Source organism: Cyrtonyx montezumae, unplaced genomic scaffold, assembly GCF_038088225.1.
Source record: "Cyrtonyx montezumae isolate F1298 unplaced genomic scaffold, pur_monq_1.0 scaffold_3, whole genome shotgun sequence".
NCBI classification, from domain to species: Eukaryota; Metazoa; Chordata; class Aves; order Galliformes; family Odontophoridae; genus Cyrtonyx; species Cyrtonyx montezumae.
In genome coordinates this window covers 119,113,211-119,257,389 of record NW_027072034.1, presented here as the reverse complement: position 1 = coordinate 119,257,389, position 144,179 = coordinate 119,113,211, and the positions used below count along the sequence as shown (strand labels likewise).

General features: G+C 37.0%; 1 protein-coding gene across 2 annotated transcripts; it reads right to left on the bottom strand.

Annotated features, from left to right (window-relative positions):
• Positions 1-57,632: 57,632 nt before the first annotated feature.
• Positions 57,633-111,758, bottom strand: KITLG (KIT ligand). Of its 2 annotated transcripts, XM_065743206.1 has the most exons (10): positions 111,540-111,758; positions 86,067-86,180; positions 77,213-77,275; positions 73,240-73,419; positions 71,271-71,433; positions 70,290-70,385; positions 63,081-63,190; positions 62,514-62,590; positions 61,140-61,223; positions 57,633-60,322 (listed from the first exon to the last, which is right to left on the bottom strand). In XM_065743206.1, the coding sequence occupies exons 1-9, from the start codon at positions 111,552-111,554 to the stop codon at positions 61,184-61,186; spliced, it is 858 nt and encodes a 285-aa protein (XP_065599278.1). In that variant the 5' UTR covers positions 111,555-111,758; the 3' UTR covers positions 57,633-60,322; positions 61,140-61,183. The 2 variants fall into 2 exon arrangements, with proteins under 2 accessions (XP_065599278.1, XP_065599279.1); XM_065743207.1 differs by lacking the exon at positions 70,290-70,385.
• Between the last annotated feature and the right edge of the window lie 32,421 nt (positions 111,759-144,179).

Below are 144,179 nucleotides of genomic sequence, written 5' to 3'. Positions count from 1 at the left end.
AAAAGTAATCCTGACCTTTAATTTGATTTTTAAAAATTTCATCTGATGTTAAATCTATTTGGACAGATAAAATTTTCTATAAGTGCTTTGGATTCACTATATTCATTATTATCTGATTAAGATATTGTGCAGTTAAATTAGAACTTATATGGAGCAAAAACAATAATACATTAATTATTTCAATTGTTGAAAAGGAATCTTAAAAAAATGGGAAAATTCAGGTTTGTCTTAGGTCAGAAGGATCCTCGGGAGGCCCTTCGCAAATGACATTGTTCAGGGCTTCACCCAACCTATGATGACAATCTCCAATCACATAACTGCACATACCTCTTTGGGAAACCTGTTACACTGTTTGTCTGTCCTCATGGTGAAAAGATTAGTCTTTATTTCCAGTTGGAGTCTTTCTTGTTTCGATATTTGATAGTAATCTGATGTTAGACATTGGATAGATGGCAGTATTACACATAAAGTGTCACAATGGTATTTCTTCATACTAAGGAACTCTAGGTAATACCTCAGCATAAGTAATTAAGCTGTGACAGATGTCATCAAATTTTATTATAAAATGTGGGTTTCTAGTTCTAAATTGAATAACTTAGCAGAAACAGCAGCATCCAAAAATCTGTAAGTAGCTATAAGGATAGCTTTCAGTACTGCTGAGCGCATCTGCCATAACAAACCTGCCAAAATATCAGTAAATCAGTGGATCTGTCAAGAATGGAGAACTGTTTTTTGAATGTTTTATTTATAACCAAACTGAGCATTTGACTATAGCCCTCTCCCTGCAGGGATCATCTTATGTCAGTTGAAGAAGGCTTGCTGCAAACCTTTAGTAAGCATCTGTTTGATGAGAAGACTGTATTATGGTTTGGTTTTGTGCTATCTGATCTGGCTAATGAAAAATGCTAGAGCTGAAGGAAACCTGTGATGATGATGATGATTATTATTATTACTATTATTATTATTATTATTTGGGAGAGAGAGACAGAACAAAATGAGAAATTTTCATCTGAGATACAAACTTGTTATGCTATTCAATCAAACTCACTTAACAATATTGACAGATATTGTCAGATACAGAATTTTTTGAAGAGCTATTGAACATGCTTTCCCTAAATCATTATGTTAGGCTATATGACAGAAATCAAAGTTTGAAGACTTAAAAGCTCCTCTGTATTCTGAAATACAGAATTTTGACATTCAAAAGATTCAAAAATTTTGACAAGTGAAGGACAAACACTTTATTTTAATCTCAGTACAAATATTGCAGCAAAGATAAACATAGTGGATCCCTGTTTAGTTTTATCAACTGATTTAGCCTGAGAGAAAACTGGGAATATCTGTGAAAACATGATCTTTTTCATTTTTTCAAAGCAAATAGAAAAGTATATAATAAAAATTCTAAATCTAAAGCATTCTTCAGCTTTCCATAAAGAAAGGTGAGATCTGGCTATATTACATTCATCTATTTATTATTTCTTTGTTTGGGTAAGAATCAAAGAAAGCAGAAGAGATCCAGCAGAGGAGGAAGTGAATAGTTATCACCTTAGTTAAACAGTAAGCCTAAATGAATAAAATTCACAGAAGAATAAAGTAAAATGAAATGAAAGTCATCCAGATATTTCATAAGTTTCTAAAGTGATTAGGAAGTCTGGAAAATGGCCAAAAACAGAACACACATTCTTAGTCCCTGATGGTTACTTTGTTCCCTATAAAAAAAATTTCAGCAGAAGTGTGTTATTGACACCCTTGGAAAATATTTTTACAGAATTTATTTCTGAAGATTGCATCCAAGTCAGAAAACCTCTGACTGAAGAAATAGCACAATTCATATCCAGAAGTTAATAAATAAAATTATTATTCAAATCATATAAGGCTAAAATAAGATTAACTGTCTTGACCTGAAGACAAGAATTAGATACAATTCCATACTACTAAAAATTCCTCTTTGTTACTAACCTAGAAAACCTCACAAGAACCAGAACTAATAGGAACTAATAGAAACATTTGGCACGGAATTTGCACATGGAGAGCTAGATGAATGTAAAAAGGAAAAATAAAAAATGACATATTAAAAAAACACATTGTTTTCAGACTGAAATATCAAGAGACTTGCCTGCTGTTACAGATTTTTGAGAGCATGGTATGCAGGTTCTTGCTCATCACTGATGAAAATACATAGCTAATGGTGGTGAGTATATTGAAAAATAGTGTTTTGTAGCTGAGAATTTGCTTGATCAAATACTGTATTGTGCTCTTTGTACCTATTGTTTCCATAGAATTAAATAGGATACATTATTTTCAGACTGAGCTACATATATATTTGTACTCAGTAATGAGAGATTACTTGAGTTCATCAACATTTGCATTTTCTTTCTTTAGTAGGATATGTGACTAAACCAGAAGCCTGAAGTCTGACCCACCTTTTAAGGATTTCATTGTATACCTGCTTTTATGTTTTGTTCAGACAGACAGGTATTGACTAAATGAGTATAGGAAAGAACTAATGCTAGTTATTTTGCTCCCTATGTAACTGGTCCACCCTTGGGATGATAAGACAATGTTGACACATACAAATAATATGCAGTTAAATATTATAGATAATGCATGCAACAAATCACACAGATTTATGTACTAATAATCTGCTCATGCATGTTCACACATTGAAAAAATTGAAAATTTGTTTTAATTAGAATTGCCAGTGAGAAAATATATATGCATTTTATTTTCAGTTCTATTAAGATTTATGGAAGTGATTAATCCTCTGTTCTTCTCTAATCCTCTAACAGAATGATGATTTCAGTCCCTGGTTTCAGCTGTCAAGCAATGCTTTTCTATTGGGTACTATAGGGCTTGATTAGGGGTTGGATACTGAGTTGGAAATCACAGCTGCCAAAGATTTGGAAGATTTATGGAATTTTGTATCATGGGAAATTTTGATGACCCTTAGCCTTAAAACAATGAAGAAATAAAAAGTGTATAGCTAAAATATTAACTGAAATGAATTTTCCTAAGAATTTACCTGAGAAGGAACTGGTGTTTTGCTTGAGGTATTCTACATTCTTCATTTTGTTTAAATATGGTTTCAGATATATGTGTCGGTTCTCATATAAGAAAATTATTTTTCAGAGATGTTTAAAGAAATCAGAGTTCTGTTCCGAAACAAAGTGCATTTGAACCACTTCAGATATGGTTTTATGTTCAGACAAGCAACCTTTAAATAAATATTTATCAGAGCTAGACAAATCCCTTCCTATCAGTCAAAGACAGCAACAATACATTACTTCTTCAGTTATTTTTTTTCTAGTTCTTTTGGTTAAGATAGCCCTCTTTAAATAATGAATGCCCTTCAGATTTAGAAGGAGTAAGGGAAGATTTAGCAGTCTGAAAACACAGGAAGAAATGTTCTTAATGTCTTACCACTTACAGGCTATTACTGAAAGTAGACTGAAGAGAAGTCACTTTTCTTTTCTTGGCTCTCCAATGCTCCCTTTTTCTTTTTGTGAACCACAGACAATAAAATGTAAGATTTTTCAGGTTACCTCCTAGCCAAAACTATTTCCTAAAACATATCTTCTTCACCTCTGCACCAGTAAGGCAGGATCCCAGGACAAAACACTTTTTTTTTTCATTTAGAAGTTTTCTTAGATTGGATAAATGAACTTCTTCCTAGTCCTAGATTTTCCTCTGGTATCCTTTTTGTCCACACTTAAATCTCTGCAGTTTTTTTGAGCTACCACAAGACTTACACATTTTAAAGTCCTTTTTAAACTGTTAAGAGGAGATGTGAATATGATTTATCCCCATGTAAATTTAGGGTTTTGAAGCTGTTATATCTCTTACCCGGCTTTGCAGTCACACACTCTTGGTTAAGATAGAATACTGTAGTATTTCTGTAGGTATACCACAAGCCTCACGTAACAGTTCATTCTTAAAGTCCTTCCAGGCCAGGTTTGCCCTTCCTAGATATCTGGGTAGTTCAGTAAATATTCCTTAGAGAGAAGAAGTCCCTTGCTCCATGATAGACCAACCATTCTGAAAGAATTAGTATTTTTCATCCACTTTTGAGTTATGTAAGCATCTTACTTATCTGTTCAAAGGCAGCCAGACGAATCAAAGGAGCAAAGTGGAACATCACAGAGATATCCAGACTAGTGCAGAACAGTCTCATTTGGACTATGCTACAGAGATGTACACACGAAGCTGGATCCAAGCAAACTATCTTGGCTGAGAAACAGCACTCCATGGCCGAGGAAGAACACCACTTTAGATGCCTATGACAGGTCCTCTTTGTGACAATGTGTTTTTACAGTTAGCTTAGATTTCTTCCTGTAGCTCTTTCCTGCAGTACTTTAACATATACACTAATAAACAAAAAACACTATCTTTACTTCATTGAACTATTTTTCAGGTGATAACATGTCATCTTTTTTATATCCTATGTCTTAGCAGTAGCATCTGCAAAGCCCTGAAGGCAAATGGGACTGTGAATTTAAATATTAACACTTTTAATGATTCAGATAGATTTCTTAGAAATTTCAAGCAAGTGGCAGCCTGTGTAGAGCTGCTTTGTGCAGTGAACCACAGATGCTGGATTGGCTAAAAATATATCACTGTATTATAAAATGTAGACATCTGTGAGGTTTGCATAACTATACAAGGAGCATACAGTAATAAGATTTTTCTGAGGAGACAAAACCCACAAGAATTTTCATTATATTCTTATGGTTTTCAGTTATTCTTTTGAGAACATAAGTATAGATCTTTTTTTGAAGATGCCACAAAAATTAGTTCTCCATGACAGGGAGACTTCAGTGCTTAGTCTCTTCCCTATGTATTTGTATGCAAAATTAAATACATACAGCAACATCAAAAATCCTCAGGCTTCTCTCTATGAAGTGCTCAGATAAGTTCAGTTGCTGTGGAGAGCACCAAGAACTAGCTCAGATGACAGACGTAGTATAGTGAGATACTTAAATTTGGGTCTTAACTCTAACATCAAGGATCTGATCCCATAATCCTCTTGCATCTCAACTACAGCTATGCCTCAGGAGTGAACTTCCAGATCAAACATAAGAAACAGATACATTTTATCTCAGTGATAATTAATAGATTCTTACATACTTGCCACTTCTATGCAGGAAATCAGTGTGATCTGAAGCATCTGAAGCTCTTAGTGGTGTTTATGACAAATTCATAGACGCTGATCGCAGCTGCCTCCACACTGTAGAGGCAGCTCCAGTCTTAGCTATTTTCAGCTTTGCAGATTCACATTTTGCTTTGTGATCACTATTCAAAGTTAACTGATTCCCCACAAAATGCAGAATGGCCTGGTAGATGAGAGAAGAGCAGTGAATATTGTCTGCCTGGACCTTCAGCAGGGCATCTGACATGGTATTGAGTAGAATTCATACAGAGAAGCTGCTGAAGTATGGGCTGGATGAACAGACAGTGATGTAGATTGAAAAGTAGTTGAAGGGTCCAGAGGGTTGTGACCAATGGCAACAGCAAACTTCCAGGCTGGGTCATGTACAGAAGTGTACTTAGTAAGTCGGAGATATGATTTTAAATCTTTATCCTGCCTAATTTCACAGAATCACAGAATTGCAGGGTTTGGAAGGGACCGCTAGAGAACATTGAGTCCAATCCCCCTGCCAAAGCAGCTCCCTAGCCCAGGTTACACAGGTAGGCATCCAGGCGAGTCTTGAACGTCTCCAGAGAAGGAGACTCCACCACCTCTCTGTGCAGCTGTGCCACTGCTCCGTCACTGCACTGGGAAGAAGTTCCCACACACATTTGTGCAGAACTTCCTGTGCTTCAGTTTGTGACCATTTCCCCTTGTCCTGTCACCACACACTGCAGACACTTGTGCCTTTGCCTCCCACTCCTTACATATTTATAGACGCGATTTCCATTGAATCATTAAGGAATGACTGATTGAATGAACGTCTCAGGAAAGTGAACTGAAGCTATAGAACACTGGTACAATGGATGGAGTTTCTCTCAATTGAGATTTGTTCTGTTTTGTGTAAGAAACTGTGTATTAGTAAGAAGAGAGGAAAATGAGCCCTTATTGCTCTGCTTTAAAAATTTTCCAGGGATTGATAGCATCAAGAGCAATAGTAAAATAATTTGCAAGGAAAGTGAGTTTTTAAAAGTAGACCTCACATCTCTTCATTGTTAAAGTTCCTTTCACTGAGCTATTGGATAAAGAAGAGTGGATTTCTCTCTCTTTCCCACACAGTAACATAGCTGAATCCAGACAGGAGTATTGGCATGGAATCCAGAGTGGAAATGTAGATTATTTTTTCTGGTTTTAGGGTCACTAGGAACTGTTGAGAGAGAAAACTTAGTCCCTTCTGATCTTTGCTCAGTTTTCTCACTTATGTGAATTTTATTTGCTGGACAGCAGTTTCTTCAGCAGAGAGGAAACCACAGTTCCTAAAAGTGAATAATTTTTAAGGATCTAGCCTATGATGCAATATCCAAGAGAATAAGCAGAGGATTTTCCTTTTTTTTCCCCCACTTTTTAAGGGATAGATAAAAAAGTTAACCATTGAAATGATACCGTGTTTTCCCTGATTTCTACACATTAAAAAGATAATAAATACTGAGACTTCTGCTAATAAGACCCTTTTCTCACTTGTTACACAAAAATGGTGCTATGATTGCATGGAAGTGTGCTTTCTAGGGCAGAGATACTTCACAGCATATCAGGCATCTCTAGTGTTTTCCTTATTCATCTGCCAGGTACCAGGGAAGACGTACACACCAGGTTTCCTTTCTGTGAAAACAGTGTGTACCTAAATTCTAAGGGTGATGGATGCAGCTGAGACATGCAATGATGATCATGGAGCTCAGAATCTCTACAATATCCCACACTGAAGGCACAACTGAGCTCTATTATGGTTTGCATTACACAGATATCCTCTGAGAAATCTGTATTTACTATTGCATAAGACCTACATATCTATGGCATATTTAAAAATGAGATTAACTACTTTACAGTGAATTGTACTGCATAAGAGAAAAATCAAAAATAGATGCTCAAGAACTGTTTTCACTGAAGTCCAGATACAAAAGCCACTGAAATAAATTAAAACTCAATGCCTGATGTATGTATTTCTTTAGTGTACTCATGTATGTATCTTACTTGTGCAAAATCTAATGAAGAAACATTGCATCTTTAGTTTATTTTGGATATCATGGATCTCTTGGCAACATGGACTGTGTATTCAGGAAACAGGAAAGTAAGTGCAGCTGTCAGTAGGAAAATGCTACAAAGGAAAACAGAAATAGTTTCTTTTTCTTCAATAATGTCTATATTTAAAAAGCTAAAACAGCTTATCAATTTTCATTTCTGACACATCCTTTTTTCCTCACCTCTGAATACTACTTCAGCTTTAAATCTCTCCAGGGCTTACTGTGAGGATACACTTTTGTCACTGGCAGTGCTCTTTGCACATATCCTACTAACAAAGAAATGCCTTGATCCACACAGATAACAACAGTCTTTACTCTTCCTTAAATCCAGTAAATTCCAAGCTTGCAAGCACTCATAAATTATATATGCATTTTGGTGTTTATATAAGGAAGCTGTTATGTTTAGAGAATGAGAATAACCAGAGTGGTCAAAGAAAACTCTGAATAACAAATCACGTGCTTCCACTAAAGGCCTAAATCTTTATGACAAGAAAGTAGAGGTCTGCCCAGAACAGATTTATATTTTTCAAAAAGTAAGGAATATTATTTCTCTCTTTTTTATTAATTTTTTTTTTTTGTAGAACATCAGGCATCTATCAACTGAAAATTACCCTAGTGAACTATTCAGTAGATTCTCCCTCTAAAAATATCCCATTTTCCTTTGTACAAAGTATTCAAAATTTATACATTTAAAAAACAATCCAGAACATTTTATTGCAAAAAGTAAAAGCATGGCAATGCAGGCTTCTATTAAGTGGTTTTATTTAGTAAAGTAAATCTGTATTAACGTGCAATGGTAACATTTAGAAGTATGAAACTTTCCTGTAAAAGACAATACATTAAAAGGGGACTTATGGCTTAAATTACCAGGACTTTATTTTTAAGAAGTAGATATGAAATTAGATTTACAGGACCCCTACTCTAGTGAAAGAAAGATAACTTATTCAGGAACTATTTGTGTAAAATCTTCAGGAGCACAGAAGATCACACTGATTTAAAAGTAATATTTTTGTGATATTAGTTTAAAATCATAATCTTGTCTCTGGAAGCTGGATGTGGGTGTGAGCCAAGTTTTACTTGAACTGTAAATTCCTCCTTGTTGAATCATGTTAACTAAATGCTTCCTAAAGCATGTATTTACACCCTGAAGCTACTGAGTCATGACAGAGACCTCTTGGATCTCACTACAAGAAGAGATAGTGCAACACAAACAGGTCAGAATTGTGTTTGTGTATTATACATGCATAATATAATGAATAGTATAATGCATACCTGGTTGTACACAGTACATAATGGCATCCAATATTCTGTCTATAAGGGGACACATTAATTGATCTAATCTGCCTGAAGTTAAATATCCTTTTTTTTTTTCCTTTTTCTTTTCCTCTTTTTTTTTTCTATGTCTTGAAATTCAGTTTCCCTTTCTTTTCTCCTTCCTCTCCTGCTTATTATAAAGACAAACTTTCCAAATCTAAGTTGGCGCTTTACTATGGCTCTGGTTACCACAAACAAATGCCACTTTTGTTACATTTAAGGAGTCAAACAAACAAACAAAATAACATTCTCCTGCTCATTTCAACTGAAGAACCTTCAGAAAGTAGTAAAATACTTCAAATACTTGCATTTATGAGTTTATCAAGGTCTTTAAAAGGGTAAAATAGATAAATCTGAAGAATAATTTCTCAGTCTAATGTTCATCTTATTGCCACAAATAAATGAGAATATAGAATACCTCTGAAACTGATCTTGGGCAAAAAACACTTGAAAATTGTGTAAAGAGGCACATTGATGAGCTATAGGAGAAGCTAAGCAAAAGCAGAACTAATCTGAATCTGATTTTATATTTTTAATGCAACTTTCTTCCAGAGATTTGAATTTGGGGAATTTCTAGTGTGTGTGTTTTACATTTCTTAGAAATCAGGAAAAATCAGCATCTTAAATGGTCCAATATTGCTTTTTCATTCCACGGGTAATTTGATTTCTCTTCTGGAAATCTGATGTTGTCAAGTGCAAACAGATGTTCCATAGTGGTGGGCTGCCGTTCAAAAACTGGTTGGCCACATTAACATGAGGCATTGCCCAAACCAATTCTATCTATTACAAATTTTCTGGGTTTTTTTGTGAGTCACTAGGTATTCACTAATGCTTCAAGACTATTTCTGAAAGATCAAATTGATTGAAATTATAAACAAGCAAAGTTTAGAAGAAAGCTGTATGAATATCTGATCAGTGAAATCTCACTGCCTGTAATGGCATATGTTATAGGTTAGATGCACAGCCACAGCTAAATAGTCTTTTGTGTTAAGTGTACTTTTTTTGTGGTTAACTTCTGAGTCCACACACAAGACAAAATCCATCTGCAGCATAACGTGACTATAAATGGAGGCCATAGGTTAACTCGTGACTAAGTTGCTGTCATATCTTTCTGGTACTTTTATTTTCTAGTATCTAAGAAATAAAACAATTCTGAGTAAATTGATGTTTTTGTTGCACGAACATCCTATTTTTCTGTTCAGTTTTGATATATTTTAACTAAAAGTGACTAAGAAATTTGATGATGGGAGTGCTTGCATGCAGCTCTACTCCTGAGTATAAATCATGGCACTCACTGACTTAGATAATGGTAGCACTCATAAATAACAGAAATAATAGGCTAGATGGAAATTACTCTCCTGTTGAAATTTCTGTTTATCACTAAGTTCTCCAGCCATATTTGCTGTTCTGTCTATTGGATATTATCACATCAAGCTTAGATGATCTCTCAGCAAAACACCATTACATTGTTTGAATCCCATCAAATGCTGTGTCACATGCTGATGTTTCCCCAAACTTCTGCAAGTATACTTGGAAAGTTATTAACAATGATTTTCATAGTGTATGGCTGAGACAACAATAGCAACAGATCTGTATTTAAATACTGTATAAATACATGGGAAAAAAAAAAGGTAACTTCAGAATGCAATGCTTGTAAACATGAGAGTAGAGGTGTGTGCTTGACACTAACAAATAAGTGGTGATGTGGATATCAGTGCAAAGGAGAGTTTGAAAGAGGAATTTAAGGGGCAACCAAAGAGCAGTTTAACACATATTTACAGTGACCCCAGAATGGCCTTACTGTGCTGAATGAAGATAAGAATTTATCTTTTAAGTGAAAGGAGACAAGATGAGAGAAAGCGTACAGGGATGTTATGGTTTTGTGATTTTTGGTACTGGTATTCCACATCATAACATCATGTAGTGCATTTAGAGTTAAAGAGTTAATGTTCCAGCTCCGTGGATCATCGATAGTTCCAGGTATGCCTGTCTCAGAAGAGAAGAAGAACTCCATTCCCCAGAGGACTTTGCGATGCTTTGCGTTCTTACGCGTTTACGCTCAGAGGGAAAGATAAAAACTGTCTGCAGTCACGGGACTCGCTCTTCCCTTCGGGACCGAGCTCGGCAGTGGGTGTTTGTTGCAGCCGTCCGCCTTCAGCGTTAGCGTAAGGCCTTCGGTTTATCGGACACTCTCTCTCTTGCTCATTTTATTTGATTCATTTGCCTCAATTCCAATTATATTATATTATTTTCCTTTCTGATATCTATTTAGTAAATTAGCTTTCCTCCTCAGATCGTTGCCGCTGTTTCGTTCCTGGGCCCATCTCCCTTCTCCTTTTTTCCCTTTCCCCCTTCCCCTTCCCCGGGGTGTGGGCCCGTGGGTCCCCTGCCTCAATTGTCACGGTACCGGGTCAAACTGTCCCGCAAACCGCTGACAATTTTGGCGCCCAACGTGGGGCACGACTAGCTACCTTAGCCGGGCAGAGACATACTTTTAGAGTGAATCTCTGTCTTTTGTTCGGAAGCTTATCTGTACTGCAGGTTCTGTACGGCAAAACACGACCTTGAAGTCCAGGCGTACTGCCAGTTCTCCTGGAATATTTGTAAACTTTTCGGGTGCTGCCGGCTTGTTTGAGTAAAAAGAAAAAAAAATGTTTTTACTGTTTCTGTTAAAACTGCCCTTACAGGGATTGTATTTCATTGCTTTTTCCCTTTTAATGCTCAAAACGTACTGGAACTTGGTTAAGCTTGCCAGTCTGATCTATGGAGCCTGGTCCCTATATGACAAACTAAAAGCAGTGATGGAGGCACCTACCAAATACCTGGGCACCCCGGCTAATGTAACAAACGATACTATGTTAACAAACCAAACAATATTTGAATGGGTGTCCAGGTTCTCCTCTCAGTTCCTTATGAATTTTCAAGATTACAGCTTAGGGACTATGTTAACGATTGGGATATTGGTCCTCCTGAATGTATCCCTTATAATGGCACTTTACACCATGTGGAGGAAGCTTTTCCCAGAAACAGAGAATGCTGAATGGCAGGGAAAGTGGAGAGTTTTAGGAAAGAAATTAGAAGCATGGGGTCCCCCGCTGCCATGGGATTTTACTCCTGAACACTTGCAGGATCCTGAGGAGCTAGGCCTGTATCTGAGTAATGGGTGTTGTGGCTCAGAAAGATCTGAGGTGGAACAGCTTATCTGGGGCTTGGCTTATGCTTACCGAGGCATATATACTGTTCGGGAGAGAGAGAGAGAGAGTGTCCAAACTGAGGCTCAGGCCAAAGAGGAAAACCTCCCAGGCACATCTGACCAGCCAAAGGAAGCACCAGCATCAAAGTCAGTTGCCCCGGTAGAAGGCCAGAAATGGAAACGTGTGTCCTCACGCCTAGAACGCAAAGAAGAGGTGGCGAAAGAAGAGGAAGATCCAGGCGAGGGGGGGTCCTCAACACCACCACCACCAAGGAAGGCAACAAAGAAAAGTGAGAGGCATGGACATAGTGATGATGAGGATGATGAGAGAGTCAAAGTTACCACGTTTCGTCGACCCATGAAAATGTCTGAGATTCAAGGCTCAAGAAAAGAGTTTATTCGACGTCCGGATGAGAGTATTGTCACTTGGTTGCTTCGGTGTTGGGACAACGGGGCCAACAGCGTGTCCCTCGACAGTAATGAAGCTCGCCAACTAGGAAACATTGCCCGTGACCCAGCTGTCGACAGAGGGATCAGCCGGTATATGGATGGAATCGCCAGCCTCTGGCAACGAATGTTAGTAGCTGTGAGGGAAAGATATCCCTACAAGAGTGACCTGGCACCTAAAGTGAAAAGATGGAAAACTATTGAGGAAGGCATCCAGTATTTGAGAGAAACAGCTGTGGCGGAAATGCTGTATGATCCCACGTTTGATCCTGAAGATCGGGACCATGATCCAGAGAAAGTAAGGAGTACACCCGAAATATGTCAGAAGCTTTCAAAAACAGCACCAGAAAGGTACGCCGGTACACTAGTGACAACGTTCAACAGATATGAGGACCAAGACAGAAAACCCCCAGTTTTTGAACTGATTCTTACACTTCAAAACTTTGAACAAAAATTTCCACCATCACACGCTTCCATTTCAGCCATATCAAGGTTAGAAGGACAGATGGAAGACGTGTTAGAGAAAGTATCCCGACTGATTGATAGGGTTGAAAAGATTGCAGCTTTCAGAAGCAAACGCCGTCCTGCTCGAGCAAATGACAGCATTAACTTCATGTCACGCGCGGCTCTGTGGAGTTACTTACGTGAAAATGGAGAAGATATGAAGGAATGGCATCAAAAACCCACTCCTGCACTGCGAGCACGGGTGAGAGAATTACAACACAGACCAACGACCAGTGAAGTTGTTCCTGTCACTACAGGTAACCAATAGAGGGGCCCTGCCCTCAGCCAGAGGAGGGAGAGGGATAATAGAGTGTATTGGACTGTGTGGATTCGGTGGCCTGGCACATCAGAACCACAAAAATATGAGGCACTGGTGGATACTGGTGCACAGTGTACTCTAATGCCTTCAAGTTATAAAGGGGCAGAACTGATTTATATCTCTGGAGTGACTGGGGGTTCTCAGGAATTGTCTGTGTTGGAGGCAGAAATAAGCCTCACTGGTAAAGACTGGCAGAAGCATCCTATAGTGACCGGACAGGGGGCTCCATGCATACTTGGTATAGACTATCTCAGAAGGGGGCACTTTAAGGATCCCAAGGGGTACCGATGGGCTTTTGGAATAGCTGCTGTGGACACAGACAACATTAAGCAGCTATCTGTTTTACCTGGCCTGTCAGAAGATCCGTCTGTTGTGGGGTTGCTGCAAGTGGAGGAGCAACAGGTACCAATTGCTACAAAAACGGTGCACAGACGGCAGTACCGCACCAACAGGGATTCCTTGCTCCCCATTCATAACTTGATCCGTCAGCTAGAGAGACAGGGAGTGATCAGCAAAACTCACTCACCTTTTAACAGCCCCATATGGCCGGTGCGTAAAGCCAGTGGAGAGTGGAGGCTGACGGTAGATTACCGTGGCCTGAATGAAGTCACACCCCCACTGAGTGCTGCTGTACCGGACATGCTACAACTCCAGTACGAACTGGAGTCAAAAGCAGCCAAGTGGTATGCCACCATTGACATTGCTAATGCCTTCTTTTCAATTCCTCTGGCCACAGAATGCAGGCCACAGTTTGCCTTCACATGGAGGGGCGTTCAGTACACCTGGAACCGTTTGCCCCAGGGGTGGAAGCACAGCCCAACCATTTGCCATGGGTTGATCCAAACTGCATTGGAGCAGGGTGGTGCTCCTGAGCATCTGCAATACATTGATGACATTGTTGTATGGGGCAATACAGCAGAGGAAGTCTTTGAGAAAGGAGAGCAGATTATCCAAATTCTCCTACGAGCTGGCTTTGCTATCAAGCGAAGCAAAGTGAAAGGGCCTGCACAGGAAATTCAGTTCCTAGGTATAAAGTGGCAAGATGGACGTCGTCACATCCCTACAGATGTGATTAACAAAATCACTGCCATGTCTCCACCCACAAGTAAGACAGAAACCCAAGCTTTTCTGGGTGTAGTGGGCTTTTGGAGAATGCATGTTCCAAACTACAGTCTCATTGTGAGCCCTCTCTATCGGGTGACGCGGAAGAAGAATGATTTTGTGTGGGGCCCTGAGCAGCAGCAGGCTTTTGAACAAATTAAGCAGGAGATAGCCCGTGCCGTGGCCCTGGGGCCAGTGCGGACGGGACAGGATGTAAAGAACATCCTCTACACTGCTGCTGGAAAGGAAGGTCCCACTTGGAGTTTGTGGCAAAGAGCTCCTGGAGAGACCCGAGGTCGACCCCTTGGATTCTGGAGTCGGGCGTACAGGGGGTCTGAGGAGCGCTACACTCCAACTGAGAAGGAGATCTTAGCCGCGTACGAGGGGGTTCGAGCTGCTTCCGAAGTAATCGGTACTGAAACACAGCTCCTCCTGGCACCTCGACTGCCAGTGCTGAGCTGGATGTTCAAAGGAACAGCTCCCTCTACCCATCATGCTACTGATGCCACTTGGAGTAAGTGGACTGCACTGATTACACAGCGAGCTCGGATGGGGAACCTCAACCGTCCAGGAATCCTGGAGGTGATCATGGACTGGCCTGAAGGTAAAACGTTTGGAACAACGCCAGCTGAGGAGGTGTCACGTGCTAAAGAAGCCCCACCATATAATGAACTACCAGACAATGAAAAGAGATATGCCCTGTTCACAGATGGATCGTGCCGCATTGTGGGTAAGCACCGCAGATGGAAATCTGCTGTGTGGAGCCCCACACGACGAGTTGCAGAGGCCGCTGAAGGAGAAGGAGAATCAAGTCAATTTGCAGAGGTAAAGGCTGTCCAGCTGGCCTTAGATATTGCCGAACGAGAGAGGTGGCCTGTGCTTTATCTTTATACTGACTCATGGATGGTGGCAAATGCTTTATGGGGGTGGTTACAGCAGTGGGAACAAAATGGTTGGCAACGGAGAGGTAAACCTATTTGGGCTGCTGAACTGTGGAAAAACATTGCTGCCCAAATAAAGAATATGGTTGTAAAGGTGCGCCATGTAGATGCTCATGTTCCTAAGAGCCGGGCAACTGAAGAGCAGCAAAATAACCATCAGGTAGATCGAGCTGCTAAAGTTAAGGTGGCTCAAATAGACTTGGACTGGCAACACAAAAGTGAATTATTTCTAGCTCGGTGGGCCCATGAGACCTCGGGCCATCAGGGAAGAGATGCAACATATAAGTGGGCTAGAGACCGAGGGGTGGACTTAACTATGGATGTTATTACGCAGGTTATCCATGACTGTGACACATGCGCCACAATTAAACAGGCCAAGAGGATGAAACCTCTTTGGGAGGAAGGGCGATGGCAAAAGTACAAATATGGGGAGGCGTGGCAGGTTGATTATATCACCTTGCCACGATCTCGCAGTGGTAAGCGTTATGTGCTCACCATGGTAGAGGCAACTACTGGGTGGCTTGAAACATATGCAGTACCCCATGCTACCGCCCGGAACACCATCTTAGGGCTCGAGAAACAAGTCCTATGGCGACATGGCACTCCAGAGAGAATTGAGTCTGATAATGGAACTCATTTCAAAAATTCTCTTGTAAATACTTGGGCCAAAGATCATGGCATCGAGTGGATTTATCATATCCCCTATCATGCACCAGCTTCTGGTAAAATTGAAAGGTACAATGGGTTGTTAAAAACAATGTTGAAAGCAATGGGTGGTGGAACATTTAAGCACTGGGAGAAGAATTTGTCAGAAGCCACCTGGTTGGTCAACACCAGAGGATCTATCAATCGCGATGGTCCTGCCCAATCCAGCTCTCTACCTACTGTAGAAGGAGATAAGGTCCCTGTAGTACACGTGAAGAACATGTTGGGAAAAGCGGTTTGGGTTCTTCCAGCTTCTGGAGAAGGCAAACCTCTCCGTGGAACTGTTTTTGCTCAGGGACCTGGGTCTACCTGGTGGGTGATGCAGAAGAATGGGGATGTTCAGTGTGTACCACAAGGGAATTTGATGTGGGGAGAGCGCCCTCAGTAATTCTATTACTATGTATATATGTATATATGTATGTTGTATGTGTTTGTATTTAATGCTTGTTAATCATTGTTTCTTTATGTATATATATATATAAAGCATGATGTAATGATGTTGAATAAGGGGTGGAATGTTATGGTTTTGTGATTTTTGGTACTGGTATTCCACATCATAACATCATGTAGTGCATTTAGAGTTAAAGAGTTAATGTTCCAGCTCCGTGGATCATCGATAGTTCCAGGTATGCCTGTCTCAGAAGAGAAGAAGAACTCCATTCCCCAGAGGACTTTGCGATGCTTTGCGTTCTTACGCGTTTACGCTCAGAGGGAAAGATAAAAACTGTCTGCAGTCACGGGACTCGCTCTTCCCTTCGGGACCGAGCTCGGCAGTGGGTGTTTGTTGCAGCCGTCCGCCTTCAGCGTTAGCGTAAGGCCTTCGGTTTATCGGACACTCTCTCTCTTGCTCATTTTATTTGATTCATTTGCCTCAATTCCAATTATATTATATTATTTTCCTTTCTGATATCTATTTAGTAAATTAGCTTTCCTCCTCAGATCGTTGCCGCTGTTTCGTTCCTGGGCCCATCTCCCTTCTCCTTTTTTCCCTTTCCCCCTTCCCCTTCCCCGGGGTGTGGGCCCGTGGGTCCCCTGCCTCAATTGTCACGGTACCGGGTCAAACTGTCCCGCAAACCGCTGACAAGGGAGAAAGAGTCTTGACATAAGTTTCTGTATTGTTATAAAAATATCTACAATTCATGAGGAAAAAAAAGGAATATGTACAAAAATAAGAATGTAAAAACAGAGCAGGGAACAGACCATAGAACAGCTCTGTCAAGTCTTAAATCTATACCTAGAAAAGTAACTATTATATTTTGTCTTTTTGTTTTGTTTTTAATAGAATACTAAGAATCATTTGAATCAGTCTCTCAAGGCAATATATAATATTACTGTAACATACATTTTTTCTATGCTTAAATCTGTCACAAATATATCCGCCTTCAAGTACTCACCTACCACCCTATCTCCAAATTTTTCTCCTCAAAGCTGTTCCATGCATCCCAACCTATCCCATAGGAATACTGTCAGTTGAGCAAAATACTTCTTTCTCAGCAACCAACCATGAAACTGCTGGCTTATATACAGTATTTATTGAGTGGGTTTTTTGTTTTTGTTTTTCTGTTTCCACAGGTGGAAAAACTAAGGGGAAGCTCAGAAAGGTTTTTTGACTTTTTATTCAAGTGTCCTTCAAGTTATCTTTTATACTTGAATATTTTCATATAGTACTCATTCTAATGTACACAATCATTAATAGATAGAAGCCAAAATATTTCTTAATGCTGCCTAATCTATCCTTCCCTTCTTTGTTCCTCAGAAACACCACCTTATCATTGCAGAATTTTTAACTAGCCCTAATGCACAACCATAGACAGTAAAAGGAGATACATCTCTGATAGAGAATTCTCCCTACAGTCCTTTGTTCCATCGCTCCAGTAACTATTTGCTTGGCAATTCATTGTTTTAGTGACACTTATGATACTTACACTGTAATTCATCTATAGGAGCTGGGGGCTAACAAAGTAGTACTTCAATTCCAGCACTGTCTTGTCAGTCTCTAACCCGTAAGTCATACCTAAAGATTTTTTATTGTCCTTTTGTGCAGACTGTTACCTTGCCATTTGCCATCTTTCAAGAACACATCCTTTTCTTCAGCTTTCCTTCCCCTTCTAGTAGCTTCTCCTAGCTTCCTGGGTTTCCATCAACTCCACACACTTCCTCCTGGGTCTTCACTTTTCTTTTGTTACAGTGTTTTAACTTTGGACCTATTTCCTGCTACAAACAGATCCCATGTTTCAGAAGCAAAAATCTTATGTTTCATTCTACTCTCTGTCCTTTGTCTGCTTGCACAGTGCTGCCATCAAAGATTGTCTCTGCACATGAAAATGCTCAGCTGTTCTCAGAGGAAGAACAAACACTCCTTCCTTTATTTCTGGAAGAGGCAGCACAAACCAGGTCAGGGAACCTCTCTCTGTTGCTCAGATGATCTTGTAACAAATTTACATTTATATGATTTGAGGTTGCAGAAGATACTGTACAACCATCATCTCCAAAGATAGAGAACAGGAAGCATATGATAGCTGATATTACTAAAGATGAATACAGAGAGGTAGCTCAGAAGTAAAAGGACTCAGTCAGAAAGTCTGAGGCTCAAAATAAAATAAAACTAACAGACATAAACAATATATTTGACTCAGAGAAGAAACTGAGGCAGGACAGAGACCTATTATCTTGATTTTGCCATACTCTTTATGTCCTTATTTTCTCCACCTCTTCCCTGCTCTCCCAGTCAACTGTTAGCAACCATTTAGGACAGGTACAGCAGACAAAAAAAGGGGAAAAAAAAACAAAAAACAAACAACCCCCCCCCCCCCAAAACAAATAACAAGTGTTTACACTACTTCAATAAGGGAAGAATGGATTATAGAATACCTAGATAAATTGCAAAATTCTTTGAAGAGTAAACAGAGTTTTCCAAGTGTATCTAGTAAAAGCAAGAAATTAATTTTATCTAGGTTACTGAATTTAATTTCAGTTCTAATAAAAACAAAAAAACTTGTTGAAACAGACAAAAAATTGCAAATAATTTCTAAATAAATAAAAGATAGCAAGGAGATATGTAACAGTCAAGATAGACTTCTCTAAATCTGATATTTAAGAAAAAAATAGTCCTAGTTTTTGACTTGATAGAAACTTTATTGGAGAAGTGAAAATTGGCAGATACTATAAGTCTTGTTCAGCACTCCTTAGAAGACATTGTCATGAAGAAGACAGGGAAATAGTGATTGGTCAAAATGGTTACAAAACTGGATAAAAACATATCCAGAGGAATAGGCATTCTTGCTTCACTGTCAGAAAAGGTGCTAAATAAAGTAAGTTTCTACATGAATCGTTTTTGCCCTTATGAGTGTTTGACAGTTCTGATAGTAACTTGCATGAATACTTTTGGCTGTATGCACTTCTTTAATCAATGTTAGAATTCAAAATCATTTTGAAAAACAAAAACAAAAACCAAACACATGGTCATTAAGCACATTGAATTCAATAGGATTAGTGCAAAAACATTATCTTCATATAGAAATTTTTGATTGTACAAATACCACTTGAGGGAAAATGCTTGAATCATCTAAGCAAAATGTGAAGTTAATAGCAAATTATGAACCAAAAATGAGGAATATCTTGTGGACTGTTATTTAAAAACAAATGACATATACTAATAAATAATAGAAGCATTGTACATGAAATGCATGAAGTAAGTTTGTCCTGGCTGATGCTGTTTAAGCAGAAGTTTAGATAAATGACCTGCACATAACTGTTGAAAGAAATTTGTGTATTTAATCCATAGGAAAAATAAAGACTTAATAAGGACATAGTATTCTTCACATATGTAGAAGGAAGCCTTAAAAAATAAATGAATTTTAAAACATTTTATTTAAAGTACAAACTACAGAAAGACTAAACACTAAGACAATGCAATAATGGGAAAAAAAAGAAAGTGGAAGAGCAGGAAAATTCATCTGGGCTTGTTAATTTTACATAGCTGGAAGATATTAAGCAAACACTGGGGAAATGTTTGGCATAGCATATTCCATTTTTGGCTAGAGAAGAATGGGAAGTTGTGAGAAATAATCAGTGATCTGCACTGGAAATAATTTATAATTCTCTTTTCCCATCCTTTCCACCAAGAAAAAGTTGGGTTGGAAAAAAAGTTTTTAAATATCATGGCTGCTCACTAATTGAATCTGTGTTGTTCAGTACTGCTGTAGCATTGCAGGTCTTTTTATTATTTATTTTATTATTATTATTTTTCCTCTTTTGTTCCTGAGAGCTCACTTTGAAATACTCAGAATATACTTATTTTGAAGATTTAAAGGGAGAGTGGTTTCCTAAGTATGATGTATAACCTACTATCTGAAAGAATCTATTTACACAGTGGAATGTAATGACTGAAAACAAATTTTTGATAATTGATCTGAGAAATCTGATTTAGGTACTTAAAGAATGCTTCTAGATAAACCTGAAAATTGCAAGTCAGTCTCACATGAGTCAGTTGCAACTCACTGGGCACTAGCTAGCAAATTATGATGCTAAACAAGAATACAATTTTATAATAATTTTTAACTTTAAGATAGTTTTTCAAGTATCCTCTAGTTTTGGTTTTATAATAGCAGTTGATTTTATACAAATTAAAGGCAATTAACTATTAACTTGATAAGGAGTTCGATTTTCAAATACATCAGCTGGGCCTGGTCAAACAAAGATTGGAAATTATCATTTCCTACTTCATTCATAATCAAATGTGTGTAAGACATTAAGCCATCTAAAGCTAATCAACAACAGCAATAAAAAAAACTATTCATAAGCCTGTATAATACTTTTTAGCGTGAAAATAATGAGCATGTGTAGACAAAATTGGATTTCAGAAGACAAGGTTTTTAGTGTAAAAAGAGGAATAGGTGTTTTTTTTACTGGCCATGCATTCAAGCCTATTTATTTTGCTTAGGAAATCTTCTTTTGGGCATTGTAATAAATCTCTCTGTAATAAAAAGAATATAGTCTGCTAAACAGTTATGCATATTCTTGCAAGATTTCCATTTCATAAGTTCGATCTGAAGCTCTTGATAGCCTATTAATTTTTTATTAATATTCATTTATATAAATAATTTTGAGAGAAAAATTGTCATATTGGCTTTAATTAAGTCAATATGACATAAGATTCACTGCTTTATTGATAATTATGTCAATATGATATATATCATATATGTCTCTAGTGAATCACTTATAATCCCATATTTTTCCTAAATACAAGATTCAGTTTCATTCAAAAAATTTCTATATAAATGATCAAACTCTAGCTGCTCTTGTGTGTAAAAAGAACTGAAAACATTCAATTTAACATAAATTTTATAGAACAGCCTGTAACATCAGGGGAGCAATAACAGAGCACTGCTTACAAAGAAAACCATGTACCATTCTTCTACTTAAAAGCCCACGTGGGAATTGTTAAATAATAATGTATTATTAAGCATTCATCATACTTGGCATCAGACAATTACCTTTTTGTTTCCATCAGAAAGCAAATTATTCTTTGAGGAAATGAATTTTATGCCTCATTATATTCCCAAGTCTGGTACAATTTTGGAATGATTGTATTTGCAGCAAAAGTTAGGAGAGGTGGTAGTAGATTTGGCATGACACTACAATCACATATTGGGAACCATAGTGCTCAAGAACAGCTTCCAGGTTAGATCACTAACATGAACATCTCCATAACATAGCATGCTTTGTGTCTCTGTTCTTTTACTTCTCTTTATCTTGTTTGTTTGTTTGTTTGTTTGTTTGTTTATTGTTGTTGTTTGTTTTGGTTGGTTGGTTGTTTTTATTTTATTTTATTTTATTTTATTTTATTTTATTTTATTTTATATTCATTTGTTGCTGTTTTCTTTTTAATACTAATCACAGAACTGTAGGAGTTGGATCTAGTCCAACCCCCCTGCCAAGGCAGGCTCCCTAGAACAGTTTGCACAGGTAGGTGTCCAGGCGGGTCTTGAACATCTCCACAACCTCACTGGGCAGCCTGTGCCAGTGCTCTGTCATTGCACTGTGAAGAAGTTCCTATGCAGATCTGTGTGGAACTTCCTGTGCTTCAGTTTGTGGCCATTTCCCATTGTCCTGTCACCATACACAGCTGAAAAGAGTCAGCTTTGTCCCTTTGCCTCCTGCTCCTTAGATATTTATAGATGTGGACCAGATCCCCTCTTACACTTCTTTTTTCAAAGCTGAACAGACCCAGGTCTCTTAGCCTTTCCTCATAAGGGAGGTGTTCCACACTCTTTATCATCTTTGTAGACATCCACCGGACTCTTTCAAAGAGATCTCTGTCTTTTTTGTACCAAAGAGCCCAGAACTGGACACAATACTCCAGTTGAGGCCTCACCAGGGAAGAGTAGAGAGGGAGGATTGCCTCTCTTGACCTGCTGGTCATGCTCTTGTTAACGCACCCCAGGATGCCATTGGCTTTCTTGGCCACCAGGGCACACTGCTGTCTCCTGGCTAACCTGTTTCCCACCAGGTACCCCGGGTCCATCTCCTCAGAGCTCCTCTCCAGCAGGTCATCCCCCAGCTTGTACCAGTGCATATAGTTATTCCTCCCTAGGTGCATGACTCTACACTTGTTCTTGTTAGATATTTTCGATCAATCCTCTTATTCTTTTTCTTGGAAACAGAAATAATTGGGTATCTTATTTAACACTGTCTGCAAAAAATGGGATAGTTGCTAATCAAGATTCCTTGGGCAGGTATGAAATTATTCTGACCTAGAATTCATTCCTGAACCACCTAGAGCTCTATGCACTCTTTTATTGTTCTGTGATTGTTGCCTATGTGACAAGTGCACTTTCAGTCAAAGAAGACGAGAGAAATAGAGCAACAGAAGCAACTGTCCATTTACTACATAAGAATTGATATACTGAATGGTTTCTCTCACTTGCTGGGAGCTACTCTTGTTTATGATTTTCTCAAATATATCTGAAAGAGATGATCAACTTTACAGGAAAATATTCATCAAACCATAGAACATATAAGAAAGAAACATGTACATTATTAGGAGCAGATTTTGATGACCAGTTATTCTTCTTCCTTTTGGACACCCTCAAGACCTCACTCTTTCTTAAACACTCTTGTATCACAAGCATTTAATTCTACTTGTTAAAATAGAACAGCTTAAAATAAACATAATTGCTCCATAATAAAACTTTTTTTTTTTCCTAAAATACTTCTGTTATAAAGTGAAAGCATGTGAAAAGAGATTAAGATACAAAAGTTTCTTGTACCTTGAGGGACAGTTGGCAACCATTTTCACTTGTAAAAATTTAAATATATGAAATAGTTTCCCCAGTTCTCTTTCCTTCTAGGCCTACATTCTTTGGAAGTGGAAGGGAGGGCTGGAAGTCCATCTGAGATAAGTTTTGCATGCAAGAAAATGCAATAGTAGTTTTGGAGCATCAGAACTTACAGTTTTGTTTGGTGAAAGTCAGGCTCTGTCCTACTTAATTCTGAATTTGGGAATTTGGTTTTATCATGTGCACATGAAAGTGATTTTTCTAAAATTTTTCACCTGTCTGCAAGAAGAAACCATCCATAAACAGAGTCATGGCCAAGTATATTTTCCTGTTCTGTGAAATTCATAGGTAGAAATTTAAGCTAGGTCTGTCACAAACTGAAGGACTGGCTTTGAACTGGTTATTGAATATTTTATTTTTGTGTAGATTAAAGTCAATCATGAAAGTGAAGCAGATCCAAGTAGCAGTTCTAATTCATAGAAAAAACAGATAGAACAAATGATTTAATGCAGAAGCTGATAAAGTCCATACAGTTTCACAGCTATGTGCTCAATTCCTACTGTCCCTGTGGCACTGTTACAGGCCTGATACATAGTTGCTGGACCAGTTGTCAGCAGCTATCTCATTCTAGAGCTGAGTAATATCATAAAAAATTTGGCTTCAGTCAATCAGCTTCTTTCAACAAAAGTTATTTCACTGGAAAATATATGTATCAATTTTAATTATAACTTCTCATCGTTGCTAAGGTACTTGTTTGGTGTGACTAAGTTTCAGTTACACTAAGTCAGTATGTCTGAGAGAACTTCAAATTCTGCCTCTGATTATCTGCAGGATAATAAGCTCCAGGAGGTTTATGCAAGTTTGGGCAAATTACATGACAGACCAAGGTGAGGAGGGAAGGTAAAGAGGAAGAAAGGATTAAAAAAAAAAAAAAAGGAAGGAAGAAAAGAATAAGAAAAGATAGAAAGAAAGAAAAAACAATGGAAGGAAGAAAGGAAGGAAAGAAGAAAGGAAGGAAGTAAGGAAGAGAAAGAAAAAGGAAGAAGGAAGGAAGGCAGGAAGGCAGGAAGGCGGGAAGGAAGGGAGGAAGGGAGGAAGGGAGGGAGGGAAGAAAGGGAGGGAGGGAGGGAGGGAGGGAGGGAGGGAGGGAGGCAGGGAGGAAGGAAGGAAGGGAGGAAGGAAGAGGAAGAGAGAAAATGAGAAAGAGAAAGAAAGAAAGAAAGAAAGAAAGAAAGAAAGAAAGAAAGAAAGAAAGAAAGAAAGAAAGAAAGAAAGAAAGAAAGAAAGAAAGAAAGAAAGAAAGAAAGAAAGAAAGAAAGAAAGAAAGAAAGAAAGAAAGAAAGAAAGAAAGAAAGAAAGAAAGAAAGAAAGAAAGAAAGAAAGAAAGAAGAAAGAAAGAAAGAAAGAAAGAAAGAAAGAAAGAAAGAAAGAAAGAAAGAAAGAAAGAAAGAAAGAAAGAAAGAAAGAAAGAAAGAAAGAAAGAAAGAAAGAAAGAAAGAAAGAAAGAAAGAAAGAAAGAAAGAAAGAAAGAAAGAAAGAAAGAAAGAAAGAAAGAAAGAAAGAAAGAAAGAAAGAAAGAAAGAAAGAGAAAGAAAGAAAGAAAGAAAGAAAGAAAGAAAGAAAGAAAGAAAGAAAGAAAGAAAGAAAGAAAGAAAGAAAGAAAGAAAGAAAGAAAGAAAGAAAGAAAGAAAGAAAGAAAGAAAGAAAGAAAGAAAGAAAGAAAGAAAGAAAGAAAGAAAAAGAGAAAGAGTTTGTTTCACTGGCATCAATTCCGCAAAAGTAAATTAGTAGACTGAACTTCAATTTCCTAGGAGTAGTGACCAGTGCCACATCCGCTTTCAATGTGAATGGAATTTTTTGACAGAGAGAGTGAACAGGGCAGAGTAATCACATCTTTTGTGAACTCTCCCTCCAGTAAACAGAAAAATACTTAGAAATAATAGGAAGAACTTAACAGAAGGAAGTTCTGTGAATGTCAGTTCAGGAATTCTAAGATGTTCTGAGTTGTCCCTCTGACGTAGCTCTTCTCTTTCCATTAACTAGAGAAGCAATACAGCAAGACTTGCCTGAAACCCACCTCTGTATTAAATCTGTCAGTGCTGCTGTGCAATGCAGTAATGCACACATTGTACACTGTCTTTCTGACTTCTGGAACACATCACACATTCAAAATGTTCCAAGTTTTTGTAGGAAAAGAATGGAATTTACTTTACATTCATTTTGTTGGCCAAAAAGAACATAAATATATGTATGTATGTTCAACAGAAATACTCAAGTTCTCCTCCAAAAAGTGCTGCCTTTCCAAAATACAATCAGAGTTGATTGCATATTGCCAGGATTGCAAGTGCAGTCTCAGCCTGCTATGACATTCCATGTGGAAAACTTGTGCAGTTTTCTAGCCTTCCTACTGGAACTCTGCAGGAATGAATAATTAAAGCTAGGGGGAAAGCAGAGGAAGCTGGCAGGTAGATGTTTCCCTTTGGTATTCCTCTTCTTTGTCTCATGGCTGCTGAAGTGAAGAGATGGGTTTCTCAATGTAATATTTTCAACTAGGTAGCCAGCAAAATCAAGCATAGATTTATCAGAGAAATTATTGAAATGATTTATCAAAGAAATGATGGGAATATAACATCCCTGGTAGCATACTGTAACATAAGATCTAAGCTTTATTACGTGTCTGAAGTCATAGCTTGCCTGAGTCACACTGAAGGAAGAGTAATTGTCTTGAGCCACATGTAAAATATATAATATAATTAATGTATATGAGTAACAAAACATTTTATTTTTTACATTTTTATTAAATCACTAAAAAAAGAGAGCAACAAAAATATAAGTCAAGTGGGATGTTTGATCCTGAATTTTTTTGTGAAACCAATGCATCAGTCTGGTTTGATGGAAGTGGATGAAATTCTTAGCAGGTTCTCAAGGTGTTTCTCAGAGATTTTTTATGACATTTCACTTCTTCTGTACTTCATCCTTGAAAATAACTGTTCATAAATGTTCATACAAACAAAATGTAATTCCATGAACAAGGTGGAATTGTGAAGCAACAGATTTTTCTCTAGTAAGAGAGGTTTTAAAGAAGTCTGGTAAATACATATGATCAAATTTTGCAATCTGATTGCTACTCTGTAGATCTCGTTTGAAAATTCACAGGTAGTGTATTCACATAGACTGAAAACTGACTTGCAAATGAGCAAAAAATAAAAAGATGATTTTTCAGAAATCTTGAAAAGTATTCTCAAATTCTCAAAATCAAAACAGATAGCAAGGCTGCACATTTTTTACTATTCTCAGGACTCTGTTCAGCCAGTGTATAAAAATGCATGAAATTATTTGCTATAGCTTGAGCTTACCATCATTTAAGTTTCACTTTGAATGTTTTGGTTTGAAACAACACAAATAAATTTATTTTGACCTTGAAATCTCATGCTTAACCCACTAAAATAAGTGGTCAAATCCACCAATAATGAGAAATTTATAAGCTGTGACACAGTTCATGCTCTGACACAGTTTTCCTTCTGATTCCATAAATGATTTGATGTCATTTTGCAAACCATAAAATCTTTGTGGCATTTTACCCCAACTTTACTTCAGAAAAGTAAATGATGTCCCCATAATCAGCGTCTATATTTTTAAGGAATTCCTGGAACTAGGGATGATTCAATCCTTTAGACTTTATGAAATTCACAGCTTTGATGACAATTTGCATAACATTACCAATTTTTAAAGCATTCGCACATATATTTTCTTGATGTATGATGCAGTGGTATTTCATTAAATGTGAATTGCTGGCAGCAATTTTGTCATCTTTTTAAACTAAGACAGGGGAGATTCAGGTTAGATATTAGGTGGAAGTTTTTCCATTCTGTGGGTGGTGACGCACTGGAACAGGTTGCCCAGAGAGGTTGTCCCTGCAGGCATTCGAAGCAAGGCTGGATGTGGCACTGGGCAGCCTGGTCTAGTGGTTGGCAACACTGCCCACAGCAGAGGGGTGTTGAAACTAGATGATTTTTGAGGTCATGCTCAACCAAGGCCTTCTATGTCATGATTCTGTGATCTATCTATTACTTTTAGAAATCCCTCTTTTTTAGCAACCATTGCTGGGGTGCCATCAGTAACTATAACAGATATATTGACAATGGTTAAAGAAAATCAATTTAATACATGCTGCTTAATATGAATCAAGAGATTTAGTTGTGTCTTTTAATGGCACCAAAGAAGCTATTTCTTCAGTGACAATGAATTTGTTATTAATATTCTAATAAAAACGGCAAGTTAAGCCGTATCTGTATCAACAGTATTTTAACTATCACCAAAGCATAAAATTTGAAACTAGCATTTTTCTATTTCTTTATTTCACCCAGCAATATTCTGGTGAGACAAACTCATCCTAGAGGTTCTTCTTACTGTCATTATTTTATTAATTTATTTATCTATTTAATTATTTATTTATTTTTATCATTGTTTTATTTTATTTTTATCAGAATAAATTCCATCTGTCATGTTTTCTGTTCAGTACTTAATAAACTCAACACTGATGAATGGTTTTTATAGTCTCTTGAATAGGAGGAACTGTGCCAAATTATAACAAAAAAGATTCAGGCCCTTCGCTTCATATATATATATAATATATTATTGAACTAACTTGTTAAAAACAAGGCACCTTAGGATTCTGAGAATTCCTCACAGCATCTGGCAGAAATATAACCACTTAGCCTGTCTGGTATTAATCTGATTCACAGTCCAGTTGAGAAAATGTGCCAAAGGAATCCCCAAACATAAAGGCTATTTGGCTTTACTTTCATGGCTAGAGATGTGTTCCTCCTGCTTCTTCTTAAATGGATGGGAGAGTCATTCCCATACCATCAGGTTTATTCTCCATATTGTAAAATGTGCAACTTGTCTATTATATTTTAAAATTATGCAGTATGTCAACACACTATTTAAGGAATGTAGCATTTCAGGAAGTAGCAAAAAACATGGCGCAGCTTAACTAAAGGTCATAGATGCCCAAAATGCAAAATGCCATCTAAAATGCTCAGCAGCAACCCAATCATGAAAGTAACTAAATAGATTCTCTCTTCCAGTTTAGCCTGATGATTCCTTAGGGATTTTTAAGACTATTGTGCTGTGAACTTACTGCAGCATCTTAACCGAAGCAACTGACCAAATGTCTACCCAAATGGACTTCAAAAAACTAATTAGAAAGAACACAGTTGTGGGCCAGCCTAGTAGGTGTGCACAACTAATATGGTTTGCTGATCTCAGATTCTCAAAAATGGTTTATTGATTCTTTTGCTTTATTTTTTGTCTATTTTTTTTTAATCTTGTTTTCTTCAGAAATGATTGGAAAGAGTTTATTCTGGATGCAATTAAAATACTTCACAGGAAGCAAGAAGTCAAGTTCTTACTCTCTCTTCCACTTCAAGAGGGTCACTGCTCTCAGTTTCAAGGAGAAGCATTTTCCTCCTCCCTCGGACCCTAAGTTCACTGACATATATAGCCACCATCCTTACAGAAAATAAACAATATATATTTGCAAGCAGGTTTAGATAAATATTTTTTATTTTCTGCAACATGTTTTCTTTCTAAACGATTCATATGCACCACAATGAGATGATCTCATTTCCAGTCACTCTTACATTTCGAATTAACTATTGAGTAATCAGAAAAGATTCTTAGCATGATTCTTACTCTAATCAGATAAAAAGCCCTTTACTTCAAGAAGCTTATTAAAGAAAACTAATTATCAACTTTATCAATCTCAGTTAAATACCTTTGACCCAAAATTTCTTATACTTGAATCTTCCATTTCTGTTTTTTTTTCTAATTTTTCTGATTTGTATGGATTCCACATGTTCAGCTATTAATCTTAACAGATATGAATTGTAAATATAGGGTGATACATTCATAATTATTATGGACAACTATTTGGTTAGTAGCCAAAATCACCGGAAATGTAAGCAAGTTTTTGTCTTTTAGTCTAAACACTCAGGTAATGGGAAATCTCAGATTATATTCAAACAAAATTCTACCATAGACTGTAAGTGAGTATTTTACTATTTTGGGTAGCTGTTGTAAATATTAAACACATAGCTACTACTCTCTGTTGTAAGAAGCTTTTCTGAACAGGGCACCCAATTGTGTACTGTTCTGCAATATATTGACTTGGAGTGCTCAAGCTGCCATCTATCCATAAGATTATCTGCATAACCATCCTGCTGATTACGCAATATTTTGGTGACTTCACTGGTTTATACAGAAGCAGAGTATTCTTTCCTAGTACATCTTTGAAAAGAATATGTTTGAGTGAGATTTTAGATTAGCAACATTCATTTGGAGCTCAGATTTTTAGTCTTATTAAGTCAACCTCTTAAATTGTGCCTTTTATACATCTGATAACATATATGTAGCTATTTCACATAAACAACATTCCTGAAATGGTCTGAAAGACAAGTATAATTTTCAATTTACCCAAGTAAAAGAATATGAATTGAATGTATAGTAATTTCTTTAATCTTAAGATTACATCAAAATTAAAACAACACAATCATCTTATTTACCTCCCTTGATTTCAGCAGTTAGACAGAAAGAACTGGATGGCACACAGAATCTATATTCAGTGCTTTGTAATGCATTATTCAAGAAGTCTGCTATTAACTACAATAAATATTGCAGTACCAGATGCTGTTGCAACATAAATAGGGAACTGCCACTTCTCCTTCTGTGATCAGGAAAACGTGCTGTATCAGCTTGTGCAATAAAGAGAGGATCCAACACTGAGCTTTGTTCTGTACCTTCTGGAAAGTCTGTTATGATCTAAGAAATTCACTATGTGATACAATCTTCAGCTGAACTGTAAGGCCTTGATTTCTTCTGAGCTTCATAGTTCTGAAAATCAAACTGGATCATGGAAGTACCTGCAAAAGTGAGAGAGATGCCAAATGTTGGCAGAGTGAGAGTGGTACCACAGCAGGAATATTGTCAGGTGAATAGTAAGAACAAAAGAGAAGGCTATAGACTTCTAAACTGTTGACAGTAGCATCATATTTATTTTTTACAAAATTTGTATTTTACAATACAATAATAAAATACAAGTAATTTGCATTTTACAAAATGAACCAAACACAAATAGACTGTTCTACACTGTTTTCCCAAAGTGTTAGCATGGCCATCCTAAGGGCTAACTCCTTGTCCATTCCTGCTTCCTCGTTCTTGGATTGCCTTTCATAACATATTATCCATGCTAAAATAACAGGATCAATTTGATATAATGCTTTCCACAGTAGTTTTAGAAAATTTGGACATTGAATACGTCGTTTTGAATAACTGCTTATATCTATTATTATTCATCTCTAATGGTCACATTGAACATTCTGAATCTTCAACAAAGCACATACATTACTTCCAGTGGAAGTGAAAATATAAATGGCTGAAAGGTTCTTCACAGCTATTCTCACCTCTTGTCAGGTAGAAAACTGTATTATATGAAAATAAGAGATCACTACTGGATGAAGGTGAAAGCACTTTTGCAGCAAAATCAAAGACAAATACAATTACTTGGAAGTCAAGATAAAGAGGAGACGGGGAGAACATAAAAGAGGAAATTCTTCTGTCTCAAGCAGGACATTATCCAGTAGGCCTTATATCATGTGTTCTGAGGGCAAAAAGTCCATAAAGGGGAAATCTATTACAACTCATGTATGGCTCTGAAATATTTGGGAATACAAATGAAACCCAGTCTCATTGCAAAAAATGGAAGGGACAAGAGGAGATGGCTTAATCTTCTGAATCTTATTTGGAAACGGGCAGAATCTGTAGGCTTCATATTGTGGGAATACAAGAAAGAATATTTAGAACAGTACAAACAGCATGGGAAAAGAAGGCTGAGAACTTAGGACACTTCCAGAAGAAAAGGAAAATAAGTAAGCTGTGTGATGGCAGACCCCAATCGGAGGAAGAGTGCGTGGCTTGGAACGACTAATGACCCTGGTTGGATAAGCACCTGTATGCATGGTTAAGGATGTGTTTTGGGGAGTATTTTGGTGACATGTAAAGGCAGGTGGGAAAGTTACAAGAGAAAACTTATGAAAGTATATAAGGGATGTTAAAATCTGTAATAAGGGATTTAGATCGTCCACATCTGAGTCCATGCCTCAGAAGCTGCATCATATATTTGCTACACCAAACCAAAAAGAATGTCCACTGGCCTGAGCAGGACTTCCACCCAGTAATAGCAAGATGCATCCTACGAAAATTTTATAATCTGGCATTCTTCCAACAGCATTTCTTTTCACTGGGACATGACATAAACATACTAAATAATTTTGTGAAAGAATGAAAACCTTGTCTTGCCTTGACTCTAAAGGACTCTAGATATGGGATTTGGAGCGGCCCAGGACTCTATAGGTTACCAATATTTGTCAGTCCAGCCAGACTACGGCAGTTCTCCTGCCTACTCTAAACATGCAGGAGGCATTCTCACAAACCCACTAATACAACAACACCATAGACACCCTTGCCTGCATGGGCATTGGCTTGCAGATGCAATGGCAGTAATGCTGGCAGAGGCATTTTGACCTAAAGCAGTGGCTGTTGCCACACACAGGAGAAAAGGTGGTGTCTGGGAATGGTTTCTGTCAGGTGTACAGGGCAATAAAGATTCTTCAGATTTTTCTGTTATTTACAAATGGTCAATTTTTCTTGATTTGTTTTCATAGATACCCCACTCTCTACTATTATAGATCAGAATTATAATTAATCGTTATTAAAGCAGAGGAGAAACAGCACTTAATTTTGTTAACTGCTCTTTGGCCATAGGTTATTGCTATAGCTGAAACTTTATATTCTTCAGCTACCTTGAAAGGTCAAGAAGAAACCCTGCCTCCATGTGTATGCTGACTTCCTTTGGGCAATCTGCCTGGACTGCAGCCTGAAGAGGCCCTCTGGGTACATAAATCTCGAAGGCTTTGAGATAGTCCAGATGGTCTTAATAGGAAAGGGTGGCTTTTCTCGATGTGTTCTCATTGTACTTTGACTAATTAAGAAGTTCTGGACAGTAAGAAGGCCTGGTCTAGATGTAAATATTTTCTATTTTGTTTTCTGTTTGTTTTCCAATAGGGCAGGAAATCCTTGAAGTGATGTCAAGTATGGACTTGCTGTCAGGGCCAAAATCATCTGCATTTTCTGAAAGTAAAAATATTTTCATACTTGAGAGTAAGAAAATGTTGTTGCACTGTAAAACATGATGTCTGTTCTCTTGGTTTCAGGGAAACTATCTTCCCCTTCTCTTCCCCACTCTTGATGAAGTGAGACCACTGTCCTATGCTTTTATCTGGGTAAGGAGGAGCTCTTTTTTTTCTGAGAACACTTCATAATGTCTTCAAAGTCTTGTTCTTAGGAGAGCAAGTGAGTACTGAGGGGCAAAAGGTTAGTCAACACCCATAGATTTTCAGTATCATGGCAACTAAATAATAAAAAATATATTAAAAATATAGATTCAATGTTATATTTTAGTCACTTACAAACAGGAGGTGCTTTTTGATTAAAAAACAAACAAACAAAAAAAAAAAAAAAAAAAGGGGGAAGATCTGCATGAGATGAATAGCCATAAAATATTGATAGCAACAGAGGGAAAACCTGTACAGGCAAACAAGAAAGAGAAAAGAAAGCAAAAACTGGGTCAAAGTGTAAGAGCTGTAGTCCTAAAGAATGCATGAGGTAATCCATGGAGCAGGCTGATTAAGGGAAATTAAAATAAAATATAATGCAGGTACCATTGGTGGCACTTTAATTATATTTCATTCATGGATTAACTTGCATTGATACACTAACGTTGCACTCAGTAATATTTGTGTTCATCACAATAAGCAGAAATGCAACTCAGAGAGAGGAATGACCCTTTCATAGATGTCAAATTACATCACAACCTCTCTGGAAGATGCTGGGAATTTTTTGTTTTGTTTATTTGTTTGCTGTTTGCTTGTTTTTCTCAGACATCTTCATTAGAACTCTAAAATCATCTTTTTCAGCTTAAATGGAAGGATGTGCTCCTCAGTCCTTTGATGAAATGTATGTGGGAACAGAATGCTGTCAGCCTGGACCTGGATCGGCTCTTAAGCTCTACACATCAGTAAGCATGGAATGCTCTCAGGTCAGGCACTGTAGTTAAATCACCTCTTCTGTAAGATTACACAGAAACAAACGTAGTATTTATTTACCAAATATAAATATACAACACTGTTTGCAAAGATAGTTCAGGAATGAAAATCAACAGCATATATCTACCAAGCATTTAATCTTCTGAGGCCCATTCCATCTTCAAGAGGTTAGCTAGGTAGCTGACAGATGCTTCAGCCTTCCTGTCTGAAGCCTGTTTTAAATGCAGCCTGACTTTGTTCCACTGGAAGTTGATCTTGGATTCCTATTTCACAAATACCATAATTCTCCTGCTGAGATTTAACAGATTGGAAATTCCCTCTGCAAGACTCATGATTTTGGGCAAAATTTCAGCTTTACTGCCATCAGAAAAGTGTCTGTTTTATCTAACCTGGAAAAGTTAATGTCTCTTGGGAATGATCCAAGGCTAATCTTATTTTTCCATACAGCAAATGAAGGATTATTTTCATGGTGAGATGAGCCAGTAGCTAGGTCATTCATTGTAGGGCAAGAACATTTCCTACTTGTAAAGTGAATGAATGTTACTCCTCACCAACTCTGAGTTTTCCTAGAAAAAATGGACTGGACATACTTTACACAGACATATTTATTGTATTAACACTACAGTGTTTGGTTGGGTTTTTTTGTTTGTTTTTGGGGTTTTTTTGACTTCTGATTGACAGTTTCAACAGACGTGAATGGATTTTTTTTGCAATTGTGAGTTCACAATTGCTTTATTTGAGCAATAGTTTGGTACCATAATGCACTATACACAGTGACAAGATATGATACTAAAGTGAGTATCTACTGAAATCTAATGTGTGTCATATTATTCACTTCTGGTTATCCATATGGAACTGTCTTCAGTTATTTCATAGGGCTCGACTGTCTATGTGGGCTATGGGAGACAGTTTTTATAACATTATTAGTGTACCTTTTAAAGAGGTGTCAATAAATTATTATGATTAAAGCCTTGGATTTTAGTAGCAAATAAAAAACAACAAACATTAGCACAGCTTAGATGATGCATTTCTGAACAAGAACGGGCTGTAACCTATAAGCAGGTAATTTTTGTAAACATTTTGGTTATGCAAAAAAAAAAAAAAGTGACATAATCTGTTTAACTAAAAAGTATCAGCTTGGGTTAGAACCCTTTCTGCCTTCACAAACAATTGATCTCCACATCCATCACAGTGTGCCTGAACACTTGGCTGCAACCCTGAGCTTAGCGGCTTGTGCATAAATATGTTGCACAGAAATGAGATGTGGCACCCTATGCAAAACTTGCCTCCACTTTTCCATCTGCTTTTCCTCTGTTTTGTGCCTTTTTCTTCCCTTACAAGGTCCTAGCAGATTCTGCAGAACTTCAGGCAGAAAGCAATTTGCATACGCAAGAGCAAGCAGAATGACACTGGAGAGAGAGAGCTGAAATTCGATTATCTCTTAGTTAAATGCTGAGAAAATCTGTGATCTGTGGGGATTACTCAGAATGTCTTAGGAGCCTGTAAAAACCTTATGCTGATGAAAGTCACTTTGAATATATCATCTAACCTTCCTGTGTGAAAAGAGTTTTTCTCTCCCATCCCCCCACTGACTCCTGGCAAGCTCTCTGCATTATCTAAAGCCACTAGCATTTCTGCAGCTTCAGGAGACGATCTACAGAATCCTGAGGAATCTACATTAACATCTCTGGGCTTTGGCTAGGTTTTGTGTTCCTTACAGGCTGCTCTGGCAGTTGTATACACTTCATGCCACTGTGTTGATGGATGTTTTGTGATGCTATATAAATATTTTCTCTACTTTTTTTGCAACACATTAAACATTACAGGTGGAGAATGAGTATTCTGTGCCTTGGAAAGGGTGAGAGTGAAGGTGCTTATCACAAAGGCCAAAGTAAAATAACTGCTTATATTTAAAATTCACTTCCATTTAAGACGCTTAAAAAATACTGAGAATGCCACATCTCCTTATTCTTTGTTTATACATTTTGCAGCTGTGCCACTTTCCCTCAGTATTCCATTATGAAAGCATAGGGATGTATTCAGAGAAACTGGGATTGCACTACAGGAACCAGTTTTGTTCTAACTCATTTGTAGTAGGGTGCCTGGTGTAATAATTTTATAGTTAAAAAAGGCACTGTTCTATTTCTGTAGTGCCACACGTTTGGGATTTTATAGAAAGTTATTCCCTAGGGAAGGCCTGTGGGAAAATTTGCAGTAAACTGGCTCCCACCATTGTGTTGTCCAGCAGACCAAAAAAAGCAAACAAATAAGTCTCTTCCTCTCTGTTTAAAGAAACATTCATCATTATAATTCTCTTGTATGCGTTGTTATGATTATGTTGTTTAATTTCTGTAGAGTACTATACATGAATAAAAAGCACCAAATCCAATTGCTGGCAGTTACACTGTAGTGGAAAATAAGATTGATTTCTCCAAAGACAAGTTCTGAAGTGATGTAACACTGCCTCGATTCATTGTGAAGAGGCCAACAACCTCTGTCCCTTTAAGTGGCCTTCTTTTGCTGTCAACCTGATTTAATAAAACAGTTCTAATGCAAGATGCCCACTTAATAACGTATTGTTCCAAGCTAATGATATTTCTTGTTGCAGTAGAATTTTTCATGTCAGAGTTTTGAATTAGCTTACAATTCTTGATAAAACCAACTGAGATATTGTATTTTTAACAGAGGTGGAAGGAAGTATAGAAAAAGGAACATTAAAAGAGATCCCCCAACTCAAATGTTTCCCTGAGTACTGGTTATGATAACTAGGTCTGGTGAGAAGAAATTTGGTTTTTAAAGGTTTGAAATTATTTTGAGATACCTGCCAAATGTTTTCCAGAATTGCAGATTGCCTTGTTTACTAGGTAGTTATGCAGAAAAATAAAATATACTGCATTTTGTTAATAGACCAAATTTTTATAAACTTTACTGTCTTTTTCTACTAAATGGTGTAAAAAAAGATAACAGCAAACAGAGACCATGCAGAACCAACCTAATGAGGCTTAATGCTGCCTCTTGAGAAGAACTGCCCTTACTGGGAGAAATGCTGACTTACCAAAAAAGCACTGAAACCACAATCTATTCTGGGGAAAACAGAGAACATGGCTCAAAGAGAGGCAAGGTTGATCCTCTTGCACAAACACCAGTTCATCCACATGGAGCAGGCACAGACATACATAGTGGTGGGGCATGAGTTGGGGGATGTGAATTATGGAGCCAAGAGCACTGGAGACTGAGCAGGAGCTGGTGTTGCATTCATTTTTACCACATAAACTAAGCGCTCATGCAAATGATAAAGATCCTGTCTAGCCTCAAATGCTGACAATCTGAGCATTTACAAGAAGGACTGAGATGAGATCAAAGGAAATTTGGAGGATTTCAGGGGCCCAGGCACAGCATTGCCCCTGCTTTATGGAAGAATTGAGATAAGAAATCTAACTCCAGCATTTAGGGACCCAAGATATGAACAATGCCAGCACTCTCATGACAGCTAGCTGGCTCAGGAGCCTTTGGCTTACTGACAGAAGCCTTCAGAAGATGCCGAGCCAGGCTGTGGTATGAATGAGGGTGGCTTTTTATATCCCCTTTTTCTGTCCCAAATCCCCTTGAATAGCTTTTACTCCCTTGCTTTTTCTCGGACCTCTGGAAGTAAAATAAACATACCATAGTTAGGTAAGACCAAGCTAATTTGATGAAACACTTCTTTTACTATACGTAGATCTAACCAATAAAATTAAAATTAGTTTTCCCTTTTAAAAGGAAGACTGCTTTTGTACAGTCTTTGGGCAATCTCAGAAATATTTATAAAAGATTCCCTCAAGCATAGAAAAACATTGGACAACAGAAGCCTTTCTACAAAACTTTTGATTTTTTTATAGATCAAATGTGAAAAGTGGAAACATACAAAGGGATTGTGAAAGATGTCACAGACTGTGTTACACAATATCAGTGTTTTGGCACAGTGAGAAACAAGTTCACAAATACTCTTTGGACGCTGGACATATCTTCATCTCAGAAGAAGCAGACAGCCATTAGGTAAGGCATGCTGACAGTAAATTCACTGCTTTCTCCTCAGATCCCATCTTCTGTAATGAATCCTGCATATGTCAGTTTTCTTCTAAATTATTGTTTGGAACAAATTAGTCAGATCTCCCTCTGTGATGTAGCTCAGGAAGTGCCTTGCTCCAGTAAGGATTTCTCACAGTTGCTGAGGATGAAACCCATGCTTCATGGCCAGCACTGCCTTTAGCACTATCCCAGCAGGCTCTGGCTACTTCACCTCAACATTACTTCATACCTCAACATATACAATGTATGCCATCTACTTTCTCCTATAGAAACACATTTTGGGAGCTCTATCATGTTCTATTATTTCATTCACTTTCAACTGAAAAAATGACAGCAAAATGATGCTTACATCTCTCACATTTGAGATGGTACCACGTGGGATTCAAAAAGGACTTCAGATGCAATGTTATTCAGAGTGCACATAGCTTATGTGCTTCAAAGAACAATATTGTCTGCAGTGAGAACGTGACCCTTTCTGTGCAACTTGGCCTGGACTTCAAGGGATGCTCCCAGGGGACAGCATCACTGGCAGTTTTGACGTAGTTAGTCTAGTGGAGTAATTCATGCTCTTGGTGAAAAAGGAAGGTAAGTGCAAAGAAGAAAAAAGTAGAAAGCAAAAAAATTCTCAAAATAATAATTAAAAAATACTAATAATCACCCTTATTTTCCTGATGAATTGAACAAAGTCAAGGCAAAAAGAAACAATTTCATTTTATGAAATGCATTTCATGTGCTAAAGTGAATATCTGTGTTTAACACTCCCATTCCTAAGTATTACTGAGATTCACTTTACTGCTTGTTCTTTAACTTGTTCTTTAACCCTCCTTTCACCACTGATGTGAAATTTAATCTTAGAAAACCTATTTGGAGGTCTATTCCTTAGATTTAACTGAATGTGTATGTGAAAACACAGCGGGGATTCTGAGTTCTCCTAAGGTTATGAGGAAATTATTTCTGTTTGTCATCTTCAAATTGATAGCAAATATACTTTATCAGGAAGATCATTTTATATTTCTGATTAGATATTACCCAAGCAATGGGTGAAGAACTGCAATTTTTTTAGGCTGAGTTTATATTAAATGAAATAGGATGTCATCTTTGATTAGTATTATGCAGATAATTTTTTAATCAGATAAGACCCCATGAAAATTAAGAGCTTAAGCACAACTCTTGTATTCCTTCTGTTGAAAATGAGATAATATAGTCTGTTAGCAAGCAAGGTTTGAATAATTATTAAAAAATGTCATTTATATTTGAGAACTATTCAGTTATTTTTAGTCTGCATCCACTCTAGTCTAATTTTATACAGCTTCATTCACTCAAGAGAAGTTCTTAAAGGTTTTTCTGAGGGGGATGGGAACAGTGTAATAGTAATTCCTTAGTCATTTGTGGATTTCCTTTTCTTCTTGTTTATTCATTCTGATAGTTGTTGTCAGTTTAAGGTATCATGGATTCATAGAATAAATGTGTTCATTGAAATAGGGTCAGAGTATGAAAACTGGAAAAATTGCAATATAAATAAAAATACTTCTACTGTGTTCACATACCTTATTCTTGATTTGAGCAAGGGTAAAAAGAGTTAAAAAACTAAAAATATCTGGAGTGACTACTGTTAGATGTTCCTCACAGTATTCCAGAAATATTCCATATGGAAGGAAGCAGATTTGATATGTTTTTCAAGAAGAAACCAAAAATAAGAGGATGAAAATAGATGAAGACTCTTCTGTCATAATTAGAAGCAATTGGTCCCTTGGGTCTGAGAACTTAAGTTTGCCAAGAGAAAAAGTTTCTTAGGAGCAACAGCAGAGAGGAAACAGAGACCACAGTAATACTGTCAGTCTCAGTTATGTAAAAAGATCATCAGTCAGAATGCTAGAAAGTGTGAAACCAGTCTTTGGGAATAAGATTTTTTAAAGAATAAGTAGTACTGTGCTTTTTATTTTATTTGCATTTCAGCTTTTTTTTTTTAATTTTAATTTTGTCACATTTCTCCTCTGAGGGGATAGAAATATTATTTTCATATACAGAAATTAAAATTCACCAAAAAACTACATACATGAATAGTTTTATTCTACAAATACCATTTGCATTATACCTTACCTGAATTCAGTTTAAATTATATTGCAAAAATATTTTATTTTGAATAGAAAAATGTGCGTCATAGTCTCAGCCAGTGGACTCAAATTTTCTTTTTCACCAAGCTTGCTATAGCTCTTTTTTATTTTTTTTGCTGTTATTGTTGCTTTGTTTGTTGTTTGTTCTGTTTTCTTTCTTCAATTTATGCAGCTCTTGCAGTTATGGGATGTTCTGTGAATACTTACTGTCCTACATCACTCCAGGCTGAAATTGCATGCCTACAAGGATCTGAATGGATCTAAGAGCCTGACAGAGTGAATGGAAATCAGCTGTGTCTTGTCCAGCCCTCCTTCTTTGTGGCTTCTCACACCCAGCCCTGCTTGGTTAGGATCTTTTGTTGAATCCTTCTGTCATCTGTCTGCTTACTGGCACAGCTGCTCCACCGTAGAGAGAGAAGATTTTTGAGTAATGTTTATGTGGAAAGACACAACCAACTTGGTGAGGGTGAGCAACACAGAGGAGAGTCAAGAAAAGAGCAGAAAATTCAGGGCTGTGATTCAAGGACAGCATGAGATAGGAATGAGGGCTGGGAAGACCCTCACTGAAGATGGATCACCATTGAGAATGGCCACTGAAAGCTTGCCAGAAACTTTCCGAGACTCAGCATTGCTGAGTGAAAGGAACAATTGTGGGAGGAGCAATTCTGTGAGTTTGGAGTATGCTGTGACTATACCTCATGTCCCCAACAAGCAAGTGTTGAGCCTGCTCTCCTTGATCCACTCCCATAGCCTGTCTACCATGGAAAGATTTAATTTACTCCAAGCTTTCACTTGGTACGTGAGAACTTGAACATCGGCTGAAAGAATCTCATTCTGTATAAAGTCTGTTCGCTGTTAGCAGCCCTCATATATACCTATAATCCTGCAAGCTTAGTGAAGGCAGGAACTAGGAGTGGATTATGAGAAGGCATTGCTTTTCTTTTGACACTTGAGTGTTATCTCCCTGAGTAGATGGCCAATCTTTGAATTCCCTAGTGTACAAACTATCTCATGTGGAAATGTGCTTTCATTTCAGAGTCTTTTAGTGCTTATAGTGGTTCCTAGCAATAGATCATAAGTAAACAATTTCTATCTCAGTCAAAATACAATGATTCCCTTAAAAGTTTCAGAATTTAAGCAACAGATAACTTACAAGCTTATAAATAAATTGAAAAATAAATAGAGTTAAGGTACATTACTCAAAATCTCAGTCTGCTTCATTTCAGGATTTTCTTTTCAGAAGTTATGTAGAGAAATAGTATCTGTAGTCTTCAGTAGATGTCTTTGATGTTCAGTAACTATGTGCAGTTTTAGATATCTAAACGATAGATCCATGTAGCCATGTCTGCCAGTTAGTTTGTAGCAAGTTTGTCACCATTTAAAATAGATATTCTCATTTCCTATGTGTGTATCTATAGACAAACTACATCTGTAAATGTTTTTCTAATTCACTTTAGTACTAAAAAAAAAAAAACTTAATTAAATCTTCAAAATAACATGGCACCCAAAAACTGTACTGAGAAGTCAATACTAAGGTGACTTCATGTTTTTTTTTTAAATATATTAACAATCTTTAAGTCTAATTTTGAGCATTGATTCTTTGTTTCATGTAGAAGAAAGTATTTTGCATCAAACATCTATGTTTTCAGTAAAATCTTTATTCACCATACTAATGCAGCATCTTCCTCACTCAGAGAAAAATAAATAAACATAATAAAACAAAACAAAAGCAAGTAGCAAGCTATTCTTCTTGCTCAGAAGTCTTCAGAAATGCTAACTTCTTTCTGAAAATCCTCTGCCTTCTTTCCTTCTTCCTACAGTCATCTTTAACTGCATCGCCCTCTCTGAAACATACAGCTGGTGCTGATAAAATCACCCCTACATTTGCTCCTAGACAAGATTTGGGAGAAAGCTTGTAAGTCAATGATTGAACAGTAGACCTCTTTATCTGTGGCTTATTTTATTCTGGGCTTTTTGTGTCATCATGATGGAATACCAAACTAGATGGAGATTTATGAAAATGCTCATCTGAGTGTTAGTGTATAACATCTCAATGCTCTGGCATTTCCTTACAAATTAGATGTCATTTTAATATCCATGAGTTTAGTCGGTCTTTTGTTGGGACTGATGACGTGTGCCTGGGAAACTCACTGACTGTATCTTGTTCATCCTCGGTTCAAGACTAGCTTCATGTTGCAGCTGTTTGCTGAAAAGCAAGTTATAAATAAATGTGGATTTAGAAATGCTATCCTGCATTGAGTGGAACTGGAAAAATGTATCTGATTATAAATCTTGGGCTAGGTTCTGCTACAGAATCTGTCCTCAGGTAGCCTTCTGTACAGACCCTCTATTCAAACATTGGAAATTCCAAAAGTTTCCACAGAAGAAGCAGGACAATCGCTGTTACATACAATATTTGGAATGATTTATATATAAAGATCACTGTTCAGTGATTATTTTAAGAAAATTTCACTTTGTATAAGCTATACAAGCTCTCATTTTTTCCTTATTAGAGATCACTTGCCTGTGCTGAATTTCTGTTTCTCATTACTTGGAAATCAGCAAACTATATTTCATAGTATTTGTTTTGAATATTTCTTTTTCATTCTTTCTTTTTCTCTTCTCTCTCTCTCTCTTTCTCACTCTCTTTTTATTTTTATTTTTTTTGTCTTGTTTTGTTTTCTTTCTGCCCAGTGACTAATATGTTCCTGTTGTATGGATACAACGTTAAGCATGTATATGCTTTCTACACTGTGATGGGTAAGAAGAGAATTAATGTAGCATCTGAAAAAAATTGCGGGCTCTCCAGGCTAACATTTCTGATTTTTCTTTTTTGTTCATTCAGTGATCAAACATAAAGAGAAATGTAATTACTGAGTGTATTTCTGCACCCTGCATTTAAAGAAGAGCACAGGGCCACAAAATACTAGACAGAGAGCAAAGATACTAAAGAAAAAAACAGTGTGGGCATTATAAATTTCAGAAAACATAAATATTATACTCCAGTATTTTTCCTACATAGCATTCTATTTCCAGCTTCCTTTCTCTATTATGTTTTTTATGTTTTCTTCTCCCTATCGTTAAGATTTGTCTTCTTCTTATATTTATCTTGACCACATAACTCAGGCGCTACCATTGAAATTACCACTCCTTATACCAAAAATAACTTTCTTTGAAAGGTTAGAATACATCTGATCACTTTGGTGATGGAGCTGCCAAATGCTGATGGATGTTGGACCAGACAACTTCTAGGTATCCTTTCCAACCTATTCTGTGGCTTTGATTTGATTCCATATTTTAAGCATAGACAAGGGAACATATGCCTGCCAACTCTCCCTCTTTGAGGACTGAATTGCACCTTCTATGGATCAAATATTGGCACTGTTATATTTACGTGTGGCAACACATGCCTGAGAAAATAGATGTTTACTCGTTTCCCTGCTAATCTTTTAGTTTTCCTAGTGTGCTACAGGAAGAAAATTGAAAGCAATATAATCCGTATCCCCCAACCATCCTGCAGTGTCTCTGCCAATAGTAGAGAGCTTGTTCTTTCATCCTTCCCTAAAACCCTTTACATGAGACATTCCGCTCTGTTTTTCCTTGCCTTCAGCTGAGATCAGTTCATTGTGTTCAGCCATTGCAAGCTGGCATCTGCTCAAGAATGTTTTATGGAGCTGTACATGTTCAGATGAAATATAGTCTAATATATTTCACTGTGCTTCTGTGCCTGGGTGAATACTAGTGTAGTATAGAAGCAGACCACTCACAAAGAGCAAGCTTGCACTTTACCTATCATTTTTTGGATTTTGAATGTTGGGAGGTATGCATATGTGGCTATGGGTACAGCTTTAAGTTTGAGTTTGTCTTTGGACAGGATGGCAACAAACAGACCACAGATTAGTGATGGATACTGAAAACCACCCTCCCTCCTCTGCCATCATTCAACTCTGCACTTACTTGTTCCGTATCTCCTCTTTGCACTGCAGCTAAGAACAAGTTCACAAATAATCTCTGGTGCAATAGGAGAAAGCCCTACAGGTCGGGGGATTGAATTCCAAGAAAATAAATGAAAAATAAAGAAGTTAGAAAGGCATGTTCTGAACTAGACTACAGACTGAGGGAGTCTCATTAAAGACTTGCTGCCAAACGCTGTTCCACTTGCCTTCAGAGCTGTCTGCATTAATGACTACCTCCACTTGGAAGTTATTTACATAAGTATTGTTCTCATGTCACTGTTGCAGATAGCAACTCCTTGCTAGGTGAAAGAGAAAAAAGAAAGAGAGCAGGCTGCAAATGACTTCAGAGAAAGCTTAATTTAACACCTGGTGGGAAGGATGAAGTATTCCTCCTGTAATGCCCACCGTTGTACAAGGAAAAATACATTACCACAGGGTATGCCATCAAACAGGACCCTCCCATCTAGGTCTTGCAGTGAAGGAGATGATCTTTGCTAGCATAGTGTGCACTTCAGTACCCACCATTATCTAACATATTTACTTGCTTTCTAATCTTTCCTGATAAAGATAGACCCATGAGGAGAAAGAAGTTTTATCCAGGCTGCTGAGGAGAAGTGACAGGAAGGAGAAAATTGCAGATTTGTTCGGTGTAAGTCTGAATAGCATTTTTCCATACCCTCTGTGTGAACAGTCTAGTGCCTAGCTGTCATGGTTTTATGATTTTTGTTATTGGTATTCCACATAATAACATCATGTAGTGCATTAAGAATTAAAGAGTTAATGCTCCAGGTCCGTGGATTGTCAATAGTTCTGGGTATGCCTGTCTCAGAAGAGAAAAACTACATTCCCCAGATAACTTTGTGATGCTTTGTATTTTTATGTGTTTCTGCTCAGAGGGAAAGATAAAAACTGTCTGTGGTCATGGGACACTCTCTTTCCTTTGGGATTGACTCAGCAGTGGGTGCTCGCTGCTGTCTCGCCTTCAGCATTAGCGTAAGGCCTTCGGTTTATCGGACACTCTCTCTTGCTCATTTTATTTGATTTATTAGCTTTAATTCCAATTATATTGTATTATATTGTGTTATTTTGCTTTCTGATATCTTATTTAGTAAATTAGCTTTCCTCCTTAGATCGTTGCCTCTGTTTTGTTCCCATCCTAGGTCCATCTCCCTTTTCCCTTTCCCTCTTCCCCTTTCCTGGGGTGCAGGTCTGTGGGTCCCCTGCACCAGTCATCACAGAACTGGGCTGAACAAGCCCATAAACTGTTGACACTAGCTCTTGTAACTGTCAGTGGAGCACTTCAGAGAGCTACAAGAGTCATTGCCTGTGTGCCAATTGGGTGAATTCCACACTGCTTCTGCCCCTAGCTCTGTCCTGGATCAACTTCAGGTAAATAGAGATAGAGAAGCAAATGCAAAATATTTTGAAACACCACAACTTCTCCTTGAACTTAATTGGCTTCTCCTCCTCAAAAGTCGAACATTCCAATGCATAATGATACTTAGGTGCGATTATAACCCTAGTCAGAATGAGCTTCTTTTGTGGTTTTGGCCTGTGATACAGAATTGATCAGAGAGATTTTATCTGAAAAGCAAACCTTATCATTTGCAAGCTCATTAGTAACACACAATATTTTTAAAGACAGTTCTGATACACTTTGAATAGTTCAGTGTCCCAAAAGCTGCCATAATCTGATGCTAGCATTTGATAGCCTGTGAATCTTCACCTAAAGAAGTGAGAAATGGATTACAGAACCTTTGAATATATCTAAAAACATAGGTTCTATTGCACATGCTTGCTGTGGAAAAGCTAGCTGTTCTTTCCAATATGACTAAGAAAGCCCTTTATTGTTTGTTGGTTTGTTTCTAAGATGTAAAAATTGACAAATTAAAATATCTGTAATAGCTAGAACCCAAAGGTTTATAGCATTTTCAAGAAATGAGCGAGTACTTAGAAATATAATTGCTGTATAACTTACATAATGTGTATTTATTAAAGATAATGGAATAAAAATGTTAACATTCTGGGAAAGTCTTTTAATGACCATACATTATCCAAATACATTAAAAAGTTGGGTAGATAATTATTTCTCAGATAATGTATATTTTCCAGCTTTACACAACACTTCTGTCCAACAGGTTTTGATGCTCTTCTATTGTTGGCAGTTATGTCACACCAGAAACATTGCAGGGCTTGTGACTTTTTCCACAGAGTTCTATTACAGCAAGTTTCAAATTAAAGATTTTTTTTTCTCATTACTTACTGACTGTTGGATAACCTAATTAAAAATGAGACTGTTTTTACCAAATGAACTTAATCTCTTTCAAAATAGATTAACTCCTTTGGAAGTGGACCGCATTTGTTCAGAGTCAAGAAGATTCATTCCTGGATTTAATTGGGAGCGGCTATTCTGGAATTTCTCCCACGTAGGCAAACTTTCTTTAGAGACAGAACTTGATTTTTTTCTTTAAGGAAATGCTGAAAAAATACTGAAGTTTGGAAGTAATTTTTTTCAGAAAGTTTTAGAAGGAAAAAGGGTAGGGAACATTTTGATACGTATTGAGGATTCTTAAAAGGAAACTTCAGTAGCAATTCAGCTATTCAGTGTTTGAAGAAGCTGCCATATGGCTGCTGAGGCTCACAGTGACTTCCTAGCTAAAAGACATATCTGAAATAGCTATGTCTAATTCCAACATAACACACTCAAAAAAGAGAGACTGCCAATATTCAGCTTAATCTCATTGATGGAAGCTACTATATGACTGGACTCACTGACAATTTCGTTTCAGTATTTTTTTCATTTGTGAAGGTCCCAGCAGGTTCTGATCGCTGTAGAATGTTTCAATGTGTTGAATGACAGAACTTTAAATCATAAAAATAAACAGGAACATCTACTGCTCTGTTCTAAAAAAGATTATATAGTTCACAAAATGTACACTGACATAGAAAGTACATAAGCAACATGAGCTAACTTGGATTCTTGTAGAAGAAAAGTAAACTCTGTGAGAGATTCTGCTGTAATATTAACTTCTGTTCTAGTCCAGAGAAGTAAGAGTACACTTTCATCCTATTTCAAATACCAGCCACTTCAAGAATTTCTTTGTACATCATCTCTTTGGATGCAAGTTTATGAGTGGGAGAGTCCAGAAGACAAAAACAAGTGAAACTTGCTGATAACACCACCTGTGAAGGAGTCAGAGAAGTTTAATGTGGAAAAGGCTTGAAAAGATACATTTTGATATTTTTCAATGTATATCAGGCTTCAGTAATGATAAAATAAATCTATTTTCTGTTCTGGATGCCTTTAGGAAAATAAGTAACACAATTCAGCAAAGAAGCTATAAATAAAACACCAAAAGAGAGAAGACATACTTGAGTATATACAGGGTGACTATGGGCTCTTTATTACTAACAGGTAAAAATATCTTGCTACAGAACTGACAAAGATGCAAATGACTCTGCACTGGATAGAATTAACTGCTATTCTTGCTGTTTTCCTAAGAGAAAAAAGATTGTAAAGGTTTAGGAAATTTCAGCATTAAAAGAAAAAGAAGGAAAAAAGGAAAATTTGAAAAGGAAAAGAGAATTCCAGCTTATTAATTATCATCAATCTAGTTTCCAGGGAACAACTAGTAGCTTGAGCTTTTCTGCTTCTGGATATCATATCATATGACTAAATATAAGCTTTTATGTTGCTATTCTCAATCATATATCTATAATGTTATATATCATGTCTGTTATTCAGACATGGCATTATTATATTGTTATTCAGACATATGGCACCATTTGCCAGCCAACTCTGATGGCATATTTGCTTGTTTATTCTTAATAGTGGACTGCAGTTAGACAATTGACAGAGGCTACAGTGTGATTTTTCACATATTCAGGTGTCTGTTAGCAGTCCTTTGCTGGAGGTAATCTTTCACCCCAAAGCTGGCAGTATGTATTATATAAGAGATCTTCAACCCTTGGAGGGCTACATTATGTACCCTAGATTTTGTTTATTAAATAGGAGTATTTTTTAAAGCATTTCAAATTGACATGGTGATTTTATATTTCAACAAGTGAGAAATTTTCACCTGAACTATTCTATTAAGTTGCTACAAGGGTAGCAATCTCAAGCAGAGGACTTCTGTTAAATGATGGGAAACAGTAACATATACAAACTCTAGGGACCACTCTGAAGTTATGTTTTTTATACAGCTGTTGCTTTGGTTGAGTTCCAAAAATGTTAACTCCCAAAACATTTGTTGAAACAGAATGAAACTTGTAAGGCAACTGCAGCAGTTCATGAAAGAAGTTTAGTTCAGAATCATACTTAGCAGCTTTGAAAGCAGGCTAAATACCTTACTGATAGAGCAAAGAACCATTTAAGGGCAGTAAAATGCTTGTGATCAGGTTAGGTAAAAAATTATTACAACGGATACAGTATGCTCTTCAAAGAAAAACCTGTGGTTTCTTATTTTGCTACTTCCTGCTCCTTCTAGGAGGAGCAGCATCAAGTAGGTGGCATGTTCTGATGTTTCAAAAGCTTTACTTAATTGCCAGAATAATATGATGGTTGTCTTTGTCTCCTGAATTTGAACTCTGCCCTTCCTAGAGCATTGTTATGACTTTATAGAATCACACAGGGGAGTTTGATGTAGAAATAAGATTCATTTTAAAAATAATTTTAAATAAAATTATCAGTAGTTTACTGCATAGTAAATTTGCTTACATATATATTTCAGTTCTGATTGGATGGATATTTTCAATGCACAAGGTCCTCTACAAATTAACAGATTGAAATTAGGAAATCCTGTGTGAAACTATATAATTTATATGCAAGTGTTTCATATAATCAACAATTCAATGTGAATCAGTTATTTTCTATTTTCTTACCTTTTCTCATGCTTATTCAACCCTTCCAAAAAAAAGTTATACAATTCCAGTAAACAAAGACTTAATTACATCTTTTTGGACCTTTTTTCCCTTTCAGGAACTTTAATACCTAAAAAAATATTAATTTTGTGGGCCAGTTCAACCATGAGAAGGGCACATAGGTTAACAGTTGATCGTAGGATCACTGAATCTTATAATGGCTTAAGTTGCATCACCTTGTTCCGAACCCCCTATCCTGATCAGAGCTGCCCCTCACTAGATCAGGCTGCCCAGGTCCCCATCCAGCTGAACTCTCAACACCTCCATTGATGGTGCATCCACAACTTCTCTAGGCAATATTTTCCAGTGCCTCACCACACTCTATAATAGAAAAGCTGAGTAAAAAGGATTTTTTTTTGAGTAAAAAGTTCCTCCTAATATCTAGCCTAAAACACTCATCTTTTGTTCTAAGGCCATTTCTGCTTGTCTTATCACTATTAGACTGTTTAAAAAGTTAGTCTTTCTCCTGTTCATAAGCTCCCTTTAGGTACTGGAAAGCCTTTCTCCACACTTAATAAGCTCAGCTCCACATCTTTTCTGTGTAGGAGAGGGGCTTCAGCCCTTTAATCATTGTCACAGCCTTCCTCTGGAATTGCTCCATCCACTCCTCATAATTCTTGTGCTGGGAGCTCTCTCATAACATTCTTGTGAGCCCACTTTTCAAGGTTGTCCATGTCCCTTTGGATGGCATGTCTTCCTTCTTTCATATCAACTACACCATTCAGTTTGGTGTCATCAGCAAACTTGCTGAGACTGCACTCAATCCCAATGTCTATGTCAGTAATAAAGATTTTGAAGAGCACTGGTCCCAAGACAGACCTTTGGGGAACTCTACTTGTGAATGATCTCTAACCAGACATAGATCCACCGACCATAACCCTTGGCCTATGACCATCCAACCAATTATTTATCCACCAAATAGTCCAGCCTTCAGATCTGTATCTCTCAAATTCAGAGATAAGGATGTGATGTGGGACCATGTCAAATGCCTTGCAAAAGTTTAGGTAGATGGCATAGTTTGCCCTTCCTTAATCCACTGATGTCAACACTCCATCATAAAAGGCCACCAGATTGGATAGACTCCTTGTCTTGCATACGCCTTAACTAAGCTTCCACAAGGATCTGTTCCATGATCTTCCCAGATACGTATATGAGGATCACCAGCTCATAATTCCCCAAGTCTTCCTTTCCCTTCTTCTTAAAAGTGGGAATGATGTCTCCTTATTGAATCAACAGAGGACTTCATTTGGCAACCATGAATTTTGAATATGATAAAGAGTTGCTGATGTGTTCTACACAGTAGGATTCAGGGGGTTTTGCTGAGCAATCCCTTCCTCACCAGGAAATCTCAACATGCTTTGCCTTGTCATGTGCAATCCAGAGCTCACCTACTCCACTTTCTAAGCTTGAAGGGGCAGCTCTGTTTTTCAGAGTCCATGTCTCGCCTACAAAGAGATCAGGCACCCACCTTTCCATCACCACATTCAAGGAGTACAAGGCTGAGTCCTCCTCTCACTGGACAGATTAATCAGTGTGTTTGCCCAGGAAGGAAGACAAGTGAAATCATAGAGTTTCTGGACATCCTACTGACCAGGCTGGGAGCAAGGCTCTTCTCCCTCCCTTTGGTTCAGGGTTACTGTGCAAATGCATTGTGAGCCTCCTGGGATCAGAGCACAGGTAAGCTAAAGACAGACACTACATGACTCATCACAGCCTGAAGAGAGGCTTTGTGAAGAGAAGAGAATGTGCCTATCATTAGCATTTCAAAGCCATACATTCCCCTTTATATGTCTGACTAGATATTGCACACAAATCTGGCTACTGGATGGCCGTAAGAAGGTGCATGTGCTTTTGGGTTGGATTTGTTGCATGTTTTGGGCCAAGAAACACGCACTGCTCCTCTGCCTTTGTCAGCATGGAGAGGGAGGGTAATCAACACGGAGGTAAGGCATAGGAAGAGTACTGGGATCAGTGGATCATACTACCCTAACTCTAACAACTCATCAATAAATCATGTCCCTGAACACCACATCCAGGTGGTTTTTAAACATATTCAGGGGTGGTGACTCAACCTAAACTTCCACTGATGCAACTTGAGGCCATTTCCCTCTTTCCTGTCATGTGTCACCAGTGAGAAAAATTCAACCCCGCTCTCACTGCAATCAGTTTTCAGATATTTGAAGAGAGCAATAAGGTCCCACCTAAGCCTTCTCTTCCCCAGTCTAAACAGCCCCTGTTCCTTCAGTCACTTCATCTCTCTTTGTGCCAAGCCAGGATTTAGTACATCCACGTAGTGAGCAGGAAAACTGAAAGCTGGCCAGGCTTTTTGGAGGTTAGTTTCAGAGCAGATCATTTCTCTCATCTAGTTCAGCACTGTATCAACACTGCCCTGGTGACCAAATGTTTGGCAAGAGAAGATTTTAGTGGAAGAGAAGTGGAATGCATAGGTGAAACAAGAAGTCAGACTTCTTAACCCTCCTTTAGACACTCTATAATAGTTTTACCTCCTTATATTTTTAACTTCGATAAAAATTATAAAACAGCATACAAATGAATCAAGTCATTAAAATTATTTTAGCACAGCTTTTAAGAATGAAATTATTGAAATGCTATTATTAGATATGTGAAAATACAGTAAACAAGGTAGCTGTTGGAAGCATAGAAAATGTATTAGCATCATCTAATATAGTCACTTTTATAAATCCATTGATCATGTGAATAAATGTGAAATGGAAGAAGAAAAAATGAGAAATTATTACAACAACTTGACTAGTTGTTGCTACCTTAAATGTGATGGGCAGTTGTAGAATCATTAAGGTTGGAAAAGACCTCTAAGATCATCTAATCCAACTTTAAGCCCATTACTACCATACCCACTGAACAATGTCCCTTAGTGCCACATCTGCACATTTCTTGAATGCCTCCAGGGTCAGTGACTCCACTACCTTCCTGGGAAGCCAAGGCATCACTAATAATTCTTAGAAGAAATTTTTCCTAATATTCAGCCTGAACTTTTCTTGGCACAACTTGAGGCTAATCACAACTTAATCACTAATTACATGGGTGAAGAGGCTGATCACCACCTCTCCTTTTTAGGAGATAACAGGGTTAACATGCCTATGCAATATGACTATATTATTTTTCTGAGAAAAGACTCATAGGGTGTTTCTGTGCTCATAGACAGCATGTATGCAGCTGTGTAGTAAACCTTGCAAAGTAGCAGCTCACCAATTATAGCTTTACTGTGTCCAAAACTTTGTCATTCTGGTCATCTCACTCTTTATCCAAGTTATATTTATAACAACTTTTGAGGTTAAGCCATCTGGGACGATTTCAAAAGTCTAATATTTAGCTAAACAGTTTGAAGTTTTTTCTCCTAAACAGCAACTCAAATTTTTGCTACCTACATAAAGGGCTTCAGTAGGGCTGCTAATCATAATTGAGTTGCAAAAAGCTTTAATTGCTGAATATGACTCAACAGGAGAGCATGGGAAGCCAGGGATTAAGGCTGAAGTAGAATCTGGATAGCTGCAGGACTTAGAGGTGTATGCATACAAGAAAAGAAACCTGAGGATCCATGGAGCTTGGAGTTTCTAGATATGGTCCCTGCTGAAAAGAAGATGGCCTGTTTGAGTCATGCAACCCTGAATTAGAATCTCATTGGAATTGCCACCTTGGTGGCCTGTATGGAGATATGGATGAATTTGTTTTATGTGCCCCCAGGGATATGTACACGTGGTTCTGACACATGTGGTTCTGACACGTGCAGTCACAGAGAGGTGATGGTGCTGAGCTGCAGATGGCTGATGAGACCATCACAGGGTGTGGCACCCACTGAGCCTTTTGATCAGTGTATAGGACTTGGCAATCTGGAGACTTGTTCTTGCCAAGGACTGGATTTGTGAAGAGATTCTGTAACATGCAGATTTCCTCCAGGGTATATGACTGAAGTTCACAGTAGTTACCTGTAAATTTTGCTAAATCTAAACATTGTCTCTTCCTTCCCTCCCAACACCCTTCCATCCCACACACATGCACACACTACAGTATGGGTAGGGTTATGTGCTTACTTAAAGGGTTACTGTGTATCAGCAATTCTATTTGAAGTGCAATAAGTACCCTGTTGCAGCCAGTAATGACATTGTTAATTTGCACAACTATTTTTTTGATGCAAAGTTTTAATCATTTAGAATAAAATGATGAAAACACAAGGCTGAGGCACCTGGATTCTTCTGGAACAATATAAAAGAATTAAAAACAAAACACCAAGCAGTACAGCAATGTTGATGGGATACTCTCTTCTAAATGTCTTGCAATGGAGTAATTGCACCAAATAACTCATTGCATTATTCTCAGGAATGTGATTCAAAAGATTGAGATGCGATGTCTCTTCTTTCACTGATGCTATTAATTGGTTTTGAGACACATCCCCATTTTGTCATTTCTGAAGGTGAAGGCTGTTCCGCGTTTTGTTAATAATGACAGCATTGCTGAGAAAAAGGAAGGCCTAAAATATTTAACTTTAAGAACATGACAGATTAAATAACCCTTGGGGTCCTAATAATCATCAATCACAATGTAGGAGATGACAAGGTGAAATTTCTCAGATGACATTTTGTCACTTGGGCTAGTCACTTAAACTGACAAAAGCTATACATTCTGCTCTGCAGCTTCTTTATTCTAACTGGGCCAATTTTACTATCATGCTGTTATCCTGCACAGCAGAAGTGGTGACAAACAAAAGAGGCTTTTGTGATCTCAGTTGAATATTTTACCATGAGCTCAAGAAAATATCTTCTTTGCCAAAAAGGAATGAAAATTGTCCCTGTATTTTGTGACTGGCCAGAAGCCCAAGGCTCACGTCTGCCTGGAAAACAAGTCTAATCTGTATTTTAGTTCCCACTTTCTTGTCGTGGGATCATGTAGAAAGTGCCACAAGTCAGAGGAACCATAATTGCATTAGGGATTCCTCCTGTTATATTTTGAAATAACTTTCCTCTGGATATGGTGGAAGAAAAAGAGGGCTGAACTTCCATTTCCACATTCTTCACAATTATGGCTGTCTGCTTTAATTTTGCATTATTTTCTATTATGCATCAGCACATAATAATTCCATTTAAGCATATAACAGTACAAAACTTGAGTGTGTTAGCACATGCTTCAGTGTAGTTATTGGGAAACTTAATCCCTCTAGAATGTTTGAACTTTGGAAGACAATATAACAGTAATGGCTACATGAAAGCATTAAGGGATTGGATCCATAAATTGTTAATGTAGCATGAAATTCTGAAAAAGCCCGTCTCATTAAAAAGAACAAAAAATAATAACAATATCAGCAAATAAATGTATGTGCTGCCATTCAGAAACTTTGGGCAAAAAAAACCCTTTAGTAATATAAGTTTGTTAACATGGAATAAATTTACACCGGAGACACTGAGCACATCTTATGTAAAATATTGAAATTTTATAGAAATGCTAAGTTGTTCAAATGTATTGTTACCAACATTCCATAGATTCGCATAATAAGCATTGCTTTTTCTGAAGTAGAAGTAGAAGAATTATTAATGCTTTCCATGCCTTGGACAAGGATTTCTTTTGTTTTCAACCACTAAACAAAATGGTTATATTTGTTGTTTTTGAGACATTGAACTTGGAAAACTGAAGTAAAATGTTTCCTTCAATCCTCTGGCACATTTAGCTCACAAGAGCTCAGATTAAGTGGTGGTGGTAGTGGAGTGCTGTTAGTCAGCATTGTGTAAATCAGCTCAAATCATGTCAGAGTACCAAAACTAATTTGCTGGTGTCTCTTTTTGGCTGAAGTTATGCTTGCTTTCTCAGTACTTAACTCATCCTTTTCTGCATCTGTGTCAACTTCAATTATCATGAACCTGGCTTCAGCGAGAGTTGTTTTGATAGCTCTCATTGTGACACACCCTGCCATTCATACAATCATAGAATAAGAGAATGGCTTGGGTTGAAAAGGACCTCAAAGATCTAGTTTCAACTCCCCTGATGTGGGCAGGGTAACCAACCACTAGACCAGGCTGCCCAGAGCTACATCCAGCCTTGCCTTGAATGCCTCCAGGGATGGGGCATCCATAACCTCTCTGGGAACCTGTCCACTGCATCACCACTCTCTGAGTGAAAAGCTTCCTCCTAACATCCAACCTAAATCTCCTCTGTCTTAGTTTAGAACCATTCCCCCTTGTCCTATCACTATCAACCCATGCAAACAGTCGTTCCCCCTCCTGTTTATACACTCTCTTCATGTACTGGAAGGTCACAGTGAGGTCTCACTGGAGCCTTCTCTTTTCCAAGCTAATCAAGTCCAGTTCCCCCAAGCTTTCCTCATTGGAGATGAGCTTCAGCCCATCTTAGTGGCCCTCCTTTGGACCCATTCCAAGAGCTCTGAGTCCTTCTTGTGCTGAGGTTCCCGGGCCTGGATGTAGTATCCCAGATGCGGACCGTTCTGTCATATTCATTCATGCTGTCTTATCTAACTTTAAGGGCAAGCCTCCTCCCTTTATGGTGTAGTAATGCTGTCTTCCACATAAAGTATACTCATGCCCAAACTCTGCAGCTACTTGGTGCTCATTTAGCTCTAACTGAATCCAGTGCATGTTGTACCCTCAACCCACCTTTGACACTGGTGCTATTCCTCAGGTCATGAACTTCTGCTACACCATCAGTTCAAGCCCTACTGCTCCTTAGTCTCCTTTAATCCTATCGGGGAATCACTGAATCACTGGATGGCTGGGGTTGGCAGGGACCTCTGGGTCCATTTAGCCTAACTCTACTCAGAGACACCTAGAGCAGAATGCCCTGGCCAGTGGGCTGGCAGCTTCTGAAGATCTCAACGAAGGAGTCTCCACAAAATCTCTGGGCAAACTGTGCCAGTGCTCAATCACCTGCACAGCACAGAAGTTTTTCCTCATGTTTGGAAGGAACCTCCTTTTTACCCCAGGCAGAACAGTCTCATCTCCCACTTTTCTCAGTCTTTCCTCATAAAAGAGATGTTCCAGTCCCCTCATCAGGAGTCCGATCAGCTCTGTCTTCTTGTATCCAGAATAACATCTCTCACTCTTGTCCACTCCCTAAATTCCTCCATCCTTAAATCCTGTATCGCTATCTCCCAACCCATTAACCCTGTTCTCTGCTCTGTTTCAAGAAATCTTGTCCATACCTCACTCCTATTTGTAAGCCTCCTACATTTGCATCCAACGGCTTTACTTCTCTTTCAAAGCATTCCTTAGAGGTAGGATGAAAGCCTGATAAAGTTTATTTCTTCTTGTGTAGGCTGGAATTGTTTTATTCAATCTCAGGAGGGGAGAGGTACCCTGAGCAGCTCGGGTTTTCCTCCAATCCTCATTCCTCACCCTGGGCTTCTTACTGATAAAACAGAACAACTTGCTGAAAACTGAAAGGCAGAATTATATTCTTGTGGAATAAGCTTGGGTCTCATCTAAAAAACCATCTATTTATTTTTTATTTTATATTTTTTAAAGAGTTGGTAAATGCCATTTACTGCAGCGTGCATCAACCACATTCCAATTTGCAGTGGTAAATTAAATTAGAATCTTAGTATTTGCCCAATAGCAAGAGTGGGATGAAAAAGGCTGCACAAAGCTTGGCACAAACAATTTTAAGCTCAGTGAAGAGTTACAAAACACTTTTAATTCTGAAGTTGGAATAATTTGCATAATCACAGATACACTATGGATTGGAACTGGATGTTGATAATCAGGATACATGTTTTAGTAGCATAAAACTTCTAAAAGCATAGTTAAGAAATGAAAGATTATGAAGGAGTCCACATCTAGTAACAGATACTGTGGCAGGAATTTCTGCAAGAAGACAGCAGGATGTTCAGAAAGTCATAGACAAGATTGACACAGAGGAATATACTCACTGTTTGGCAGTGCATAATATCTTTATTTAGAACAATAAAGTATATGTATATAATGTAAATTTCAAATTTGAACCGGTATAAAAAAGGACCAGGGAAAATGTCTATCTTTAAGAGGACACATATATACATACACACCACATTACATAAATTTTATTACCGCCAGTCAGAATGTAGCTATGCAAGACTGTGTTGACATTTACACTGAGATAAATGAATTTGCCCATGATACAACCAGCAAATGTCTGTGTCTCTATCTCTAAAGAGTCTGAAGTTACCGCGTTCTATCACTTCAATAACATAATAGCAACATGCCACCATCACTGCACATCTGCATTCAGTAGATATCAGATTCCTGAATTGAAGGATTTTGGATAATTCTTAAATGTAAATCTAACTCAAAATATCTGTACTTTATATATATGGTTAGCTTTTCAATTTAATATTTGTACTGTGTGTACTGAATAGTTTTAGTGCATTACAAAGAGAGAGCAACAGAGAAAACAGAGCTGGTGAAGATCAGAATCTAAAAAATGTGCAAGTTGTACATATACTCCATAGTATAGCACATTAGTTGTTCATAAGCTTACTTATACAATGACCTTGTGATTAAATAAGTACCATTAATTTATTCAAGTAAACACATATCTAAAATAGTACATTGAGTTACTCAGTATATCACTATCTGCTTTTTATTATCACAAGGCCACCATTAATTGCATGCAAAGTTCATCTATGCCAAAGGAAACCTAAAAATGTTAGTTCCTCACAAAATGACAGACATCTGAAACCCAAACTTGGTTGACTTTCATGTAAAAACAAACAAACAAACAACACTCGCTTTTCCCTCAAGTTCGCTTTAAGAGAGAGGGCGTTCATTTCCAAGCTAATACAATGTTTACCCAAAGAGACTGAACAAGTGATCATTATTCAGAAGTCAGATAGGCTACAGCTGGATAAAGAAGCAATTAAGGGACTGTTTCTGTCACTACTTTCACAGAATAGTAACTTCTATTATTTCCATTGGTTTCAAAGATATCTCACAAATCAGTAGTTTTTCAAAATTTCAGTACATGTAAAATAGGGGCCCCCTTGGTGGAGAGATAAATTGGGCACAGAAACCTTGAAATAATTTTATGATCACATTTAATGTGCCATGCCATCCACTTGCCATCCATTCGTATTCATAAATGTCTGGAAATATCCTACCTCACAAAATGGCTGACACCACCTAATACTGTGTTCAAATGTCACAAAAATGGGTAGGAAGAACATGGAAACCATGGACTATAACAACAGTTCTGCTACTCTCTGTCATATTATGTTCAGTGCATATTCAAAATCAGAACATATTGCGATGTCAGGTTGGAAGTTATACACATGAACTTTCAGTTTGCATGTAGCCTTCGATTTGCTTTACTCCTTAGCAGAGATTAAAGTATGTGACATATGAAGGTTACATATCTACTATTATAACATTTTACTCTTGTCACATCTATCTAGGTTTTAAGTATGCCTCCATTTAAACCTGTTATTTTATCTTTTACTATTTTACGGGTAGACAGTATACTAAGGACTCTAAAACACCATGTGTTTTGAATGTCAAAGTATAAGGCACACCAATGTGTGATGTTACTGTGTATTTGATTTTCTGGAAAATATGCATATAAGAAAACTAATATTCTTATGAACAAAGAATGTTAATAAATACAAATTTTTGTTTAAACGAACCTTTGAAAAATACTGTAAAACTTAGAATATATGCTCAGTCTGAGAACATACAAAGTAGCAATGTGAAATACATTATTTGTAAAATATGTAAGGATAGTGACTTCCACTTATTGTAGATTGATATTTTTCAGCTCTGCCAAAACACACATTCTTCACATTACCAATAAGGTGCAAATTTCCTTTCAATTTGGTCATGCTGACATTTCTTTCAGGGTAACTCTTATTTAGTTTCCAGGCCTACTGAGCAAAGAACTCTATATTGAAAATTTTTTGCAGATCTAAACTTTGCAATGAGCCTCATTTGTAGAAGTGGCGAGCAAACTTGATTATTTCTCATTAAATTATGAGTGCTCCCGTGTCTTCTGAACAAAAATGAAGGTCTGATTCGCTCACCAAGCTTCTTTTTATCTAGTTTAAACAAAGTTCCTCAGTGATAAAAACCTCAAAACTCCATTAAAATTAGTGGAAATGTACTAATTTATACCAACTGAACAAGAGTGGAGAACACTTTCTGGACATGAAGGAATGGCAAAATATTATTTTCTGAAACTCAGGCAGACCTTAATATGAGAAAAGAAAATACTAGTTCTATGTGGTCAAATCCTGGTATCAGTGAATTCAAGAAAAGTTTCACTGTTGACCTCAGTAGTGCCAAAATTTCAAGCAAAGTAGCTAAATGCACATATAAGCTCTGTCATTATAGTAAAATCCTGAGGCTTTTCCTTCTCAGTGAGTATGAAAGCCAAATAAATTTTACCAGTAATACACACACACACACACACACACACACACACACACACACACACACACACACATTATATTATACATATGCTATATTCTGTCTATGCATGGCTCTCAGAAATTTTATCAGATGATTAAAAAGTCCACAAAAAATCTTTAAAAATCAATCCTGTCAGTGTACCAGCAGATTTTGGAGAATAGTATTAGATATGTTGTTTGCCTCTTAAATTGCCTGTGTGGAGTCAAGACTTGATGATCCTCAGGGGTCCCTTCAAACTCAGGATATTTTATGATTCTACAGTTAAGTTAGACTATACTTGAAAGAGAACTTCAACTTTCTGCAGAACATTAATAAAGTGTTCATTGTTTTATTTATATTTTTTAATACATTTCCATGTATCTCAAACTAAAATTCTTACTGACATAGCCAGTTTGATGACAGATGGCAGTTTGTCATCTGAAGTGAACCACCTTTACGTTCTAAAGTAGAAACCTCTAATACAGATAAATGATTCATAACCATTATCTGGGAAGAGTCAGAATAAAAAGATGCACAACTGTACTTGTAAATTTGTCACAGTTTTTTTAGGATTTTCTTGAAAATGCCTGTACATCAAACCTGTACAAGATTTCATGGATGCTACTGCAGCAGTAGTTGTAGAAGACAAGTTGAAATTAAAGCCTTTATCTTTTGTTTAAAGAGATTTAACCTTAGGAGTGAAGAATGTCAGGATAGTAAAGCTTACTAATCATTTAAAACACAATGCAAATATTAATTACAGCTGATGTAAGTAAAAGCTAAATACACTCTCAGGATCTTTCAGATTTTCTATGCTATACATTTGAAAACAAGTTATCAATGGCATGCATCTTCAGCACTTAAAATACATTTCATGGGTTTCTCTTCATTACGATGTTTGAACGCAATTCAGACTCTTTATTCTCCCTTCTCTTGACGTGACAGGAAGTTTCAACAGTGTTCACATATCCAGCAGTTATTCCTAATGCTTCAAAGCTCTACGATGTATTGTAAAGTCTGGTTTACTTTGTCTTAATCCAGTATTTTCTTCTGAGCAGACACCACCAAAGCTGATGAATTCTTGAGGCTTTCTGTGGTGGGCATCCAACAGAGGCCACATGTCACCATACACATGACTTTTGCCAGGAATAAACCCATTTCTCATTAAGTAAAAGGCTAGTAAACTGGTCCACATCATGACTTTACTTTCAAGTTTTATATACAATATTGAAGAGTTGGTTATCTGTATCCATTTCTGCACTTTCTCTCAGTTCAAAGAGCTCCATTTGAAGACAGCAAGGTAAGGTAGAAGACACAGAACTTAAATTAAGGATGCAAAGATATTTATGATTTTCAACGATTCCATATACTTAGAGGCATTTGAGAGATATTTTTTGTTCCGGACACGTACTTTGTCAGAGTCAGACTCTGTACTAATGCAATTAAAAAAACCCCAAATGCCACACAAAGTAGATATTCACATAAGATATAGTCCTGTTAAGTGCACACTCTTCTTATTGTTGTTCAATTCAGTGTTGGTTTCACAGTAAGAAACACAAATTGTCCTCATTTCTATGTCGTGTCTATGGAGTCATGGGCAGCAACAACAGATGCAGACTCAGTCTGTCACTCCAGAAGGAATATGAATGTGCTTAAAGCTGCTTCATTTATGAAGCAAACATGGAACTGTTACCTGCCTGAAGAGAAAGAGAAATCAGAATTTTGCTAATTAGGTTTTTTCTCTGCACTACTAAACAGTAGAGCTTTTCACAGACTTAACACAAACATTTTTTCCTGTAATTTTGGAAGTAGATATATTCATGATACTTGCACGTCATTTCTTAATTCAGAAACAAATGAATATTTCCATTGAGGTGCATTTTTGATTTCATGGCACCTCTTGAATCAGGAACAAATTTGCCAGCAAAAACTTTTGATGTCATCTAGTTGATGGTGACTACGTTAACTCCTGTGGCCAGACATCTCTTGCCAGAGAAATGCTCCATCTGCAGAGACCCCCTGGGAGAAGGAAAGCTCACTCACATTTGCTGCTCCCTCCATCATTTTTCCTTGTCCCTTTTACATACAAATTAGAATGATGGATCTGATAAGGCTACGGAGACTGCAAATAGTGTTAACGACTGGAAGAAGCTCAGTTCTATCCTGCAATTTTAATGACTGTGATCTTAGGTTATGCCAGTTAGAAACAGCTGCAGGGACAACAGATGAAGTATTTTCTATATTGGCCATCATACCAAAAAGGAGAAGCAGTAGCTGTCCTTCATTTCAGAATTCTGGCATCTTTTATTTTGTAATGTTTAGATTTAAATTCAAAAGCCAGAATTAATGATACAGGATTAATTAAATTAGCAACTAAAGTTCCTAGGCTGAAAGTAATTTTACTGATAATAATTTTTAATTCATTATTTTTCCCCCAGATGGACTCTGAATGATTCTACATTTCAGCAGACAGAAATTAATCCTACTGTAGGACTTTCAAACTCAAGAACTTACCAGTACATGAAACAGTAACAGTGTTGAGGGAGAAAAAGGAACAGCTACACCTGTAGATGTTCTTTTTCTTTTTGCTGCAACATACTGAAATAAAAAATAGGTACTTTATTACTACAGTGATAGTACTGTGGTACTATTACTACAGTTTGAAGGAACTAGAATGGAAGGTTTTATCAGTTAACATAAAATCATCTATATAGAACAAAAGAAACATTTGTAATTGAACCAGAAGTATTAAAACTTATGTTAATAAATAATTAATAAAATTAACAAAATATTTGTTAATAGATTTTTCCTACTTGTTGATGGATTTTCAAATTTTCTCAGGGAGAAGTGAGGAAAAAATACAGCACATGCCATATATGTAATAAATGATAATATAATAATATGTAAATAAATGATAATGTAATAATATGTAACATGTTCACATTTTCCTCTTAGATCATCTTCTGCATTTACCTAACTGTTCAATTTTCTCCTTCCTCTTTTCCTCCTACAGTGTCATTTTTCATATTTCCTATGAAGTCAGAAGGAAGATTCATGTTTGGTTTCACAAGTTTTAATGCGTGCAAGGATGAGGCGCTGGAAGAGTTATTCTTAGCAAATCATACATTTGTAAATATGCAGTTTTATGTGAACTGTATGTGATGAAAAAAATCTTTGAGTAATGTCTTATTCTAGAAGGTTTTAACTCTGAAAAGTGTATCCCATGGAACCAAAACTGCTAGATCAGAACTTTGCCTATTCTTGTCTTCAACCATGGACAGCATGAGGGCACTTCATACAGTATGAGAAGACTGTGGTGGATCTCCTTTAGAACTTTTCTTTAATTCCTCGTAGTTAAAAATTGACTACAGATTCTGAAATAGGAGGTTAAATAATAGTCCCTAAACATTTTATAATAATTACAGTAATATGAAATATTCTAACTTAAACTATCCCTATGTCCCTTTCCACTATACAGAACATAACAAAAATCACTTCTTTTTGTTGCTTCCTCTACAGGTCTAAGCCATTCTGGGTTGGCTTCATTCTTCCATTGTAAGGCAATCCTTCAAATCTGTTGCTTTTTGTCACTATCCCTTACACAATTTCTGAGTCACAGGTAATGTCCTGTTAGTATAATTTTGTGCTAAAAAATCTCCTCTGTATTACTTCTTATATTTCATATATATATATTTCATACATATTTCACGTACTTTATGGATCTACAGCAAACCCTGATAGTGTCGCTTAGTTTTCTTGTTTGGTTGGCTGGTTGTGGTTTTGTTTGTTGTTTGTTTTTTGTGAGAGCTAGAGAGGAACTTTCAGAAAGAATCTCTGAAAGATAATCTTACATTTCTATATGTATTTGTGTGAAGTGGAACTTTATACCTTATCTCATTTTCCTCTTGACAGCCATGACACTGTGTAGTTTCATTACTTTCTGGTCTGGATTTAGGATGTGTTTTCTATAAAGAAAATGCAAGAAATGTAAATATTATAAAGCTTTAAAAATTCTGAAAACAATTGTTGTATGTTCCAATTTGCATCAGATTTTCAATATCAAAACTATTTTGCAAAATGTAGGTGAAACATTTCCTTCTAATATAATTTCCTAATTGTATAATTTTACAATTAAACATTTTGTATTGTAGACAATGCCACAATGGCTAAAACCAAAAGAAACCATCTCAAGACATAATAGAAGAACTGGTTAATTAAGGTAATCCCATGCTTTTAATTTCCAGTTAGAAAGCTATCAAACTGATAGGTTTTATAATTTGGTGATGGAACTGCAGAATTTGACAACAAAGAGTTATATTTGCATGTCACATTGTTTAGAGAAGATCAAAAGAGAGGTCTATTGTTTTCACTGCAGAATCATTCTGTTCTTCCAGCTTCTCTATAGACATGAAATATAGTATAACTATGCAAACAATTAAATTAAATATTTCTTACCTTCCAGTATATGGCTCCCAAAATAAAGCCGATAAGAAGAGACAGCAATGATGTCAGTGCTATGCTGATCCCTTGCAGGCTGGAGCTGCTAATGAAGCCAAGTGCCTCTTCTGCAATTACAGATGTTCTCATTAGTGAAGACAGATTTATGGCAGAAAATCATCTTCAGGGCAACGCTATTAACTAGAGCACTTTTAGGCACCATCTACATAATAGCATCTTAGATATCAGAACAGATACTTCAAAATGCTGTGTACATGAAGTGAATGTCATCCAAAATATCTTAAGAGCTTTTTTTTGACCACAGAGATGCTTCTCCCCTGTCTGAAATTGTTCTGTTTAGTAGTTCCAAGACTAATTATCTATTTGTCATATGTAGAACATATTCTTTTTCCCTCACTTAGAAGTTTTGTTTTTATCAGTTTTTAAAGATCTTGTAACACAAAGTAATTCCTTGGAAGATAAAATATTCGTCACTTTTAAACACTCACTACATGTATTTGTTTAAGTTCCATAAAACACATATGACACAGAGGTAAATTTAACTAAATAAGCCTGATTTACTTCTAATGTCTGCCTGGAAAGGTCCTGCTGAGTTTAGTAAGATCAAACCCTTGTAAGTTTAAGTCCAGCTGTGTCATTTTTTGTTGGTATGATTTCTTGATAGCTTTTTTGTTTTTTTGTTTTTTTGCATATTATACATAATAGCCCCAATCCTAGTCTTTTATGTGCATAAGCAATTCTTCACAGGGAGCTGTATGCACACCAAGACTAAAATGAGGCTCTCCAGTTATTTGATTGAGATCAGGATGTGAAAAGTCCTATGGAGTCATCCTGGGATCCACTTTCTGAAATGCAAAGTGAGCTGTAGGAGACTGCCAGTTTAGACACCATCCACCCAGTTTTTAGTTCATTTCAAAATTTAACATCTGCAGCTCAATGGTGGGTGCATTGTCAGATTATTGCAAAAGACCCAAGCTGGAAGCATGGAAAAAGTGTAGGTGATTAGATACAGAAATGAAAATGGAGTAAAAATTTATAGGAGTAAAAATTTATGCAAACTGCAAACATATAAGCACATATGGTGTGAAATACTGGGTCAATCAATGTGCATTTAGTACATTATTAAACAGCCACTGAGAAAACACTTTTGTTCAGAAAGAAGCATTCCCATAATTAACTGGCAACTCACTTTCACTCTTTCAGTTTTTCTGCATGCCATCTTACAAGCTTTTACACAAATATTTTTTTCTCCAAAATGCAGCTGTATTTCTAAAGTTACTGCAGAGAAAACCATAAGAAAACAAGTCTACATCCCTTATTATGTGCTATTTACACACTCTAGATTTTGACTTTAGGGATGTGAATTTAACTTACATCAATAGGTTCACTGCACTAAAAGGAAACTTTGGTCAAACAGAATAGGTGATAGTTTACTGTGAAGAAATCTGCCCAAAGAGAAGGGAAAGAAAGTTCTACAGAAGTGAATGTCAGCTGAAAAGAGTGGAAATTAAAAGGAGTGACATATCTTTTATGAATGCCTGTCCTAGGTCAGGTATAGAGGTTTGTTTATAAGAATTGAACTTCAAGAAATCTGGACAAACCTAAGTGGTGTAGAGATAGCTTCAGTAGCTGAAACAATAATTTGTATCATTAACTGATGTGACCTATTCCCATGAAAAAATTTCTATATCGTTTTTGTGTTCCAGTCAATTAAAATGCAACACTGCTTTGCCTAATTACATTAGTCATTTTTCTCAATGTGAGACTGGTTAGTTATACAACTGAATTTATGGAGATAGTCATGTTTCCTGGATTCTGTCCTATAAACTATAGAAAAATAGAAAAAATGGGAAAAAATATCTTCTTCAGGTCACAAAGAGCAAGTCATTTGATAAGGTGTTTTTGCAGAGTGTATCCTCTGTCTGCTCTGTAATGCTCGCTATCACGATCTGGCAAGAATGTTGATTTTTATGTCAACTTCTAGAGAAATAGTCTGCATTCAGGGAGATCACTGTTATTCTGGAATGATCATTTTTACAAATTTTCCCAAACTTTAGAGAGTCTTAAACAAAGAAGAGCTTTCTTTACAATGAGATATCTAGAAGTAGAAAAATCTGATTTCTGAGAAGGTATCTCCAATGCAGATGCCTTCTTCAGCATCTACTGAATGGGATATATATTTAGTTTTCCATGTGAAGACATGGAACAGAGACAGGGACAGATCCTAAATACAAATAAATTGTGAAAAATTTAAAAATGAAAACAGATTTTTTTTTTCATAATTTCATTTTGTTAATTTGAAATTTAAGTAACTCAAATCTACTTTTAAAAAGCAAATAACAAAATATCAGATTTACTTTTGAGTCAGGAAAAATATCGCTTGAAAAATCTGAAGAGAATCAAATGAGTCATGGTAGATTTTTTCATAAGTCTTCCATTTATCTAAATACCTAAGACAGAACAGGTTGGAGAATTTTCATTCTGGAGAATCTCGCAGAGATCTGTGCCCCAGTGAGGAAAAGGGAAATAAGAAAGACAAGCTGGCTGCCAGTAGTTTTTATCCTTTCAACTGAGACTTTTCCCCCGTTAGAAAATTGAACTAGAACACCTCTACATAAAAGCATTCCCACTCCTTATAGTAGAGAAGAGAGAGCAGGAGAAGGAATAGGAGAAACCGGATGGTTTGGTAACTTTGCGAACTCTTCAGGCAATGCTAGAGGAACTTCTGGCTCTGCAGTTGGTAGGTTATTTACTTGAAGTAGACTCTTCTGCAAGGTGCTAAAGGGATGTGGAAGCAGGCCAACACCTCTCTGAGCTCTCACTTCAACACCTTGTGGAAGAATCCCTTAGGAAGTGAGCTCATATGAAGTACATTCATGTATAATCTTCATGGATATCAAGATGTTAAACTGAATGAAGCATGTTTACATTGAAAGCCACTCAGATACACAAAGAAGTTATTGAGCTGCTCTCCACTTTGGGTCATGTGTGTAAGTTTAGCAAGCAATTATGATTCAAACCACCAACTAGATTTTATTGCCTTATATGTCTCAAAGGAATTTTCACTCTACCTCTGCTCAGCTCCAACACAATTACCACAAGATCTTATCTACAGAAATGGAGAACAGCTCTCACCTGTTTATTAGGGTTTTCCATTAACTGTAAAAGCACAGAATGAAACACCAATTGCATTAAGCCATGGGTAGTATTTTTAAATTGTGCAATTACTGAATTAAACTACAGTATTCTCTGCTTAATTATGAAAGTCAAACTTCTTCCTAAAAATACTCAAAGAGATCTCTGTGTTTACAGTGCATGCATGTTCTTTGAGCTGTTCGGTACTCATAATAAAGCTTAATTATTATGAGGAAATTACAGGCAAAAATGGAAGAAAGCAGCACTGAAGCTTCCATAAAAATATAAGTTGCACTGAAACAGAAAAGTGCTGTGTTAGTAACAGCAAGTTTAAGAGGGAAAGATGAAAATCCTGTGGTGGAAAGAAAATGGTCTACTAGAGTTCACTTGATTTAACTACTTAAAGAGACCTCTTATCCTGACATCAGTTCCTTATTTAGGAATCATTCATTTCAATTATCTGTTCTATGGATGGGTTAATGAACCAGAGAATACAGACAGTATCAGAGGGACTGAGACATAAAGAGTTACTCAGAGTTTAAACTGGATTGCATTACGTAGAACCAAAAAATTGAAGGGAAGGAAGGGAGATCAATTTTATGGGAGCAAAGATGGAGAGGGAACATGTCACAGATCTATAATAAATATTGCAGGAAATCACCAACACTACTGTCATTCAAAAAAGATTAGAAAAGGATAGTTATTCCAGTTTACATTTAGTGGGATAAGATTTTTGGTTTAAATCATATGAGAGCTCTATTCCATCTAGCAGTTCAATTTTATCATTGTACAATAATGATTAAGTTTTGAGATATGATGTGCAATAAATGTAGCACCAACATGAGAAAAATGTAATTGAGCTAATTTATTTTATATGACGTTTCTATAATAATTATTTCACAAATTATTTTGTTAGATGGTTTACTTCAAGTTTGCCCAAGTTGAATTTAGAATCAGGAGCAGTTCAAGTCACCTGAAGACACCCGAAAGTCACCAGCAGACTTTAATAGATTCAAGGTTTTTGTTAATCTGAGGGAATTCTAAGCAGTGTATGTTTCTCAATAGTCTAGAAACTATTAATTTAAATTGCTCATTTTAATAGTTTAATAGTAAAGAGGCTAATTGAAAAAATAATATTGCAGTAGTTTGTGTCTGGGGGTGCACTTTTTAGGTTTCTCCGGGTTTCTACTCCAAATGTTTGCTTTTCTGAACTTTGAATTTATTGCTACTGTTCCAAGAACAACCTGCAGCCAGCTGACTGGGTCCTGTGTGCTGAGGATTCTCCATGTGAAATTCATAAGGTTTATTCATTGTTGTTTCTATCAAGAAGCCAAAGATTAACTAAAAAACCCTGAAAAACAGTAAAGCAGTAAAGCCAAGACAACCTAAAATCAGTACTGAAGATCATTCTCTGGCAGTATGAGAGAGATGTAAATAACTATGTAACAAGTCCTTCCCCTTCCAAACTAATGACTAAAGTATAACCAGTCAGTATCCAATCTTCAAATTAATGTAATTTAATCTGATTAAGAGTTCAAATTGTCCCCAGTCCTAGACATTTAGACCTTGTCATTTCTACATAAGGCTGTGGTATCCAATTTTCCAATAAGTTGCTTAAGAGAATGATAATCAGTTAGAGCACACCTGTACAGCATATGGCCAGCCAAGCAATTTATTTTACTTATTGCATTATTTTAATTAGGCTTTTTTCCTACTTCATTATCAGTTACAAAATAAGATTAACATGCCTGTTTCTGTGCTCTTGTACCCAGCACAGCTCTGTCCAAAGCTCCAGCCTCTGCTTTGCTGCTTAATGTCCCTCTTGTTACTGTGCTGGGTCAAAACTCCTTTCAAATGAACTGTTCCTGTAGTCTGTTTCTGTCTTTCTTTGGCTCCTTGATACATTCCCATTGCTTCAGGCTGCATTTGAATATTCTTCCTCTCATAGTTGCATCAAAAATTATCACATGCTCAGACCTGAGAGAGATAGGTATGCACTCTTTAGCCCCCTCCTTGTGCCTCACAGTTGGCTCTAAGCTCATCAAGTTATTTGCAGCCAGCTCTGTGACCTCCTGGATAGGAATTTATGGCAGCGAGATTTCTCTCTTCCAGAGAGGAAAGCTGCCAGCCAGGAACTGAAGGTGGATCCAAAAACAAATACGTACTGGGTGGATAATGGCTTGAGAGTAACCCTGAGAAGTATTTAGGGATGTCAGCTGATGAAAGATTCAACATGAGCTGGCAATGTGAGTTTGCAGCCCAGAAGGTCAACCATATCTTGGGTTACATCAAGAGAATAGTGGTCAGCTAATCAAGAGAGGTGATTCTGCCCCTCTACTCTGCTCTCATGAGACAACACCTGGAATTGTGCATCCAGTTCTGGAACCCCCAACACAACAAGGTCATCGAGCTGTTGGAGTGGCTCCAGAGGAGGGCCACGAGGATGGTCAGAGGGCTGAAGCATCTCCTCTGCACGGACAGGTGGAAAGAGTGGGCTCTTCAGCCTATAGAAGGGAAGGCTCCATGGGGACCTTATAGAGGCCTTCCAGTACCTGAAGGGGCCCTACCGGAAAACCAGAGAGGGAAATTTTAGAAGGGCATGTAGTGATAGGACAGGAGGGCTTTAAAATAGAAGAGGTTAGATTTAGACTAGATATCAGGAAGAAATTTTTTAATGTCAGGGTGGTGAGACACTGGAACAGGTTGCCCAGAAATCCTCTGGAGGTGTTTAAGGCAAGGTTGGATGGGTCTTTGAGCAACCAGGTCTAGTGGGAGATGTCCCTGTCTATAACAAGGGGGGTGGAACTAGATGATCTTCAATGTCTCTTCCAACCCCAACCATTCTATTATACTATGATTTTGTTCCAGCTTTCTTCTCAGCAGACTCTGGGGTGTGATAAGATATTCTGTTACCTACAAAGAAATCCAACCTGACAACAGCTGTGTACTATCTATGAGGTAGCATGGATGGTGCTGAAAACCCAGAGAATTACTAGGTTGCACATTTGCAACTTAAGGAAGAAGGGAAGAAATATATGTTCTCCCATCAGGAACTTCCCAACAGTGACTACCAGGCTGGCTCTGTGCCTGTGCCTTCTTAAGCACAAGGAGAACCAGCCACACATTCAGATAATGCTGATGTTTGCGATACATAAAATAATAAAAAGAATGTCATCCTGATGTGTCTGGGAAAAAGGAACAAGGAAAACTATAGCATAATAAGCTTTATGCACCATTTCAGGGACATTTAAGGAAAATCTCCTCCTTTTGTTCACATGGAAAGCTCCAGATAATATACAAGATGAATACTAAGTCAATAAAAGTCCCTAAAACCCTGTTAGTTCTCTTCATCTTAGCTTCCTATGTCCCTGCTGACACATGACAGGTAGCACTGAGGCTCTTAGAGAAACAATTCTTGGTTATCTTATATCTGTCAGTGGCCAGGCATGTAATACACTGATCAAGACAGATGAGGAACACGGAGAAGGCTATGCTTGACAGAAGATTACAGCCTTCCAAAACTGTAGTAACTAAGTCCTTGATCTCAACCAAAAGCTCCCTCAGCATGCAGCTGGCCCTACTGCAAGTACAGTAAGTATACAGCAGGCACTGTCTTCCAATTTGGTGTCAACTTTGATATCCAGAGTGCTCTCAAAATGCAACATGCAGAGAAACTCTTCACCCAAACAAGTACCCTAGGTCTAATTCAGTATAGCTATTCTGTTGGGAACACCTTCTTTTTCTAAGTCTTAAAATGATGTGCCTGGGATAGCTGAGCTAGCTGAGCCCATGTGATTAGTGAGGACTCACAACAACAGAAAGCCAAAAAGGAGTAGACCAGCCCTCCCCAAGTGGTGGAGAGCTGTTGCAGCATTGGAACTTTACAGCATTTCTAAATTTTGATTCATTGCATTTTGGTGTGACAGCTGAGAAACACATGGTACACCATCAGGCACAAGTAACTTCCCATTAATTTGCACAATTAAGACATTTTTTCCTCTGAACTCTCATAACAACCAGTTTCCAGAACAAAATGTAGACGCATATATTAATTCAATCACTTGTACTTACTGTTACTGCTAGTGTTACTGCCAATGCTGTCATTCCTAAGGGAGCTGGCAGCAACAGGAGGAAACGAAATTGTTTTTGTGACAGCGACTCTGGAATCTAAATAGAAAATGAGTGTGTCAGCATTATGTAACTTAAAATACAGTTCCCTCTATACGTAATGAAGGACTATACGGCTATTTGGCTCATCTAAAATTTGGCTACAGGGCTTTCTTCTTAATAGGCCAAAAAAGGCAGCCTTATTAAGAGACAGATGAGTCCACATACTGAGCTGCTGCTGAATAGCTATTCTGGAAAAGCAATTGCTTTAAATAAGTTCTTAGTTTGTGGCACTGATCTCCTTCTAGTTATTACTGGTGTAATTGTGCAAATGGATATGTTGCCCTAATTAAAACAGCTAATAGCTGTCACTAGAGAGAGTAAAAGAAAAGAGAATACAAAACCTCAATTTACTGGAAGGACAAGAATCAACTGCAGGAGCCTGACCTGAGCTTGTTAAATTTTTCACATCAAGTAAACTTGGCCCTTTTTGGGAGGAGTGGGGCGAATATGGAGGTAACTAGAGGCTACTCCAATTTATAACTTATCCTAGCTTCCTATCCTTTAAGTAGAGAAATCTTGGGCTCCTTTACTGCCTTATAAAAATTAAATAGGGCATCAATAGAAGATAAGATGAAGAATAAGAGCAACGTATAAAAATGATCCAGGATGTATTTAGGATGAAAAGAAACAGAGCAGAGCATTGTGAAGTTTTCAGGATTATATTAAAGAACTATGTCATTAGAAACGATGGCAGTAATTTTACTGCCAGATATAATTCTCCTTCAAACAGAAATACAAGCTTTGGTGTTGGTGGTAATTTTAACTGGCAGTAAATCAGTAACATGGAGATAAAGCATCAGATTCTTAACATCTTGAAAACAAAGGAAAACCACCCATTTCAATCTGCTTAGATTCTGTTCCCCCAAATAAGAGCCATCTTACCATTCTCTGGTGTTTCTACTGTTGAAGGCATAATGCAGTCGTTCTTATCCAGTGAGTCTGCAAACTCCTTGTAGACCTCAATGGTACTATTAAAGAGCCTAAAAAAATTCTCAGGAATGAAGCGATCTTCTTCATAAAGGTGACCATTTTCTTTTATAAAATCCTAGGATAAAATATAGAATTAAACTTAAAAGGTCAGGAGAGATGTGCATTTCAGCACCTCAACAGATGGCAAAAATATCCAAAGATGACATAAAATAGCTTTAATTTTTAACCTGTAGTACAACCTTCATGACAGACTGTTTAATGACGCTTTCAAATTAACTTTGCAAATAGAAATAAAGTATTATTCCATTGTTGTAAAAATGCCAAGGAGTGAAAGGCAGTTTCACATCCTATGCTGAAAACAAAGAGATTTTTCATTCTGAGTTCCTTAATCAAAAAAAAAAAAAAAAAAGAAAAACAGCTTGATTTCACATTACTTTGTTATGCTCTGCATGCTTCTTTTAACCTGGATACAGGAACATAACACAATCATATCTATTGTTGTAAGAGTACAGGGAACAGAACACAATAGCTGTGGCAGAGAAGCAGGCTTTGATAATGCAACTAAAAATAAGAGCAAGATTATAAACAAGGAAGCCCAATCACTCTGAGATCTAACAGACAAGTGTGTTATGTCAGACTAAACAAAAAGATTACGGTCCATGGATCATTGATGGTTCCTTTTCTTCTTTCGAACTGACTAGTTTGCACATAACAGTTGTTTCTTATGCCAGGAGTTCAGAATTGGTCTGGACTTATTACTCCCAATGGAAGTGGTAAGAATACAGGTTAAACATACTAAGAAAAACTTCCTAGAGCTTGCTTCCAAAATTATTTTCTCTTTCACGCTGACAGTACTAGATATAAGACTAATCTAGAAGGAAATCAATAGTAATTTTATTATGTGGATTGCAGAAATTATTTTGCATTCTGCAAAATAAGATTCCCCCTCCTCAAACATATCCCAGCTGAGGGGCTTGGATCATAATGACAAAAAATAGATAAAAAGCAATACACTGAATATTGGACAGAATTAATTTAAATTCTCAGAAATACAATAATGACAAGGTTACATGTTTACGCTATACCAAATGATATTGGGTGTTTTTGTGCATTTAATTAATTCATTCTGAGTGTAAAAGAGAAGCAATTACAACAGCTTAGATTTTACAGCAAAGAAATAAATGCATAGGGAAGACAAAATCCTAGTCCAATTAAACATGTTGGAGATTCTTTAGTGGTATGAAACCTTTGACTACAGAAATTACGAGTACACAGGTTAGGGCTAAGTAAGGGATTAGATAATTAATTTATCCCTATCATTTTCACCCTAGAAAATCAGACAACTCTCAAGGGAGACTCCTTGAGGAAGCCTTCCAGCTGTTGTTGGCATTCAGAAATATATGGAAATGGAGGATTATCCTCCAGTTTTTCCTGTATCTTTGTATACAAAAAAAACTGCATTAAATCATGCTAGAACAGTCTGAGCCTCACACATTGTGAGACTTTATTAATAGCTTCAACACATAATTCTCACGTTTATGTTAGAATCCTATCAAAATGAGTAATTTTGGGTGTACGAGGAAGATTTCTGCCTGTCTGAAACAAACCTGAATGAATTAATTATCTTAAGGATGATGGTTACCTTTTTGACTACTTAAATGACTGTATACAAGTCTTTGCATATACTGTAATTCCAAGTAAGTCACTTCCCTTTGAAACAGGAGATGACAACTAGTCAGTGTTAACTGAGCGTACTCAGCGTATCTCTGAACAAAGCAGTATTTCATATATATAGGAATAGAAATGAAAAGTAAAAAATCTAATGAAACTTTGGGTCTTTTAAAATAAACACTAAGTACTGCACAACAGAAAATTCAAGTAAAAGTATTCAGCACAAAAGTAGAATCTTGCATTAGATTACCTTATTTTTATCAAAAGCTAGACATGCCATAAGATCATTGATTATCCTGGTGAGGTTATTAATGATTGAATAGTTGCTTAAAACATCAGACATATTGGAAATATCTGAAAATTTCTGGAGAAGATTATGTAGACTCCTTGAAAATTCAGGCACCATCAAATGCAACCAACAGTGATTAGGCTGTCAGGGGATAAAAAGAAAGACAGAGAGGTAGATTAAATATCAGTCTTTTGCAAAAACTGGTTAAGCAACTCAATGTGCAAAAGTAGATCAGACTGTTCTTTCCAATTTAAATTATCTTGAATGTCTAAATTAAAATTCACTTTCTTTGGTGTCAGCCAACTTTATATCCCTTTTGGTAAAATTTCTATTCTCACTGATTCTGACATATTTATGGTTGTCTGTTAAATGCCATCCCTTCATTAAATTCTTAATGAATGCTAAGCAACGTTCTGTTGAGGATTTGAGCCCAAGGACATACTACTGTGAACACTCTTCTATGCTCTCATTAACCTATATATTTTTTTAAATAACTACTGCTTTAGCAACTTTCCACAGACTTTTTTAAACCACACACAGTTCTCATTTTATTATTGTTACTCTGCATAACTAAGATAACCTCAAAGACCCTCAATTTAAATCTCTTCTGAAGAATGATTCCATAAACATTTTGCTGTAGAAAGTCACATGTACATTTATCCACCTCTAAGTTAGTCAGCTCAGTTAACTCCTCTTAGCATTTTCACCAAAAGGCATTTCTGATAGAAAGGTTTTATATCCAAAAGTCTGTATTTTCCTGAGTTGCTGTCAACATTTTTAATATATTTTTTAACACAGCCTATCAGAAGATCTGCAACATCCGTGCCACTGGAATAGAGTTCAGATCCTTCAACAGACTGTTAAGAAAAATATACCTTTATGCATTAGTCATATTGCAACGTGTGTATGGAAATCTCTTTCCAGTAAATACTGCATTACTGACAGTAAATGCTATGGGAATCTACTCCATAATTCCATATATGCAGTTATTTTATTTCAACTGTTAAAAATGAATTAGGATGATTCGGGCCTGTCAGCTACAAAGATTTTGTCCCTGCAAGCCCTAAGGAAGATGCATGCTCAGTAACACTGAATTAGTTTCTAATACTGTGGCATGTAGGATGGTGATAGCAGCATACGCTGAATCTATGTTTTACAACACATAGAAAGTATTTGATGCTGAATCTGCTTTTACACTTAATCTCTTTTTTGTCTATTTCTTCAGTAAGTCTCTTTCAGTCTTCACTACTGAAGCTGTCTCACACACTGCTAACAATTGAAAACTATTACTGCCTTCATTAATGTATAATTACAACAGCTTAAAAAGTATATTAAAAAAATGGATAGCATTTGGTTGCTTCATTTTTCTTCTTCAAACTTTACAATAGCAGAGGAGAAGAAACAGAATCCAATAAATCAGAGATAGATTATTGAAATATATTCCATTCAAGCAGCATGTGTTGAGCCCTGTCTTGTTACCCTCAGAAATCAGAAAATAAATTTTTCTTTGCTTTGGTGTAGGAACATCAACCTAGTGCTTCTCTGAGCTGCAAACCTACAAACCTTTCTGAGGTTTTGTGGATGTGTGTTCTACAGAGACACAGATAGGCAGAAGCTCTTTGCTTCTTCTAATGTGTAAGGAGGTAAAAAGGCTATTCCAGCAGGGATTCTGCTTTGCTGCTTCTGTGGTTTTGCAAGTGCACAAGAATCCCCTCCAAATGAACTACTCTGCCCCGCAAAACTCTATTTCATGAGAAATTTTAGTTTTCTTTTCAGTAACATCAAGCTGTGCAAGTGTTTGTTTTCTGCGTGCCTACCAAACACAGGGATAGAACTGTTAAACTCAACAACTATGACATTGTTTGCCAAGAAGAAATGGAGGATTAACTCTGATTTTGTGTGTAAATTTGGACCAGCATTTATATCTTGGGCTACATACAAACCTGACTTCCTCTGTTCTTCCAGGTACTCATAACACTTTTCTTTCTTTATTCAAAAGTTTCTCTCTTCCTTTGAATTTGGCCCCTGATGCTGTCGTCTTTGCCTTTTAATCTTCAAGTTAGACTACACACTTCATTCTATTCAAAACTACTTTTAACACCACTCAGATGCATTGAGCTAGTGCATAATGCAACAGCCCTCTATTTAATGGATCAGGTCAGTCTGTTCCTGTTACATGCACTACGCTGGTTTTCCATTTGCTTTGCGTTCACTCTGCCTTCCCACCTTCAGTCATCTACACTCAAAACATGCTACCTTGAGTACATTTCCCACTTTGTGCACACACTGAAGATTGAAGTGTATTGAAAAAAAAAAGAAAAAGAAAAAAAAAACCTGCAGAGAGCTGTTTCAAAAGCTGAACAAAAGACATCTGCCTTATTCAAAGCCATGAATTTCTCAGCTTGCAGGGACCTTTTAGATCCTGGAGCAAAACCTACTTATTCAGCCAGCCTTTGGTGTGGTATGTGTAACATAACCTGAAATCCCCAGAGAGGAATTTGGCAAAGTGGGACGTGAATACCGCTGAATACTTCCTCCTGGGAAGGCACGAGGCCAAGAGCTGTACCTTCCCTCACCACTACTGAATGTGGTGTACGAGCAAAGTGAATATGGAAATCCCAACTCTAAACTTCTCTTCTTCCTATTTAATTCTTGGCTGCTCATTGTAAATGTAAACTAGATCTAAGTTTCTGGATGTGATGTAGCAAGATGAAATGGCATTTAAACTAAAGAAGCAGAAACTGCTTACTGTCAGCCAAAACTGAACCACGGAGGGAGGTAAGAGGCAATGAGAACGACCAGGAGTCTATTGCTCAGGAGGGCTCCCTGGTCTTCTTCATCCACAGTGTAAACACTTCCCAAGAGAGCAGCAGAGAGAACGTCTCCAGCACTGCTTGGCCTACACCAGGTAGTTGCAGTGCCCTCAGCAAGGAGCAGAACCCAGGCTGAGGCTGACCACCACTGAAGGAAGGCTCAGCATAGCAAGCATCCAAATGGCTGGATTTCAAAATGCGCTGCAGCCAGGGGGATGGTTGCCAGACAGCCTTAGTGGGTAATGGTTATTTGCCAAAATTCAATTTTTTTCCCCTAAGTTTTAATTGTATTATTTAATTGTATTATATATGAGCTAGTACAGGGCCACAGCATTTTTTTTTCTGCTTTTTTTTCCTTTAAGGAATAAAGTTTAAGTAATAAACACTCAGTATAATTTCTACTTTCACTGTTTTTTTAATCCTCTCATATTTATTTATTTATTTGTTTATGTGTATGCAGCGACAAACAGAACATCTGCAGTGCATCCTTAAAAGTATTACAAAAATTAAATAAAAAATAAAAATAATTTGATAGATGAAACAATAAGGTAGCACACAAAAGACTGAAGACTAAAAGATTGTAAAGAAGGCAGAAGAAATTTATTTAAAAAGCATCACTATGAATGGGATTATATAGAAAGCATATTTGAATGAAATAATGTCCCTAATTTCCCTTTTTATTTAGTGATTGACACTAACACTTTCTGAACTTGATCTTCTCTTCATTGGCTAGTCCATGTTTGTTGTGCTTTAATGGCGTTTTCACAAGCTTAAACTAGAACGGTACAGTAGAGTATATTGCAAAGTAAAATTAGAAAGAAAGCAGATGTGTAAGAAAGAAAAAAATTTTCCATTGTCACCATAGTTTGATTCCTTTCCAGAGAAAACAGTAAAGCATTGAACATGAAGAAATATTTTTTTTCAAATTCCTACAATTATTAACATTTTAAGTCTTTATACATTCTTGTTTTTTTTAAATGAATAATTGAATGGATATGACAAGAAATAATCATTCTTCAACTGTAACTTACTAAGCCACAGGACTGGCTACAAAATGTTATCATCACTGCTGTTTCCAGTGGGCTTTTTAACTGGGGCTAACATTAAGAGGTTGTACATACCAGACTATCCATCTTTGGGACATATTTAAGGGTTATCAGATAATCATTCGGGAGATTTCCAACCTGCAACAAATAAATGACAAAAAAAGTTATTACTCACTATTCAAATCAAAGAATTTTTCATCACTATGTCTAACAAAATATATAAAATATCAAATACATACTTTAGGTAACATAAACGCAAGCTGCAAAAGCCTGCATACCCATTTTCCTGTGGAATTGCTTCTGACTCTCATTTGCTCAGAAATGAAGTATCTTTCCACCTTTCCCTAATGCTCCCAGGTTTGATCCAACTATTTTCAATACTATCACCTCTCAGCAGAATTAAAGTCAGTGATGTGGTGAGGAGAAGCAATGGTCTGAGGTTATTCATTACAGCAGAAATTCCACTGCATTTCCATCTTTTAATGGCAAGTCTTGAACTGGTTGGAGAATTTACGTGACAATTTGTACTTAACCTGAACCTCTCAAAACAGGCATACCCAGTAGCCTCTGACTAAGCCTTTTCTCATCAAATAACTTAGAACTCAAACAAGTATTTGGACCTAAAGAAATACCTGCCTGCTTTGTGCTCACTGTTGCACCAGGTCAAAAAAAAAAAAACAAAAAAGAAACCACTTAAACACGATTTCAACTTTGAAGCTGAGCCTCCTACTAACAATGAGCAATACAATCACGTCGCAGCAATGTCCTAGGGCAAAGGAGGGCTTCTGCACACAGAAGTTGACACAGTTCTGCTGCTGTGGGAAAGCATCTGGTGTGCTGAAGCAAGGACATAAGTAGAGGAAGGGGTCTTACCGAGCAACACAGCACACACTCCAACAGATGGAATCTAATGCTACTTTGGGATATGCTTGATCATCTGGGGAATATGCCAACTGAGGAGATGAAGTGAGGGAGATGCTGCCATGATCTACAGTCTCTGGAAGGAGCTTTTCCAAAAAGTGCAACAATAATTCATTTCTTAGTGATAAAGCAAATCTCCTTTCATTTTTCTTAGCGACAGCCAGTAGATATTTCTCATCCTTATTTAATATCCATTTAGTCAAAAGATGATAAGGACATTCATAATTTCCTTCTTGAAGCAAAGTCTCCACTTTGTTCAACAAAGCATTCCTACTTCTTTGAGTTAAAGATTATTCTTTTCTTCATAGCTGTTTTTGATTCTGCTGCTATAGCAACAAGCACAGTGATTTTTTCCTTTGTAGCTTTTAGATAATATTTTGTTTGTCACAACAACATGTTTTATTTGTTAATTAAAATTGAGTTTCAATTAAAAGTTAAAACAGCGATTTAAAAATTTCCAGAATCTTGGATGATATTTATGCACAGTCAGTCACTAGCAAATTCCAACCATTTTTTAATTTTATTTTTAAAGTGCATTGAATCATGATCCCTCTGTTCAATGGCCTCTAGCTTCCTCCTACAGCAATAAAAAACAAGATTTATGTAAGTGATCCTCATTAATTCCTCGTTAATAATTTTTATTATGATTATTATTTTTAATGTTATAATCTTGCCTACATAACTCAGCAGAGGCAAAATTGTCTCTAAAATTCTCTGTCAATTTCTATTTACCTGGAGTTTGGGGGAATTGATTCAAGATACCAAAAATAATGAAAATTATTGCAGTGATTTGTTCTTTCTTTAGAGCTTCTTGAAATTGACTGATTTATTCTAAATACTCATCCACTTTTAAAATATTTTTTTCTTGCTCTAAAACCACTCTGACATTGTATCCCGTTAATAGAAAATACAGTTTCTTTACAGCTTCCTTTGCGTGCCTAGAGAAGTAGGATTAGCAGCACTTCAAGCAGCAAAGATACTGAAGATGTTACTGCATGCGCAAAGTTTCCCCTACTCACTCTAGTGGGATTCAGCACTTAGCAATGTCAGCAAAAGTACCATTCTTTAAGAAAGGTCACTGGAAGATTAAATTTGTTCCAAATCAATGAACACTACAAGAACTGATATGCATTATGTATACAATCTACTTTACTGGCATCAGAGCTTGTCAAGCACTTTTTGTGCACATTTAAAAAAAAGGTAACAGCCCAAGAGTTCTTACAGCTCCTCCAACATAGCTAGAGAATGCAGCTCAGCCTCAAAGAGTATTTCCTTGACAGACTGTGAATCAGAAAATATATTTTAGAACTTACTATTAAAAATGAAGACCAGTGAATGGCGAAGCCATCAAATGTAAAGTATATGCCCTGCCTCAAGACAAAACAATTTATTAAAGTTTTATTGATTAAACTCTACATGCCAGATGCTCTGCTGATGGTAAAAGATGGAGCTCAAAGTGAGGGAGTTATATTTGTGTCTAAGCTTGACTTATCAATTTACTCACAGAAAATAACGTAGAGATCCTGATGAAGGAGTGAAGGCCATGTTTGTACTAACACCATACATTTTATATTGTCTTTCTTTTCTGACATGAGTCACATTTTGTTGAAGGACAACCACCAATACTACATCCCAGAACTAAACACTCACTTTTGAAAGTGGAAGCCAAGAGAAAGGACAAATATGGCTGCATTGAGTTTTCCACCTGTGTGAAATGCCAGAAAGTATTCTGCACACTGGCTCTGAACGAGGTGTCTGACAAGAAGATGGCTATGAGTTGCCTGAGCAAAGGGAGATGAAACATGACTGTCTCTTGACACATCCTGAGCTCTGGAATAGTTTTTAGTTCCCATGCTGAAGTCATTAACTACTGTGACAAACCTGGGGCACGGTGACAAACTTGGAGGCAACAAAACACCTGTCTGCATGACCTTACTTGCTTTAGAAAAGGGTAACATTTTTGTTAATTACAGAGAACATCAACCAATAATCTTGGAAAGTAATGTGTAGAACTAAAATAACTCTGCTTTGCAATTAAAGTGCCACAAAAAAGTTCTTTGTCTTAGTGGGTGGCTGTGGTTGCAGAAATCCTAGCAGGCAATTAAAAAAGAAAAAATTATTTCATGATGTGAAGAACAAGAAATCTGGATTTTTGTCTTCAAGTTCATATAAAAGCAGTATTAACTGCAACATTCCCATTTGTAACAAAATCTCAGATGAGGAAAAGTTTGAATGACATGCAGAAGTTTGAATAATTAACACAGCATTGTTAACACTGCATAACCCAAACACACTTTTTCAAATAAGATCATGGTAGCATAAATGGGGAGATAAAAGATTACATTGTGAAAATGGTTTCAGTTCCATAAGCTACTCTTTCAATGCAACAACACAACAGAGGGGAGATGACCTACATCTGAAATGAAGGACTTTGAAAATTTTAAGGAAGCAAGCATACATATAAATATTTTTTATGCACAGATCAAAGATAAAGCCATTAAAGTAAATATTACCATTTGAGACTGTCAATGATTTATTTTTTATTCAGAGGCATACAATCAAAAAAGCATAATTTTGGCTAGCATTTCTACCTCTCATTTCTCTCTTCCTCATTCCCCTTTTCCTACTCTTAAGTACCTCTGTATTCCTTCTCTGTGTTCTCAGCTTTTTTTTTTCTGCAGAGGCTTCTGCTTTCTTTTTATCATCTCTGCAAGTGACTGTACCACATCTGCTAATGAAGCAGTTAATAAAATTTCTATCACTTGGCTTAAGACAGCATGTTAACGATTTCCATTCACACTTTTTACAGCCATAGTGGCAGATTATCTGCGGAATAACAACAATGGATCCTTTTCTTGTAAACCTTTCTCTCAGTAGAGTTTTATTCATTTAAAAATAAGTTTATGCTGAAGTCCAAATTTAGAGCAAAGATGCAATGTGAAATTAAAGTATTTGAAATGACATTTAAAACAAGTTTGGTTGATAAATGTTGACTACTGATCAGACTTCAAAATTCAAAACAAAAACATGCTTCAGAAAACTAGATCATTTAGATTTTATGTGATTGATTTATGTGATTTGTTTAGTAGGTATCTTAAACTGTGTTAATGTATGGACCCAAAACGCATTGGTATATTCTATACATGCTGGATAGCTCAATTAAAATTCTACTTATATTTAGTCTTGATATTCATATTTAACGAACATATATTATACACTGAGCAGCTTCTTAATTCTTGTGCAAAAGCACAATTACAGCAACAGAGAACCATAGTTTTCTGCTGACTTACTATGCTGAAAAGAACAATAGGGGTAAGATTTACTGACAGATGCTGCAATTATCGTTTCATAATTGCAGCATCTTGAACATTTGTTCAAGTATCATGTATTTCCTTCAGACATCTTCAGTAAAAAAAAAAGAGGCAGGAGTTCAAGTGATTAGTGATAAAGAAGGAATACTCTCAAAATACCTTCACTCTCTATAGGTATGAAACACTATTCTTTTAAAGTTCTTCCTATTTAATAAATAAATACATAAATTAAAAGAGTATGAATTCTTCTCTGCTTCATAAAACAGTTCTACTATTGACACCTTCTTCATACCACAAAATTGCATTATGAAGATTTTAATAGATGTAATCTGACAGAAAATACTACAAATAATTTTTGTCTGTTCTTAAGCTACTTATGTCCCAGAAACTTTAATTTTATTGAATCATCTTCTTTTTTTATTCTAGTTTTTGCTAAGACTCCAGTAAGGTGCTAGAGAAAATTCAGTTTAACACCTCTGAAAACAAGTTACATACATATGTCCACATTACTGTTCAACATAAAGTTGAATAGATTAATGACCTATTTTCAGGCAACTGCACTATTCCTCACTAGTGTAAGTTCAGCAGAATTGCCTGACTTATATTCACAGCAAGTATTGAGTGAGGTATATACCTCTCATGTTCCTAAAATACAACAGTGTAACTGAACACAGCTGCAGCTGTGCTCAGGGGTTTTCTATCAGCCTACAGAGCTATGTGTCTAGTTTTGCAGTACCAGCTCTTTTGTTACCTAAATCAGTACTACACATTCCTATAAGGTTAATATCCCTTCAGGATCAAGACACCTTCTGTTGGACTCCATATGCTATTTCATGGAGTCAAGTCCAGCCCCACAAACTTTACAGTAATTATAGCAGAAAACCAAGATCCAAATAAATAGGTTGGATCAAGCTGCAAGCAATAGAGTTTGGTAGAGAATTGTGGCATCAAAACGATGCTAACTGTAGAAAAAATGCAGTAGAGGGAACACAGAACAGAGAAGGAAGATGAAAAAAGACATGGATTTGTGCCACAAATAGTTTAAGTATGAGATATGAAGAGTATGAGAATCTATCTACAGCTCATCAAGGAGTCCCCTTCCTGTAGCCTGAAACAGCTTAATAGAGAGCAAGCAAATATTGAAGAGATACTACAAGAAGGCAAAGCCAGAATGCGTTAAGACCTCACAGCCTGTGTTAATACAGCTTTTAATCAACTGTAATCAACAAAAAAAAAATCAAACAAAAGAAGAACAGCTTGAAGGAAGTGAGTAGAAGATCACAGCAGCAAAATGAACAGACAGAAGGAAAAAGTTATAAAGGCTGAAGTCCAAAAGGACTTTTCAGTAGATTGGATTTTAACTCACAAATGACCTAGGAAAGGTGTATTTGTATGGATTAAGGTCTATCCTGTTAGGACAGGAAAAAAGAGCGAAGGCATTTAAAGCATACTTAAATAAGGGTCTGTAAAATGCTGAGAGCCAAAATAGACACACTTATTATACACCTGAATTCCTGGAGAGAGATGGTGATATTCCTAAAGAATGAGGAAAAAAAGTCCAGGAAAGGATAACATTCTGGGGGGAAATGAAGAGCTCAGTGAATTTGAGTTGATTTTTGAGCACTTATGATGAGACAGAAGGAAGAAAGGCCAGTATCCTAAGGTAAATGATGAGACCTGTGGCTTGCTTCTGAACAGTAAATTACACAACTACTGGACTAGACAAATGACTGTAAACAAGATAGTCTAAAGAACATGTTGGTGCGGCCAAGAATGAAGCCTTTAGAAATGCCTGCCATATCGCTCACAGCAAGTGTGATAAAGATCTACTAAAAGCCTATGTATAACAGTATCACAATAACTAAGGGTAATAACTTTACATATAACATTAGCTTCTGTGAAATCCCCAGTTCATGCTGGGAAATCCTACAGTTTGTTCTCTGTGTGGAAGGGGAAGAAATTTATGTATGACGCTGGCACAGATTTTTTGGACTGGTGAAGAAATAAGATCCAGAAAGACCAATAAAGAACCCGGACAACCATGGAGGTTATACTTAATTTTGAAAATCTAAATCTTCAGAACAACATTTCCCGATTCAATCAACATATTTTTTCAAAATACAGAAGTGGCAAATATCTATAGAATTTTACAATATTACAAAGTAATTTACAACAGTCATAACCTCTGCCTGATCTAAATTCTTCAGCAATAATGATGGATTCCATATTGTATATGCTAAGGATATATTCTATATTGCATAAAAAAGACATAAATGTAAAACAAATAGTCCTTGGAATCCTGTTTCAAAGTGTATTGCTATCCATTCACTCTAAAAACAGTATTTCCTTTTAATTAATCAAAATAGGCTGATGTAGTTAAAAAAAACAAAACAACAACAAAAAAAAAAGCAGAAATGTTGCTGTTATCTGTGAGTGGTCTAGTCCATGTATTAGAATAAACTACTTCTACCAAATGTAAGCTTCTCTGTTGAGCAAGCCAAGCTAGTACCAAGGTTAGGATTTTGTTTTTAAGTAATTAAGGAATTTCTTCACAGCATACACACAGTGGTTTTATGTAGATATTTCCCAGAGACTAATGGAAATGGAAGGTTGCAAGGTGAAAGTAAAATATCACTCAGAAATTCTGGTGGAAATTGTGACCATTGTGATGAAACTTGTATGAGATAGCAATGATATTATATCAGAAATTTCAAAGCAAAGTTGTACCAAATAAAGTTTTAACAGCATTAGGAATAACTGTGTGCTTTTTAGTCAAATAATGTGTCTAGTCAGCATTCTCTGCTAGTTTCTTCTTTCTATTATGAAACCGACATGTAATGGTATTTTGTTTCGAAAGTGTTTTTTATATTCTTTAACCTGTATATATTGTGCCTGCTTTTCAGCCTTGGCATTCTCTGCATCTGTCTACTACTTCTCTCACCCAACACCTTTGAACATGCTAGTTAAGTTTCACCCAAATTTTGCATTCAGTGGGGGAGATATGGAAGTTATATGAGTAAGTCAGAAGAAGGACAGTTCAGCATCCACACCATGGAGAGGCAGAGGAGCTCAGCCCCATCCCAATCTGCTCAGACTTGGCAGAAGCAAAAGAGCAGTGTGAGCCACAGTCATCAGCCATTTTCTTCCAGGACATGCAGCATACATTCACCAAAACTAGGTGAACTCCTTCCTAGCCCAACTAAAAGGGGATATGATATAAACCTGTCAGGAGCGCAGCACATTGCTCAGCTCTGCATCATGCCCAGGGGTCATGGGACAACTAGATACAAGGATGCATGTGAAGAGAGGTGAGGGGACATGGAGGAGGGTGGGGTATGGAAACAGAGCATTGCAGGGATGTGTGCAAGAACTGCAGCTGCTAGATGAGACAGGAGGAAGATGTAGGAATATGATATGGGAAACCGTAGTCAAAACAAAAAATAACTTGATTTTTGTGGTATTAGGTTTATATTTTACCTCAAAAGGAAAGTGTGATTGTTCAAGCTGCATGCAATTTTTTTCTCTCTTTATTTTTACATTCTTGAAGTTTAAATTGCTCTAAAGGGAAAGTTTAAGCATGTGTTCTGGAGATACATAGTTAACACAAAGTTACTGCCAATCATGTCCCTGACAATTTCACCAGCCCTCAGAGGAGTTTTGTTGTTCTGTAGTGCTTTCAAAAGTTTTGAATCAAAGCTTAATGCTCTTTCAAGAGATGAAATATTATTTTGAATAAACATGCCAATACTTCAGACTTATGCCTAAAGCAACTAATGTGAAGCACTAAACATTTGACAAAGGCTGTGGAAGACTCCTAGAGATTTGCACTATGTGCCAATGCATATAATGACACTCAAAGGAAACAAGTTAGGAACACAGCACTGGAAACAAATGTGAGGGACTCTAAATTTAATGTCTGATAGCATAAACTCCAGTCTTGCAACTGTTTCTCCACAACAAAGCCCTAATTTTCAGCTGAAGACAATATGTAAATGCAGGTATGCTTTTTAAGCATTCATTGCATATTATTTCTTAAAAACTTCTGTGTTAGATCCTGCAGTACTTTAAGTAAGAATAATCAGTGCCTTCTGTAGAGTTAAACCCAACTGAATTCACACGCAGTTTTTCTGGCAAATGCATTGTTCAACTAAGTTACATTCAAAATGTACTTAAATTAGTTTGATTCTCATAAGAAATTGTCAGTGTTGTTCAATCATTATGGCCAACCTGCTACAAAGATAACAAATCATATTATTTTTTAGATATGATATGAATTTCTCATAAACCTAACGTAAAGACTTCTGGTTTATTTTCATATGATTTGCCACCGTTCTGCTCCTCACAAATCAGCAAAATAAAGACAGTAATCTTTCATCTGCATTGGAAACCAGCTGTTCCTAGGGGATGCTTGAGGAAATCAAGACATTTGATGGTCTTGACATGCAAGTTTGGAGGCAAAAAAACACATGCATCTACTTCAACTTGGTCAAAGAAGTCATCTGTTCAGTGAACTCTGAAGTTATTCTCTTCAAAGAAGTCTTTTGTTTTGATAAAGTGACAGATGTTAACTGATATATATACATTTAAGCATTCCCCTGATTCTAACCTAAATTTGTTAACTTTCTTTAAAAATCTAAACACCATTATCCCATGATTATCATATAACATAAGAATAATTTTAAATAACAGTCACTTACCAATTTTGCAATGTCATTTACATCATCTGTCACTGGATTCCCGCAGGAACTCTGGGCTTTGACAAGAGGATTAAGTAGGAGTAGTTGAAGACAAAAGCAAGTGATAATCCAAGTCTGTATTTAATAAAAAGAAATGAAAAAAATGAGCAATCTCCATATATGAAATAAAAAGACTGTAGTAATTTTTTCATATATGAAGTCTAGATGCAACAATACTTTTTAGCTTTAATAAGCATGTACTTGTACTGTAGCATGGCAAGGGTCTCTACAAATGCATTTAGTTGATCGGTTCTGGAAGAAGTACGTTCAGAGTAATAATGGAAATCCTGGTATTGAGGCATCAGATTGCTTGCAGGGAATCTTTCTGGACTTAACTGCCTAGGTAAGCTTCAGCAAAGTTAACAGATTTCAAACAAGAGTTAAACTTTGCTATATTCTTCATCATTAACATAAATCTAACTAAATGCTTGTCTTTCATCTGATTAGGTATTTGATAAACCTGTGCCTCTAACGTGATAATGGATGATAAGGAAAAAAAATGATAACAGATCACAGCAAGATTAAAGGTCAAAGTTTATAATCACAGCCATTACATTTTCATACTTAAATTGTAGGGAAAACCACAGCTGGACTCTGCCCAAACACCAAGATCTCAAGCAGCAAAACGACAGGTGACATGCCCTGGCCTATCGGGAACAGCAGCTTGGCTTTGGCACTATTATCCCACACTAAATCCTATTAGGAAGAGCAAAGTAATGCTCACAGGCTTGTGAGATTCAGCCAGAACACTAGATAACTGGAGCTAGTGATGCACCTGGGTATCTCCTTGGCTACATCTCCTGAACTTCCTTGCCTTCTGCTTTTCCTTTTGCTTTGCTGGTTTTCCACAGAGCCCTGTGCCAAGTTTAAGCTGTAGATCTTTATTTCCAGAATGTTAAAGCATTTAAGTTATGGATAATCAAAAGTTGCCTCAAGCTACATAGCTACTTGTGCCAGCTGACTGAAACTGTCAGCAAGAAGTGATGATCATGTACATTTACTGCAAGTAGGGAATTTGCCTGTGCAAGCTCTCAGGCTTCCATGAGGGCAGGACTGGGACCAGTATTTGCTTCTGCACGAACCATGATATACCTCAGGCCAGTCTGCTCTCTGGGTCTGGTAGAAGACCCACTACCTTCAGCCTGGCCTTCAGACGGTACCTCACTCCTCAGTTTAAAACCAAAGCAAATCAAACAGCACGGTTGAAGCTCTCTAGGAAAGCAGAGAGAGAAAATTACAGACTTAAAAGATCAAATATCACCAGAGTAAGCTGGAGGGTCTGAGGAAGCTTGAAGATTATGATCACTTAGGAGCTATGTGAACATGAGGGAACTTTAGGGGTAATTTACACAGAGCCATTAAATGATAAGGAAATCTCTCTCCTCTCTCTTAAATTTTACATATATCTGATGTCTCAAGTAAATCTTGTCATTTGTTTTATTAGATTATGGCTTCCTGACTCATTTAGGCAAAACTTCAGTGTGGGCTGCTGCTGGAAAAGACAGTTGGTCCTCTCGTCTTCTCCTCTCCCACACTAGCAATGGTGAGACAGCTGCACCAGCCCTATCAGGCAGTCAGCTGCTGTCCCTGTTCTCCTGCACTAACCTTCAGGTAGGCCAGCTTTCTGACAGTCTGTTCTACTGTTACTACCCAAGTAGAGAAACAGCAGAAATGCTGGTTATATTTGTACAAATCACTATGAGAATATATTGGAAGTCAAGTGAAAATATATACTTAATACTCTTGCAAAACTACTATATATTACACAATATAAAGCTTTGCAATTATACATATATAAACTATCCAAGCTCTCAGGAGGTGCTATGAAGCAGTTCCAGACTCTGTGTCTATTCCTGGCATTCTGATGAAAGGGTAGTGAGACCTGGAACATCAGGGCCAGGTTCTGCTGATTTTCCTCTTCTTGAGTAATTTGGCCAGGCACACTGTGTTTATAACTGCTCTGTGTTTTGCATGTAGCAGCAATAGGCTGTCTCTGAAAGGACCTTGGAGATCTTGCAAAGTTACTGTGTAAGAACATAAATCTTAGAGAGTCTAGCTTTAAGTGGTCAAGGAAACATCTCTTCATAGAAACCACAGAGCACAGAGTCAGAGAAAAAACTGAAGGTGACCTCAGTTAAGAGACTATTTTCCCACTGCAATTTTTAAAAGGAAAAAAAAATGTTATAAGACAAGCAGTTTCTGTTTTCATGTAAAACATATATTCTTTTATCTTCAGAGTTAAACAGTCACTAAAAGTTACACTCGTTGAGTATTAGGAGAGTTTCTCATAGGTGTTCCTTGGAGATAAAATTCATGCCAGTAATCACTAGCTTCTTTATTTTGTTCCTCAAAACTAAGCAATAATTAAAGGAAGATGAATTTTGTTCTATGATTTGTGTCAGTGTCATAGGACAGAATTCAACCTAGCAATCTAAAAATCAGAAAAGCTACAAAACTCATTCATTGGAATTTTTATTATTGGTTTGTTTATCTGTTTGTTTGCTAGAGTCACATGAAGACATGCAGAGCATATTCTAAAAAATTACTAGCTCTGATGCATCTGGCCAGTTTTCATACTAATTGATTGAAAAGGATAACCTATACATGAAATTTAAAATCACTACAAATTTTATAATTATGCAAATCAATAAGAATATGTTTTTTGGCTTATGTAAATAAGATGAGTTAAAAACATAGTTATTTTATAATTGCTCTTAAAAACAAATGTTTTGCAAATTTAGAGATGATTTGCGGCTTTTTTTGTTTATTCGTCCTATGTCATCCAACAAGAACAAAAAAATTGAAAAATACTCCTAGTTTCAACACACTTATTATCCAAAACCTTTTCATTATTTGCACTTAGAAAATATTTACATTATACATGCCTATAGGCACATTGTATGTAAGGGCTGTATAGATCAAAGAGCTAGATTGTACAGATCAAAGAGGAAGGCTATTTTTGTGTTATTTACTAATGACCAAACCTGCTGTTTGAGCAAAACCTGAACAGACTGAATTAAATCAAGGACAGAATAAAAGGGAAGCTTAAACAACACCTTCATAAACAGAGATTCCAGTTTTACACTTTACTAAGCATAAATGAGAGTTACCCACACAGCAGTCATAACATTTTCATATAAAATTACTTCCAAGCTAAAATGGGACTTTCAAAGCTGGCCACAGAACTTAATTGCACATCATCTACTAACATTAAAATGGAGATATATAGCAGACAGGAGGCATCTGTATACTATAGGGCCTTGTTCTATTTTAGGCTCAAATATCTGAGTTTTTTCAATTGTTTTCATACTCTGGAACCTCTTAAATATGCTAAATATTTAAGTTGCTTTTAGAAAAGGGGAAAAATAATGATTAGACCAGCAAGAATAATTCAAATGAAACACTTACACTACATACCTTTGACCTTTCTGCAAAGGATTTTTATTATTACTTACACACCACAATCTATAGTTTGAATTAAAAGCATTTTAGAGGCCTAACTAGCAATCTAGTGTGTTGAAAATTTTAGTTGTAAATCAACGACATTTTCATTTAGGTCATTCAGTGATACCGTAATTCAAACACTTTTGAACACTGACAAAGGCTGGTGAATGAGTGCTCTTGTTGCTTTTCACAATATGATACCAAAGATACTCAATTACTCTGGTTAATGGTCAGCAAACTCCTGAAGTGGAAAAGCAGCAGGAGGAAAGCCATATTACTAAATAAGCAAAACACTGGAAACTCTGGATATTTCCAAATATCTAGTTCAAACTGAAAATAATTATAATCACAAATAGTAAGAAATGATCAAAAATAAATAGAAATAATTAAAAGCAAAAGTAGTTGAACACAAGGAGAGAAAGTAAATTCACTGACACACAGATTCTTCATTATGCAACTTTTTTTCATTAAGATCAAGTTAGCCATGGAACTTTTCACTCACTTTTTTGATCAAACCATCCAAATAACCACAAATAAAACACAGCTGCAGCACAGATAGCTGACGGTGTGGAACAGAATTCACTCTGAGCCAAGCCTCCTAAAATTTACTTCTTATTTCTAGGGTAGAAACATCTCTCAGTGCCTCCTCACACAATGTCTGGATGCTGCTTTGCTGCTTGTGAATCTCTGCTACAAAATATATCTGTTGGTCAGTCATGAACAATAAATAACTTAATATTCATACTGATATCTTAACAGGATTTTTGTAATAAGATCCTAAGAGAAAATCACAGGATCACAGAATTGCAGGGGCTGGAAGGGACCTCTAGAGATCACCAAGTCCAACCCCCTACCAAAGCAGCTCCCTAGCCCAGGGTGCACAGGTAGGCGTCCAGGTGGGTCTGGAACGTCTCCAGAGAAGGAGACTCCACCACCTCTCTGTGCAGCTGTGCCACTGCTCCGTCACTGCACTGGGAAGAAGTTCCCATGCACATTTGTGCGGAACTTCCTATGTCTCAGTTTGTGGTCATTTCCCCTGGTCCTATCACCACACACTGCTGAGAAGAGTCCAGCCTCATCCCTTTGCGTCCCGCTCCTTAGATATTTATAGATGTGGTTCAGATCCCCTCTGAGTCTTCTTTTCTCAAGACTGAAAAGACCCAGGTCTCTCAGCCTTTCCTCATAAGGGAGGTGTTCCACATCCCTTTATCATATTTGTAGCCCTCCGATGAATTCTATCCAGGAGATCCCCATCTTTTTTGTACCGGGGAGCTCAGAACTGGACACAATACTCCAGGTGAGGCCTCACCAGGGCAGAGTAGAGAGGATGAATAACCTCCCTCGACCTGCTGGCCACGCTCTTTTTAATGCACTCCAGAATCCCATTGGCCTTTTTGGCCACCAGGGCACACTGCTGGCTCATGGCCAGCCTGTCATCCACCAGCACACTCAGATCCCTCTCCTCAGAGCTCCTGTCCAGCAGGTCACCCCCCAGAATGAAAATAGAATGCCCAAAATCATAAGAGTATAATAACTATTTCACATGTCTAATGATCTACTTATTTATTTCTAAGTGTCTAACACTGACAGAAATAAAGACAGGAAAAAACTGTAAACAATTAAGAAATTGATTTCAGCATGGAAACACAGTAAAGTGAATGAAAAGCATTTATACAGAATACAACCCCACTTTTCATATTCACAGTATTCAGTGATATCACCACCCACGCAAATGATAGCACTAACTATGTCACTTTAAATGGGTGTGTCTAAAAGTTGTTTAAATGCTAGGTGTTGTTCACGACTCAAAACAATGCGTAAGGGGTGAAAAAAATATGTCATCCACCTAGGTAGGGCCACCTACTTCTGAAAGCAGTTAATTATTTTGGCAAGAACCTTTCAAACTAGAGTGCTTTCAAATGTGTTTTCAGATATCCAGGAGTCAGCTTCAGTGTAATTAGAAGAACAACTGCACTAAGTCCACACTCAAGTCCACCATGCAACCATCACTGTCCTTCAGAAGACTTAATATTATAGCCTACAGATTAGAGCTGTAACTAATGAGTTACAGATCTAGGTTAAATTTCCACCAGACAGGGTAATTCCAATTCATAGGATCTGCTCTAATGGTATCTACCTCCTAATTACCACAGATGGTACTTTCCCACCTATGACGTCTTTGTCATTACACAAGGCAAAATGGGAGTTTACCAATATTTATGACATTTTCTTTTCAGAAGATGTACGTATTTTACACTGGCAAGACATTACTTTGAGGAAAGGAGAAAAAAAAAAAGACGTTCGGCATGCAAGCATCAGAACGTTTATGTGTATCCTCGTCTTGCACATGCTCTTCCATCTGGGTACCCTGACTTCTGGGAAGCTCCACAGTCAACATGTGAGTTTTCTTGAACAACCTTTTGGCAGTCCATTGAACAAAATGGAGCCTCTCTCCAGCCAAGTGAGTCACCCTGCTGGGGTGAGACAACTACAATTCTCTGGATCACACACTAAATGCTTTGTTATTATTACAAAAAGCAGATACATACTTTTCCAGTGACAGATATTAATCTTCATTTTTTCAACAACAAAGTATTAGAGAGAATGATGACAAAAGTAAACAAAATTCATCAGAGATCATCAATGCAATTTATTTTTATTCTGATTTAAACACCAGCTAAAGAAGGATGGTTACTTTTGCAGAGCAAGCTGTGCAGCATTTTAGACCTGAAATATTTGAATATGTATTCAGTTACTTACAAAATAGAGAATATTTTTCTACAAAATTTTGACTACTGTCTAAAATACACAATACAAATGTATTTTATGGAGTAAAGAGGAAAGAAATTAATGAGTGAGTGTTACAATGTAACAAATGCACCCTACATTCAGACGAACTGAATTAGGGAGCTGCTTTGGCAGGGGGGTTGACTACATGACCTCTAGAGGTCCCTTCCAACTCCTAAAATTTTGTGATTCTGTGAATAGGCAACATGCATTCACAGTTTTTTCCATCTGTCCAATGTCCTATATTTGATTTTTCCACAGATTTCCCAACCATTAAACTCTTTCCCCTAACTTTTGCATGCTTGCTTGCTTTCCAGTGGGTGGCTTCTGGAAAGACAACTGACAAGACCAGTATTTCTCTGCTAATTGTCCATTTGGTGGCAGAATGCCAAGGTGGCATTTGCTGGACTCTATTATCCACATGTAGAATGAAAAAGCCATTTGCTGTATCCAGATGCTTACAAACCTTGTTCCCTTGTTCCTTTCTAAGTTACACTATTAATGAATCAGAAATCACTATTCAAGTCAAGGGTTAAAAATAGTTCTAACCCTGCTAAATGCTAACATAGAGCTATTTTTTGTCCACTATATAGTATATTCAGCCAGAAAGAGAAACTTTTCTCAAGTTCTGCGCAGTTCTGCACATCTTATTACTGAGATAGACAGATTTAAGTTGTGTGTTCTTACTCTGCTGAGAAAACGATGAATGATACTATATGTCAACTTCATTTTATGCAACCTCAGGCATATTGCTATCATCTTCTCTCTTCCAGCTCTCCTTGACAGATGCAGAAGCAGCAGGCTACTCCAGTCGATATGCTATTGTTGCACTTAGTAAGGAACTCCTGCTGTGCCTGGTTTGTGTGTTTCAACTGGAACTGAGATGGACACTATAAGCAAGAAGAAGTGTAGATTGTTACAGAATTTGCGCCAAAAATCAATTTAATCAAGGTAATCTGTAATTAAATTTGTTAGGCTATTAGACAGTAATGTGTAAACTATTTATTTCCTATCCCTGTAAGGATACCATGGTAAAATAATTCACTGTTCCAAAAATGTTGGCTTTAGCTCTTAAAAAGTATTATCTGTTCCATAACAAATTTTGTCCACTCTTTAATCTCACTTGACAATCAGAGATTCAGGCAGTTCCCTTGCATCCTAAATCTGTCCTGGATGACAGCCATTTTGTTCAGTTCACAAACACTAGGAAGTGAATTTACCAAGAGACAGGTAATGATAAATGGATGTTGCCTCTGAAGCTTATGTTAACAGTATCTATATAAATATTTACTGATTTTCATCCATCAGCTGGCATTCTAGTTCTGCCAAGAACCAGGAGTTCTATAGACAAGAACGCTTAAAAGGGAAGACAGTCTTTAAAAAAAAAAAAAAAAAGGTATTTTGTAAGAAGTCTTCCTTTTAAGTCATAATCAGAGATTAAGAGGAGTCCATGGGTCCTACATGCAGCACGTAAGGCCATGTTAGGTCTCAAGTACCAGCGAGAGATTTTGCTTTCTTCCTTGTAAATTTCCATTGCATTCATCACTGATCAGTACTGAAATTTTAAATTTTTCTGTCCCACTGAAGCATGATAAAAAAACAATATTTATTTGCTATGTTAAAGAAGGAATAAACTGAGATTCAAAGTACTTGCAAAATCTAAACAGAAATCACAGAAGACTCAACAAAACCACCCACAAATTTAAAATAGGAAGTATGGTGGTTCTTTTTGCATTCTTTTTCCTCCAAAAAATTACAGAAGAGTTTTACAGCATAAATTCAGAGGCATTATTAAGTAATCTAATAGGTAAGCAAGTAAAATACAAGATTTTCTTGACATGGAGGACAAGATATGTAAAGGGGTGAATGATCTGACTTCCTCAAGGAATTAAAAGTCATTCTCTTAATTAAAATAATTAAAGATTGCTTTAAAAATCTATTTTAAAAAATTCATTGTCTTGAATAATGGAATTATAATGCAAATATATAAATAAATACAGAACAATCACTTTTAACCTTAGACTTTCAATCTTAGTAAAGCAAGTGAAAGATAAGCTCTTGCAGACATTTTCTACAGGATTTTTAATGCTTGCCCTCCGGTACTAAGTGCAATAAATTTGGATTGTGATAACTACTACAGTAGTAGTAGTAGTTCAAGAACAGTGAAAGTATTAATGATTTTGAAACTTGGCATAAAATGAAACTTATGTAGATGATTAAAATGATTTATTTTATAATTTCTCTGATCAGTCCTGTATCTTTAGAAGGATATGAGTAAGAAATTACTTTCACTGACCTGCTCAGTGAGAAATATTAGGCAGAGCTCTCCTTATAAAAGGATAAAAGGATTCAATACAGACTGAAAACTAGATGCCAGTACAGTACAGATTGTGTGTTTCATCCACCTCCTTAATTGTACTACTTTATTACAATTACAAGCCTGGATGTGATTAAAGAACACTGTTTGGATCTCTTGGATCTGCCAACACCAAAGTAAGCTTTGACAGAATCACAGATATGGCTGGAAGAGATCTAAATCTAGAGACCATCTAGTGCAACCCCCCTACCAAAGCAGCTCCCTAGCCCAGTTTGCACAGGTAGGCATTTAGGTGGGTCTTGAACGTCTCCAGAGAAGGAGACTCCACCACCTCTCTGTGCAGCCTGTGCCAGTGCTCCGTCACTGCACTGTGAAGAAGTTCCCATGAACATTTTTGTGGAACTTCCTATGCACCAGTTTGCGGGCATTTCCCCTCAATTCTATCAACACGTGCTGATGAGAAGAGTCCAGCCTCGTCCCTTTGCCTCCCACATCTTAGCTATTTATAGATGTGGACCAGATCCCCGCTGAGACTTCTTTTTTCAAGGCTGAACAAACCCAAGTCTCTCAGCCTTCCCTCATAAGGGAGGTGCTCTAGGCCCTTTATCATCTTCATGGCAGAGTAGAGGGGGAGGATCACCTCCCTTGACCTGCTGCCCATGCTCTTTTTAATGCACTCCATGATGCCATTGGCCTTCTTGGCCACCAGGGCACACTGCTGGCTCATGGCCAACCTGTCATCCACCAGGACCCTCAGGTCCCTCTGCAGCTCTGAAGAATGATATTTTCTCACATCAACAGTGTACTACATATCATGAGACTATTAGCTTCCTGACTTCCTACAGCTCTCTTCATTAGTGACCTACAAGAGCATTCAGTATAAGGTGAGAAACAGCAGTTGCATAAATCATATAGTTCTCATTATGGGAGTGAGCTCCAGCAGGTTTCCTCAGTCCCACTGTTTTTGTGAAGATCTTGTGACTAACTTCAGGCAGATGCATTCAGTTTGCAGTCTACCTAGTAAGCTAGAAAAATCATATCTTTGTGTAACCTGTATTCCAACGTATAAGGATAGATCTAGACAGTCCTCCTCAACAGTCAATGAAAAAAAGAATAGAAAAAAATGGTACTCCTGGAGTGCAGTAACCCCACAGCAGGTGTCTACTTTAAAATCACTGTGTGTTTCAGGTAACTCCTGGGATAGGCACTACTTTAGTAGAGTACTGTGATACCTTGCTCATTTTATATCACAAACAGCTGACATTTTTAATCACATGATGGAATGGGACCAACAAGAGTCATCAAGCCCAGATCCTGGCTTCACACAGTACTATTCAAAATTCAAACTCTTCTTCAACTCCAGTGCCTGAATGTCCTTTTCCTTACTTCCAACTTGAACTTTTCTTGATGTGGCTCCATGCTGTTCCTTCAGTTCCTGTCACTGTCACCAGAGAGCATAGCTTAGTGCTGCCCCTTCCCTCTCCTCGTGAGGAAATATATGCTGCCATGGGACCTCCCCTCAGTCTCCTCTTCTCCGGGCTGAACAAACCAAGGGACCTTAGCCACTGCTCATAATCCTGCCCTCTAGAACCTTCACCATTTTTATATCCCTCCTCTGGACACTAATAGTTTTATGATCTTATGTTGTGGTGTCCAATACTGCACAGAGTGCTCAAGGTGAGGCTGCAGCAGCAAAGAGCAGAGTGGGACAGTTCCTTCGGATAATGCTAAATAGAAAGTCTGTAGGAGTGAAGTGGGAATGCAAGCTATTATCAAACTACCTTGGGAATTTGTTCCAGATCTTCACTATTCTGATGGCTCTTGCACTGTCCAGTTTGGATGTACCAATGACAGCTTATAACAATGTGTTCTCACAGTAACCCTGGTCCTTTGCTGATGTAGTTACACCTCCATCCCAGTTTGTTCCTTTGATACATTTCTTCAGCTTAACATTCTCCAAGTCCCTATACTGCCTAACTTCAAAGCCTCTGTGGCTACTAGTGCTAGATTACAGAGACAATATTAACAAAAAAAAAAAAAAAAAAAAAAGGGAAAAACCAGACTTGTGGAAAACAAACCACCTACTTGCTTCCGCTTACTTCTCAAAGATCACAAAATGTATTGATCTATTCTGTATAGTACCTTAGTTTCACAGGCTCTTCTCTCCAGCAGATGTTAATAGAGGATTATCCTACCTCTCACAGAGCATTGTTACTGCAGTTGCGATGGATGCAGTACCCAGCCAGGTGATTGCTTATGAACTGAAGGAGAGCTAACAACTTAAAATCAACGCTTTATGTCATGTAACTTTTAAATGAGATTGTTCCCCATTAGTCAGAGCAGTTTCTTCCATTGATAAATAACAGCTGACATAAAATGTATTCCTAATTTACTCGCACAAAAGCTAACTTCTTTGGATATATTCCAGGCAGTAGCACCTGCAGCAATTTAAAAAGGCTTGGAACAGGAAATTTCTGTGCACCAGAATTGAGTGTTTGCTTTGATCCACCAAAGACTTAGTTGCTAACTTCAAATTATGTTGTAATAAATTCTTGTCATGGACAATGTTGGTGAAGAAGCTGAATTTAGAAGAGAATTATTAAAAAAAAAAATCATACATTTGGACAAACCTGTGGTGAAATGTTTCAACAGCAATTACAACTGACCAAAAAAAAAAAAAAAAAAGAAAGAAAAAGGTCATTCTGATTCTGTTTTTCAGCTGCTTTAAACACTGGATCTTTGGGGGAATATTTATGCTTTTTATTTTTTATTTTTATTTTTTTCTTCTCTTTTCATCCATCATCAACAGTGATGTTTGAACATACGTAAGTAATAAAATCTGTTACTCCTTCAGAATTCAAAATATACTTTAACAAATACTACCCTAAACCCACATTATTACCTTGGAGCATGTAACAAGGCTGAGAAGTATTCTTCTCACAACATTCTACTACGATGAAGTACCATTACAAATTTCAGCTGTAAGAACTGGGCATAGGTCATGTTCTTCCACAGTGAAACTTTAGTTTCTACTCTTAACTATTTTTTTCTATTTTTAATCAATACATTTACCATAATGTACATTTATTATGTGCCTATACACTGATCATGATTTAGAAAAGTGGTTTTACAGATTTAACAGTCTTTTACAATCATCTTGAGTACAGGACTCCACGCTACATCAGTAAAAGACATAGCATGTTCCACATGTGAATACTATGAGGAAAATTTAATGCAGAAATGTATATTAGAAATTATAAGAGTTGTAAAACGAATAAGTAACTCTTTCCACACCATGTTATGTTTGCAACAAACCACCTGTTGTTAGGAAATGAAGTGGCTCAATAATCAGCCACTGCAGACATTTTAACAGTAATCTATAGCAATTCTTATTTATTTATTTATTTTTAACGGAAGCTGCAGGAGGTTTCTGGAAGATAATTTTTCAGAAAGAAAAATTTGAAGCCCCTACAGGCAAGCCATTTAAAAGCCAGTATACTAAAAATCAACAGTTGTGAAAAATGAAAGCAGCATCATTTGGCCTTGTTGCTAAGTTTCTAAAACTATCAGAAGAGGCGGTAAAAACCCTGAGGACTTTGAACACGTTGAACTTATCTGTCACAACAAAAATCCTATTGTTCTTTTTTTTATTTATGTAGTGTTTCTTGATATGGTAGTTAGCTAAACAGAAGGTCTGTCATGATACCACCCAGGGAAATGTCTAAGTTTAAACTTTATCATTCAAAAACTTGGAACATATGATTCCACATTTGTCAAAATTCGTCAAAAGAAGTTTCAGTGAGCCCATCAGAAGTGACATTGCCAGGCTTACACACTCCCTGGACCAATTTAAAACTATTCATTTTCAAGTTTCCAGTAGATCTTGGTTTTATGCTTCTTCCTATCACTGTACCTGATAAACTGAGCTGTATTCATTGGGAATGTTCCAAGAAATGTTTATGAGATTCATGCAAATTTATCTCAGCTGTTTCCAAATAAAACTGAGTAAAACAAAACCAGAAAGTCATTTTCTGGCTAAGAAAAAGACTTTTTTAACTTCAGATCTTGATTTCAACTAAAATCTCTCTTAGTTATTCAAAAAAGCCACCCAGTAAATAATTCCACTTTGAAAAAAAATACATTAAGCTCTTATGCAGCTTTTTAATACCTGCATAATTTGAATCAGATGCTTTTCTATGCATAATCAAAACCATAGTAACCATAGTGAAAAATTTAGCTTTAAGGTAACGATTTGTGAAAGAATAGCACAACCTTACACTTACACAGCTGTTAGAATACAAAGACATTAAGTATATATCTTTCATGAAAAAAATATTTACCCAAAGTGCTACATCAATGGATGAGATTAATCTTAAATGCCTTGAAGTTACAGCTTGTGCAACTGTAGACAACTGACACATCAAATTAGAAACTAATCTTCAGAACATTTAAGAATGCTTCTAAGACAATTTAAGCACTGGAAAAGCAATAAGCCATTTACCTCAGCAAGCTGGAATTACAAATACATTATGCCCTGTCTTAAAGCCATTAACTTGGACATTAGTAAGATCAATTACACTTTTTTTTTCTTTTTCTTTTTCTTTTTTCAATCTAAATTGAAAACACTTCCATATGTCAAGAATATCTAAGTGATTTTTTCTCCAAATGCACATTTTCTTATCACAGAAAATGATCATCAAGTCCTGTGTCAAGGTTTATTACAAAATATATTGTGTCATGGTTAATTTTAAAAGTTCCTTCTAAAATATTTGCTTTACAGAAAGCAAATTTACAAAATGGCCCTTTTAGAAGTTTGAAGCCCTGTGCACAGTCACTTCAGAAAAACGTAAATTGAAAATGGCCAGAAAGAAAGGGGAACGGACTGATCAACATTGTTTTCTGTGAGAAGCCAGTGACTGTAGCACTGCATCTAGAACTCAAGTATATTTTTATTTCCTCTTCAATCTGGATAAGTAGAAGAAATACTTTCAAGTATTTCCTGTTGATATAAGCATTTATCCTGTTGATTACGAGATACTGTACATTTCTGTATCTTCCAGGAATGCTCTACGGAAACTTAACTATCTTTCAGTAGCTAGATCTATGCTATATGTCAGCATTGCGTTGAACCTTGCAAGTTCTAGCCATTCATAGTGACATGCTGAAAGATCTTTCAGTATAAATGTCTCTGTTGTCATTACTTCAGTAAGTAATTGGAGTTCAGTTACAATATATTTCAAAGGGTTTTCCATTTCCCAAAACTACAGACTGAATTGTTACAGATGGTAATTTTGGCAGATGGTTTTATATGAAGCTGAGTTTAAAATTAGGCCAAATCATAATGTACAATTGAAGCAATGAAGATTTGGAAGCTAAGAAGTGCCTGATTTGCGCACAATCAGTTTTGTGGCCACAGGAAATAAATTATTTTAAAAAATGATAACAATATAAATCGTTCACAATTACAGAATACATTGCTTATATAAGAAATATCTTCCTACTTGCATGAATTAGAATATACAAAGCTTTCATAGTAACAGCTTAAACTGAAGTAACCACATCTTTTAATCAACATAAGTGTAAAACCTTTTTAATTCAGTGGGGGACAATGAGATGGTTTGAAGCAAGCTAACAGCTCTGCCCTGTTGCTGAAAGAGGGCTGTAAGCATTTCCTTTTCTGTAACTTCCCTTGTTCTTACATTCATCTGACCCTTCACCATGTCAGTAAATTCAGAGTCAGTGACTGGCCAGTTCCACTCAGAGGCAGAAGACTAATCCCTGAGGAATGAGTGGAGGCATAAAAGAGATGTGCAAGGATGAGAAGACTGGGACTACTCTTTTTGTTACTAGTGACCTTTGGGGTTTGCTCTAACTTTTATCAAGCTGCATTATATCTGTCATCAAAAAGCTTTCCAGACTGGCAATTAAAAGTGAAAGTAGCATTGCCTGTTTTAGCATCTTCTGACTTTCAACTGCACTAAGCATTTCTTTGCTTCTCCAATAATGAAAATATCAGTTATGTTCAGTTATCATCCTCCACTACTTCTTGCATATCACTCTTCCTAGACACTTTTCTCAGTAGTTTCTTACCCTCAGCTTTCTATTCTGCTTCATATGCATTGTTTCCATATAATGCTTTTGTCTATTTCAGGACTACCATTTCATTGCTATTGTTTTTTTCCAATGCACATTCAGGACATTGTTTAAGGTGTCTGACTCTCACCACCATAAAAACATTACAGTTCTATTTTCATTACATTCCAGTGTCTTAGCTGATTTGTTCTACAACAGGTACAATAAAATGTTCATCCATTTTTTTTTCTGACCGAGTATAGCTACAAGTATAGCTTGCAAGTATATTTTTTCAACTAATGAAAACTACTGTTATTAATGTAGTTACAGTTATTCCAAAATATTCTTTCCAAAATGCATCCCCCTTACACTTCAACACAATGAACTCTATTTGCCATCGTGCCATCTGTTCTTCTATCTTCTCTAAACCTTTTAAAAGTTCCTCAGAATCTCTTTTAGTATCAATTAACCTGAGTAATTTATGTAGTCTGCACATGTTGTCATCAATCTGTGAGCCCTTCTTCCAGACTGAACAATATGAGGCTGCTAACAATTAAAGAACATTACCTCTTAATTTTTTGCCTGGTTACAAATCAACAATACACTTTGGTTTCTGTCCCTATAAAATTTTTCCTCAGCGTGTTATGATAAGGGAGACACAATATGGGGCTATTTAGTTTTTTTCTTAGACCTTCTCTTGGGGATAAAATCTAAGTAATTTGCTTCATTACTTTCTTACTATTCACTCATTTTGAAACACGAGTCTTAGTACATTAAAATCATTTCTTTTACAGGAGCTATGATTTTCTATTCCTTTTATTGAGCTCTTGATACAGAGTTTCTACCTTCCTCCTATTGACTGATTTAAATACAAATCTGCTGACAACACAATAATAAAGCTGTTAAGAAAAAAACCTCTTTTAAACTCTGAAGAAATGAAACATAAATATACAGAAACTCTTAACACATTGACTTAAGAAAATTGAGGAAAAACTGAGATCACTGATTTGTACCAAGTTATGCACATCCTGTCTTTACTGCAAAATTATCACAAATTGTAAGTTATATCCTGACCCAAATGTTAGAGCTCTCCTCATAAGCTATAGCTAATACTCAGGTGGCTTCGTAAGTTTTTGGTTTTTTTTTTTTTGTGTGTGTGTATGTTTTATTATTTTTATTGTTTTATATTTTTTATGTGTTTCTTGATTTTGTTTTGGGGGGGAGACAGGTAAAGGGGCATCAGGATACTTTGCACAGTCTAACTGTTAACTCCATGAGTCTTCTATTTATCCAGGAAGATCAGACACATTCTTCTGATATATATCAACGTGAAAGTAGAATCTTTCCATTCAGAGCAAAGAGACAATATATAACCCAACTAACTTCACTGTCACAGAATTATGATCATAGAATTAATATGAATACTATTACAATGCTGCCTCAATGTTTTTGTTTAAGCTATGCTAACAAGAGAGAACTACAAATACTCAAACAGAAACCTGAAGTTTCACTTAAATTTTCCTTAAAAATTACAGAAGCTCTGGAGTAAAACACATAAAATATAAGTTAGAGTAAGTCAGTTTGTGTCTTGTAGGACTATGGCGACGCATATACACCTGAAGGAAAAATAATCTGAGAAAAAAAGAACTTATGTCTCTAAAAATTTTGGAGAAATATAAATGTCTATGAAATGCATACGCTTACAACACACAATTAACAGTAATTTTACTACATAATTAGGACACCAGTAATACGAACTTTTGGATTTAGTAACTGACGAAGTTTAGGTGTCCTCACAACATTTGCAATGATGGAACAAAATAGATATTTAAACTTCGTGATGATTTTCAGAGAGATTACATGAAAAAGATGAAGTTGTAAATTCAAACCTAGTGAGTTTACTTGTTATAGAGCTTTATATTTGGGCGAAATCATTCATGGGAATTAGAGAGAGCCACAGTCAGTCATAAAAAAATGTGATACACATTTAGTTGCAATCTCCTACAGATGTTCTGAGGAAAACTCATGCAAATTTGTGGGCCTCAAGAAGCCGATAGGATATAAAAATGATCACTTGACTGACCAACAGAAACTTGTAGAAAACATTTACTAGAGATGAAGCTTAGAGTGAGTGGAAAGAAACAGACAGTCAAAGAGAAAACTTCTGGATTTTGGATTCTAGAAATGCAGCACTTTTATATTAAATTCTTACCATAGAATAAAGCTGTTCGACAGAGGCCAGGAAAGACACCTGAAGAAATTAGGATAGCATTGTTCTCTGAATGAGAAAGGATAAGCTGAAATATTATCATTGTGATAATAATGTGATGATAGAAAAATAAGTCCAGAAATTTTGGTCACACGTGCAAGGGGACAAGTTCTTTTTCCATCTGTGGCAGAAAAGAATTGTCAGGGGATTATGTACACCTCTTTTTTTGGTGATGGAATCTAGTCCTCCTTGAATTTTAGAAGAGAAAATGAATTTAGTAGCATTAAAAGAGGGCTCTTGCTGTCTCACTTTGCACTGTTAAAGGAAAGAAAAACTGAAGAAATGTATCAAAACAGTTTGGGGAAGAGTATGCTCATGGCCAGAATTGTTAAAGGACATGGATTTAGAGACTGCATGGCACATCTAGGGCACATTCTTTTCCAGGGATTATAATAAAGAAGATCAAAGCAGTTTCAGTGACAGTATTTAAACTTACTGTTTATAAATAAGGTTTATATTTCCTTGAAAATAAAGAATATAATACACATCAGTGCTATTTAAACTTGCATCAAGTATAGCACTGATAGTTTTTGCTATTAGAATGGAAATGCAATCCACACATTGCTGAAACACTGTAATTTCAAAAAGACAGTGATTACGAATATTGGAGATTTTTTACCATTTTAAAATAACCACCAAAAAGCTCTGTTTATTCAAGAACATATTCTTTATTCCAAACGAAGGAGTGTGCCAAGCCGTGTTATACAAGCTTCCTAAATTCATTTGGCTGACTAATGTTCCTATTCCCGCATGCTTCAATGTTGTAAAAGAAAAACAAATTTCAAGAACAACTGACGTGTAGATCTATATCAGTTTAAAGACATAATGCTTAATATTGTCTGCCCATCATTTAATGCAAAAGACCAATTTTGCTGAATTCACTTAATTAACTAACAAATAGAGGCTGGAAATTTGAGGTCTGTAGCTTAGGATTTGTTTACTGTAAACTGTTATCATGTATACATTTTTGCCTCTCTAAACTTCTGGGCACTTCTTTTCAATAGTGAAGTATTTTGCATACATGCAGTATATTGTTAATTTAGATGTATCTTGCCTTGTCTTCAACCAAATCCCCACTGGCTCACTTCTGTCCATTATTTCAGCTCAACCAAAAACGTCAGCATCCTGATATCCTACTCAAATTTTATATGCAATTATGAGATCTCTATAAACAGAGATTAATTTTTTAGATCAAAGTGAAATGAAGGAAGAAAATTGCCCAATTCCCTGCATAGCCCAAAACTTCCAGATTTACAGATACATTTTAAAATAATGAGCATTGCACATAAATGCATTACTCTGAGTTTTCAGTATATGCTGCACATATTGCAAGTTCACTCTTTTGTAAGGAGCAACTCTTACAAGCAGTTGCTGTATGATTTGCACAGGGTTCATTTTCTGTTTCAGATGGAAATACATTGTCAGGACACGCAAAAATCAGTTTTACAATCTGGCTTATACTGCCAGAAAAAAAAAATCAAAAGTAATTAGAGTATTAGCAAATAGACCTATGAATCTGTCAGAGATAATGCACCATAATACAGACAAAAATGGAAGACATATTGGTTAGCTGCTTCCTAGCAAGTACAGTGTAGCAAAGAAAGATTTATATTATTTTTCTCATCCTTCCAAATTAAAATATATTTATTTCTCAGATTCCTTTTTTAAAAGGGGAAAAAATTACTAATTTCTTCCTCATAAAATCAAGAACTAACTTTATCTGTCGCTGAATTCCACTTTTCATAATCAAGAATAAAATCACACAAAAGAAAAAGCTATAGGTACAGTTAACAAAAGCCGTTTGAGATTATACAGTGCAGGGATCAGATAAATCTTCATTCTGAGGAGGTTCTGCTGTGTTAAAATACTCACTTACACTCTATTTCTTCTGTGGTAAAGTATGGTGTGAATTCACAGACAGGTTACATCTCTACTGTAAAGAAAATACACATGTATTTCTGCACACATTATTCTAGGCTGAACTTGGACATTCCCCAGGTTCAGCTGCGCCTGCGTTACCTGAAGATTTTTGAATATCTTAAGCAGATGACGTTCACACCACCCTTAGACCTGTACTGCAAGTAAGTTTGTGCTCAAACATAAACTGACATCCAGATAAGGAATACTTAATATGTACAGCTGCTGATAGTGTGAGTTCCCCTGCATGTATGAGCGTATAGGTTAAATGGAGTGAGATACTTGGACTCCTTCCCAGCTTTTAATAGTTGCAAGTAAAAAACAAAAATAAAAAATAATAGAAGTGTTGTTCATTTGGGTGGGAAAACTATCACTACATGTGATCCTGCTCACATCAAGTAGAAAGAGTCATGATCTGAGCCAAAGCAAATGCAGGGTTTAGGTTCCATCATACAATAAATAGACTCCTTATATGTAAGGCACTTCTTACACTGTGCTTGGGGTTTTTCTAAAAACTATATTAGATACTTGAAAGAAAAGACGGTAGAGGAGAAAATTAAATTTATCTGTGGGCTAAACTGTCAGCAAACTGAGGTTCTGGGAACTTGGCAGCAGAATGAATGAGAAGGAACATACTAGCTGAAAACACTAGATGAAGATTTATTGTCACCGTGACAGTTAACGTGACTGTGCTGAGGCTAGGTTCAGACACAGGGATGGCCACCCTTAGAAACAACAAGTTACACAAAGAGATGACAACTGATGTTTACAGACTTTGATTTGCAGACTCCTAAATCTTTCTGATTGGAGGTTTAGAAGCCAGCATAATTCACAAACTGTGAATTTAGCCTTATGGCCTAAAAGGTAATCCACCCTACATTCCTAGTTCATCTGTCAGCCACCTTTGCAATTGAACAAATAAACCTAGCAGCTCACTTAATTTGGTCTTGAAGTATGACTTAACCCATTAGAGTTAAAATCTTCAACAGACTAGTTCAGATTTGGAGCAAAATTTAACTTACACTTCAGATTCAGAGTTTGATCTTTTTTTTTCATGTCCTTTAGCACAATGAATAATTGCTTATACAAAGTAGAACAGCTTCAGCAAGACAGATTGGATAGTTAGACCCTCCTTAAAGACTTGAGCTCCTACCCAAGAGAAGATTTGAACCTGAGTTATGTCTCACACCACTACTTGTGTTCAGGTAAACTCTTAAATTTGACTTCTCCTATCTGGATCAAATCAAAACTGCTCACAAATCCAGAGTTAACCTCTGTAGACCACGCATTCATCCTCTTGGGACATCCATCCTAAACCTAGACCAGAAGTCTAAGCTAAAGTCTTGAATTCAGCTCTGCCTCATCACAAGGCTGCCAACACACACCTCTGCCTGATTCCTATCTCTGTTGCCCAAAGTCAGTAGGAAGCCAGTATGGGTAAGGAAATACCAAGATACCTGGCCTGATACCAATAAAATCTTCAATAGAATATTAATACCTTGTGAATGATTGTTATACCATCAACGAACCACAAATGGGAGAAGCAGCAGCTCCTGAGGCTTGGGCTAAATATGACTTTTAGGGTAGTTCCTGAACCTGACCTTCTCCATCAGGTAAGTTTTGCAGCAACAGAGGAATTAAAAAATAAAAATAAAAAGCATAAAATGCAGTAGTTCCTACATATTTACAAGTGCTCTTTAACAGCAGAGAAGATGTAGGCCTAGGAGGTCTGCAGTAGACATCATAAGATCTTTTCAGGAGTTCTGATCACAGTGAGAGAGGACTGAACTGGGCCTCCAAGGCCTATCTGCAGCCCCTCAGCCTGCACCACCTTGTCTCATGTCTAGCATGGCTTGAAGTGTTAGAATATCTGGATGATCAAGACTTAACCACTTTGCAAAACAGTATGCTTCAAGCCACAAAACTAGGAGTGTGTACCACAGGGGTCTCCACTAGGGAATACCAGCAGTAACATCTTAAACTTGATGCTATTTTTACCTTACAACTAAACTTAAGTCTGCTCTGTGCAGCAACAGGACAAAAATATGTAGAAGCGAGAAAATTCCTGAACAGTTAAAATAGTTATCCCATCCGTCTACCTTGTATAATGTAAACATTGTTTAAACAGAAAAAAATAAATACAACAACAATTTACAATTCATCTAGTGATTATTAGATAACAATAGAAAATAAGGGGATCATTTATTTCCTGCGTTATTTTGATCCAAAGTTGTCCTCAATCCAAACTCCTTAGCTGGCTTTATTTAGACAAAAAGAAGAAATAATGTCTTCATTAGTGTACCTTCTTTCATTTACCAATGCTATTATGCATGCTATTGGTTTTAATCAAATAAAATACCTAACATTAATTTTTCTTTTTAACTGTAACATATTTTCAGTTTTCAGTCTCATACTAATTAACCTCTGATATTATTTACAATTGTAAAGAATTAAAACTATCCAGCAAAGAAATCTATATTTTATGGCCTTCCAGCAGTCACTCATTTCAGCACTGATAATACTTCTGAACTTTGCATTTGCAGATTTCTATATGACTCGATACACAATAAAAACAATGGATGAGCCACCAAAACAAAGAACACTAACCCCTCTCCACTCACCTTACTTTGGTCCATCTCCTTTTTCAACAAGCACACAGGAAAGAGAAACAAGGATTTGCAGTGTGTTTAAAAGGGTGATGAGTTTCAGGGTTGGCATACCGAAGACCAGGGAGAGAACAAATGCTTTCATTTTCATCTGTCAGCTCCCACACCACTCAAATGGAATTACGTAGGGAGATTTTTCTTGCCTTGCTTCAAATAAATGGGTGTTGTGTTTATATACTGCATACTGAGCATTGCCCACCCTAAGCCAAGGGCTGTGCCTTGCCAACTCTTAACTCGCATACAATATGGCGATTACATGAGCCAGCATACCATTAAGTCTCATAACAAAATTTGGAGAATGGCACTGTCAGCTAGCAGAGCTCTACCTGAACGGTTGAAATTTCTTTCACAAAAGGAGAAATTATGTTTTTGTGCAATGGCAGAACCGAGTCAGGAACAGCCTGTGCTAGAGCTCTCAGTATGAACTACAAAGCCAAGTGCCGCATAGTTCACAGGGATAAAAACTAGCAGACACACAATGCAAGAAGGCAAAGGAAAAGAAACATACCACCAAATGCCTCAAAAAATATTCCCCTAGCTTTGAATCTTACGGGTTATCAGCTGTTTATTCTTCAGATGACAGTTCATGGAGAATAAACCATCTGAGATGTCCTCTCCAGCTGCAGTATTCACAAAGAAGCCTCCCATAAACAGAATCAAAATCAGGGAAAAGAGGAAAGAGCCCTACTTAGTCCATTACTCAAAGTGAATAGCATAACATATTCCTTGCTCCAACAAGCATTCTTTACCTACCTGATGAGCAGCAGATCTATGCCCACCATGAGCTGCACCTTACAGTATCTTGTGTTCATTTTCTTGCAGAATGAGCAAAAAAGATTGGAGATCAGAGCTTACATTTTCAACTAAAATAATATTTCTGTAAGCTCACACAAATGAATCAATATCTGTTTGCATTTCTATTGTAGCCTGCTGATATCAGACAGGAACAGGCAATTTGCACATTAACACTTCTTTCAGGTACTATTTTATAATAATCACAACAGAGGCTCCCAGTTCCTTGACACAAATGTACTCTGAACAGGACAACTTAAGGAGGTTATTTAATTATTAGCAATAGCACACACATTCAGAGGTAAAAAGCTGAACTCAGATCTAAGGCTCTTCCAATACTGAGGTTTCTAAGAGGTTGTGCATTTAACCCATAGCTAAAGATCAAGTGCTCAAACAAATATCAAGCAGTTTGTAACAACAAAACTGCCTGAGTTAGCCCCATGCTTGACCCCTCCTTGCAGCATATTTCTCAGTAACTTAATCTTATTTAGATTCTCTTCAAGTCAAACAAAGAACAGGGAAATCAGAAACCTGCTACATGTTTTTACAAGATTGTATCACAGCAGTTTCCGTCACCATTTTTTATTCCAAATGTAAAAGGCTATCCAGACATCGGTGGTATTTTATGTGCTGTAATACTGGCATGCATAATGACAAACTCACTTCCGATAATAGTTTTAATTACTAAGTATATACCCTGCAAATCCTCTCATACAAGTAATCCTTCAATAAAAATAATTCATGGAAACAGTCCCATTGAAAAAGGATTTGTACGAGTGGACTCTACATGTGTAATCATATTTCTAGAAGTATTACCACTTTAATACATATATATACATATACACACACACATCAAGAAGATGCTGATATTTTTAAACCAAGGGTTTATATATTTAAACTGTACAGTTCCAGAAAGTATTCTTCTAGGACTCACACCATTGGGGAACATGCTTCTGCAGTTCCACATGTCTGTCAGGCTGAAACTGGTGTAAATAAACTGAACAACCTATTCACTTCTAGTGTTCAGTTCAGCATGACTCCTCTCTTTCAGCACTTCAGTTGCACTGACATATGACTCAATTGCTCCTACAGTGACACTACTTACATATTGTGCCTGTAAAACACAACCTTAAACATCACATCCTCGATTTATTTCAAGCACTACCCAGATACTGCTGAGCATTTTCAAGGCTCATCAAGAGAAAGGAAGAACTGCTACCTATTAAATCAAATACACATTTTTTTTTTTGTTAAATATGTTAACTTCCTTTCTTGCTTTCCAATCCTGTTCTTTTCTCTATGACAGCTGTCAGTTCAGACAATGGGAAAAGTAGCCATAGGAGAGCATAAAGAGTTCACTTTAATACACAGAGTGTAACAATGTGTTTAAGTCTTCCTCCTTGTATCCTCACCCCTTGCTCTCTGCTCAAGTATCTTCACAGTTTTAAATTAAAGTCTTCCTTGAAGCATCTCCTGCTCTGATCCCCTGGAATGATTAATGGTTTGGTACCACGTGTGTTTTGTTTGCTAATCCTTAAAATGAAAGAAACAATCCTTCGGAAAGCTAAGAGTCTGTTAGTGTCTCTGAAAAGCAGGAAGCGTAACTGCTTGAAGGCTGACAGATGCTTCACCACCATGACAAGAAGTTGTTCAGTACTCTGCTGGTTTTAGAAGTTTACAGTTCATAGGAAATGAAACGCTTGACTGTGTGCACTTGTAAATCCCTGCTCAGTTGTTGAATGCTTTTTTCCTTCTCTGAAGAAACAGCCCAGCACATGTTTCTGTGGGCTGTGATAACATCTTACAACTCCATTGCTATCTACTCCAATATCAACTGTTTACATAAAACTCTGTACACATATCTCTTACAGCCCAGTAAGAGACCCTTCCCAATTCATAATCTAATCAGCACACCAAACCGACTTTGTGTATAAGGTCTGAAACAACTGTTTGGATACACAGGGCACTTTCAGTCACCTAAAGGAAACATCAGCAGTGGGGGGATATGCTGTTAGAATTCAGAACTGATCATTTCAGATAATATCTCACCTTATTCCAGCATCACAATTATTAACAGTCAGCAATTAATATCTCCTTAGGCACGAGTCGATTCTCCAGCGCTTTGGCCAGCTGACATTTAAGTATCTCAAAAAGAAGTCTTGCTAGTTTCTGTCACCTCTTGAAAAAAAAAAGGTATTTAACTACCCAAACGACTTTAGTAAGGCACTTCCCTGTTTTAAAATTTTATGCCTTTTCCAGCGGCTGCATGGTGAAGTCTTCGGGCTGCCAGACTGTGGGAGATGCGGCAGCCGCCAAGAGACAGGGAAGGCACATCTTGCTTCTGAAGAACGAGGGGCGGGGAGGCAGAAGCCCCAGCGCCGGATCCGCGCGTGTGCGTCTGCACTGCACCCTCCGGGCTCCGCCGCAGCGGAGCGGCGCCGACTCCCAGCGAGATGGGCCCGGGCGGAGAGCACGGCTACGTTGCAGAGCGATGCACTAAACTTTTTTAGAGTGTCCCTGAGCCGCTCCTTGTTACGAGATGATTTTTCCGCTCTTTTCCACTGTCGCCCGTCCCTAGCCTTGCTTTTAAAATACGCGCAGCAGTTGTAATCTGCACAGAACTTGGAGAAATAAATTGCGGCACAAACGCTGCCAGGGCACAGAGCAATTCTTCCCGGCGGAGTAAGGAGGGTGAGGGAGGAATGCCAGCGGCTGCCTCCAGTACGGACCAGGCGCGGCTTCAGCGCTCCTGCCTCGAATCATTCCGCGTTTTCGCACCCGGTCCGCGCAGCCCACGCTCACCAGCGTAACGCACGCAACTGATTTACTATTTTCCCAAGTGCCTCCCGACGTTCCCAACGCCAAAGGAGCCGATCCGACCCGCTCGCTGGAACTTTTCCACGCTCTGCGGGCGCCGAGGGCAACACCCGACGGTTTTGTTTTGCTTTGTTTTATGATGATGATGATTTTCCTCCTCGGGACCGCTTCGCAGCGCGGCGGCACACCTGGAGGCCGGGCGCTCGTGCGCTCCCTCCCGCCCTGCTCCCGACGCCCTCAGCCTGCGGACGGCTGACAGCCGCCCCGAGCCTCGGGCACGGCCCCTCCCGCAGGTACCTCCGGCGGCCCCAGCCCAGCAGCCCCGCACGCCCGCCGCCCCCGGCCGCACTCACTTGTGCCTTCTTCATAAGGAACGGCAGCGCTGCAGTCCAGCCCAGCCGGCCGTGTGCAAACTCCCTTCAGCTGAACTGTAGCTCCAGCATGCTGCAGCGCCGGATAGTCCACGCATTGGGGTTGCCCTCGGCCAGCCCCGCGCTGCTGCCGCTCCGCTGCGGGCCTCTCGCCACGGCACGAACTGGAGCGGCGGCCGGCTCCCGGCCAGGTCTTTTATATCTCGGATCTGCCTCTGGCAGCGGCGGCAGCGGCGGCGGCGGCGGCTCCGGCAAGACACGCCTTTCCCCTCCCACCCTCCCTCCCATCGTTCCCCTCCCTGCCTCCTGGAACACTTGGAGCCGAGGCGGGTCCCGCTGGGAGGGGGAAACCCGAGCAAACTCGGGGGAAGTTGGAGGCAGGAACCGGCCCGGCCGCCGCGGGCTGGCGGGAGAGCGGCGGGCAGGGCTGCGGGCGGAGCCGCCGGGACTCGCCCGCCGCCTCCGGGCGCCCCGCGGTGTTGACGGCCCCGGTTCCGGACCGGGAGCGCGGGGGGTTCGTCCCGCAGCGGGAGGCGACCCCGGCGCCGTCCGGCAGCGCAAGGCAGGGCAGGGCAGGGCAGGGCAGGGCAGGGCGGCGGAGGCCCCGCAGGGCTGGCAGCGCTCCCTCCGTGCTGCGGCACCGCGCTGCAGCTCCCGGCAGCGACTCCGGGCCGGCAATTCCCGTTGCGGTACTTCCTGCTGTGACACACAAGCCGAGCACCGAGAGCTTAAACGAAAGCATCGGGAGTCTTTCTACCTGCGCCAGCAGCAAAAGTTGTTGAGCAGTGCCTCCTAATGCTTGCGTAAATGGTGGTCCTGCAGGTGTTGTGCTGTGGGAAAGTGTGTAATGTGTAAATGTATACAGTAGCACCGGGTGTGGGAAAACGCTGTCCGCACAGACTGAACCGTGAGCATGCATTACACGGAGAGGGTGGAGAACTACCACTTCCTGAGACGGCAATCCCTGGTGAGGATCAAAGACTGAACGAAGAAGGGACAGACTGACCACAGTCATGATCATCTCCTGAAGGAGATCAGACTGCTATCAGAATGCATGGCGAAGCGTTTCACTAGAAAAGTTCCTCTGGTTTTAACAAGGAATGAGTAAGTTTTCAAAGGATCAGAAGGAAAGATGTGCTGTTAAGGCTCAGCTCCACTACGTATTTGGGTACCTTTGTGCCTCTGCATCCAATCCAGAACAATGGAATAATAGCTTTCTTTAGTGTTAGGCTTCAGGTGAGTTCTGTACTTTTCCCTTTTCTTGCTGGTTGCAGTGCTGAATTACCTTGTAGTTTCTGTTACCCTCTCAGCTTTATCAGTCTGTTACAAGTGCCCTTCTGCCTCTAAATGGCTGATTCAAACCCTAGACGTGCAGTGAAAGGGAAGAAGCACTTAAAAGAAAGAACTGTGTGAAAGGATATTTTGTATCTCACCTAGCAGTGATTAACCAATACTACTTACACCATAATGCCCTTTAGCAAACAGGGACAGGAAATTAAAATGTTACAGAATATTTCCTCCTCAGAACAGATGTCAGGTTTAGACTCCTGGTGAGAAGCAATGGGAAGTGTGAAAGAGCAGCCTGGGGTAGTATTCAGCTACCTTATGGAGAATACTTCTGATTTCTCTCAATTCTTGAAACTCTGTCCACCATTACTTATGGCAGAAAGGCTGAAATGGCCACCCCACACAACCCCACGAGGCAGACAAGACTTCTGAGCCATCCAGGCTCCTTTACCAGCTGGGCACTGTGCACTTCTTTTGAGTTCTTGAACTTGCCCTTGTGTTTGTCTAAGCTCAGCTATAAAGGACGAATGCCCTTTTCATCCCATCCTTTAAGCTGACTACTCACATGCATATGACTGTTGTCTTTGGCCTCAGTGCAATTTGGGAATTCTTTTCTCTGAAATCCAGAGCTTAATAGTTTAAACACATTAATTACTTATGTCCGTAATCCATTAGAAAGCATGTTTTTATTAGCCTTGCCCTTTTCCAGCGCAGGACTGGCTGTTGACTTACCAGGTACACTCAGGTTAGCCAAGGACTGTTAGAGCATTGTGTGGTAGATTTCCAAAGTACAACTGCAAACCACACACAGCCTTTTACGGTTTACCTCATTTGCAGTTCTAAATGCCTAGAGGCGAGTACAGACTCCTCTCTCAGCTCTGTGAAAACCTGTTTCTTCACAGGGAAGCTACAGAAATGGCGCCGGCCATCCCAGCTCTTCATAGGACTTGGTTCCACCCACTGAACAGGATTGTCCTTCCCAAGGGGTTCTGTTCTGCGTGTATGGAAACAGCAATAGCTGAAGCACAAATGAAGGTTTTCCCATTTACCTAGAAGTCTCACCATCTTCTGCTGGTGAGAAATGGCTGCTCACCACTGTGTATTCTAGAATTTTGTGGAATATCTGCTGCACTTTATACAGCTCCAGCATGAGAAGGAGCTGAGGGTCACCAGAATGAGCTCACTGCTGTCAGTGAGCTCATGTAGTGCCTCAAAAGCCTGACCATTGGAGCAGCCAGAATTGTGGAATAAGCAAAATCAGATCTACATTCAGCTACTGGTGTTGTGGAATTAAAAAACTCAACAATGGTTTGGAAAATTGAAAAAATTTTCCTAAGAAGTTGTGAGTAGAAACAACAGTGTATACATTTTACAAAGATAACAGTAATCCCATCTAATCTGTTACAGACCCTGAGTACATGGGGGCCTTTGCTGGCACAGATGCCAGGTATGCAGCCAGACCCCACTTTAATACTGGATCAGAGTACACTTTTTGAATTCCTAATTGAGTCTTCTCCTGCTTCACATTTACCAAGTGACTGTTAGTTTCTTTTAAGCATCATAAATGCTTTGTGCTTTATACAAACGGTGGGGACAACTTTTGTAGTTACTCAGTCATATTAATGACTAAGTAAGGGAATGATTCACTCCAGTCTTAGATCCATGGGGGTACTACACCACTATGAGGCTACTTTTATTTCAGTGCACACTGATAGAGCAGAGGCATTTTTTCCTTTGTATGACCCAGTTCTAAGTATTCATTTGAGGAATGTATTTTCATGTAACTGTTTGATTGTCCATAATGTATTAGTATGGACCAGGATTTTGGAGAAAACGGCGTTGTTTTTGGTAAAATCACTACATAACGAGTTCTTCTGGCAGACTAATTGATAGACTGAGTGGCACTAAGTGCAATTTTCTAGATTAATAGAGATATCCTGTGCATCCTGGTCTAGGGAGTCTGCTTTGGCAGAGGGGTTGGACTAGATGATCTCTAGAGGTCCCTTCCAACCCCTACAATTCTGCGATTCTGTGATCCACAAATTAACTAATTAATTAAATAAATAAGAAGCTGCACTGACATTGTTAAAACTTGATCAGAGCTTGCAAAAATATAGTTGTAGCTACTGAAAACTAAATGGCAATTTCCTGAGTCACACGAAAGCTTCTTTCATAGACTATATACAAATATTTTAAAGCAGTCATAAATGAGAATCTGAAGATCTCACTTGCATGGGAGAATTCTCAGCTAGAAAAAGGACTGGTACAAGGAGTACACAACTTAGGAAAAGCTGATGCTGCCAGAGTTCTGTGATCCTTGGCTGAAGCTCTTTGGCTTCTTATGGACCTCCGGATGTTTATAGGCATTCACAGAAATCTGAGGCTTCTTGAAACTCTTGTAAACTCATGGAAATAAGTTCCAAGAAGATCAGAGGACAGCAGCAACTGAAAGATTTTTTTTTCAGTCTTAACTCATGTTTTTTTCCACATTTGTTCTGACAGGGGTTTGATTCACCTAACATCATACTTAAAAACATTGCATCTCTTTTTTAGGAATTAATTATATGAAAGATATGGAAAGTAATTTTTTATGTACAGGCCAGTGAGACCTGCTGGAGTGCACTGTGATAACTATGATGGCACACTTTTGTTTGCTTCTACTGAGATGGTACTTATTCCTTTTACAGGGATAAATGGTGCTTATGCATCTCTGGTCTTAGTGTTCAGTGCCAAAGGGGACAGAGTTTGTATCAGGACTGACAAACTGGCTGCTTTCCAAGCCTTGAGGCACCTTGCAGCCATAGTACACTATGCTCTGGTAGCTGTTATTGAATATTTGTTCTGCACTGTTTAGTAAAGCTCTGTTTATCAGCGTCCAAGCAATATTTTCATTATCCTTTTGCAATGACAGAGTATCATACCAGAAAGCACAATTTGTTTTGTTTTTGGAAAGGTTTTATATTGATTTTGATTAGAAGATTGGAGAACTCTGCTCAATTCTGTTGAACAAATGCAGTTAGTATCCTGAATTCTGAAGAATACTCTTCCTGAAGTTTGACATCTTTCTACCATTGAGTGTCCTCGGACATTCTGGATGAAAAGAACAGTCATTTATCCTGTAGACATTTATTTCCTCAAGATGCCCTAGATGCTGTGATTTCTAGAGATTCAATTCTATGTTCATATTAATTGTGGGGAATATTTTAGTATCTGCAGTCTTTCAGTCATACAGGAACAATAATTTTGTCACTACTTAAGGAATATCAGAGGTATTGACATGTCTACACCAAAGTACTGCAACTCATGCTTCCAAGAAGAATGTTCACAGTCAGTGTAACTGTCACTCTCTACAGCATTAAAATGAATTATAGTTAATGTATTCAAAACTTCACTTTTTTTCCCTGTTTTTCACTTAGATTAAAAAAATAAAGAAGGCAATTATGCTGTACGGTCACCAAGACAGGCAATGTTGGAACTAGGCAGACTCAAGCTGATACATCGTCTTGGATATCTACAATAAAACTAGATATTTATTACAGAATATTACATCTACTGCTTATTATGTCTAAAATTCTATTTCTTCCCTGTCATGAGATCGATTTTTGAAACTTAATGCATTAATTACAGTTATACATTCTCAAAAAGGTACGTTATTTTGTTTGCACAATTCCATTAAAAAATAAAATAACAATGCTTAAGTACATTCTTGATATATTCCTATTTTGATTTCAGTAATTTAGAGGTGAGAAATATATGAAATACGTATGTGTGTGTTCCCCAATTTGTTTCCTGTATCTCTTGATTTGCAATAGTCTGTGTCATCCTAGCCACAGTAATTACAGCCATGGGGAATTTCATGGTAAAATGTGTTCAATGTGTTCATTTGAAGACAAAAAGCTGTGTAAGTGAGATTAGATATAAATAATCACTGTTAACGGGAAACAGAGAATATTTTTATTTAACAAAAAATTACTTTTTTTTTTTGTATAGTACATTCTGTCTGACAAAGCAAGGATAAGTACAGTATAAGGTAGTTACTTCAGAGCCCTATTATGTCATTACGTTTTGTCTGATTAATTCAGATTGCTTTAGGAGTGTAGCAAGGACTAAAATGGAGATAAAAGGGCATTCTAGGTTGAGTTCCTTGCCATCAAGGCAAGCTATACAGTCCATCCAAAGATTTACCCATTTCCAGCATATAATGAGTTAATCCTCTCGCCCTTGCTGCTTTATGGGAATGTTGTTTTTAGAATTTGACTCATCTCATACTTGGAAACCTACTTTTAATTTGAAGCTTAATATATTCACAATTAATTTATACATGTTTGTTCTCGGGCAAAATTTGCACAAACTTTACCATAAATAACTCAATTCTTTCCCTACTGGTTTTTGATCCTCCTGCCCAACCTACTGGCAATATGTACACTAATAAACAAAACAGAGACAAAGCATGGGCTCAAGTACTGACATGCAGTGGTCTGTGGTGTTTAATTTTTAGCACTCTGGCACACTTCTGGTCCAGCCTTATAGCACTCTCCAAGCCTGAGCTTAGTCAGAGGAAGAATGTAAGCCAGGAACTGCTTCTAACAATTTCCCCTGTTCTAGGGGAAGAACAAAGTTTGTCTGCATGGATGCAAGCCATCCTCTGCCACTTTCCCTAGGGCAAGAGAATGGATCTAGGCCTAAAGCTGTGGTTTGGATTGCCTCTTTTGACACACTCACTAAAAATAGTATTTGCAAATTTTATTAAAAAAATAAAATGCTAAAACAGGTGTTCAGGAAATGTCCAACCACAACACCTGTGCAGTAAAAGTCAACCTTAATTCTGGAATTTCCTCTCTTTTGAGGTTTGGAATTGCAATCAAAGCATTCTATTGTTATGAAGAAAAGAGAAAATACAGAAATTGTTTCACATTGAAGTGATGCCTTTTTGGCTTGAAGGCCCTCTACTATTGGATCACACCAAGTGAGATTTGGATGCAAACAAGAGATTTGGATACAAACAAGAGATTCAGGTACAGTGACAGATTGGCTGCACTTACTGTCCTCATAGTGTTCCTACAGGGAAACACTGAGTATGGATTTTCAGGTTCTGGAAAAGAGAGGAGATAGTGATCAGTCACTGAGTCCAGACCTTTTCAAGAGACTGTGAATTTGCTCTAGGAACTCCTTTGAAGATAATAGTTAGAGAGAGGGAAAAGCTGAGATGTAATGATTTTTCCCTATTTTAAGGGATTCCCTGTGATAATGTTTTCAGTACAGCTGGGGAGAGGCAATGTTCAAAAGTGGGGATTCTGGGTGGAACAATGAGAAATGTTTGAAATTGGTTTTGAGCAATACTTCTAAATTCGGGAAATTACCTCTTCACTTCACTACGGGCTTGAATAAGAAAATAAAGAATTAAACTATTTTGATTTTTGCTTTTGCTGAAATGTCACTACTGATGTGCTCACAAGTTCTGAGCTCCATCATGATGTGTAATCATGAAACATGAAGATGAAATGTATATTCTTCCCCCACACTGCTTTGGAAATAATCCAAAATGGAGTGCTATGACACGTGTACTTCTGAGTCACTTTTCTGTATGGTTTCATGTGGGTTTAGCCACTATATTGCTCTTCTGGTGGATGTGGAAAAGATGCCACCTGTACGGTGAAAGGATGATGTATTTTCCTGTTCTTTCTTCTTAAAGCTTTTTAAACAGTAATAATTTCCGTCTAATACGGTCAATCTATTAAATCACTCACTAATTTTAAAGAATGTTTCTAGAAAGGAAATGTTGTTCAGTTTACTTTCCTTTATGAAGTAAGATGAATTTAAAGTATTGTTTTCAGAGGAACAGATTCACGTGACAGCTCCTTCCCGATAATTTCAAGCTCTGGGGCAATGTGTTTAATGACTTTCATATTCTTCATTTCACTCTGATTCATGCAATACTAACTGGCCTTATCAGCTTCTTCAGAAGGATGGTTTGCCATATCTTCTCTCTTAGTTTCAGGCTTAGTGAGTGGGTTATTTTAGAAAGTATCAGGATAATGAAAGAGAGAGGGAAAAAGAAAAAAATTAATGTAGATATTGTTATTCTCCACTTTATTCTAGACATATTTAGTTTTTTTTAAGTGTCCCTCAATTATACTGTGGCCAGGTCCATAAGCTTTATATCTTGAACAATTCAATTTATTTTTTTTCATTCTAAACAAGCTGTCCTTAAATAACATTTTAAGGTCTTTGTGTACTTTAATTATTGCAGAATTTCCCAAAGAGCACAATATATTTTCATGCTTTTTTATTTGTCTTATATCTAACAGACCTCTGTGGTTGTTTTTTTGTTTTTTTTTCCTGTAAACTAATCATTTAATCTTTCAAATGCCTTCCTATAGAAAAAAAAAATGCATTACTTTGATAAAATTTATTCTCTACCTTTTATCACAGCTTACCGTGTTAAAATAAACTGGAAAAAGGCATATTTATTCTGATGGACAGGAGCTGAGCTTCTGTAGAAATGAGGTTCAAACACTTCAGGCCAGTACTGGAAATGATTTGGTTAAATTTGACAGGAGCCAGCTGCTAAAAATTGCCACCAACAAATCCTGTTGCCCCTAGTGGCATTCTTTCCCCAGGACCTTTGGTGTTTTGTTCCCAAATGGCCCTTCCTCCTCCTCCTCTCTTACACTGAGACCTGGATGTATACAGGGGAAGAAGAAACACATCCTTGCCAATTTCTTGCCTCCTGACTTGGCCCTGAAATTAGTTGCTGTTTCCTTGGCAGTACATGATCCCGGAGCTCTGCAGCAGTACCCTGCTGCTAGCAACAAGTAGAAAGATTCAATCTGCTTACTTCATTTTCTGTAGCATGTTTACTTTCCTAAAACATTAATCTTCCCTGCAAAATAAAATATTACATCTAATTCTAGAAGACAGAAATCACAAATGGGGAAAAACATTGTTTTCTTTAGTGTTTGGAATAACATTTTTTTCAGTGAAAAGAATCTTGGTAAATAAAATAAAGCTAGATTAACTATGTTTTAAATATTTCAGAGACACTGTTGGCTGCAGAAAAAGGCAGATATGATAGCTGTTCTACCATGTACCCTGCAACAACAGAGAAGTATTGAGTCATGTGACCCACACAAGGTCTCTTATTACATACAATTTTAAAGGTGACGCTGTATGTATATCACTTCTGGATATATATGGATGAAGAGTTCTGTTAACTCCTATTTAAGAAAATGATATTCTATTTTGATCATGTAGAAGAATGAAGAGTCTGTTTTGTGGAAAGAGGTTGTTTTTATAGGCCAAAAACTAAGATGAATATTTCTGTGGAGATCCAGAAAGTAAATAGGTAAAGAAAAATCAAGAAGCTAGTAGTATTCACACAAAAATAGGTAGATACTGGCTGGTCAATAATCTGCTTAAGATGGAAACAAGTGAAGTATCTACGAGGCTGTTATTCTGAAGCTATCTTCCAAAGCAATCAGTGGGAAGAAATCATTCCTAAAAGGAGTTTAATCAGCACAAAGCAAGGATATGTAGTGCTTTCAGGAGAGAATAGCAGGTGACAGAAGTGTGAAGCTGAGACTGTACCTTGTCCTGTCAGCATGGGGATAATGGAAGGAATCACTTTATCCTAATATGCTGATGAACAGAGTGCATTAGATCTTTTGATTTAGCTTTTTCCCAACAAGTGAATATCCAGGTATTTCCTTATAGACAGATATGTGATGCTTCTCTTCAGTGATGAAAAACATCACAGTGGAATATCTCTTCATTGCTGTTAGGGTTCATAGGTGTGGTAAGGACTTCATATATCATGTTAGTGTGCCAAGATTCAGGGAAAAAACTAACGGTAAAGGTAGGCTAAAAATTGAATAAATTATACTGGAGAGAACAGAGAATGAATTAAAGTTGTATTTTGCAGGAGAATAATGCTGAAAACAAGTGATATTTCAAATTGTGTGTGAATGTGTCCATACATTTATAATAACAGAAAATGGCCCCTTGCCAATGCCAAGGCACAAACTAGAGCCTCAGCAACCTAAAACCCTTTCTCTGTGTGTTTTCCTTTTCTCTGCAGGGGAACTAACGTTTGATGCTTTGGATCTTTCAGACTCATATTCAGATATCCTCATGCAGCTCTGCCTGTTTCAGTGCCCTGAGTGGATGGAAGGGAACTAGAAACAGATGAAATAAGAATAACGTTGGAAAAGAATTCTTTCTCTGACATGGGGAGAAGTTCTATAGGACAGATTTAGTAACAGGTGTCTTTTCTGTTAATTCTGCAAAATGTACCCTAACTACAGATCAAGGGGATTGAAAATATCTGTAATCAATTTTAAGAAATCTGTTTTCACAATCATATTTTCCTGAGGTAAGTGAAGTGGTGAAAAAGGTTGCAAAACTAATGAGTTCCTTATTGCAATATTCCTTTGAAGATCTTATTTCAAGCAGTTTAGACTCCATGATGTATTGTATGGTAAAGTAATGTAAAATCTCTTATTCTTGAGTTCTCCCATTTGCAGTTTTGTGTTTTGTTTTGTTTTTAAATCAAAGCGTGCAAAGGTACAATATTATATATTCTATTCTTTGTATGTGTCTGTGTAGTTATTTATAATCACTGTTTCACTGAGTGCCACAATAATAAATTTTCTCTTTATCCAGCTATTCCAGCAATTTCATTTCACTTGGTGGAAATTGTCTTGATTTATACATGTAGTCACATGATTAGAATTTGACCTTCTGTTTGGTTTTTCGCTATGCTGTATGTACAATAACAATATAATGAACTTGTTCTATTTCAATAGCTATGCTGACATTAGCAAATGGGCTTGGAACACAGCAGAGATTCTTCTGCAAGATAAGATACCATAAATTTAGCTACTACTGCACTGCAAGTGACGATGCTGAGGTTTGATTTCTAAACAGAATAGCTGTGTTAATCCCATCTCCATTGAATACAGAGGAAGAATTCATGGTAATTAGGAAGAGACAAATGGCATCATTCACTTGTGGAATTCTGGACCCACATATGCGTCTTGTAACCACTTTAGGTCTTTAGGTTTCTTACGTGGCAGAAAAGGAATTATATACAAGAGAAACTTGCATACTGGAAGGAGGCTCCACTCTGTCTCCAGACATAAAGAATATCTACAGGATGAGTAGAAACAGGTTTATAGTAATTATACAGGGAGCTGGAAACAGCCTGGTTGCCTGGTATGTTCCATTTTCATTGTTCAGTTTCCTTGTATCTGTATTAAGTGTTCTAATACCTCCTCCAAGGCTGTTACAAGTAAACAATTGATGCTAGAAAAATGTTTTCCTTTGTTTCATGAATATTGCTTTGAATTTATAACAGAAAATGCTAAAAATGCTATTTCTTCTCTGTGGCTTCAGTTTCATGGGAAAACATCATTAGTCTGATAAAATACTAGCTGCACATGAACAATGTGAGAACGCATCTGTTTGCTCAGTAAAGGTACTTGCAGAATTGTGAATGCCCTAAAGCTTTCTGAGCCATCATAGAGTTGGAAAGTGAAGGAGAAAGATGGGAATACTATTTCTGTTTTATAGACACAGCACAGCCTTCTAATGATGGGAAAGAAAAGGAAGCAGGATGGACTTGGCTTTCTGGAATGGTGGTGTTTCTGCTGAGGAATGGAAGCCTACCTTAGCTGCTAGCTATTCAAATGAGATTGGCAGCTCAAGCTCAGGTCTGTGTTTATGCTAAATAAATGGATTTAGGTTTTTTTTTCCTGGATTTCCCACTTAGAAATGGACAATTCCCCCTCTCTTTTAAAAATCATGGAGAATTCCCTACAGAAAACCTGTTCATAAAACCATTAGATAATACAACATGAATGTTCATATACTTGTCTTTTGAAACCACATCTATGTGCCTGATTAGCTTTATAGAATGCCTGATTACACATCCCTTTAATACATTCAGTGCTGTATAAAGACACAAGTTGTCATGAATTGCTAATGTACAACAAACTAACTATTAATTTGGTATTTCCTCAAATTCTCAGTTCTTCCATTTTCCTCATTAAAATATTTAAATGAAAGCAGAGTAGTATTAATTTTATTATTTTGTAGACTGGATAATGCATTCCAGAACAGCTGTAATCTCTGTGTTTTAAAAAGATAACTCAAGCTTTATTTTACTGGAGGTTCCTTATATAGTGACACTGAATATTTGTGTTTCTTAAGGGAGCAGACATTATAAAGTTGCTTCACTCAGAACATAATTTCCTTCCCTCCACGTAGAATTAAAATATTTAATACAGTCTCTAAATATCACTCACTAACAAAATAAATAAATAAATAAATAGTAAAAGGATGTTGATTATAACATTGATTTATTAGTCTTTTTGAACAGAATAAAAGAAGAGAAAAAGAGGATAGTTGTCTTAGAGAGGGAATCTTCTTGAAGCAAATCAAAACCTTGCCATTTTGCCATTTTATATTTTGAAATAAGCAACATTTTTACCACAGTGGACGTTGCAGAATAAAATATGATAACATAATCACACCAAAAGAGAGAAACTGTTTTGAATGTTAAATGTAGTTTGAAACACATTCTGAGTATGGGAAAAGTTCGGTGCATTCTTTGTAAAAGATCAAAAAATCAGTGCACTGAAAGTTTAGATTGTGGGTTCATATTTACGTATTTGTATTTTTTTCCTAGTGCAGATTAAGAGATGCAATCAAATACAAATTTTTAAGAATTCATCTGAGAGCTTATTCTGCGTTGAACTACTTCCCAGTACCCAGCCTTTGTAACTTATGCTTCCGGATACTGATCCACCAGGAAAGCCAAGTTATATGGAAGATATAGACCATCTTAATTTGGTGCCCTTTTTGCTGTTCAGTGTGGAATTAGAAACCTCTCAAACCACCATATTTACAGAGTGAGTGTTTGGCTCTGTGTCTTTTTTAACTTTAGTTAACTAGGAGTGATCTTAACATAAGTATGCTAAAAGTACTCACATAAGTATTTATTGTATTAGATCCTTGGTGTGTGTTTACAAGACATTTCTGTTACAGAAGTTAAAAGCTTTTTATGACTTAACTGTTATTGGTGTGCATTGAAATAGAAAAGTAAAAGTGAAGGAAAACTTGTCACTTGTGGCTTAAGACTACAATACCCAACCTGCTGAGAAGAATCATGACTTTTCAGAAGCTCCCTATGAAAAATAACCACCTGATCGTACCAGTTGTCCATACTTAGAAAATAAAGTGTTCTCACATGAATATGCTCTTTAAACTCTGTACAGATTACAGTGCAGGACTGAAAAAGATGGATTCAGAACTCCTCCTAGGTCTGCAAACATCTTCTTGTGAAGCACTGGGAAAATGACTGAGCCTGATTTTAATAGCAAAATTTCATAAAGAGCTACTTATTTTGTTCTTAGTAGGTCTTTCAAGATGCTTTATTCATGAGGAATCTTAAGTTAAATAATACCTACTGACATCACTAAAAGATATTCAGTTAAGGAATAGCAAGAAAAATGAGTGTTCCTGTTGAAAATTAATTGACTTCCATGAAACCAGGATGAGGCTGGTAATACTAATTTTGTTTCCTTAAGTGGTCAAGTGTATCATTGATTTTTCCATCCTCTGGATCAGGTCTTAAACAGCTTTGGGGTCTGTATTAGCTCAAGGTCTAGAAGAAAACTCTGTAACAGCACTCTGCTACTTCTTGTCATCATGGCATGAATCAGTAAAAAAGATTTAAAATGAAAAATAAAACCTTATAAAAAAAAAAAAAAACTCTCACAAAATTCATCTCTGATATTCCAGAAGAAACATTATGTATATGCTTTTGATAAAAGTAATCAGTGTCATATTCTGAATTCAGCTGCTGGAAACTCTTGATTTAGTTTTCAAGAACTCCAAGCTACTGACTGACTTCTGTCCAAGGGATAACATAAGGATTAGTATAAGATAATTGTTTGAGAGAACTATCAAGTCAGAGGCATTAATGATTTTTTCTAATGACTGTTAAGTTAGAACATGTATTAGATTTAATGGAATAGCATCCTGAAGTTATAATGCTCTTTTCTCTCAGTAGAGTACTCCTACCTGTATGCACACCCTGTCTGGGTTTCCAATGCAAACCTAAAGAAAAAGTACACTTTGCCATCACAAAAGATAGACTTTAACTCCCAGTTTTCACTGTCTTAATTTATGGTACCTATGAGTTCATTCCCTCTGGCAGACACTCACACAGGGAAATCTGCATCTCCTCTTTCAAGATAGATTTCTTTAAAATACAGTAATCCTTTTCCCCTGGAATTTTAGAAAACTGCAGCAAGAACCTCTGCCAGTGTAAACTGGCCTCCTGTATCGACAGTGATAGAGCTCTGCTAATTTACATTAGCTGATTATCTTGCCATGGTATTTAACTTAAAAAAAAAAAAAAAAAAAGGTAAAGGTAAAGGGCTTTTTCAGGGACCAAAAAAGATTTCTTGACCTTTATAATTACTTACATACAAAGGAGACAAGAAATGCCTGTGTTCTTGATCTCTTACTGCTTTAAAATTTAAACAAGTGCTTTAAAAATAGTTTAAACCAGTGTTAAGCACTTTGACGGGATTAATAGCATTCTCACAGTTTTTTTTTTTTAGTTTTTTTTTTTAAGGCATTCTCCAATTTTGCTTTAGCCAAGGTTAGACCTGTAAGTGATAAGTTAACTTTGCAAAGGGAAATAGAGGAAGTTAAATACTAAGCAGGAAATATCAGTGTTTGTCCTCTTACTAGCTAAAAAAGGCCATGAGTGAAAAACATTAGGACAGCTGACCTGGAGAAAGATACACTGATTAGCTGTAAGTTTGTATAATCGTTTAGGTAGCCTGAGAAACACAATTGCTCTACATCCATACTAGCTTTCCCTTCCCTTCTTCCACCATATTCCAGTTTTTCAAACAGCTCGCTTTTACCAACTGCATTTCTTGACATTGGCACTGATGTGTCTGATCATTTTTATTGTTCTTTAACACAAATATACTTGAGTAATGTGGAGATTTGGGGCTTTTACTTCATTACCTTGTTCTGCCATTTCAATTGTCCTTCCAGTTTCAAGTCAATCCTGCCTAGGTAGAACCAGCTGTAGTCTGCATAGATTCTTCCAGGGTCTTGTTTCCACAACAAAGGCAGACCTCTTCTGACTGACTTCTGTAGTCCAAGGAATACTGAATTATTTTGAATAGTAGGTTAAGGAGAATGAGGAACACTCTTCTGGTTATTTTAGCCATAGGCACCCAGAGCAAATAGGAGCTAAGTATCATGAGTCACAAAAGGAGTAATTTTCTAGGCACTGCCCTGCTTTATACAGGATTGAAAGACTGATTCAGTAAAAGGCAGTCATAGCCCTGCTAATTTCAGGGATGATCTTGCTCTTGTCTTCTACTCTACCTCCTCTTGCTGATGGGGTGGCTGTACAAATAGTGAGGAGCTCCAGTAATGCAAGTATTAAAAAGAGGTATGCAAAGCCTGGTAGTCATAAGGGCCATAAATCCTCTCCCCTTCATCTTCACTATAGGTGGCTTCAGTGCATCCATACAAGTATTTTCTGCAGTATTTTGTTTCTACCCTCTAGGCAGGTGGGGTCTATGGAGTATGTCTGTTGCTCTGTGAAGGCAATGAATATGAGGATAGAATTCAGTTTTGCCTGCCCAACTGAGTCTCTGTACTAGATTTTTACCAGCAGCACTTTTATGTTATGCTCAGACTAAATGACCGCTGCCACTACTATGTTGGATGTAGGATTCATGGCTACGAACATGTTGATTCAGTGCAGTCCTTTCCAAACTATCCCTTTGGTCATCCCCACTGAATGCACATTTTCTTGATTTATAGAGCAGGTTTTGGTGTTCATCTCTGAAACTAAACCTGAAGCTTTTCTCCAGAAACTGACAGATGTACACAAACTTTTCATGGGTATCCAAACCACTGACAGTTCCTTTGAGTGGCTGAGTCAATGGGACATTCAACAATGGGAATGTTCAGTTCAGGGCATCAAACTATATCCAGTCTGAAAGAGTGCCCCCCCTAAATATATATAATGTGGATTTAGGAACAACAGCAACTTTAATCTTCCAATCTACTTTTACTTGTCAAGTTACATGTTAATGTACATGTAGCTTTATGTTCCTGAAGAGAGATGTATAGCCTGTTACAGCTTTCCATGAAACTACCCCTGAGCTAGAAGGAGGAAAGGCAAAACAGTCTATGGTCGATTATGTCTATGGGAACACCTAGAGGCTTATATATTTTAAAGAGTTGTTTGGTGGGAATGTGAGCTTCATGCCATCGTTTCCTGGGAAGCATAAAGCGCTGCACAAAACATGCATCTTTAGACACTCTTTCTTCACTGCAAAATTGGAACTCTAACTTTGATCAGTTCTTGAACTTGCCAGTGGGCGTAAAAAGCTCGGAGGTAGAAACATTATGTACTCCTTGAATCATTTTTATTGGTTGAGCTGACTGATGAAAGTGAAGAAATCCATGTTACAGAGTATAGAAGACAAGAAGTTCTAAAACAATATATTTATTGACTGGATAATAAGGTTACACTTCTTGTCTTCAGATTCTCAGGAGTTAGTCCAGAATAGTTACAGGAATAATGTATCTTTCTATCCCTATACAGAAAGAAATATTATTTTATACAAATGTATTAAACAAATAGAAAAAATGAAATTTCTCACAACATTTTTGATATAATTCTGATTGAATATCCATAAAAGATCTAAAATAATAATAATAATAATATAAAAGTACACCCTGAGATAGAAAAAATAAATTTACTCTTTATTTTTTAACTTTCATTTTTGTTTTCTTCTTTGATTTGATTTTCTGTTGTATACAGTGAATGAATTCTTGATGCTTTCACAGTCTACTTATTTTTCATACTATGCTAATAGTATTTAATTATCCAATGGTTGCTTTTTGAAGTTTTTCTTCTGTTGGATTTGTTTTATGTAATTCCTGTGATTATATATATTATATAACATATTAAATGTTACATACTGTATGTTATATTTTGTTACACCTGGTACCTTATAGATTATATATTCCTATATAACACTTTATTTTTTTATAATTTTCCTTATTTAAGCCTGCACATAGTGAAAAGAGAACTGCATAATACTGTTTATCACATATGGCATAAAATTTCAACTAGTGACATGGTTATAACCCAACAAATTATGTTTCCTATAAATGGATCTTATGCATAACAACTATGTAGATAATTGAAAACCAGAGAATCTTAAGTCTTTTGTAATGTATTTCAGTGAAAATAAACCATGTTCCTACAATAGTCAGCCATTTGACATTAAAGAGATATTGAATTTGTATATGTTTCATAATTTTTTGCTTTAGCGGAATTGATTTTTTTTTTTGTAAAACAGTCATGAAAATATGAATGCTACTTATGAACAACCAACTGACTGAAAGCAAGAGAGATGTGTTCTCGTGGATTATTGCTTTCTGTTTTGAACTTTAGCTGGGCTAATTTAAATTATATTGCCAAAGCAATATAATTTTTCAGTTTGTGAAGAAGATGGTGAATTCACTTCTAACATTCTCCACCACTCAACTAGTTATTGCTAAAGTAAAACTCAAGTATAAGTTCCTTACAGATCATTTTAGGTTATGGGGAATATTTTCTTTTACTTTTGAACTCCAGAGATGCCAATGACATGGATACATCAGCACGAGTGATTTCAGTAGCTTCTGGAAATTGATAAACAACCATTAGGGCCATGTAAATGAAACTGCTGGAGTGGGTCACTATGAACACTTTCATTCACAATAAGAGCTCTAGCCAAGAGCTAAGACGAATTTTCTCTAGGTTTTCAGTTTTCACTGTATGAATAGAAAGACTTCCAAGAAATTGCTTTATAGAAAAAAAAATATATAGCATTTAAGTAGAACAGCTTCATATTTTACCTAATATTCTTTGGTATAGAAGTGATTTTCATATGAACTCAGATTTTGTAAAGCCTTCTTGTTTTCAAAAACCAAAAGAAAATAAAAAACTTTAAAACAAGATAATTTCTTCTAATTAGCACAGAGAAGGAGAAGTAAATACAAACCTGGGATACAAATGTTGACATATGTATTTGAAAAGGTGCTGATTCCTGCATTTTTAATTGTCATTAAAGAGCTTAGAAAAGGGTAAGGAATAAAAGTGCTGTGTTTGCCTGATTCTAATAAGATCAGAAACATCTTTTTCCTAAACAAGTGTATCACAGTGTTTACATTACTGTATAGTTTAGTTTTATGTACAGAGAGAAATATTAATGAATTAAAAAATAACATAATAATCTTCATTTTAAAACAATTTAATAGCTAATTTTCTTACATGCCAAAGAGGTTTAAGGTGCCTTAGTAGTAAGTCACTTAATACTGAATCACATGGATCTGAATACCACACAAAAACAGCCAAAAAGATAATAAATAAATAAGAAAGAACCCAACAACATAATTAATATTACTTCAGGTACAAGATAAAAAACATTGTATTCTGACTGAGTCATTGTATCAGACTTTCCTCCTTCACTGGGCAGCAGAAACCCAATGCAACATTGCTGTGCAACTCTGTTGTGTGGCATTCCAGTAGAAGAAATACATGCATCCAAAACCCTCTACTTTCTGCTGTGATATGGTGTATGTTACTGTGTGTTCTTTATGATGATTGCAAAGCGCTTCATGGTCCCTAGCCCAGATTACTCAAACTACACTGTTGTTGTTGTTCCTGAGGGGTATGCAGCCAGTGTGACCTCAAAGGCCCCAGAAACAAATCAGTAAAATAGTTTGCTTCCTTCTGGATGTTCACCAGCCCAGGTTACTTTGTGGAGGTGATTGTTGAAGAGCAATCAAGCCAGATACTGTATCTTATTGGCAGCAAGTCCAATAAGGCTCTTTCTGTACACAATGGTAAAAATCCTGAACAACAGGATCCATTTTTGGTTCATACAACCTTAAGTAGCTGTTCATCCCAACTTTTACAGCAAAATCATAATCACAGAATTATATTGTTTATCTTTTTTTTTAATATCTAATTTTGTATTTTATAAGGTTTAATTCAGTTAGTATGTACTTAGCTAATTTTCTTTCCTACTTCCCAAGAGATCAAAGCCACAAAATTCCTGAATTAAATGTTATAGTGTAAGCTTCTTTGTCAGTATCTGGTTGCTTTCATTTCTTCCCTTTCTTGCTCTTTTTAGAGTGGTACCCCATTAAAACAGTTTCATATAAATAATTGCCTATTTGCATATTCTCATTTCTATTAGCAGTCAGTCCTGTGGTTGGCTGTTAAAATGACAATTACACTGCAACCTTCATTGTTTACTAAAATGATATGTATTGAGTTTATGAAGTCATTTCTTCTTGATATTGAGGTTCTCATAAAGTTTTCAGTCATGGCATTTGAATCTGTGTTATTTCTGAGGACTTTTCTTTTTTCAAAGCATGAATGAAGCATGAAGTAAAACTAAGAAAAGGCAATTATTCTTTGAAGCTTCAAATGTAAAGGACACTTGACTTTATTCAGCTTGCAGATAGTGAGTTGTTACATGACCTTAACTCCAATCTTGAATTTTTAACAGCCTATTCTAATGTCAGCACGTATATGGAATGAGGTTGGGAGTACTGGATTATACCGAAGCATAGCTAGCCTAGTAGTCTGTCCTCAGCATTGTCAAAGACGATTGAATTATAAAATAATTTGGTACCTCAGGAGATCTGTATTCCAACCTCTATCTTCTCAGTGGCCTCAAGTATAGGAATACTGCTACTGTGTCCCCTCTATATCTTCTTTTCTCCAGTTTAACAAATACAGAGGTAAAGGGAGCTGCACTATTAATTCCCTGGAATACTATCCTAGTTTCTGTCAATTTTTGGCTCAGTGATTAAATTTCTTTGTCAGGGATGATGATTTTATTATTATTTCTCAATAGCCCTTAATCACTTTTATTAACGCTTTAAACATTTTGTGGCAAAAGGTCTTACAGCTCAGCTACACTGTATTTTGTTTGTTTTGACCCAATCACTAGCTTTGTTTGATGTCTTCTACATCTTCTAAAGGAAGAAAGATTGTACAGTCTATTCAGTTGCATAATGATGTTCTCTGATTCTGTAGCCCTTTCTCACTACGTTTTTACACTGTTTACTCTTCTGGAGTTACTGAGTACTGGACATGGAAACATCTGTTATTATTCTTTAATTAATTCCTGTGAGGTTCTGTTCAGAGTCCATTAGCATTTCTATTTTCTCTTGGACAGAATTTACACTGATCCTCACTGAAACTTATCTACCATCTTAACATCCAGTCATAATGACCCACATCTTCCTTTGGTGCTTCACTGTTAATACTAAATTTTTCTAACCCTGAGTAAAGTAATAGTTATAGGAAACTATTGCCTCACTATTTTCTAAAGTTTTGAAAAATGTGGTCTCAGTACTGGTACCAGGAGAATTTTTTTTCAGGAACCAAATTTACTTGTACCCAACATTTCCTATCTTAACACTACAGTTAATCCATGAAAAACATTTTCCCTCATTTTCAAAATCCCCACAAGAGCTTTTGATGAAGTACCTTGTGTGAAATCCAGGTAGACTGAAACACCTGTTTCTCCCTGATGAACAAAGTCGTTGCCTCTTTCAAAGAATGCTTGGAAGCTTGCAACCCAAAACTTCCATTCCCAATAACTGCCTTGAGCTCTTCTGCAATATCTTATATTTGTCCACTGATTCTGTTCCTTGTGGCAGTTACCACCAGTTTGTCCAGGGCAGATGATAGGATTTCTAGTCTCTAACTCATTGAGTCTGTCCTGAAACTAATTTGAAAAATAGGTTTCACATTGTTCCCCATCCAATCCTCATGCACCTGGGCACTTCTGAATCAAAGGCTACACATCATAAATAATAGCCAAGCTATTTTTTCTAGAGTTTTGTGATGAATTTTGACTAATCTGGGCTATATGTTGCCATTCACTTTATCTGTTTCTTTCATAGCCTCCTCTATCAACACTTAATTGTGAGACAGTTCTTGTAATGAATTGCCAGTAAAAATGTTTCTGGACTAAGAACCTTTAAAAGTACATCCACAGCAAACAAGCTCTGAAGGATTTCTATTTACTTGCTTGTTTATTTATTTTCATCACCCTGCCTTCCCTGAGTGCTCCTTTTATCCTCTGGCTATCTCCTGGCTCTTTGGACTCCTTGACAGACTTTTTCTGTTTTAGAAATATATTTATTGCTCTTTTTTTTTTTTTTTTTTTTTTGTAAATGATCCTTAAATTATGTTCTGCTCTGTCTTACTGCATTTTTATTTTTAACCTGCCAAAGATTTATCCTCTACTCTTTCCATATTTGGATAGCATTTCAACATTTTCAAACATACCTTCTTGCCTTTTGTACTCTTTCTTAGTGCTGTTAGTTAGCTATTCTGGCTTCCTTTTGTTTTTCTCAAATCTTTCATGACAGGAAGCATGTATATCCTTTGTACCTTTGGTACAGTCTCTAAATTGTATTATCACTTTTGCCAGTTTAAACTATTTTAGTCACCTTTTTATCATCTTTTAGCTACTCCTTTTGGCTTATTTTAACAAGCTCTATTGATCTTAGCTAATTCTTCCTTTTAAGGTTGAGCACAATTATAATTACTTTTTTATTATTATTGTTTTATTTATTTTTAATATTGCTTTTGCCAGTTTTTTAAAGCATATTGTGGTAACTTTGACAGCATTGTATATCATGATGAAGACAGAGGAGTTGAATTAAAAGTAAAACATATCTCAAGAGAATAAAAACACCAAAAAAACTTCTGTCCAGTTTCTAAAGCATCAGTATTTAGCCTAAAAGCTTTCCTAGAGTTATTCAGCTTCAAAACAAGCTGTCCTCTAAATTCCATTCTAGAGAGAGGATAAATTATTTTATGAAGTGAAGTCTTCTGTATCCCAGTGTCTGTTTAAAACTGTGAGTGAAACATACAGGTAATTATTTTAAAATGCTTTAGTATATCTGGTTAGACTCTGTTACAGAAGCATCCTGCCTATGCACATCCATACACTAATAAAAGTCAGAAGATAATAAAATAGGCTGCTTAGACCCTAGGGATTCATCTAACCTCGAGAAATCTTCACATGACTCTTTAAAACACAGTTATACCTGTTTTGTCTCATTGTATTTAAACTGAGTAATGATTTTAATTTTTTATAATTAGCAACATATGTTCCTAATACAAAAAAAAGAGTACACCTTTTCAAATGTGTTAATTAATTCTACCTTTTCTCTCTTAGCAATTCTTCTCTATAATTCTCTCTATTTTTTTATCCCACAATTGAGTTGGTGACGTAACACACTGAATTTACTCTAGGATGCACTGTGATATCCACCATAATACAACTTTTCATCATTGTCTCTAATTAACTAGAGAATAGTTGTTGCTTGTGTTGGCCGACTTTGACTATTTATTAATAAGGGATGCCATTCATTGGTGACTGAATTTAGGAACCAGCTTGTCACGCTTGATGTTTCTTAAAGAATTAATAATGTCCCTTATTTTTCTTTAAAATGTAAACTGCAGAGTTTGATATATATGTTCCCAATGCATAGCACAGAAAAAATAAATCCACTTAGGTATGTTAATACTCTCCAAGCCCTATTGCACTAAAACAGTTATTCCTCAGCTAATGATAAGATGACTGCACATTCTTAACATGTCTTCTTCAGCCTAGCTGCAGCATTTGCTTAGACAGCAATATAGCCCAAGAAAGGACCAGGAATAGAATGTTTAGTCTAACTGAAGTTGTTTTAGACATTTCATTCAGAGTACTTCAAGAAGGATCATAAAGCTGGAACACTTTTAAGTTAATCTGTTCTGACATTTCCAGAATCCTACTATTTGCCACTTTTAACTCCATACTCCACCTACAGTGATCTTTATTCACAAAAAAAAGCTGATTTAACTATATTAAAAAACAAAATAAAAGAAGAAGAAGAAAAAAACACCCACTATATATAAAAAACTGTAGAAGAATTCGTTTCCTGCTGAACTGACTCTCAGTTCTACATGGATTTAGAAAAGAATGGGAACTAGTTGTAAGGACACAGGTGGAAACACCAAAAGCAGAAGTTTCTGTAGAAGTATGTAGACATATGTAGACTCAGTCATCACCATCAGCCAGATCTTTGTGAAAGACATTCATAAAAACTTTGAGATTGATTACTACCATTTTTTAAACACCCTCTTTAATGGCCCTTGTTGCAAAGGAAGAGATCCTGAATCAACAAAAATTTTGTAGGATGAATAGGAAAAATGTTTGACCTCAATGACTTGTGGCAGAAAATTTTTATTTGAAGGGGGAATAAAGAAAGAGCTCTCCTTGCAAAAAGAAGAGAGCTGTAAGCAAGACTTTTCAAAAGTGCCTTGCCTTCAGTTATGATTTTCTTACAACTGTTTAAAAAAATCAGAATTTTCCCCACCTCTCACATTCCCTCACAGCCATGCTAGAAATGTTTAATTTTCTGGGGCACCACAGCTATTTTACCTTTAGCTGTAGTTGGAAATAGACTTTTTTAGATGAATCTGGGTGAAGGGATTGGCAGTACAATGGTTTACACAGCATATTATATTTTTGGGAAAGAAAAAACATTTTCTTTCAATGAAACGACAAGCTATGAAAAAACCGTAAGAAGTTGTGCAATTCTGATTATTACTAAATCTTCACATTTTTGCCTGGATGTTAAAGTTTCTAGCTGCCAAGTCTGGAACCCACGGCTTTTTGTGTTACAGTAGGCTAACTCTCTACTTACCACAAAGATTAACCCACAACTTACTACAGGAAATGGAGCCAAAACAGTACTACATGGTCTGTAAAGACTGTAAAGTTCAGTTAGTAAATATTTTCCGTTATATATGATCTTTGTAATTGTGTAACACAATTCTCTTATTTGTACTTCAGCTTACAGCCTATTGAATCAGTTCCTTTTCTTTATAGAAAAAAAAATATTTTTTTTTATGTTTCCAGTTTTAGTATCTGGACCACATTGGATTAGAGCCTATTGCAGCTGCAGCTACTTACAGCAGAGTGTTGTTTGTGGGAAGAGCTTACCAAAACCCTTTTTACCACTATTCCCTCATGAGGATCAGCACTTAAGGAGTAATAGTGCATATTTCCTCTGTTCTTAGAGGAGCTGACTTTCTTGATGAATGGGGCTCCAGCCAAAGAGCACTTAAGACCATAGAAAAGAATGTGAGCTGATGATACTTAAAATTGGCTGGTCAGTGTCCATAGCTGAAGTATGGAGCCATAACATAATAAACCTATGTACAAGCTTGTCTGCCACTGTTTTGCAGAGTGCATCTGAATTAATGTCTCTTGGATTTGCTCCTACTTTCAAATATTTTGGATACATCTTCTGCTCCTCCAGTGTCTTCTTCACCTCGCTTCTTGCTATATAATGAAACAGCCTCTTTAGCCTCTTGCTTTATGATTTAAATTTCACACAAGGGACCAGTTTGTTGTCAAGGTGTCTATGAGAGACACTTGAAACATTTAAATTGTATTAGCTTGATTGCTTTCCCCAAATGAATTGTGATGTTCAGCAACCTCAGTTTGCAACGTGGTGTCAGAAATGAAACATTTTTAGCCTGCAGCTTGCAATTCATTTCTGGTAAATTTTTTTAATGACTGTAATGTAAGGAGCCTAGTGTTGTTAAATGGAGAAAGTTAATGGGGAGATGCACTGAAAATCTAATCTCTTAAAATTATTTGATTTAATTTCATTTTGGAAGTAGATCAAGACTGACAGAGAAAAGAATGAGAGGCGAATGGTCTTTACTTTCAAAATATACAAAGGAACACTGAATTCTAACAATGTTCAATTGCAAGAGGACTAATCCATGTTTTATTTCTTTTTTTTTCTTTTTGTCATTTACTAGTGGTTACATTTCTCATGTGCTGTTAATACAGATCTACAGAGCATGTAAATTTATGAAGAGTTTCTTCATCTCATTGATCCGACAAGAAAGAAATGGTTTGGCATATTGCCCTGCTCTGACCTAGCCAGGCATCCTGTGAGAGGGAGCAAGCTTTCCTTTAGCAACCCCCACCCATCAGCAGGTGGTAGTGGTGGCCATTGTCATTAGTGGACTCAAGAAGTCCTTTATTTCTGCTACTGGGAGTTGTTTACATGACTTCAGAGCTTTAATTAGCCAAGTCTCTACTGGGAGTGAGGAAAAATGAAGACCTTCCACGGGGGAAGAGTATATGAGGGGTGTTGAAAATGGCAGGCAGGAGGATCTGGCTAGTAAGCTGTGATGTGTTTTCTATTTGATGGTGTCATAGATAAGAGAACTTTCTCTGTCTTTGATGATATGACGTCACAGCACTTTAATTAATGAGAAATCTAACTTTGAACATAACTAATGAGATGTGGTATTGCAATATGATTGTTGTGGGAGATTTGCTTTTTTTTTCATTAATCTTAAAATCTTGTCCTTTGAGTTTCAATTCTAGATTTCCTAATGTGCTTGTAGAATTATACTAACATTAGTTAAGTTCATCTGTATAGTCTCATTTAAGATACTGGTAATCATTAATTTTATTATTTTATGCAACTCAGGGAAAAATGGAAACCTGGAGGCTGCTGTAAGAATGATTTACAATTAAAATATTTCTGTAAAAATGGTACAATTATACCATGCATCAGATCTCTGCTTACTGGGGACATGTTTATTTTACTATCAAGCCCAGGTTTTTTAATGTACTTTTGTAACTGTTGCAGGGCAAAATGAGTATCTAGCTAATAAATTCACTGATGGAAAAAATGATAAAGTCATCTAATGTGTTGACATTTTCTTGTTTCCTCTGCACTTTGTGTGGTTTTCCTATGACTCTAAGCACTTCTACATGGAGGCCATGGATTGGATTACACACTGGGCTAGAGTGCTGTGTGAAGGCAACCATAACAACTCTAAACAAAACCAGCAACTATCTTGGCATCACACTCATGACAGTTTACTCTCTGACATACAAATTACAGTGGTTTGCAATGGGCCTTGTGACTGTGGTTAGCTATGTTCTGATTCATGTTTAATGCTAGATTTTATATCACCTCAAGGAACTGCCACACACATTGAAAGTCAGCCTATTTTTCTGTCTTTAATGTGGACATTTGGAAAGCTAGCTGAGAGTTATGTGGATCCTAAGATGACACACACACGCACACATTTAATATTTGTCTTGTACAAGACAGGAAGAAAATGTTATTCCTGTTCCACTGTGAATTTCTGGAGTCACTTAAACCTGTGTATACTATTCAAAGCAATGGGATTTGAATGTGAATTTTACCACTGGACTCTCTAGGTCTAGTCTTAAGCCTGATAGGTATATTGAAGTGGATATATTTTCACTAATTTGAATGGCATTTGTGTCAATACTATGACATACACATGAGAAAACAGATGAATATGCAAGGCTGGCACAATTATGAGAATATTTATCTTTTAATTCACAGAAATTTAGAAGTGTAATACCTGTTCGTCAGTTTACAATCAAACATTCACCTTTACAAAATAATTTTGTTAAGAATAATAGGTAAATAGGTCTTTCTTTTCAGAGATGTGGACAATCTGAGATGCATCTTAACAGCTTCTGTCCTTCACTTTCTTTTGGAGAGAATAGACCAAGATTTTTGATGTTGTCATCATAGGGGATTACTTCAGTTCCTTCCTCCTAAGAGAGAAATGACATAAATAGTATATATAACCTCCAGATACTGGAGGAAGAGGAAGTTACACCTATAAGTAGTATGAAGAATAATATAATCATACTTTGTTTTTCCTGTCTGGAAATGACTTCAGGGATAGAAGATTACAAAAGCACTTCTTGCTCTGTGAATCTCTCCTTTGGTCATCTAAGTGGTTAAAGCAGTGAGTGATTATATCTCTGTTACTATGTCGCTCATATAGAATAAAATCATGAAATCATTAAGGTTAGAAAAGATCTCTAAGATAGCAGAATGAAAAGAAACCTTCACAGTGCATGCTATGGAATAGACACCAGAGCTGCACTGCTAGAAATTGAACCACTTCAGCACACAGTTTTTATTAACTCTAGCCAAGAGTATAGTAAGCAGATTGTGCAACATTCTGTTATTATGGCTTCTGTATGAACATATTAAATAGATATTTTTCTTAAGAATTTCATGATACAGGCATTTATTAACAACAAACAGGGAATTTATACATCTGTTTATTAGTGACTTTCAGAAATTGGGATTGTGAGAAACTTGCAAGATTAGCTTCAATTATTCAAGGTCTAAATATTACCAGCATTGAACTAAGTGAAATTCAGGCCCTGCCAACTCCATTCCAATCTTTCAGAAGAGATGAATCCCTGAATACATATCTTTCTTCCCGTTCATTCAAAGCATGGTTTCATTTTTTATGCTCACTAAGTTGATGCCAGGAGCTCTCCTGCCTCTTTCCCACCCTTGATTTCTCTTCCTAGTCACTTTATCTGGCACAGGCACTTCTATTTCCTAGTTTCTGGATTTCTTCTCCTCTGTATTTCCTTACAGTTTTCTTCCACTCGTATTTTTTCTCTCTGGACTCCACAGTTCTCATCAAACCTTCTTCACTTCCCCAGATGGCTCAGCATCACTTGCTAATTAAAAATGTGGATACTTAAGAAATGTGTGTTTTTAGATTTCCCCTTTTGTACTTACATTCTCCTGAAAGGTTCGTGGTATCGGTCATTTATGACTGTGTTGCCAGCTTCTGTGCTCAGCAGAGATAATGCAATCCTAAAATGGTTTGTGTTGGAAGAGACCTTAGAGATCATTTTGTTCCAACCTCCCTGTCATTAGTGAAGACACCTCCCACAAAACCAGAATGTTCAAAGCCCCATCCAACCTGGTCTCTAGTCTGGCCTTGAGGTCATCTGTCAAAGGGCTTTCCTGCTTCTTTCCAGCAGTCCTGCTCATTGTGCATTTGTGGATGGCACAACCTGAAGTTAGCCCTGCACACAACAGCACCTCCTAACCTTCTTATTCAAGAGTGAAGTAGTTTTTTTCTCCCAGAATATAGAGCCCCTGGATTTTGTTCTCATGTCTTCCTATGGACCAGGCTCTGCAGAGTGCTCTGCAGTAAGGCTATTAATGTTTGAATAAATTTAAGAATAATAATTCCAGAGACCACTGGAATTGTTGTTTATTGTGATGCAAAACATCTACGAAAGTAAGAAAAACAAACAAAGAAACAGAAAACACAACATCACAACCTGAAGAACTTCAGATTCAGTCTTCTCCTTTGACCCCAAAGGTTTGAAATGAGAAAAGAAGAAGCTGCAGTAGTATTCATGATAATCTTTGTGTCATTAAAAAAAATCAGTTTTTAACATTCTTTACTTAAATCTTAATCATTGTGGTTTCTGTTGTTCCATTTCTTTCTGAAGTTGGGTTTAAACATAATGGTTCTTTACATTTTTTCATGACACTTTACTTGCATTTTCTTACTATATCCTCATCTCAGATTTTGGCTCTGCTCTTACGACCATAGTCTCCACTATTACAAATCAACATACGTACTCTGTTCTCAGATAAACTGCACGGACTTACACCAGCTGAGGTTTTGTTTTCTAGCATTTACATATAAATAACAACTGAAAAATATCTTAATAATAATTTCTTATTAAAAAAAAAAAAAGAAATAAAGGAAGAAAACCAACAGCATTAATTTCTTCTTGGATGTCTTCCTCTTTCAAGCACTTAAAAAAACTGTCATGCTCTGAACACTTTCCAATTTGTCTGTATTTTTATTTTTCTGACATTCTATTCCACAGTAATGGAGAAAATTTTACTTCCCTGCAGCGTGACTTGATTCCTCTCTGTGTGAAACCTAATTTATGCTAGCATTTTTGCTGCCAAATCTTCCACAGTTAATTTGTTGAACAAGGTGTCTTTAAGAGATATAGCACCTCAACAAATATCCTGTCTTAGACCTCCTTTTTGAAACTTTATTGTAGCTACTTGCATTTGAATTGAATTCTGAGAGTTCTGAGATAGCTGTGAAAATTGACAACTAATTTCAGCAAGACTAATAGTATTTTAACATTATATTCAATGTCAGTAAATCTAACAGAGTTTGGTTTTGGTTATACTCAGTCTGTGTTTCTGCTCTACTCAGATCCTTAAAATTACGCTTGTTCTATCACAATAGACTCTGCTAAAGAGTCTGTCCCTTACTTTACTGTAGCTCCCTTTTGAATACTGAAAGGCCACTCAGGCCACCTCACAGTCTTCTCCAGGCTGAACAGCCCCAGCTCCTTCAGCTGTTCTTATATGAGAAGTGTTTCACCCTTTAACAGCTTCTGACTTATCCACTTTCTTAAATATATCATAAGAAAGATTAAGAAAAACATTAAGGAAACCTTTAAAGAATATTTCTGTTCTAGAGAGTTAAATTAATTTAAAATAATTCAGTATTTTAAAGTTGAACTGGAAACAGGAAGACATCTACAATCAAATGTTGCATTTTTGGAAGAGCAAAAGAGTTTGCAAGGCATAGCTGTATAATTTTTAGGACACTTAATCAGCAGAGAGGAGTAAAAACTTTGCTTATGAGAAACAGCAGCTCAGATTTCAATCACTGGAGAATCCAGAAAGGAGTATTAGTATAGTAGAAAAGCAGTATATGTCTGTGTTCAGAGTATATTGAACATGAAAGGTGTAAGAAAAAATCAGAAAGAAAGGGTACTATATGAGTAAACAAACTGAGAGATGGAGGCCTGAACAAATCTCTATACATTCAAAAAGAAAAAAAATCTATCTTCTCTAATGTAATTGAAGCCGATGTGCAGTAAAAGAAACAGACTTTTTAACACAGGAGTATTTTCAGTTGAACTAATTGTTTATTTAAAAAAAAACTGCTAAGGAATTGTGAGGATTACAAAGTCAATATTGAAAATTTATGAAATGATTGATCCAAGCATTTCTGGGAAAATTAATTCACTCCTCTCCTCTTGACTGCTTGCTACAACTTAATATTCTTATGTATTACAACATGTTTTGTTTTTACATTGTGTTCTTTTTTCTTATTCTAATTGTCAGATGTAAGAATTTCTGGAATATAGGTGAAGAAGGAAAACTATTATTTACTTGAGGAAAATAGGTATTGATGAATATATGCGATTTACCTTTTCAGTCCTGCTGCTTCAGTGAGTGCCATAGGGAGCCTGAGAAAGAAAAAAGGCGTAGCTATCTGTCCTGTCATAACTGAAATTTGTTACTGGTGAAACCTATCGAAAGGGCAGGGCTTGATGTAAGTGAAAAATGCTTAAAAATTAACAGATTACAGATAGTGTGAGATAAACAGCAAGTAACAGAAGGATCTTTGGGAAAGAAGATTAAGAAAAAGAGAAGGAAAAAATGCAAATGACATGATTAACACTGTAGCCAGTGTTGATGATGACTTTTTTTACTGTGAATGCACAATAATTCTTACCCCCACTCTTTCTCCACAACCATCCCCAGACTTTTTCTTCAGTCATCTTTTGGATACTACTACCAAAGATTTCAATCAATGAAATCTGGAAGTAGAAAACCACCTAGCTTTTCTTCTTCTCAAATTTCTCATGATGTAGGGGTAAAAATACCAATAGAATACATTAGACTGGAAAGCATTCAAGAGTGTTTTACATTATCAACAAAATGTAAATGACAGCAAAGCAGCACCAAGGATAGGTAGCTACAGAGCATTATTGCTGCACAATCTCAGAAGATGAGCTGGTTTCTTGATAGGGAGGGACTACTTACTAACCATCGTTTATGGGGGGAACTCTTGGTAGTTAAGGAATTGGTGAAATGGTTGCAGTCAAAGAGTTGTGATTAACAGCTCAGGGCTCAGGTGGAGACCTCAGGGGTCAGAATTGGAAATGACCCAGAGGAACTGAATGCAACCTCAGCAAGTTGGCAGGCAACAACTAACTGTGAGGTGTGGCTGATACACTGGAAGGAAGGGATGCTGTGCAGAAGGACATTGACAGGTGGGCCTGTATCAACTTTGTGAAGGTCAACAAGGCTAAATACAAGGTGTTGCACCTTACAATCTCACGCACAAATACGGGTGCAGCAGAGAATGGATTAAGAGCAGCCCTGAGGAAAAGGACTTTGGAGTACTGGTGGATGAAAAACTCAAGATTAGTTGGCAGTGTGCATTTGCAGCCCAGGAAGTAAATCATATTCTGGGCTACACCAAAAGAAGCTTGACCATCTTCCTGTGCTCCCAGCACAGGAAGGACATAGACCAGTTGGTGTAGGTTCAGAGAAGGACCATGAGAATGACCAGAAGGCTGGAGCATTTCTGCCATGAAGAGCTGGTTGAGAGAGATGGGATTGTAGTCTAGAGAAGAGAAGAGTCCTGTGAGACATTGTAGGGGTCCTTCAGTAACAAAAGGGGGCCTACAATAAATCTGGGGAGGGGCTCTTTATGTGGGAGAGTGTTGATAAGACAAGGGGTAAAGGCTTTAAACTACAACAGGGTAGATTTATATTAGATATTAGAAGAAATTCTTTAGTATGAGAGTGGTGAGGCACCAGAACAGGTCGCCCAGAGAAGCTGTGGATGGCGGATGGCAGAACAACTGCCCAAAGAGCTTTCGTACTCTGCCAGAATGCTGCTGTCTTTCATATCTTGCCAGACCTGTTCAATGTTTTGTTTAGCTGGTGTCCCTGAAGCAAAGCTTATGAGCCATCTGCTTTTTCAGCTTCTAATATCTTTTCATTCCAGTACAAGAGCATTTACTTAAATATATTCACAGAAAATTCTTTGCAAAGATTGCATACATCTGTGCTGTCCTACTTAATTCAAACTCGTTCTTGAGGAGAAATTGTTAAGTGAAGGCTCCATCTGGGTTTATGCTCACCCTGAGCTGCTGATGGTGAGGAAGAACCGTCCCTGGTGTTTTCAGTTTCCTCATTATGTGTCTTAGCACAGAGTGGACTGAGAGAGATCAGAATTTATATTTCAGTAAGTTGTTAGTAAAAGGGGGGAGGTGTGCTGGGTTGCTATCTGGGACTTAGGTTTCTAAGTTTTCTAAGAGAGTAATAATATTCCCTACTTTGTATTTCCACAACAGATAGATCATAGTCCTTATTCTCTCCCAGCAACCAGCTGGTAGTGCACAAGGATAAAAGAGCAGCCAGTCAAGAAGCAGGAAAATTTGTTAAACGTTAGAAACATCTAGCAGCTGGAGCAGTCAATTAGTAAAGGTAGAATTTATGTCATTGGCTGTTGCCCAAAATGCGTTAGAAGTTTATACATCAAAAGGTTTTAAGAATGGTTGGTTCAGCCAGGGATTGGTGGATTATTAGATAGTATCTGAAGATTGTTGTTCTCTGATATCTGTTGTCATACTCTGAATACAAAGTATGCAACAAAATTTTTTTATAAAAACTTTTCCTTTTAGTATTGGTTTATTCACATGACACCAAAAATGACTAGCAGCGAATAGCTGAATTCTGATTCCTTTCAGAAAGGCTGTATCCTTGAATGAGAGCAACATGAAAAGAAGCAAAAGCTAACAGAATCCTTTTGTAGTAAATAATACAGCAAAACAAAGGGCAGAAAAGCCATTGGAGAAGCAGTTACTATTTGATATCAATAATAACCTAGAAAAAAATATTATGAAACAAGCTCTGAGTTTTGTTTGCATAAGCAAAGCTGACTGTCATATTCAGGATTATTAAATAAGCAAAAGCTTTAAAGAATGTATTACCAACACCCTTTTAAACAAGTTCTTGCAGAACCCTTGATAAAGAAGTCAATAAGCCAACATAAGCCTCTGGACATCTACAATTAGCTAAACTGACAAAGATGAAATAACTAATGAGGGATAAAACATTGCAAGTATTTTTATGTGTTTGAAAATGAACTCAGTGTTTATTTAGCATATACTTTTGATGCTAGACTATTACTGTTATCATATATCTAACATTTACCCAAGAAGAAATATGAAAGCACAACAGCATTTATTAGCCTCTGTATGTAGTAACGTAGTATATAGTGCAAGGAGCACATAAACTGTTATATTTTAATTTCAAAAATCATCTTTTCAACTTATTTGCCTTTAGCAAATGAAAAACTAGGAGTCACGTAACACAGTTCCACAGAAATATGGTTCATACAGAGAGAGCTAAAACTTCATCCAATTAATTTAATGTAACACAGATTATGATCTGAAGCAACTCTGCCTTCATTTTTATCTAATTCATTTTTATTTTTGAGAAAAAGCTCAACACTAAAATTAGCAGTATAGTCTT

Coding starts and splice junctions, on each gene's coding strand:
- KITLG (XM_065743206.1), bottom strand. Junction 63,191..70,289: donor CAGTAACACTAGCAGTAACA/GTAAGTACAAGT, acceptor CTGTAATTGCAG/AAGAGGCACTTGGCTTCATT. Junction 62,591..63,080: donor TGGGAGCCATATACTGGAAG/GTAAGAAATATT, acceptor TTTTCTTTATAG/AAAACACATCCTAAATCCAG.